Source organism: Hirundo rustica, chromosome W (assembly GCF_015227805.2).
Source record: "Hirundo rustica isolate bHirRus1 chromosome W, bHirRus1.pri.v3, whole genome shotgun sequence".
NCBI classification, from domain to species: Eukaryota; Metazoa; Chordata; class Aves; order Passeriformes; family Hirundinidae; genus Hirundo; species Hirundo rustica.
Genome location: NC_053487.1, coordinates 26,988,863 through 27,133,041, shown reverse-complemented (window position 1 = coordinate 27,133,041; position 144,179 = coordinate 26,988,863). Strand labels below are relative to the sequence as shown.

Genomic DNA, 144,179 nt, shown 5'->3' with positions numbered 1-144,179 from the left:
TATAACTTGAGCTTTAAATCTTTTTCCTTTTGCCCTCTCCTGGGGTGACTTTTTGATGCCTGTATCCCCAGCTGTCTGTTCTGTTTATGCTGTATGTTAAGTTCTGTACCTTTAAGACTAAGTAACCCCTGATAAGTAACAACTGTGTTAATTAACTAATACAGCCTTGCCCCTGATGAGTAACTGCTATATCCAATAAGGGTGAGTGAGATAAAAGAGGGGGTTAGCTGGTAAGGGGAGGACCGTCATGGAGATGCAACCTTGAGGAGCATGAAGTAAAGACTCATGAAGCAGGATCCTGGAGAGAGAGAGAATCACTGCTGTGAGACTAGTTCTGAGAGTGAAGGGGAAGAAAGAGGACATGTGGAGTTTGTTTTGAAAACAGCATTCACTCCTCTGCAATCCTGCTCCTGGACTGTGCTCATCTGAGGATTGTTTAAACCTGTCCTGGACTGAAAAACCCAGAGAGACACCCGGATTTCATGCCTACACCCCCTGGGACCCAGGATGGCATTTTTCCAGCACCGGAGGAACTGATAAGAGCCTAGGTGAGCTGAGCTACCCACAGCAAGGACTTTCTGAATTTACCATTTCACTTCAGAGCAACGAGAGGTTTTATTGTTTCATATTATTCATTCTTTATGCTTGTGGGCAGTTTGTTTGTCAAATAAATAGTTTTTTTCCACTTTTCTCTGAGGAAGTTCTTTTCCCACACCAGTTAGGGGGAGGAGCCATTTGGGTTTGCTTCCCAGAGGGACCCCATTCAGGGGTTATCTCACAAATTTGCCCTAAACCAGGACAGCCCCTACTTGAATTGTATTCTGGCTTTTTTCACTTTTTTTTGGAATTCTACAAACACATGTCCTCTCAGCCCCTGTATCTACTAAAAATTTTAATTCTTCCTCCTGGTGGCTTACTTTTAAAGTTATCGAGGGCTCTTACTGATATTTTGACCCTAGGAGATAGAGCCTCTGACCTCCCTATTCATCTGTTTCTTGAACCTCCTTAAAAACTTTCAGGTCCTTTTCTCTTTGAGGGCACTTTCGTATTAAGTGTCTAATTTCCTTGCAATAGTGACAAATTGGGGCTCGGTTGTGAAGTTCTTCATTTCCCTTTCTAGGGCCACTTCCCTTGGGAGCTTTGTTCTTGTTATCCTCCCCCTGGTTCCACTTGCCTTGGCCTGGCTGGAGTCTCACTTCCTTGTGGGGGTAGGTTCCTGCACTTTGGTTTCCCTTGGAGATAGCGGCTGCCATTATTTTAGCTTTTGCTTTCTCCTTGTCTCTTCATACATATACTTTTTGGGCTTCTTTTAATATGCTATCTAATCCTCTATCCTGCTATCCCTTCAGTCTTTCTAACTTTTTTTTTTTTTAATCTGGTCATGCATGAGTGACAAAGGCCGCTTTCAGTAAAATTTGCCCAGGCACTATATCGGTGTCTATACCCGAATATTGTCTAATATTTTTTTCTTAGCCTCTCCAGCCATTCATTTGGAGTCTTGTCCTTCTTTTGTTGCTCAGTAAATGCTTTATGGGCATTCTGAGTTCATGGAGCAGCCTCTCTAATCTCTCTGACAATAAATGTTCTATAATCTTCTATGTTCTGTCTTCCCCTGGGGTTATTGTGGTCCCAATTAGGATGTTGTGAGGGCATTTTCTGCTCCTCAGGGAGTCCATGTGCATGTTCTCTTTTCCATATCTGTATACCAGCTATCCAGATCATTTGTCTTTGGGTGTAAACAAAAGGCTTATTGTAGACTGCATTTCATCCTGTGTACAAACATTGGGTCCCAAGAACTGGTCTATTAGTTCTGCTAATCCAATAGGATCTTCTAGTAGACTTTTTAATTCCTTTTTAAATTTTCTCACTTTGGAGGAATTAAGTGGGGCTGTCACAAACCCGATTCCCCCATGTGGCCCTCCCAGTGGGACTTCCCAGAGGGGATATAGCAATACTGCATGGTCTTTATTCTTCAGTTCCTCTTTTTGGACTTTTCTTCCCCTGGTATTCTGGCTAGGTCTGTCATGGTGTGGTGGGGGTACATTGAGGGCTGGCAGATAGGAAAGAAGCAGACAATCTAAGGGGTCCCAGTTTTTTGTTTCTTTCAAATAGACCAGAATAAATGATCTGATCTTATGTCTTCTTTAGTTCATTCTATCATACAATAATGTATCACTTTGCATTTTGATTTTGTTTTTACTTTTTGTGTCAGGGTTATGTTCTCACTGTGCCAATCTTATCCCAAGAGGGCTATCGGGAGGTATATCCATTGATGCTTTCTGACTTGCCTTTCTTCTGAAAGCTTTTTCCTTGCTTGCTTTGTGTCCCATTTTTTTATCAGTTTATCCCAACACCTCCTGCACAACTCTTTTTGGTTTTTTTTCTTTCTTAGCTTCTATGCAAATCTAACTCTACACTCTTCACAGGTATTTTCCCAATTCTCTTTAGATACAGTCTAAATCTTGGGAACTAAATACTGTCTTCTACACACTACTTTAATTATTTCTGCCTTTTGTGACTCAGCCTCTGCTTCCTTCCAGGCTGTTCCTATCTTTGGGCTATCTACTTCTTCATGTCCTACAGAAATTAAGAAATTTAATGCCTGATATCTGGTTCTTGATTTTCATGGCACCATGCACTTCTGTGTGTAGCAGTGCAATACTACTTATGACAGATTTTACACTCATGCAAGATCCAAGGTTCACCTGGGAACCCTCCCCGGAGCCACGGAGACTCGAGGTCGTTATCTCGGTGGAACCTTCAAATTTGTGAAAAACAAATTTGTGAAAAACAAAGTTCACTCTTTAGAATTTTTAAAAAATTAATAAGGGGATAAAAAGGGACAATGTCCAGTGCTGGGGTGTTTCTGGCAATCAACCAAAAAGCACACCATTAGTTTTATAAGAACTATATATTCTATATGCAGTTCTCTATATACTGTTACATTACTGTGGTACATACATATTTACGAGTTTATACATTATTCATTCTTTTATTGATGTTGTAGGAACTCTTTTGTTTGGTTTTAACCTCTGACTTGTCTGCATGGCATCCTGTAGATTAGGTCAATATATTGTATTTCTTCTTGTGGTTTCATCCTGTTGTTTCACACTCCCTGATAACAAGGAGTCAATAAATTCTTCTTTAATTTTTTTCCCGGTGCTCTAGCTCCTGTCACTTATCACTTGGAGAGGTCAGTCAGCAGATATGAGAAACAGCAGGATGAAACTAATTGCTTTTGCACCGTTCTCTGAGTGAAAGGCATTTTTAACATTCCATATTTTGCTTAGGCTTACTATATAATATATTCATCACAACACTATTTATATAAGCTATATGTTGCATGCATAAACTGATAGACTGTTTTATACTAACGAGCAGTTAAAAGGACTTATAAATTGTACCATATCAAAATACTTATGATTAATAACAACATGCAAAAGCTAATACATAAATGCAAAAGCTCATATTATATTGTTATTTATAACAAAACCAGCACAAACTGAAGCCTCATCTGTGTGTCTGATCTTGGCAAAATAAATCCTGCTCAGTATTTTATAAAGCACTTTTTTTGACTTTTTTACACCTATTCTTTCAGCCAAAATGAGATGAACACAAGGAGGAAGTTGTTGATTTTTCACAATGCGGATATCTCTTCTCCAGGTATTTCACTTCAAGTACTTTCTTAAGTAGAGACGGGTTTGAAAATTTAGGCAGCAAAAAGGTCCCTCCATACATGTATTTCCTAAGATAATTTTATTCCACATGATGCCTTCATGAAAGAACTTTGTTCCCTAAGTGCAAAAAGTAATGCAATTTGTTTTCAAAAATGAGTATGAACTGAAGCAGAAAACAAGCAAAAGGAAGTAGTTTTACTGATACTAAGAAGACGTTGTTTAGATACTGGCCTTGAACCTGGAACAGCTGATTTAATTCTTGACCATGCTACAAACTCCCTACCTTGAAAAAGTGAATTTATCCCTATATTTGAAAACTGCATTAAAGCTAAAGTGTTTTTTCATTCAAGTTTACTTTGCCTGTATTTTTTTTTCATGTTGCAGGCTTGTAAGTGGAGGAAGCTTGTTATTTACTGTGAGAAATACGGCTCACTATTTAAAAATTTGTTTATAAAAGTTTAATAAGGGATAAAAGGGACAATATCCAGCACTGGGGTGCTTTGGCAATCTGCCATAAGCACCCTGTTAGTTTATAACAATGTTCTTATATACTGTTACCTTACATGAATTAAATGCATATTAATGAGAGTTATACATATTCAAATATTCCTGTGGGTTTACTTGTTCTGGGAATTCTTTTGCTTGGTTTTAACCTTTGACTTGTCTGCATGCTGCGTCCGGTTGTGTCCCCGCTCCGGGTGGGAGCTGACCCCCAGCTAGCTCGGGTCAACACAGACACAAAGTTTCCAGTTTGTTTTGGCTTCTCGGCTTAGCAGCTGGACCCAAAGGTGACAGTCAACAGCAGCAGAAGAGAAAAGGCTGGCTCTCAGCTTAGCAGGTTAAAGGATGTTTATTAGCAGAGATCTCCAAGCTCCGAGGCGAGCGGCTGAGAGCTTCCAGGCTGAGAACCCAGCGGCTGAGAGAGCCTCTTCCTCCCTCCTACCCCTTATAAGCGGGGGAGGGTCCCAGGGAGGATACAGCAAGACAACAAATCAGGGGATTCAGGGGGTAACAAGGTGTGCCCACCCCCAAGCTTCAGACCACTAAAATCCAGAGCCAAAGGAATTTTCCCCAGGCTACCAATCACCTGAAGCCCTCTGCCGGAGATTTCACAATCCGGGAGGGACCCCGGGAGTGATAGGCAAGCTGCCCCAGAGAGGGGGGTTGGGGCAGAAGGGATGTTACATGTCATGTGAGGTATGGGATGATTGACACAAAACACCTTATTATACAGAAAACACAAAAGGGATACAGAATTGGGGATACAGTGAAACGAACCATAACATAAACTTCTTACAAAAATCTAATAAAACAGTTCTGCACCACCACAGCATGCTATCCTGTAGATTAGATCAATATATTTTATTTTTTCTCAAGGCTCCATTCTGTTGTTTTGACATGACCTGATAGCTGAAAAGTCAGTGGTAAACTTTCTCTTGGTGTCCTGGATTTTTGTTGCTGTTATCACTCAGATAAGATAGTCCACAAATGTGAGAAACAACATAGCTATTTCACACCATTATCTGAGTTAGTTACACAAGTAAAATAATTTTAACATTTCGTAGTCTCGATTTTAATATTATACTAAGGCCTAAGATGTTTATCACACTACTATTTATATATATAAGCTATACAGTGCATACATAAGCTGACAGATTATACTATACCAAAAAGCAGTTAAAAGGAATTACAAATTGTACCATATCAAGATCTTTGTGGTTAATAATAACTTGCAAAAGCTAATACATAAATGCGAAAGCCAATACTATGTTGTCATTTATAACATTAACTCTACCTACCAAACATAATATGCTCTAATTTCAGTGAGAGCTTTAATGAAGGCCATGTGGGCTTATATGGGTTTGCTATGTACTGGATCCAAGCTAACACCCTGCATGTTCTCTGTGTCACCATAGGAGACCTGTAGAAGGATTTCTGGAGATAGACAGAGAGAGGCCTTGCAGTGTTGGGAAAATGCTGTTTGTCTTAGCACTCCAAGGTCGAAGAGCCTGGGAACGAGCCGTGGCCCCTCAACAAAGTGTAAACAGGTAACTGCAAAGGAATGCTTATGCAGATAACATTAGCCAGTAGTATAGCCGCTTGGGGCTCGTGGACACCAGGAGGTAGCCAATAGCAAGTAGCAAAATGCTGTGTGAAGAGCTTATGCACAAGAATGATATATGTATAAAAGAACCCTGTGTACCCTCAATAAACGAGCATTCACCATTACTTCTGTGAAGAGCGTGACTGACTCAGGCTGCTCCGCGCGACTTCACTTTAGATACCTATAACCCCATGCTGCATCCTCTTTATGTCAATGTTTCAGTCTTGCACAAAACAAAAGTTATCAACATGGGAGTCCAGATCTTGGAAAACAGGGAGAAATGCAGCTCTGCATCTGCTCTCTGGCCTTAGAGATGCTGCTAAGCAATGCAGCAACACAAAGGATATCAGTATCAGTGCAGGTCACTTCTCTGCAACTGTTGCCGTAGCTGCCTCCTGCCATGCATACTGGGCTGCTATTGCAGTCCGGCTCACTGCAACTCCACGTCCGGTCCAGCTGGGGGACCGTGGTGAAAATAGAGGGGCAGGGATGATGGAGTGCCTGAAAAATAAAACTTTAATGGTGGTAAAATGACAAACACAAAAATTGCATGGTCCGAGGGTCAGCATCCAAAGACCTGGGGGCGGGGCTAACTTAACAATATATAAGGTTACCTGAGGGCAGGGGTCCAATCCCAAACGTGGGATAGGGACATGACTTTATGTGTCAAAGGTCCTGAACCAACTAGAGACATGACCTATTTTGGAATGATGCCATTAGCATCTTAATTTCCATCCTTTGAGTATCCTGCCTCCCACAGTCTCAGGTTTATGGTTTCTGCATAAGCTATCTGGGCTAAGGTATTATCTATCCCAGCTAGCTTGGTTCCCACAGGCTACACCCTTCACATCTTGCTGGACTGTTGTCAGGAGGGTCCAGTGCAAATCATAGAGGCAAGGGCAAGGATATATCTTACCCTATCTTTAAGAGGCTATATATGACCTATAGTGTACATATGCCTATGTATAGTCTACATGTAGCCAATATATGTGTAAGCTGCTGCTTTAACATGTTTCACTAACTATACTAGCTGTAATGGGAGTTTAGGCAACCAACTAGTTTATTGACCCATACTGTTGACAAATAATCTAAGGGCAGACTGAGCTCTACTCACTGTGCCTGAGGAATGCTTGAGGAAAAAATGAAAACAACTTAAAGGCTATTAGATGTTGTTTTAGGTCTTGATCAGCAGGAAGTAGTGGTAAGATTAGGTGATGAAAAAAACCTATGAGACCTGCATTGGTCTGCTCTAAAATTGCAGTGATCTCTCTCAGCTGATACAGTGTTTCAGAGGTGTTCAGACCCAGTAGTGTTCAAAATCTCCTACAAGAGATACCAATAATAATAGATATTGTCATGTTTATATGAATAAGAACATATTTTAGGTTTCTATTATGTCTTTAGATCATAGACTCACAGATTCATCAAATAGTTTGGGTTGGAAGGGACCTTAAAGACCATCTAGTTCTAACCTCCCTGCTATGGGCAGGAACACCTCCTACTAGAGGAGGTTGCTGCATCCACAACTTCTCTGGGCAGTCTCTTCCAGTGCCTCTCCACTCTAATGGTAAAGAATTTCTTTCTAATATCCTGTAGCGGGTTGACCCTGGGTGGGTGCCAGGTGTCCACTCAGTCTCTCTATCACTCCCTTTTCCACTGGGACAGGGGAGAGAATAAGTTGGAGCACAACCAGCAGGGTGAGATAAGGCAGTTTTATTACAGTACAAGAAAGAAATGAGATCCGCACACGCAACAGCTAAATAGAAAAAAAGTCAGTCTACTACTCATCAGAAGCAATCTTCGGACACTTCCTGGGAAGCAGAGCCTCAGCACATGTAACGGTTACTCCGGAAGGCAAACACTGATAACTCACGAATGCCCCCCGCCCCGCTTCCTCCTCTCTCCCTTAGCTTATATATCTAAGCTGACATCATATGGTATGGAATATCCCTTTGGCTAATTTGGGTCAGCTGGCCTGGTTGTGTCCCCTCCCAGGATCTTGCAGATGTCAGAGGGACAGTGCTGCTTGGCAGTAGCCAAAACACTGGTCTGTTACCAACACCCCTTCAGCTACCAATGCAAAGTGTAGTGCTATAAGGGCTGTGAACTTTACCTTGGTCAGACCCAATACATATCTAATCTAAACCTGCTGTCTTTCAGTTTAAAGCCATTCCCCTTTGTCCTGTCACTATATGCCCTTCTAAAAAGATCTTTAGAGACCATCAAGACAGCAGTCAGATTTGTATACCGTAGCAATGCAGGGTTAGATGGTGGTGCTGCTACCTATTTCCCGATAAGCATCTCCTGTGGAAAGGTCACTTGGGTAGGATTCAGGCAAAGCAGTCAAGTCCACACACCACACACACCATGGCTAGCTCAGCAAAGAGAGGCAAGAAGGGCCTTTTGTATGATAAATTCTTGTGAAGGTTTATTCCAACATGCCGAAGAAGATCAGGGACAAAAGACCTGGCCATGTGGTATGCACAAGGTTAGGTAGGGGTCAGCAGCCAATGATCTGAGGGGACAGGGGTGGTACAAAGGGCAGGGCAAAGGGCATTGCCCTATAGGGAAGATGGAGCCAGCCACCAAGGATACCAAAACCAATGGGGAAGCAGGGAAAGGAGAAACCATGAGAATTAGGGGCATATGAGGAGAGCAGAACTGGGGTGGATCAGATAGTGTTGCAAGGCACCATGGGGGAAATCTTTTCGTTCAGCTTAGGTGGAGACTCTATGGTATGTTCTTCCAGGGCAAGGCTTTGGGGATTCCCCTGAGGGGTTCAAAGGATTCCACAACTCCTCTGTTTTTTCTTACTATGAAGACCTCCCCAATGGATTTCTGCAGACACTTAACTAAACAAGTGTGGTGGTTTCAGGCAGATTTTGGGAAAAATCCTCCCACGGGGCCCCCCTCCCCTCCTCCAACCGGTTCGGGAAAAAAGATTTCCTCAGAGAGAAGTGGAAAAAACCTGTTTATTAAACAGGCAAAGCACTCCCAGCACAATACCCGATGACAAGAGCTTCGTGCCGCTTACGGAGGGATAACAAACTTAAAGAAAGTCTCCTCGAGGGTCGTCACTGTGCTCCACCGCTCCGTCTCTGCTGACGCTGGGAGAAAAGGAGATGTGCAGGGCTGGTCTTGGTGGGGTGGATCCCCTGTGGAGGCCCCCGGTGCTTCCCCAGGTCCTTAGTCCGGAGAGGTTGGAACAGTTCCGAGGAGAGGACAAAAAAAGCAAAAAGGAAGGAAAAAAAGGACAAAAAAAGAAAAAGAAAAAAAAGCAAAAAGCTTCAGCTATTCTACAGCGTCTAACTACGCTAGCACTAAACTAACTGCCGGGGAAAAAAACAACAGAGCTTCTTTTGTCTTGCTGTGTTCCAGCTCCCCCGCTTCAAGGTCACTCCGATGAGCAGAGTTTTCCTGGGGAAAAACAAACCACGCTTGCCCTCCCCCCTGCACCCAACAGACGATTGGGGATACACAGTCACCCCATGACATCTTCCACCCCTTATCCCCATATTGTTGACTTACAGACAGAACCAATATATATTCCACATAAAACTTCCATCCATTCTCCCCACAGAAAAAAAGAATACAAGCAATACCCTCTCACTTACACATTTCCTTCTATTTCATTCTGCGTGGTTTAATGTACAGACAATGGCAATAACATTCAGCAGACAGTGATGTTTGTAAATGATTCTCACCCAACAATCAGATCTCCCTGAGGTACACATCGTGTTGTTCCATCTTTCTGCATTATCCACCATGTGCAACCTGGTCCCTGAGCAAAGACAACCCCACGAATGGGTTTGTCTGAACTTGAGGCAGACTTGATCCACACTGTCTTCCCTAACAGACCTCTGGCATGCACCACTGGGACTTTATCTCCATCTATTGTATGCAGAGGCTCAGCCTGCGCAGGGCCTGCTCGGTTGGTGGAGCCTCGGGTGTTGACCAACCAGGTGGTCTTTGCCAAATGCTGCTCCCAATTCTTGAAAGATCCCCCACCCAATGCTTTCAACTGGGTTTTTAACAATGCATTGTGCCTCTCCACTTTGCCTGCAGCGGGTGCATGGTAGGGAATATAGTACACCCACTCAATGCCATGTTCCCTAGCCCAGGTGTTAATAAGGCTGTTCTTGAAATGAGTCCCGTTGTCTGACTCAATTCTCTCGGGGGTACCATGCCTCCACAGGACTTGCTTTTCAAGGCCCAGGATGGTGTTTCGGGCAGTAGCATGGGGCACAGGGTAGGTCTCCAGCCACCCCGTGGTGGCTTCCACCATTGTGAGCACGTAGCGCTTGCCTTGGCGGGTTTGGGGAAGGGTGACGTAGTCAATCTGCCAGGCTTCCCCATACTTATACTTGGACCATCGCCCGCCATACCATAGGGGCTTCACCTGTTTGGCCTGCTTGATGGCAGCACACGTCTCACAGTCATGGATAACCTGAGAAATACTGTCCATGGTTAGATCCACCCCTCGGTCTCGGGCCCACTTATAGGTGGCATCTCTGCCCTGATGGCCTGAGGCATCATGGGCCCATCGAGCTAGGAACAACTCTCCCTTGTGTTCCCAATCTAAATCAATCTTTGAGACCTCTATTTTTGCTGCCCGATCTACCTGCTCGTTGTTTCGATGTTCCTCATTAGCTCTACTCTTGGGGATGTGGGCATCTACGTGGCGAACTTTCACAGGTAGTCTCTCTACCCTGGTAGCAATGTCTTTCCACTCCTTAGCAGCCCAAATTGGTTTCCCTCCACGCTGCCAATTAGCCTCTTTCCACCTCCTCAGCCATCCCCACAGAGCATTGGCTACCATCCATGAATCGGTATAGAGGTAGAGCCTCGGCCACCCTTCTCTTTCAGCAATATCCAAGGCCAATTGAACAGCCTTGAGTTCTGCAAGTTGACTTGATCCACCCTCTCCTTCAGTGGCCTCAGCAACCTGTCGTGTGGGGCTCCACACGGCTGCTTTCCACTTCCGGTTCATCCCTACAATACGACAGGAACCGTCAGTGAAAAGGGCATAATGCGTCTCCTCTGCTGGCAATTGGTTGTATGGTGGAGCCTCTTCAGCCCGTGTCACTTGCTCTTGTTCTTCATCTGTGAGGCCAAAGTTTTCACCCTCAGGCCAATTGGTAATTATTTCCAAAATCCCAGGGCGATTCAGTTTACCCATACGGGCGCGCTGCGTAATAAGAGCAATCCACTTGCTCCATGTGGCATCAGTGGCATGATGGGTGGAGGGAACCTCCCCTTTGAACATCCACCCTAGCACAGGCAGTCGAGGTGCCAGGAGGAGTTGCGTCTCTGTACCAATCACCTCCGAAGCGGCTTGAACTCCTTCATAGGCTGCTAAGATTTCCTTCTCAGTTGGGGTGTAATTGGCTTCAGACCCTCTGTAGCTTCGGCTCCAGAATCCCAGGGGTCGGCCTCGAGTCTCCCCAGGCACCTTCTGCCAAAGGCTCCAGGACAGGCCATTGTTCCCGGCTGCTGAGTAGAGCACGTTCTTCACATCTGGTCCCATCCTGACTGGGCCAAGGGCTACCGCATGAGCGATCTCCTGCTTGATCTGGGCAAAAGCTTGCTGCTGCTCAGGGCCCCAGTGGAAATCATTCTTTTTGCGGGTGACCAGGTAGAGAGGGCTCACAATCTGACTATACTCGGGAATATGCATCCTCCAGAAACCTATAGCACCTAGGAAAGCTTGTGTCTCCTTCTTATTGGTTGGTGGAGACATCGCTGTAATCTTGTTGATGACCTCAGTGGGAATCTGCCACCGTCCATCTTGCCACTTTACTCCCAGGAACTGGATCTCATGAGCTGGTCCCTTAACTTTACTCTTCTTGATAGCGAAACCAGCTTCTAGGAGGATCTGGATGATTTTCTTTCCCTTCTCAAACACTTCTGCTGCTGTGTTCCCCCACACAATGATGTCATCGATGTACTGTAGATGTTCTGGAGCCTCACCCTTTTCCAGTGCAGCCTGGATCAGTCCATGGCAGATGGTGGGGCTGTGTTTCCACCCCTGGGGCAGTCGGTTCCAGGTGTACTGCACGCCCCTCCAGGTGAAAGCAAACTGAGGCCTGCATTCTGCAGCCAGAGGAATGGAGAAAAAGGCATTAGCAATGTCAATTGTGGCGTACCACTTTGCTGCCTTGGACTCCAGCTCATACTGGAGTTCCAGCATGTCCGGCACAGCAGCGCTCAATGGTGGAGTCACTTCGTTCAAGGCACGGTAGTCCACAGTCAATCTCCATTCTCCGTCAGGCTTGCGCACAGGCCAGATGGGGCTGTTGAAGGGTGAGTGGGTTTTGCTGACCACCCCTTGGCTCTCCAGCTCACGGATCATCTTGTGGATGGGGATCACAGCATCTCGAGTTGTTCTATACTGTCGGCGATGCACTATTGAAGTGGCAATTGGCACTTGTTGCTCTTCCACCTTCAGAAGACCTACAGCAGATGGGTTCTCTGATAGTCCAGGCAAGGTATTCAACTGCTTAACACCCTCTGTCTCCACAGCTGCTATCCCGAATGCCCACCTAAATCCCTTTGGGTCTTTGAAATACCCATTTCGGAGGAAGTCTATGCCCAAAATGCATGGAGCTTCTGGGCCAGTCACAATAGGGTGTCTCTTCCACTCATTTCCAGTCAGGCTCACATCAGCCTCCACCAAAGTAAAATCTTGTGAACCCCCTGTCACCCCAGCAATGGAAACAGATTCTTCCCCCACATGTCTTGATGGAAGTAATGTGCACTGCGCACCAGTATCAACCAAGGCCTCGTATTTTTGTGGTTCTGATGTGCCAGGCCAACGAATCCACACAGTCCAAAATACACGGTTTTCCCTAGCCTCTACCTGGCTAGAGGCAGGGCCCCTCTAAGCCTGGTTATTCTTCTTTCCTTGAGCATATGTCTTAGAGGTTCCTTCAAGGGGGTCGGACATGTCATCGTCATCATACCTGGCAGTTCGGCTACGGGCAACTGGAGCCGCTTCCCTTTTGGTGGAGCTCCCTCTTTGAGTCTTGACTTCCTTCAATTCACGCACCCGTTGTGCCAGGGCAGCCGTAGATTTTCCATCCCATCTGTTCATATTTTCTCCGCAATCCCGCAGGAAGAACCACAACTCAGCACGTGGAGTGTATCCTCTCTCCCTAGCTGGGGAGCGTCTACGTTGGGTACCAGAACCTCTGATCTGCACTGCTGAGATTTGGAGAAGGTCCTCTCTAATCTCCTCCCTGAGTTTCTTATGGTTCTCATCTATCTTATCCTCCAGTTTCTGTAGACGTGTTTCTACAGTTGCGATCCTGGCATGTGTTGGGCCATGCACAGCATCTGCATATGCTCGGAGCTTCTTTGCCATATCAAGCACTGTTTCCTCCATGTCCTCCCGCTTCATTACTGCTAAAGCAGAAGCGTATTCTAATGGCCCGAGTCGTATAAGTTTTCGCCACATCACAGATGTACATGATACCAAGTCTGGGTTCCTAGTGTTTATATCATCTGAGAAAACCATCTCTGCCACTGCCATTTCTCTCAAGCGTTGAATCCCTTGTTCTATGGTCTTCCATGGGGTTTGCTGCATATAGAGATCATCTGCACACAAGTATCTTTCTGCCACACTTCCTAGGACCCGTATCCAGAGACTGCAAGGACTAGCCTCTCTCATCATCTCCTGCTCGATGACTGGATCATGTGACAGGGATCCCAGATGCCTCGCTTCAGTGCCGTCCAGAATTGTAGCCTCGCCTGCAGCATCCCAAAGACGGACTAACCAACTAATTATAGATTCATCAGGTTGTCGCCGGTAATCTTTTCTTAGGCCCCGAAGGTCCTTCAGGGAAAAGGAATCAATATTTGCTTCTGATCCTGTGCTAGAAGCTTTGGCTTCTGATTTTGGTGAGGGTCCTTCTCTTGGGTCATCATCGTCCACTGGTCGATCGGTTTTGACTGTGTGCTTCTTTGCCGGAGCAACTGCCAGGGGCTTTGGCTTACTGTCTGCTTTAGCTGCCAACTCAGGCTCAGGTTCTAGTCTAGCTGCTGGCTTCATAACTGGGGTGTTGGCTGCAGCCTGAGTGACTGGGGTGGCTGTTGATTTGTATCCTTTCCCCCCTGCCTCTGTCTGCTGCCCTACAGTCTCTAGCAATGTGCGATAAGCATATGCCAGGGCCCAGCTTACTGCAGCCATCTTCTCCCCCTTAGAGCCATCATGGTACCTCTCTTTCAGGTATTTCCCCAACTCCACTGGATTCTGAATTTGTTCCCGTGGAAAATCCCAGACTACAGGGTCAGAGAATTCCTTGAGGAGTTGGCCCATATCCTCCCATTCTCCACACCACTCAGGATTTCCTCTGCCTGGGTCAGGAGTTTTATCAGCCCCTCTAGAAATCTCAGCCCATATTCTAGAGAAGCTGCAGACTGTATAGAGGAGGCTTACCAGATGACATACCAGAAAGATGGTCTCTTTAACACTCAGGGGAAAGTGAACATTCTCCAACAATGATTTAACCGATTCAGAGGAGAAGGAAACGAAAGACTGCAACGCTTCATCCTCTGCTCTTCCTCCCACAAACAGGGTGAATAACTATAACCATGACCCATACATAGTAGGAAAAGATCTCAGCACCTTTATAAACTTCCTACAAATGATTATCATTAAACCAAGGCCAATAGCTACTCTAATCCGTGTCCCTCTGCTGTAAAAACTGCGTATTAGTGACAATATTGGGGCTATCTCTGGATATGCAAATAAACCTAAGGACCACAAAGGTATTAAGACCTCAAAGAAGCCTAAGGATCCAAAACACAGCAAGGCCCCCACCCCAAGAGACATGAGGTCAAACAGCATAGTTACCGACTGCTAAATACTAATCAGTACAGGGTTTTTCCACTCTCTCGAGCCCCACGTTTAGGCGCCAATAAATTTGTGGTGGTTTCAGGCAGATTTTGGGAGAAACCCTCCCACGGGCCCCCCTCCCCTCCTCCAACCGGTTCGGAAAAAAAGATTTCCTCAGAGAGAAGTGGAAAAAACCTGTTTATTAAACAGGCAAAGCACTCCCAGCACAATACACGATGACAAGAGCTTCGTGCCGCTTACGGAGGGATAACAAACTTAAAGAAAGTCTCCTCGAGGGTCGTCACTGTGCTCCACCGCTCCGTCTCTGCTGACGCTGGGAGAAAAGGAGATGTGCAGGGCTGGTCTTGGTGGGGTGGATCCCCTGTGGAGGCCCCCGGTGCTTCCCCAGGTCCTTAGTCCGGAGAGGTTGGAACAGTTCCGAGGAGAGGACAAAAAAAGCAAAAAGGAAGGAAAAAAAGGACAAAAAAAGAAAAAGAAAAAAAAGCAAAAAGCTTCAGCTATTCTACAGCGTCTAACTACGCTAGCACTAAACTAACTAACTGCCGGGGAAAAAAACAACAGAGCTTCTTTTGTCTTGCTGTGTTCCAGCTCCCCCGCTTCAAGGTCACTCCGATGAGCAGAGTTTTCCTGGGGAAAAACAAACCACGCTTGCCCTCCCCCCTGCACCCAACAGACGATTGGGGATACACAGTCACCCCATGACAACAAGGAAACATAAGGAAAACTATAAAAACAATGATTACAACCCAAAAAATTCCTTTAACAAAAGATGAAACCCTTCCTGTCAACCCCCATTGTCTGAAAAGTTCATTGATCCAATCTGAGTTCTCAACCTTTAATTCTTTTACTTGCTCCCTCAGCTTCCAGATGTTTGTGTGGATAGATTCTGAGTGTGAAGAAAGGTTGAAGCCGCACATACCTTCAAAGTCCTGGCAGCCATGTCCTTGGGCAAGCAACAAAAAGTCTATTGCTGCTCGATTTTTCAGTGTTGCATGCCTGGTAGTTGTGATCGCGGCACGCAAAGCAATAACACGGAGACAAGAGATTTTTGCAGGGCAGAGATGTTCCTCTGAGAGAGCCCAAGGCCGAACCAAGGCCGAGAGCTCTCTGCCTGTTTATTTCTTACTTTTTATACATTTGTGGGTCTGGTTGTGGATTGGCTTCTGGGGTTATCACCTCTCAGCCGAATGGCCAGACCAGCTGTCAGTTACAGTTGTTTTCAGGTTAGAAATATGCAAACAAAGGACAGGGAATGAAAAACAAAAGGTTTGTTTATGTTACATGTGTGAGAAAAAGGGAAAACTGCTCCTAATATTGTACAGAAGCTAAAGAGACTGACTCCATCTTATGAACAATCAGAAGGCTTTAAAAAAACTCAAAAAACAGGGTGACAGGTAGTCTCAGTGTCACTAAGCAGGCCACTGAGTGCAGTGGAGGTAGTGTTTGCCTGTTTACTAGCCAACACTCCAGGTGAGAAAGTTCACCAAGAGCCTTAGCTGCAGCCACCCAAGGTAAAAACAGTGAGACCGCGACTCTCCTTTATTCCAATTATAAACTTGGCTATCGCAATTTTCATCAAATTCAGTATATGATCGCTTTTGGCATGCCAATTTCCCTTTTTGTTTCCAATTCTGAAGTAAAGTTATGTTTGGGGTGAGGGTAGTAAGCTGGCCAAGGCTACAGGGACCCCCTTGAAGGCGTGAGGGGATCCTGGCCCATACTTGGTGTCCACAGATAAGAAACAATTCCTGGGGTAACACTTTAGGATAGAGTGAGGATGAAGAAAGTGTAGGACTGGTGTAATTGCACCAATTTGGAGGGGTACAATTTTTGTTAAATGGGGTTGCATCTTTCCTATGGGTAGACCTAATAAGTTCAAGGCGGGTCAAGAGTTGGTTGGGAAGTTGATATTGAAATTGAATGCAGTAATAAGCTTTGGAGGACCCCAACAGCTCTAATTCCTGGGGTTTCTCTGGTGCTTGCGGTAGGGTCTTGGTCCACTCGTCCCAAGCGTCTACTAGATTGGGTTTCTTATCTGTATATGGGTATTCATTTGCTGCTAAGGGAACCCCTACCAGGCATGTCAACAGTGGGTTGTCCAGGCTTCCCATGGACAGGCATAGATTGTCTTGCTGTAAAGTCTTCGCTAGTGTGACCCAGATGCTCTGGTTGGATTGAGGGACAATCTACACACCAGCTGATGGAAAGTTGAGGAGCATCCAAAATCTTATCTGGAGTAGTTGGGGATTCCCTGCTGCTGGAAACAAGGCAGGATACTTGGCAATGATGAGTTGATCTGTGAGTTTGAAAAAATAAATTTTTAGACTTATGGAACCTTAACAGCTCCTCATATCTTACCATCCTATCCCCTCAGTTTATACTGAGTAGAAAGGGTGTGGAAAAACAAGAGGGGATAACAGTGTAACAACTAAAGAGAGGTAGCAGTAAAACCAACCAGGGGGTAACAGTGCAAAACAATGAGCAAATGAAATTCAACAGTTTTATAATCTTCTGAAATAGTGGAGGGTCATCTTATTTTGTGACGAACATCTGTGTTTCCACTCCTTTTCCTTCTTCTCCTCCATGCCACCCGAGCTTGATCTCTTTGCTGTCTCTGAGGTTCAGGAGAAGTGTCTCTGGATGCTGCATTTGGCGGTTTGATGTACGGCTTGACATTCCTGCCTGGAATCTATCTTGGGCCAGAATCTGTAGATATGCAAGCATAGCCTCTCCCCCAGGTTATTAATGGAAATGGGCCCATTATTTGCTTGGACTCAGGGTCTTTGATCAGCACAAGGGGTTTCTCTGAGAGCTGAGCTCTGCTTGTGTTGGAGAAGTGCCTGACAATGGAGGGGGTTTGGCTCCATAAATTGTAGCTGTTTCTGTCTCTGCACCGGGCGGACGCCAGCCTCCGGCTAGCTCAGATCTGCACAGCTACAAGATGTTCCCAGTTCGGATAGGCACGCAGGTTATCTTTACCTGCTGGCTCGGCTTCTCAGCAGCAGCTGGACTAAATAGTGTCATGACAGCAATGGCAGTAGAAAAGGATGGCTCTCAGCTTAGCAGGTTAAAAGATGTTTATTCAGGCCGAGCTGCGGGAAGTCCGCAGCTGGTCCAAACCGCAGGCCAGAGAGTGAGAGAGTGAGAGTCTCCCTCCTCCACCTTATAACTGGGGGAGGGGTTCGGGGGGGTTACAACAAGACAACAAATCAGGGGATTCAGGGGGCAACAAGGAGTGTCCACCTCCAAACCTTTGACCACTCACACCCAGAAGAAAGGAATTCCCCCCAGGCGACCTATCACTCGACGCCCTCCCTGGGGATTTCCCAATCTTGGGGAGGGGTCCCGAAGTGATAGACAAGATGCCCCAGAGCCGGGGGGGAAGAGGGGATGGACAGTTACAAAGCTGGGGATACAGTGAACTGAACCATAACATAAAACTTCTTATAAAAACTTAATAAAACAGTTCTCGCACCGCCACAATAAATGAATTATTAAGAAAATTGATGACTTTAAGAGTCTTACATAGTCTTTCTACATTTGATAGTGTTTCAACTCCCCCGTGCTGCTGATCAAGGACTCTCTTGAGAGTGTGGTGAGCCCTCTCTACAATGGATTGCCCTGTTGGGGAGTGGGGTATACCAGTGTTGTGTTTCACCCCCCCACTGACCTAGGAACTGTTTGAGAATTTTTGAGCCGTAAGTAGGACCATTATCTGTTTTGATGGCTTGGGGAATTCCCAGGGTGGAGAACACTAGGAGAAAATGTTGGCTAACATATTTTGTCTTTTCTCCTGTGTGGGCTGATGCAAATATAGCCCCAAAGAATATATCTATGGACATATGAATGTATTTTTGTCTCCCAAAGGGTGCATAGTGTGTGATATCTATTTGCCACAATTGTAAATTCTCAAGGCCTCGGGGGTTAACTCCAGCTCCCATGGAGGGCAAAGCAAAATCCTGGCAATTGGGGCAGGAATGCACAATTGCTCTTGCCTGTTCTCTTGTGATTTTAAATATACGGACAAGGGCTGGCACATTTTAGTGAAAAAAAATGATGGTTTAATTTAGCCTGATTAAAGATATTAGGTAGGGTAGTTTGCACTGCCATGGCTAAAATATCTGCTCTCCGGTTGCCTTCTGTAATCAGTCCTGGGAGGTCAGTGTGTGACCTCACATGCATAATGTGATATGGTTGCTCTCAGTGGGAGAGGAAGTATATTAACTTCGATGGCAATCTGTATAAATCTGGATTTCACACTTCCTTTAATAAGGAATGTTCTGCTCTCTCAGCTATTCTGGCAACATAGGCTGAATCAGTAACTAAATTTAAGGGTTGTTTGAACTTCTCAAAGGCTCTGACAACAGCTGAAAATTCTGCAATTTGTGGGGATCCTTGAACAATCTGAGCATAGGACTACCACTCTTGAGTGTCAGGATTCTTCCAAGTCATAAGTGACTTGTGGGATCTTCCTGAACCATCACTAAACACAGTCAATGCCTTTAGAGGAATTCTATTTTTCGATGAGTTTGGGACCAAATTAAAAAGCGTTAAATAGTTTGTTTCGTTAGGTGGATGGAGTTTTGGCCTGGTGTAATGGCTTTAATTTCGAATAACTGGGTGGAAACACTAATTAATGTAGCGGTTTCATGTTTACTAAATTTTGGTCTTAGTACTCACTCTTTTTTTTGTGGGAGAGAGACTAGGAGAAAAACAAAGCAGACTTAACTTTAAAAGTGAACAAATAGTTTTATTAACACACACTAAAAGAATGGAAAAAGAAAGTTGGGGGAAAAAAAACTAAAACAAAACAGAATGAAACTCCAAAACCACTCTTCCCTCCCCTTACAAACTGTTAACTTAAAAAATAACATAGAGAGACAAAACTTGTAATTTTCAGTCAGTTTCATTATTTGAAAATAGTCTTTCATCAATTCTTTAGGAGAAGAGTCGCTCTTAGAGTCATGGATCCCACTGACAACCTAGAACAGTTCTCTTGTGGATTTTTTAACTGTCACAAAAACAGCTGCACGGGGAAACTTGCCTTTGTGACCTTTCTTATTAGCAGTTTCCTAAGTTGCTTATGGGTTATGGGTCTTAGACTTTTGCATACTGGGGTGTCAGCTTTTAAATATGAATAACTCCAAAGGCAAAGGATTCTTTATCTCAAGGTAGAGATATCTTTTCACTTCTTCACTGGCACATAAGGCTTCTCATCTCTATCTCTGTTCAAGCATTTTATAGGATTAATATTACTTAGTCTATCACAAACACCTGTGCTCAAATCCACACACAAATCTAAACAATCATCTCCCCAAATGCATATCTTTCCCATGATTTAAAGGAATAATCTAAATATAGAGTTCATTTCCATGGCTCAAATAAGAATGGAATAACAAACTCCTCAACCCTCTGTCTCAATAGTCTTTTCACTTTCATTCCACTGACTTTATGCTGGGGGTTTTTTTATGTTCACTCTGTCTCTTTCTTTTCTTTCTCAGAGAAGGGCCAAGCCCTGGAAGCTTCATGTTGCCAGAAAAGGGTTAAATCTGCCCAGAGTCTCTTCTCTCCTATGGTAGCTCATGGTATTAGATGTTCAAGGCCACGCAGAACTCATGCAGAAACATCAGAGATCAGAGCACCCGAGCAGTCCGGAATTAATTACAAAAAAAACCAGGCAGGATCATAAATGCCTTTTCGGCCCACGCCTCGGTCTAAATCAGGGTGGCCTCAGCCTAAATGGTGCCCATAGCTCTTATCAGGGGCCTGGCAGGGATCTCTCCCTGCTCCGGGGAAGTTTGGAGAAAGTAGTTGTTTTAAAGCAGCAACCTCTCCTTCCCTCCCCCCCAGGAGCCGACAGAATCCAGCCAGGCCTCAGGCCAGCTCCCCACCAAAAGGGGGGAGCAGCAGGCCCAACTCGATGTTACCTGTCTCTCTCTGGCCAAAGGAAAAAAAAAAAGGGCTGACCTACAGGAAATCAAGGGGTTTTATCTGGTACTTCCCAAAGTCGTTGCCAACAATTTTCAGTGGTCAAAACAGATGCTAATATTCTAACTAGCCCTCTATTAGGTCCCTGTCCTTTCTAAAGCAATTCCCTGGTCCTGACCCGGAAAATCATTCCACATTCCTCTATGACTAAAAAACTAAACTGTACTAATCCATGACACCTGGGTATCTGTGAAGAGAAAACTGGAGGTGTTCATTGGTTTAGAGCAAAGGTTCCAGACTGTTTAATGTCACTGGAAGATATATGTATGTGAATTTACACCCCACTAGGGTTGAGGCAAGCTCTGGCCATAAGCTCCTGAGGTGTTGTGATGATCTTATTTGGTTTGTATTATTGGACTACCCACTCTATGATTGAAAGCTGGTGTCTCAGAGTGGGGTCCCACTGGAAAATGAGCCCATGAAACTTGGGTGACTTACCCAAAATGACAAAATAGAAAGGCAGGGCAGGATCAGCACGGTGGGCTTGTCTTGTGGACAGTGCCTCCAATACCTTTCGGATCACTTCCTGGGCCTCCAGTGTGATGGTTCATGGGGAGTCGAGGTCATCAGAGCCTCTCAGGAGGCTGAAAAGGGGTGCGAGGTCCTCGGTCGTGATCCCTAGAAGGGGACGAACCCAGTTTATGCTACCACAGAGCTGGCGGAGGTCTCTCAGGGTCCTTGGATTGTCCCTGATGGTAAGCTGCTGGGGTACGATTGTCCGCTTACCAATCCGGAGTACAAGGTAGGTCCAGGGGCAAGTGTGCTAAATCTTCTCCATAGCAATTTCAAATTCTGCTCTTTCAATGGCTTGAATAGTCTTTTTGAGAACAATTTCTAAGTAATAGTCTCAGTGCATATTAGGATATCATCCATATAGTGAAAAATTATGGCATCAGGGAATTTTTTCTCAAATAGGAGAGAGAATGCAGGCAACAAACATTTGGCAAATAGCTGGAGAGTTTTTTAACTCTTGGGGAAGGACTTGCCATTGATATCTTTTTAGAGGGGCTTGTCTGTTAATTGATAGCACCGAAAATGCAAATCTTGGGGCATCTTTAGGATGGAGGGGGATGTTAAAAAACAATCCTTAATATCAATGACTGGCAATTTCCAATCTCTCAGGAGCATTGAAGCTGAGGGCAGGCCAGGCTGGAGAGAGCCCATGTCCTCAATGACCTCGTTGACCTTCCTGAGGTCTTGTAGGAGCCTCCACTTGTCTTTGCCTGGTTTACAAATGACAAAGACGGGTGTTCCAGGGGCTGGTGGATGATACTATGTGGCCCTTGGACAGTTGGTCCTGCACCAAGGATTCAAGTGCCTTTAATTTGACTTGTACCAGGGGCCTTTGGTCCACGCAAACAGGATCATCAGATTTTCATATGAGTGGTGGGGTGAGGCACTCCACAGGGACCCCAGCTAGAAATCCCGTGGTGGTGAAGGGATTTCTATTCTGGCTCCCCATTGTGACAATAGGTCTCTGCCCCATAAAATGACAGGTTGGAATTCCTGTTGGAATTCTGGAACCTTAGATTTTGGGGTTTTAGTATATAGTAATACATGTGAGTTAAGATGGAGGATTTGGGATGTTGTCTGGGTCCTTCTTCACCTTCTTCTTCCATCTTCTTCATGGGTTTAGGCGGTTTTCTGTAATTGGTTGATGGAGTCTGCATTGCAGACTTCAAGGAGTTAGCCAATGGGTTTAAAATAAAAGTAATTTAGATGGCATTTCAGAATTGGATAGGTTGTCCTTGAAAAGACCTGGTAGAGATAGAGAAGTACTCCATTTTACCTCATTTCTCTAACTTGCTAGTTAGAGCTCATGGCTCGTGAGTCTGTAAATAGATAAGAAATAATAAACATCCAAGACTGAACTCGAAATCAAGGTTTCCCATGTATTATTCATCCTGACCTTGGCAAAGAAAAAAAGAAGCCAGGACCGTAACAGGTGCCCTTATCACAAAAGGTCTTACTGTGGCAACCTGACCCTCAGTACCTTCAATAAGGATTGTCCTTTTGCTCTGCATAGAGGCAGCATTTCCTCCAATCCCAGAGATGACTCCATTTGCTAGCACTAGTTCCCAGTCCCGTGGCCACTTGAAATGGATGATGATAGTGACAGTTGACCCGGTGTCAGCCGCACCTGGAAGAAAAACTTTGATACCTTTGTTAGACAAGCCACACTCTATAAGTGGTCTGTCCTGGCCCACCATCTCTACCCAAAAATCCATAAGATTTTCTGGCAAAACGTCAGTCCAGGTGGGTCTGAGAAAAGCTTTGGCCATGGGTATGCCCTTAGTCAAATGCCAAGGTGGATCTACACATATGACAGTCGCAGTAACCTCATAATTTGGTCCCACATTTTGGACTTCTGGAAGTACCTGTAAATTGTCTGGTCCATTGATAGCTCCCCTCTGTCGCTGTTTCTGTCCCCACACCGGGCGGGCGCTGACCTCCGGCTAGCTCTGGTCAGCACAGCTACAGATGTTCCCAGTTCGGATAGGCACGCAGGTTATTTTTACCTGCTGGTTCGGCTTCCCAGCAGCAGCTGGACCAAGTAGTGTCTTGACAGCAGTGGCAGCATGTCACCGAGACACACAAAGCAGTCACACGCAGACAAGACATTTTCGCAGGGCAGAGGTCCTTCCGATCCAGCTCAAACCGAGCCAGGGCGGAGAGAGAGCCTCCTTGTTTTATTTCTTACTTTTTATACATTTGTGGGTCTAGCAGAAGATTGGCTTCTGGGGTTTTTCACCCCTCAGTCAAGTGGCTAAACTAACTGTCAGTTACAATTGTTTTCAGGTTAGAAATATGCAAACAAAGGACAGAGAATGAAAAACAAAGGATTTGTTTATGTTACATCTGTGGGAAAAAGGTAGAACTACTCTTAATATTGTACAGTAATTAAAAGGATCTGACTCCATTTATGAAAATCAAAAGGCTATAAAAAACTCAGAAAGTCCAGGGTAACAGCAGCAGAAGAAAAGGCTGGCTCTCAGCTTGTTAAAAGATGTTTATTCAGGCCGGGCTGCGGGAAGTCCACAGCCGGTCCAAACCTCAGGCCAGAGAGGCCAGAAACCAAGAGCAGAGAGGATTTGAATCTCCCTCCTCCACCTTATAAGTGGGGGAGGGGTTCAGGGGGGGTTACAACAAGACAACAAATCAGGGGATTCAGGGGGTAACAAGGTGTGCCCACCCCCAAGCCTCGGACCACTAATATCCAGAGCTAAAGGAATTCCCCCCAGGGGACCTATCACCTGAAGCCCTCTCCCTGAGATTTCGCAATCTGGGAGGGATCCCCAAAGTGATAGACAGGCTGCCCCAGAGCGGGGGGGAGCAGAGGGGATGTTCCAAGTCAGGTGAGGGGTGGGAGGACTGACACAAAACACCTTATTATACAGAAAACACAAAAGGGTTACAGAATTGGGGATACAGTGAAATGAACCATAACATAAACTTCTTATAAAAACCTAATAAAACCATTCTCGCACCGCCACACTCCCCCTATGATTAAAATGCTTCTTGGCACATCAGGATGTCCATATTTACCAGCTGGGATTTGGTAGACTGCTTCATCGTCAAAATCAATGGAAAGGGCACTTACCAGCGTTCTCTGTGTCCCTGCCTGAACCCATTGGAAGGCCTCAGAGAGTCGGCACCCTTCCTCATAGTCAGTGTTGTCGAAGATGACTTCTCGGCGCCTCCATACTCCAAGATTGTGGGAAAAGAGGGACGAAATGGCTTGGCATTTGGTGTCCCACGCTTGGTTGGAAGTTTCCCTGATGCTGCTGGTGAGACGGCTGATGCTGTACCTGCTGGTGATATTGCAACTTTGGACAGTGTTTAAAATGTTCTTTACAGTCCAGGCATCCAGAGCATTGTCAGTGGAGAAGTGTTTCTGTGATAAGTCTTTATTACATTCCACCTTAAGGTGGCCCAGTTCACTACACTTGAAGCATCTCATATTTAATTTTGTGCTACGAAGGCTTCAGCTACTCCTTTACTGACTGCCAAGGCTACCGTATGTTCTGTAGTTGTGAGATGGGTACAGGCATCTACCATTTGCTGGATGGTAGGTTCAGGTTCTAAGGGCAGCACTCTGATAATTTTCTTACACTCAGCATTTGCATTGGAAACTGCTAGCTTGTTGAGCAGTTCCTCTCTAGCCTTTGGGCTATCAACCTGTTTATCAATAGTGTCCTTTAATCTATCTATAAATTTGATAAATGTCTCATCTGCCCCTTGGCGAATATCAGAACAACTTTGTTGTGGGGTAGTGCTATCTAGTGTTTGGAATAAAGCACTTTGAGCAGCATTTTTAATGTCCTCTAGAACAACTCTGGGTAGATTTTGGGCTTACTCTTGTGGTTTTTCAAATTCTTCCCCACTCAGGTGCTCTACTGTAAAATGAGCTCGCCCATGCTCACTTTTGTAATTTTTTAATAATGCTTTCAGCTGTTTTTTCCAAATTGATTCCTACAGAAGAAGCTCTGTGGGTGATAGGAAGAGGGACATAACATGCTGAAGATCATGGGGGACGGGCACATGAGCTGAGAAAGTTACTTGTAATAGATTCTTAAATAATGGAGATTTTCACCCATAATCTTTAGATGCCTTGCATAATTCCTTAAGTTCACCGTATGGAATAAATTCCCATTTAGGGTTTCTTCCTCTTTTATATATATCTGGGACTGCTAGGACTTGTAATTTTTGAGCAAAATCCCAATTACTATCAAGAACTGCTTCCCTTTGAACTTTTGCCCAGTGATCCTGAGATTCACTGTCTGAATCTGAGGAATCACTGTCCTCCTATGGAGAGGAGGGATATCTGCTAGTAGAGGCATGAGAGCTTAGACTGGGGTGCACGTTTTGGTGCCTGGAGCCTTTGATGTTCAAACTGGTTAAGTCTCTGATTAGCTTCACTCCTGGTTCCCATGCATGGGAACTGGGACTAACTAGATAGGGGGAGGTAGAAATTGCTCAAGGGCAGGCATTTCCGGGGGGGAGGGCAGGGGGGTAGGGTGTGGGGTGAGACCTGGGGGAGCAGCCATGGGACCCGGGGGGGCGGGGCAAGACCCGGTGGGGGGGGAAACCTGGCACGGGACCCGCTGCTATCAGAGCCACATGGGAAACCGCCATTGCCTGCATGGGTGGGGGGACCGTGAGGTAGCCCAGGGCTGGGGAAAAGGGGGGGTGCAGTGGTCAGCGCAGGGCCCGTGGCCAGCGGAATGGCAGCGGTGCAGGCGGACGCTCCTGCGAAGAGGGGGGCTGGCATGAAGGTGGGCACTGCGGCCAGGGTGGGCGCAGCAACTGCGGACGACAGGGGGGACTGTGGGGAAACAGTGACTTATTAAAGAAATATGGGTATTGATATAGTATCCATACCCAACTGTGACGGACAAAAACTCTCTAACAGTTTAAAGTTAGAAAGTGTATGTTTATTATGGCTGGGCAGCACGCGGGATATTTCCCTAATTCGCACTGTGAAATTCACAGGTAATTACAAAGGCTTTTATTTACAAAAGTGCTGAATACCCAAAATACAAATGCATATTCAAACCCCTGTCACCTCCCATTCCTCGCTTCGTATGCTAATTGGCAAAAAGGCTATTAAGCATGCGTACTTTGTTTCCTAAAATGAGTCGGGGGTCTATTCTGGGGAGGGGTCACCCAAAATGAGGAAGTAAGATGAGTTTTCCTCATCCTGACCTTTCTACCTTTTCCATGCATTCGTGACAAATGAATCCTTGGTAGAACTTATAGTTTCCTGTGTTCAATGGGTCCTTTAAGCAGGAAATCTGCAGCTATCTTATGTCCTATTTACCACATTTTGTTTTTCATTACATGCACAGCTACATAAACATAAAGCTGACAAGCAATGAGTTACTAAATCCGGGATATCTTATCTAAGATCCGGCTTCTGTTAACTGTGAACAAAGCTTACCTATCTACTTCAGCTATTTCAGCAACTTATTATCTTAACTTTCCTAAAAATCCCTAATTCTTCAAATTTAATGCCTCATTCCCCACTTCTTCTTTGAAATGAGTAAATTCTTTTACTCAGTATACAGAGTCTTCCTCATCTATCCAAGCTGTGCAGCTAGTGTCTCTCAAGACCAAGCCATACGCCTTTGACAGTGATGTTAAAGCTGCCACTCATTGTAGCATCCTCGAAGTCTAAACAAGTATTACAACAGGTAACACTAAACTTATGCTGACCAAAATAAGCAACACAACTATAGGGTGGATTAAGGCATTCAATGTTCCGGTTGCTGTCGGTGACCACCCAGAAAGCACATCCCAACAATGATGAGACAAATGTTCCTCAAGCCTTTTCAAAACTCCTTTGATGGTCTCTGTGTCATGGTGTATAGTAATTAATGTCTTTTTCCCTTCATCTCTAATTTCTTTTAAGATTTCTCTCAATTCATGATGTTTCAACAATTGAGCAACTAAAGTCAAATTCATCCCTATGGGCACAGGCAGTATCTTCTGCACAGTGGCTAGGTTGGTCTTTATATATTGATGTGATATGACAGGTATCCGATAGGAAAAATCACATACCTTAATTCTAACATAATTGCAAACACACACATTGAATTGAATCTCATTCATGATTTGGTTGTCTATCTTTATGATGGGGCATGCTGTCCTAAGACAGACACAACCTTGTCCTATATACACAAGTGAAGTTGTCTGTTTGCCTGGATGTGTTTCAAAGTGACAAATACTTTGGTCTGTGTCTAAACAAGTGTCTTTGTCACTCTCTAATGTCCCTTCACATATGTATCCTAGTTGTCTCCTCACAGTACAGGGCTCTAGATTAATAGTTTGCCACTTTCCTTTAATTTCTCGTGCCCACATTCTGTGTTCAGAAGGGTACAATACAGTTCCCTCATGGTTTAATCCTAAGGGGACTATTGGGTGTATTAAGTCCACTGAGGCATCGTGTATAGTTAAAACAAAGGCTGTCACTACACTAGTCACAGGGTTATAGGTGAAATTGACCAGCACCCACCAGGACTGAAGTTCCCTCTCCATATCAGAGGCATTATCCCAGACAATTTTGTGAATTTCAGCAGGGAATGTTCCTTCTCCACTTTCCCTGATAACTGTGGCAGCCACTGATTGCACCCACAGTTGTGCCTGAGTACACCCTAGGGCCAACGAGATGTTTTCACTAGCTGTGCCTAGTGCGTTAATTATTACTTCATGATCTCGCTCCTCTGTGTCTTCCCATTCTGGTAATATCTTGGTCAATTTCCAGTGATTGCCACCTAGTGCTAGTAGAGAGGATTGCAAAGGTTGTTGTAGTTTGACTAAATCGCTCCCTATTGTGGTTAATTTATTCAGTAACACTACTGAATCTATTGTGTTCAGCACTCCCAGTCCTGTTCCTAGCAATCCAGTGAGATCCCTCTTGTTCCTAAAATTGGGAGGCATACTTTTTTGAAGCCAAGTAGTCCAGTCCATAAAGGAGTTCCTGAGAAATGGGGCACATTCTGGCCAAACGTGTGAAGCATTTACCTGTACTCCCATTTCTACTCGTTTTAAAGACCACTTTGGGTTAACTATCAGCTTCTGAACTCCTGTCTTCTTAATAGCATATGGCCCAATTTTGGTAACTACAGGAGTTATTTGTTCCTCCACTTCTGGAACAGCTGGCATCTTGGTGATCACAGCCTTTCTTGGTAATGGTGGAGTAATTTTGGTCTGGTTCTTATGGTACTCAGTACACACCTGAGTGATGTTAAAGTCAATGTCATACCCCCTTATTGCACACCCCTCTATTTTGAGTCTAAACTGCAGATATTTACTCAAGCATTTACTCAAGCATTTATCACAGCATTCAGGACTAACCCTGATGAGTTTCATGGGTGGATGGTAAGCCTCGTGGAATCCATCCTGTACAAATGCATACTTACATCCCCAAACATCTCTTCCCTCCCACAAGCTTGCATTTGTGACTTTTAGTATCTTGTTTAAAGCCTTACGAGAGTAAGGATCATAAGCTCTTCCTTGGCCCTGGTATATCCTAGTCACATTATACCTTCATGGTATAGTGTTGACTCATGTTATGGTTAAGTTAATTACTACAATAGTTACAACTTTCCACATAATGTCCAAAGTAACTCTTAGTCCATTTATTCATTGTTCCGAGTGAGCTTCAGCTTCAGTTTGTTTGTTGTGTTCCTCTGAGAAATGGTTTTTCCCCTCAGAATCCCCCTGAAGCCTGTGCTATGTAGTTTAACCCTTCTTCCCTATCATACCTACTCCTGACCCTATTGGCTCAGGGCCAATATCTTTCCTTGGCCCAAAACTAGATATACCCCTGTTTCTTCCTGGTTCACTCTCTCTCTCCTCGGCCTCCTGGAACATCACATCGAGAATAAAGCTTGGACGGAAGCTGGGGGTTAGAGCTACTCTTTTGAAATCTTTATTCTGTCTCTCTGGAAATATATTTCCCTAAAACCCCTGAATAACTGAGCTAACGAGAGCAGGGGGCTGGCTAGAAGGAATATATTTTCAGTTGGTCCCCAACGTCAGTTTGTTATTGTGAAAAACGCTAATCACTTGTTTTTAAAATTTTGAAAGTTTAATAGTAAATAAGATGGTTATAAAAATAGAATTAGAGTAAAAAAAATTGAACAATTAGGGTTAGGACAATACAAGACAATAAAAACAAAGTTACAGACATCTGGGTGCCTCCCTGAGCAAAAAAAAAGCTTTGAAGAAGGTCCCCCGTTAACAAAGGATTATCTCTTAAAAGCAATAGCCTGTTGAATATTCATACATTTCATACATTATGCATAAATTCCATTCAAACAAAGAATTGTCTCTGATTAGTGTCACTTTTTTCTTTAAACTCTATGGCATCTTCAGGGCTGAGCAAGGCAGGAGAAGTTGGTCTCTTCTGATATGGAAGTAGTAAATTCTTTTTTTCTCTGAAAGATTTACGTTTTCCTGTGGTTGGTACATAAAAACTACATTTTAACTACAAAACTGCATTTACCATACTATCAAAATATTAATACAACATTAACAATCAATACAACATAATACATATAGTAAATATCTTGCGTAGAGCCATATAATATGCACTTTTCACAATCCTCCCTCTTTCTTTTTATAATTAATTTGGCTCAAGCAATATTCATTGTTTTCTAGCCTTCATTATTCGCTCATTTTTTTTCACAAATCAATCTCGCTTCTTTGAAGGGGTCTTCTATATTATTTTGTTTCTTTAACACCATAATCCTTTGTGGTGTTGTTGTTGTAGGCAACTTTTGGTCAATGTCCACTAATTGCATGCCTTGTACCACACTGGTGATGAGCCGAATGAAACAGGGGATCAAACAAGGAAGAAATATTAGACCAGCTGCAGCACATAAAAGGAAGAAGCCTAACTTTTTCCACCATTCTACTCCCAACACATTATCCCACCAGCTAGTATTTAGCATTGACTCCCACTTTTGAACTGGTACATGGGCGATTTTTCTGATATCATTGACTATGTCTAGGATGGCATCTCCATTGTCATCTATTTTTAAACAACAATCTGATGTATTGAACTTTCCACAAACACCCCCTTCTTCAGCTAATAGATAGTCTAAAGCCAACCTATTCTGATACACAGCCGCTCTTGTTTGGGTTTGGTGCCTTGATATTAATTCTATTGCCTGACTAGTTTTGTTCGTTATTATCTCTACAGCAGCTTGAAGTCCTATAATATGATTTAGCATATAAATTAGGGTTTGATATCCCCAACTCCCATCTTGTGCCCAGGTGGCTGGCCCATATGTTTCCAGTATGCGTTCAGGGGGCCATTCCTCATCTCCCCATTTTTGGAATCCTCCAATCAATTCTCTTTTGTTTCTCTTTAGATCCTCATAAACTGGTATCCCTAATTGATCCCCATCAGGTCCTGGTAAAAGAAAAAATCCTGGCATTATAATTCCCAGAGTACAGCTCCCTTTCCACTGAGAGGGGAGTTTTGGGTATGCTCTTTTTCCACATATCCAAAATAAGCCATCTGGAGCTTTCCAATAGTTAAATTTTTGTTGATCTATATTCGCCCAAAATTTGGAAATTTCTGGGATGCCATAGTAAGGAATTTTACCTGTATCATTACATTGAAAAAGTTTTATTTTGTTATCATACTTACAATTCACTTTTTTTGCTTTTTCTTGGATCCAATACACGGTTGGTTCTTCTGGGACCCACCATACAGAAGTTCTATTACTAACCTTATATGTTTTACAGGGTGTTTTTCCTACTTCATGAATGAACCTTTTCCTAGTGCGCCAAAGACATTCTTCCCCTGTTACTGTTGAGCTTAAAATCCACCTTTTTGGTCTGTTTTCTCCACTTGTACTTGCTTGGTTCCATTTTAGAAGCTCAATTGGGCCTAAGCTGCTGCCTTTCCATGGCCATTCTTCTGACATCAAAGCCCCTCCACAGACCCAACAATTGGTTATGTTAAGTTCCTTACTTATTCTTTCTCCTAATTCTACAAACTGATTTTTACCCACCCTTGAGATATCTATTTCTTTTTCTAATTGCTGTTCAAGTTTGGTATACAAATCGTTGATCGAAATTGGCACAGGTTTAGGTGGTTGTACTGCCTTAGCCTTTTTGCTTATCAATTGCTCTTTTACTAAATCTTGTGCTTTGTGCCCAGTAATGTAGGTAAAATAAATCCATCTCTCCTCTTTTGGGCATTGACTTCCCATCCTGCTACCACTTGTTCCTAAGTTCTCTGCAATCCAGTACTTTTTCCCTTTATGTATGCAATTGCCTAATTTGGATGGGTTATAACAGTGACTGTTGACATGAGTGTGAGAAATGAAAAAAGAACCTCGGTGTCTTTCCATGTAGAGCTTTTGGTAACACCTATAGCATGGCCTTGTCGATATCCCAAAAAGGAAAAGACAAAAATTGAGTGACAGAAAAAGGAGTAACAGAGGTCCAGTATGGCTTATACTCCCACCTCCCATGCCTATGGGGTTGCAACCCACAGCAGGTGTATTTGATCTTCTTGGTGGCGAATACAGAGGCCAATCTGGTCTTGCCCTCTATTTCCTTGTCACTTCCTCTTAGCTAATTTCCAGACAAATCGTTTCTGACACTCCTTAACTGTTGTTTCCACCGTTCTTCAGGTATCTCCCATTCAACAGGCACTAATAATTCCCATTCACAAAACAAAGTTATTATTTCAGTTTCTTCGAATTCTATTTGGATAGGAGATCGATTTGGCCCTTGACACTTCCTGCAACGAGAGCGTCGATTGTGTGAACTACAATATCAATTCTTCCCACAATTTAAACATTTACATTTAACCCAGCTAGCATGTCTGGTATTTGGGTGGATCAAACAGGGTATTTGGTCTGGCACTGATGGAAGTTGCAACTCCTCTTCTTCTTTGCATAAATTACAGGCTAAGGCATGAATACAAGAGTTCTCTGTCTGAAACAGTCCTGATCCTCCTGTTTGGAGTGGAAGTATTCCTCCCCAAGGAGGGTATCTGAGGCGTCCTAAAGCTTGTCCAGGTGGTACTTGAAACCATTGATATAAGCTTGGCCTTATCTCCCAATTAGGTGTGATCCTGTTTATGTTTCTTGGACCATTTGGGTCTTCCTAATTCCTTACCACCCAGTCCCCGTTTAAGAGTCAATTTTGTATTACCCGGTTCAGATGTAATCGTCCACTCCTTAGGTTCTTCCACAGGTCCTTTGATTCTGCTGGCGTGGATCCACCCTCGTTCCTTGGTCCGGATCGCAGCCTCGATCGTCAGCAATACCTGAAAAGGACCTTCCCATGGAGGAGTTAAAGATTGTTCTTTCCAGGTTTTTACTAGCACCTATTCCCCTGGATGAACATTATGGATTTAAAGTCTAAAGGTGTGGTTTGAGGGATTATTCCTTTCAACCGTAAGTTTTCAAGAGTTTTTGCAATGGTGTTAACTTATCTTTTAACACTCATTTCCCCTATCTCATAGGTAGCATTTTCATGTTGGGTGGTTAAAAAGGGTAACTCAAACATCATTTCATAGGGTGACACTCCCAGGTCTGACCTGGGTTGTGTTCAGATCCTCAATAAGGCCAAAGGTAGGCATTGTACCCATGACATTTGGGTTTCAACTACTAATTTGGTCAAAGTTCTCTTTAAAGTCTAGTTCATCCTTTCTACACGACCAGAACTCTGTGGATGCCATGGGGTATGCAGCTCCCATTTTATCCCTAAAGATTGAATTATCTGTTGTAACACTTTTGACGTAAAATGCGTTCCTCTGTCTGAGTCTATTCTATTAACCATTCCGTATCTGGGAATAATCTGTTCTAAAAGGGTTTTACTTACTATGTTGGCTGAGGCCTTGGTAGTGGGAACTGCTTCTACCCAATGAATTAGATGGTCTGTTATTACTAATAAATACTTCCATCTTTGTACTTGAGGAAGTTCAGTAAAATCTACTTGGATACTTTGAAATGGTCGAAGAGCTAACTCATGACCTCCTAATGTTGTTTTTCTCATTACCTTTTTGTTTATCCTTTGGCAAGTTATACATTTTTCAGTTACTTGCTTTGCTACTCCAAAAATCCCAATGCATCCATAGTTCCTTAAAAAATGATCACACAAGGCCTGAGTACCCCAGTGGGTTTTCTGATGCATATCTTCTAATATTTTTCTAGCCAGTATTTTATTAAGTAATTGTCTTCCATCAGGAAGTTTCCATTTCCTTGATTCAGCCTGTTCTCCTCCTATCTTGTTTAATTCTTTTTTCTCTGCTTCTCTAAACTTTGGGATTTCCAATTTTTCCTCATTTGGAGTTAATATTAACATGACTCTTTCAGCTCCATTTTCTGCTGCATCTTTAGCTTCCTGATCTACTAAATTATTTCCTCTTATTTCTGGGGTCACTCCTCTTTGGTGTCCCTTAATGTGTACTATAGCTATTTCTTCAAGTAGTTTTAATGCCTCTAAAATCTCTAAAATGAGTCCCTCATGTACTAATCCTTTTCCTCTTGAGTTAAGTAATCCTCTTCCCAAATTTTTCCAAAAGTATGTACTACTCCAAAAGCATACCTTGAACCAGTGTATATAGTCCCTTTCTTGTGTGCTAAATATTCCAGTGCCTTTTTTTAGAGCATATAATTCACAAGTTTGAGCTGACCAGTTTGAAGGTAATTTTCCTTTTTCAATAGTTTGCATGTTTTTTCCATCAACTACTGCACAACCTGACATTCTTTTTCCTTGTAAACATCTGGAGGAACCATCCACGTAGATTATTTCCCCTTCTGAAAGGGCTTGTTCTTCAAGATCCCCCCGAACTTTTGTTTGGTATTGGATAATTTCTAAACAATTATGTGTGGTGGTGCAGAACTGTTTTATTAGATTTTTGTAAGAAGTTTATGTTATGGTTCGTTTCACTGTATCCCCAATTCTGTATCCCTTTTGTGTTGTCTGTATAATAAGGTGTTTTGTGTCAATCATCCCATACCTCACATGACATGTAACATCCCCTCTGCCCCAACCCCCCTCTCTGGGGCAGCTTGTCAATCACTCCCGGGGTCCCTCCCGGATTGTGAAATCTCCGGGAGAGGGCTTCAGGTGATAGGTAGCCTGGGGGAAATTCCTTTGGCTCTGGATTTTAGTGGTCTGAAGCTTGGGGGTGGGCACACCTTGTTACCCCCTGAATTCCCTGATTTGTTGTCTTGTTGTATCCTCCCTGGGACCCTCCCCCGCTTATAAGGGGTAGGAGGGAGGAGGAGGCTCTCTCAGCCGCTGGGTTCTCAGCCTGGAAGCTCTCAGCCGCTCGCCTCAGAGCTTGGAGATCTCTGCTAATAAACATCCTTTAACCTGCTAAGCTGAGAGCCAGCCTTTTCTCTTCTGCTGCTGTTGACTGTCACCTTTGGGTCCAGCTGCTAAGCCGAGAAGCCAAAACAAACTGGAAACTTTGTGTCTGTGTTGACCCGAGCTAGCTGGGGGTCAGCTCCCACCCGGAGCGGGGACACAACCGGACACAATTATGTATTAGGTTATCTGCTGGTTCTCCATATAGGAATTGAGCTGGATTTAAAGTCTTGTTTACTTCTAATGTCAGATCATCACTGTCTATCAAGATTGCTTCATATTTTAACATTCTAGAGTCTGTCAACCATTTTTCAGCTTTCTGATTTAACACATTTCGAACCGCATGAGGTGTGCACACAATTAGTTTACCTCCAAAAGTAAGTTTACGACTTTCTTCTACCAGGATTGCAGTAGCGGCTATAGCTTGAATACATACTGGCCAGCCGTGGCTCACTGGGTCTAACATCTTTGATAAATAAGCTACTGGTCTCTTTACTCCTCTGCACTCCTGGACCAGAACTCCATGAGCTACCCCCTTTTCTACATTCACATACAGATGAAAGGGTTTTTCTAGTGAAGGTAAGCTTAAAGCTGGTATTGAGGCCAGTTTTAACTTCAATTTTTCTAATTTATCATCTTCCTTGGTCCATTTTATATTATCTCCCTCTGTCAACTTTTCATACAAAAATTTTACTGCCTGTGTGTACCCCTCAATCCATAATCTACAATATCCCAACAATCCAAGTAGTTTTCTGATTTCCCTCTTTGAAGAGGGAGGTGGAAGGGATAAAATTCCTGCAATTCTCTCTGGACTAAGCCTTCAACTACCCTTACTTATCAAGTGTCCAAGATATTTTACTTCTGGTTCTACAAATTGCAGTTTCCTTTTTGATACCCTTAATCCTTTTTCTCCAAGAAAATTTAAAAGTTTTATTGTAGCTTCTCTAACTTCAACTTCATCTTCCCCAGATAGTAGAAGATCATCCACATATTGGATAATTTGTATTCTAGGAGGAGTGGAGAAGGCTTGCAGTATTTTTTCTAGAGCTTGCCCAAATAAGTCTGGAGACTCCGTGAACCCCTGCGGTAATTTCGTCCATCTTAATTGCTGCTTTCTTCCAGTTTTTGGATCCTCCCATTCAAAGGCAAAGATATCTCGGCTCTCCTTGGCTAGTGGACAGGCCCAAAAAGCATCTTTAAGATCCACTACACTAAACCACTGATGCTGAGGTGGAACTTTACTTAGAAGTGTATAGGGATTGGGTACCACTGGGTAATGAGACCAAGTTCTTTTGTTAACCTCCGTTAAATCGTGTACTAGTCTATAACTCCCATCAGGCTTCTTTACTGGGAGAATAGGGGTATTATGGGGTGTTCTGGGGTGACTGTGTATCCCCAATCGTCTGTTGGGTACAGGGGGGAGGGCAAGCGCGGTTTGTTTTTCCCCAGGAAAACTCTGCTCATCGGAGTGACCTTGAAGCAGGAGAGTAAGAACACGGCAAGATGAAAGAAGCTCTGTTGTTTTTTCCCCGGCAGTTAGTTAGTTTAGTGCTAGCGTAGTTAGACACTGTAGAATAGCTGAAGTTTTTGCTTTTTTTTTTTCTTTTTATTTTTTTATCCTTTTTTCCTTCCTTTTTGCTTTTTTTGCCCTCTCCTCAGAACTGTTCCAGCCTCTCCAGACTAAAGACCTGGAGAAGCACCAGGGGCCTCCACAGGGGACCCACCCCACCAAGACCAGCCCTGCACATCTCCTTTTCTCCCAGCGTCAGCGGAGACGGAGCAGTAGAGCACAGTAACAACCCTCAAGAAGAGACTTTCTTTAAGATTGTTATCCCTCCGTAAGCGGCACGAAGCTCTTGTCATCGAGTATTGTGCTAGGAGTGCTTTGCCTGTTTAATAAACAGGTTTTTTCCACTTCTCTCTGAGGAAATCTTTTTTCCCGAACCGGTTGGAGGAGGGGAGGGGGGCCCGTGGCAGGGTTTCTCCCAAAATCTGCCTGAAACCACCACAAACTTATTGGTTCCCAACGTGGGGCTCGAGAGAGTGGAAAAACCCTGTACTGATTAGTATTTAGCAGTCAGTAACTATGCTGTTTAACCTCATGTCTCTTAGGGTAGGGGCCTTGCTGTGTTTTAGATCCTTAGGCTTCTTTGAGGTCTTAATACCTTTGTAGTCCTTAGGTTTATTTGCATATCCAGAGATAGCCCCAATATTGTCATTAATACGCAGTTTTTACAGTAGAGGGACACGGATTAGAGTAGCTATTGGCCTTAGTTTAATAATAATAATTTGTAGGAAGTTTATAAAAGTGCTGAGATCTTTTCCTACTATGTATGGGTCATGGTTATAGTTATTCACCCTGTTTGTGGGAGGAAGAGCAGAGGATGAAGCGTTGCAGTCTTTCGTTTCCTTCTTCTCCTCTGAATCAGTTAAATCATTGTTGGAAAATGTTCAGTTTCCCCTGAGTGTTAAAGAGACCATCTTTCTGGTATGTCATCTAGTAAGCCTCCTCTATACAGTCTGCAGCTTCTCTAGAATATGGGCTGAGATTTCTAGAGGGGCTGATAAAACTCCTAACCCAGGCAGAAGAAATCCTGAGTAGTGTGGAGAATAGGAGGATATGGGCCAACTCCTCAAGGAATTCTCTGACCCTGTAGTCTGAGATTTTCCACGGGAACAAATTCAGAATCCAGTGAAGCTGGAGAAATACCTGAAAGAGAAGTACCATGATGGCTCTAAAGGGGAAAAGATGGCTGCAGTAAGCTGAGCCCTGGCAAATGCTTATCGCACATTGCTAAAGACTGTAGGGCAGCAGACAGAAGCAGGGGGGAAGGGATACAAATCAACAGCCACCGCAGTCACTCAGGCTACAGCCAACACCCCAGTTATAAAGCCAGCAGCTAAACTAAAACCTGAGCCTGAGTTGGCAGCTAAAGCAGACAGTAAGCCTAAGCCCCTGGCAGTTGCTCCGGCAAAGAAACACATAGTCAAAACCAATCGACCAGTAAACAATAATAACCCAAAAAAAAGACCTTCACCAAAATCAAAAGCCAAAGCTTCTAACACAAGATCAGAAGCAAATATTAATTCCTTTTCCCTAAAAGACCTTTGAAGCCTAAAAAAAAATTACCAGCGACAACCTTATAAATCTATAATTAGTTAGTTAGTCCGTCTTTAAGATGCTGCAGGCGAAGCTACAATTCTAAACAGCACTAAAGCGAAGCATCTAAAATCCCTGTCACATAATCCAGTCATCAACCAAGAAATAATAAGAGAGGCTAATCCTTACAATCTCTAAATACGAGTCCTAAAAAGTGTAGCAGAAAAATACTTATGTGAAAATAATCTCTATATGCAGCAAACCCCATAAAAGACCATAAAACAAGAAATTCAACGCTTAAGAAAAATAGCAGTAGCAGAGATAGTTTTCTCAGATAATATAAACACTAAAAACCCAGACTTAATATCATGTACATCTGTAATGTAGCGAAAACTTATATGACTCAAGCCATTAGAATACGCTTCTGCTTTAGCAGTAATAAAGCGAAAAAACATAGAAAAGACAGTACTTAATATAGCAAAAAAGCTCCAAGCATATGCAGATGCTGTGCATAGCCCAACACACGCCAAAATCGCAGCTGTAAAAACACGTCTACAAAAACTAAAAGATAAGATAAATAAAAATCATAAAAAACTCAAAGAAGAGATTAAAAAAAACCTTCTCCAAATCTCAGCAGTGCAGATCAAAAGTTCTAGTACCCAACGTAGATGCTCCCCAGCTAAAGAGAAAAAATACACTCCACGTACTGAGCTGTAGTTCTTCCTGCGGAATTGCAGAAAAAATATAAACAAATAAGATAAAAAATCTACAGCTGCCCTAGCACAACGAGTGCATAAATTAAAAAAAGTCAAGACTCAAAAAAAGAATTCCACCAAAAAAGAAGCAGCTCCAGTTGCCCGTAGCCAAACTGCCAAGTATGACAATGACATGTCCAACCCCCTTAAAAAAACCTCTAAGACATATGCTCAAGAAAAAAAAAATAACCAAGCTTAAAAAAGCCCTGCCTCTAACCAAGTAAAAGCTAAAAAAACCCGTGTATTTTAGACTGTATAAATTCGTTAGCCTAGCACATCAAAACCACAAAAATATAAAGCCTTAGTTAATACTAGTGCGCAATGCACATTAATGCCATCAAGACATGTAAAGGCAAAATCTGTCTCTATTGCTGGCGTGACAAAGAGATCACAAGATTTTACTTTAGTAAAAGCAAATGTAAGCCTAACTAAAAAAGAGTAGAAAAAACACCCTATTATAACTAGCCCAAAAGCCCCATGCATTTTAAGTATAAATTACCTCCAAAGTAAGTATTTCAAAGACCCAAAAAGACTCAAGTGAGCATTCAAAATAGCGGCTATAATAACAGAAAGCATCCAGCAATTAAACACCTTACATAAACTGTCTAAAAATCCATCTGCAGTAAAACTCCTAAAAGTACAAGAGCAACAAGTACCAATTGCCACTTCTATAGTGCACCGCCGACAATATAAAACAACTCAAGATGCTGTAATTCCCATCCATAAAATAATTCAAAAGCTAAAAAGCCAAGTAGTTAGTAAAACCCACTCACCCTTCAACAGCCCCATTTGGCCTGTGCGTAAATATGAAAAAAAAATAGAAATTAACTATAGACTATCGTGCATTAAATAAGGTAACACCACCACTAAGTGCTGCCGTGCCAAACATGTTAGAGCTCCAGTACAAGCTAAAGTCCAAAGCAGCAAAATAGTATGCCACGATTAATATTGCCAATGCATTTTTCTCCATTCCTTTAGCAGCAGAATACAAGCCTCAGTTTGCCTGCAAGTAACACAAGCTAAAAAGGCTCCACCATACAACCAATTGCCAGCAAAAAATACACATTATGCCCTTTTCACTGACAGTTCCTGTCGTATTGTAGAGATAAACCAAAAATAGAAAGCAGCAGTGTAGAGCCCCACACAACAAGTTGCTAAAACCACTAAAAGAGAAAGTAAATCAAGTCAACTTGCAGAACTCAAAGCTGTTCAATTAGCCTTAAATATTACTAAAAGAGAAGAGTAGCCGAAGCTCTACCTCTATACCGATTCATGAATAGTAGCCAATGCTCTGTAGAGATGGCTAAAAAAGTAAAAAGAAGCTAATTAGCAGCGTAGAGAAAAACCAATTTAGGCCGCTAAGGAGTAAAAAGACATTGCTACCAGAATAGAAAAACTACCTGTAAAAGTCCGCCACGTATATGCCCACATCCCCAAGAGTAAAGCTAATAAAAAGCATCAAAACAACGAGCAAATAGATCAAGCAGCAAAAATAAAAGTGTCAAAGATTAATTTAGATTAGAAACACAAAAGAAAGTTATTTTTAGCTCAATAAGCCCATAATGCCTCAAGCCATCAAAGCAAAAATGCCACTTATAAGTAAGCCCAAAACCGAAGAGTAAATCTAACCTTAGACAGTATTTCTCAAGTTATCCATGACTGTGAGACATGTACTGCCATCAAGCAAGCCAAGCAAGTAAAGCCCCTATAGTATAGTGAGCAATAGTCCAAGTATAAGTATAAAAAAGCCTAGCAAATTGACTACATCACCCTTCCCCAAACCTGCCAAGGCAAGCGCTACGTGCTCACAATAGTAGAAGCCACCACGGGGTGGCTAAAGACCTACCCTATACCCCATGCTACTGCCCAAAACACCATCCTAAGCCTTAAAAAGCAAGTCCTATAAAAGCATAATACCCCCAAGAGAATTAAATCAAACAACAAGACTCATTTCAAGAACAGCCTTATTAACACCTAAACTAAAAAGCATAGCATTAAGTAAGTGTACCATATTCCCTACCATGCACCCGCTGCAGGCAAAGTAAAAAAGCACAATGCATTGTTAAAAACCCAGCTAAAAGCATTAAGTAAGAGATCTTTCAAGAATTAAGAGCAGCATTTAGCAAAAGCCACCTAGGTAGTCAACACCCAAAGCTCCACCAACCAAGCAAGCCCCGCCCAAGCTAAGCCTCTGCATACATAAAGATAAAGTCCCAGTAGTGCATGCCAAAAGTCTGTTAAAAAAGACAGTGTAAATCAAGTCTGCCTCAAGTACAGACAAACCCATTCGTAGGGTTGTCTTTGCTCAAAGACCAAGTTGCACATAGTAGATAATGCAAAAAGATAGAACAACACGATGTGTACCTCAAAGAGATCTAATTGTTAAGTGAAAATCATTTACAAACATCACTGTCTGCTAAATGCTATTGCCATTGTCTGTACATTAAACCACACAAAATGAAATAAAAAGAAATGTGTAAGTGTCCTGGTTTGGGACAAATTTGGGAGAAAACCCCTGTATAGGATCCTTCTAAGGAAGCAAACCCAAGTGGCCCCTCCCTCCAACCAGTCTGGTAAAAAAAAAAAACAAAAACCCTTTGGAGAAAAGTGGAAAAAACTATTTTACTAAACAAATGAAGTGTATACAAGTATAAAGAATGAATAATATGAAACAATAAAACCTCTCCTTCTGAAGTGAGATGGCAAATTGAGAAAGTCCTTGCTGTGGGTGTAGCTCGGCTCTCTCTCTCAGTGCCTCTCCTCAGTCCCAGTCCCTCCGGCGCTGCTGGAAAATGCCGAGGTCCAGGCCCCGGTGGGCCGCAGGTGCAGCCCCCAGTGCTCCCCTGGGTTTTCTGTCCAGAGCAGGTTTAAACAGTTCCAAGAAAAGGAAAAAAAACAGTCCAGGGAACTTCTCTGCCTTAGCTAGCTGATACTAACTAAAAGCAAAAAATAAATCTCTGTCCTGCAGTCTCTCCAAGCCTACGCCCAACACCCCGTCCGCAGAAGAATGTGGAGGAGTCAGGCAGTTTTCTCAAAACAAACTCCGCGCTTCTCCTTGCTCTTAGAACCAGTCTTAAAGGCACAGGACTCAATATACAGCACAAACAGAACAGACGATTGGGGATACAAGCATCATAAAGTTACCCTGGGACAGTAAGTAAGAGAGTATGTGTTAAATGTTGAAAATATAAGCAAGTGTTAAAAGTATGAGTAAGTGAAAGAAGAATCCTGCTGCCCTGCAGCCTAAAGCCTAAATTCTGTAACTCAGTGTAGAACGTGACAAGAGCATAATGAGTATTGCTTGTATTCTTTTTTTTTTGTGAAGAGAATAGATAAAAGTTTTATATGAAATATACATTAGTTCTGTCTGTAAGTCGACGATATGGGGATAAGGAGTAAAAGATATCCTAAAGTGACTGTGTATCCCCAATCGTCTGTTAAGTGCAAGGGAGAAAGCAAGCGCGATTTGTTTTTCCCCAGGAAAACTCTGCTCATCAAAGTGACCTTAAAGCAAGAAAGTTAGAACACAGCAAGACGAAAAAAGCTCTGTTGTTGTTTCCCCAGCAGTTAGTTAGTTTAGTGCTAGCGTAGTTAGACGCTATAGAATAGCTAAAGCTTTTTGCTTTTTTTTTTCTTTTTCTTTTTTTATCCTTTTTTCCTTCCTTTTTGCTTTTTTTGCCCTCTCCTCAAAACTGTTCCAGCCTCTCCAGACTAAAGACCTAGAAAAGCACCAGAGGCCTCCACAAAAAACCCACCCCACCAAAACCAGCCCTGCACATCTCCTTTTCTCCCAGCGTCAGCAGAGACAAAGCAATAGAGCACAGTAACAACCCTCAAAAAGAGACTTTCTTTAAGTTTGTTATCCCTCCGTAAGCAACACAAAGCTCTTATCATCAAGTATTATGCTAAGAGTGCTTTGCCTGTTTAATAAACAGGTTTTTTCCACTTCTCTCTAAAAAAATCTTTTTTCCCAAACCAGTTAAAAGAGAAAAAAAGAGCCCCGTAGGAAAGTTTCTCCCAAAATCTGCCTAAAACCACCACATGGGGAGACATACAAGATTCTAATGTCCCATCCTTTATTAGTCCTTCGATTACTGGCTTCAAACCCTCCCGTCCCTCTAAAGATATGGGGTATTGACGTACACGTATGGGACAATCTTCTCTCTCTATTGTAACACTTATAGGGTCAATATTTAATCCTCCCCTATTTCCTTCCCTAGCCCAAACTTCCTTGTTAATTTTTTCTTCATCCTCTTGGCCTAATTTTAAAACTTTAGCTGTCATTTTCCCATGTTCTGGTATAACCCCTATTCCTAATTTCACTTGTAAGTCTCTTCCTAGTAAGTTGCTACCTGCCTTTGGGACCAATAAGACATCTCCCACCCAAATTTTAGTTTCCCCTTCAATTACTACATCTTTAATGAGTGGAACTGTAAAAGTTTCTCCTTTTGCCCCTGTTACTTTTGCAGTGTCTTTACTCACACTATAACCTTTTGGTACATTTAGCAGGTGTGGTGGTGCAGAACTGTTTTATTAGATTTTTGTAAGAAGTTTATGTTATGGTTCGTTTCACTGTATCCCCAATTCTGTATCCCTTTTGTGTTGTCTGTATAATAAGGTGTTTTGTGTCAATCATCCCATACTTCACATGACATGTAACATCCCCTCTGCCCCAACCCCCCTCTCTGGGGCAGCTTGTCAATCACTCCCGGGGTCCCTCCCGGATTGTGAAATCTCCGGCAGAGAGCTTCAGGTGATAGGTAGCCTGGGGGAAATTCCTTTAGCTCTGGATTTTAGTGGTCTGAAGCTTGGGGGTGGGCACACCTTGTTACCCCCTGAAACCCCTGATATGTTGTCTTTTTGTATCCTCCCTGGGACCCTCCCCCGCTTATAGGGGGTGGGAGGGAGGAGCAAACTCTCTCAGCCGCTGGGTTCTCAGCCTGGAAGCTCCGAGCCGCCAGCCTCGGAGCTTGGAGATCCCTGCTAATAAACATCTTCTAACCTGCTAAGCTGAGAGCCAGCCTTTTCTCTTCTGCTGCTGTTGACTGTCACCTTTGGGTCCCGCTGCCAAGCCGAGAAGCCAAAACGAACTGGAAACTTTGTGTCTGTGTTGACCCGAGCTAGCTGGGGGTCAGCTCCCACCCGGAGCGGGGACACAACCGGACATAATTGGCGCGCCAACGTGGAGCACACCACGCCGGCAGAAGCAGCTTGGACCACGTGGAGCACGGCTCCACCGTGACAGAGCGTCCAGCGCCCACGCAGGGCCCTTCCGGAGACGAGGCGGACCCTGCGAACGGACTGGGGCTGATTTAGCCCGAAGAACAGTCTCTGGGCGTCACGCACCCCTGTGAAATTGACTTTTAAACAAGGCAAGTTCCAGGGGAAAGAAGGGGAGCTTCGAGCCCCGACCGGAGTCCTTCTTGCAGCAGAACAACCAGACCCACGCACCCCCCAGGCACAGGAACAGGTAAGTATACCCACAAAGGGACATACTTACTGGTTTTAGGGTTCCCCCGAGGGAGGGGGATCTATTGGGGAGGAAAAAATCCTCCAAAAATAGCTGCGCAGCTAAAGGGTTAAACCTCCTGTGATTTTGAGCGAACGGGGTCCGCGGGGGGAGTGCTTTTCATCTGGGTTTGGGTTCAAAAGCAACTTAGTATCGAAACATGGGTGGAAAGCTCACGGTTGCTCAGAAAAGGTTGTATTATAATTATGCGTCAGTAGTTAACGAGGCCAAATTGAAAATCTCAAAAGGCGAGTTAAGAAGTTTTGTTCGCTGGGTTCATGTGCATTTTCCCCAAGTCTCTCCGGACAGAGTCTGCAGCCCACATTTCTGTGGCACTGTAGAAAAGGAATTAATTAGGTTGATTCAAACTGGGGACAAAAAGGCTACAAAGTATTTTACAGTAGCAATGAAGTTAAATTCGGCAATTCAATTTCAAAAGGGAATGCCGAAAGAGCCCAACGGAGAAACATGTTCTCCCCCTCCTTCCCCCACCTCTTTTCCCCGGTCCCCATGTCCCCGGGAAAGCGTTCTCGATGGAGCGGCAGGGGTCCCGCCCGCCCGCTCTGCCTCCGGGGCACCCCAGCCTCCACGCCGGTGCTGGCCCGGTGGAGCCGGGAGGGAGGTCTCGGGCAGCACTGGCCATGCTGCACGGGATAACCCTCCCTCCCCGCTTTTAATCGGGTCCAGGTCCGCGTGGTCCTCTCGGGGTTCCCAAGATGGCGGAGACCGCATGGCGGGGGACTCCCCCGCCCCCTCAGCGCCGCCCACCCCTCCCTACCCCGGTGACGTGGTGCCCGCAGCGCGCGGCCCCGCCCCCTTCCCCGCCCCGCCTTACCCCTGTGACGTCGGGTGCCTGCCGCGTGACCCCGCCCACCCCAGCCGCGTGCCGCGTGACCCCGCCCACCCCAGCCCCGCGCCGCGCGGCCCCGCCCCCACCCCACGTGGTGCCGGTCCCGACCCGCGGGGCCCCGCCCCCACCCCACGTGGCGCCGGCCCCGACCCGCGGGGCCCCCGCCCCCGCCCCGCGTGCCGCGGCCGCGCTGCCCCCCCCAACCCCCTGTGGCTGCGCGTGCGCACTGCGGCACCCCTTCCCCCCCGCAGCCGCCGCGCCGCCGCCCGCCCCGGAGCAGCCCGGTCCCGGTCCCGGACCGCCGGGGCTCGACCCCGCTCCCCCGGGATCCCCCCCACCCCCCCACTCCTCAATGATGTCACCCCCCGGGCAAGCCGCGGCCCTTGCAGGGACTCGGTTGCCAGGCAACCAAGTGCCTCAGGGCACAGGCGTCCCAGCGCCCTCAAACCCGGAAGTGCCCGAGCAGGGAGCAGAGACAGCTGCCAGCTCCTGCTCCATTCCCACCCTTGCCCCTGTTACCTTCCGCAATGCCCGCGGTGGTAACAACAGGGCAGAGTACCACCCATTTCCCCGAGCCACCATCAAAGAGATCTGCAAAGCTCACAGGATATATGGCCGTGATGGACCATATTTCAGAGGGCTTCTCAGAGCAGATCTCTCTGCAGAAGAGGTAGTGCCTGCTGATTTAAAGTACCTGTTTTCTTGCTTGCTAAACCCAACAGAGTACATCCTATGGGTCACAGCCTGGAAAAGGCTGCTCCAGGAGGCCTTACCAGGGCTCCTCAACCATGTTAACACCAGAGTTGATGCTCAGGGAATCCCTCTCACTCTCGACCACCTGGCTGGGGAGGGGCAGTGGGCAGAAGCCACTGACCAAGTGGTCATTCCTGTCCAGTGCCTCCAGGTAGTGAGAGAGATAGCCCTGACTGCATTCTTCAGCATGCAAACACAAGGTCCTGCGATTTCTTATTCGAAAATCAGGCAGGACCAAAGTGAGTCTTTCACAGATTTTGTGGAAAGGCTGCCCCGAGCTATTGAAGCTCAAGTCAAAAATGAAATGGCTCGGGAACACATTTTATCGGAGATTGCGTTTTCAAATGCAAATGATTTATGTCGTGCTGCAATTTTAAGTTTACCCCTACACCCCAAACCAACCTTACCAGACATGCTTCAAGTATGTCAGATAAAAGTGCCTTTTATAAGCTCCTCTACAGGTCCACGGCCCAAACCTCATCAAGTTGCAGCCATGGAAACTGAAGATTCCCGAAAAACACCGAACACCGGGAAGAAGCATTCTGCGCAAAGCTCCCAGAAGTGTTTTTTGTGCGGGAATTTGGGGCATTGGGTTTCCAAATGCCCCCTCAAGAAAGAAGTAGAGGACCTCAAAAACAAAAAAGGGGGAGGGGAAGGGGAAAAAGGGAGAGGGTTTAAACCCTCACAAAAAAACTGGTGAAAGAGCGCAGGTCCGCCCTGCGTGAGGAAAAAAATGGGGTGGACCGGGCAGGAGGGGAGGGGAAAGGGAGCCAAGGGAAAAAGAAGGAGAAGCTGCAATGCCCCATTCAGGGTGGCAGCAAACATAACACACTGGAAATGACTTACACGGACCATGACATGGCACAACCAATTTTAACAACCAATTCTAAATATACCCCCTACAGGTTGAAACTCACGGAGGGTTTGCACCTGAAAGACGACAACTGGAATTTTGTGTCAGTTGACAACAGTGAGCAGGGTACCTGGCCAAGGGTCAAAGGTAAGCTCATCGTTGTGGGAGACTGCAAACACACCCCAAAAGAGATCGAAATTCTTCCAGGAACATTTGATAACAATCCTGGAAAGTTCGTTCTCTGGCTACGCTGCACTCACCCACCAACATTCCTACCTAAAGGGCAGACAGTTGCCCAGATCATACCCACCTGGGAACACCCGGAAGAAGACAACATACCAACAGCTTGTCCCGTGCACAACATCACAGAAGTGAAACCCCAGGTGGGATGTGAGTTACAGGTGGGTGATGAGGCCATTAACATCACAGGCCTGCTCCACACGGACATGGACGTGACTGTAATACCAGCTAAGCACTGGCCGTCACGTTGGGCCTTGGAAAACGTGGCAGGACACGTGCAAGGAATAGGGGGAATGCAATTGGCCAAACAATCAAAGAGTGTGGTGCAAATTAAGGGGCCAAAAGGGCAGTTGGCCAGTTTACGCCCTTTTGTTTTGGATTATAGGAAACCCTTGTTGGGGAGAGACCTGATGGCCCAGTGGGGAGTCACGATTGACATCCCAGACCCCCCACAGGATTTTTGGGCGGCGGTCGCTGAGGAGCACCCTACCCACAAGCTGAATTGGAAAACAGATGCACCAGTGTGGGTTGAACAGTGGCCGCTTTCAAAACAGAAATTGAAGGTGCTCGAAGAGCTCATGGAGGAGCAGTTAGCTAAGGGTCACATTGTAGAGACCACAAGCCCTTGGAATTCGCCGGTTTTTGTTATCCGGAAGCCGGGGAAGGACAAGTGGAGACTCCTCCAAGATCTCAGACAAATTAATAACGTGATAGAAGACATGGGCTCTCTTCAACCTGGGATGCCTACCCCGACCATGCTCCCACAAAATTGGAAATTGGCTGTTATAGATATAAAAGATTGTTTCTTCCATATTCCCCTACACCCTGACGATGCACCACGTTTTGCATTCTCGGTTCCCACCATTAACCGAGAGGCCCCGAGGAAACGCTACCATTGGAGGGTTCTTCCCCAAGGGATGAAGGTGTCACCTATCATCTGCCAGTGGTATGTAGCTTCCTTGCTGTCCCCGGTCCGCGTAGCCGCAGAGAAAGCAATCATCCATCATTATATGGATGATGTGCTTGTGTGTGCTCCCACCGATGATGTCTTGTCCCACGCACTTGACCTGACAATTAATGCATTGGTTGTTGCAGGGTTCGAGCTGCAGGAAGACAAGGTTCAAAGGATGCCACCTTGGAGGTACCTGGGGCTGGAAATTGGCAAGCGGACCATTGTGCCGCAAAAATTGGAAATCAAGGCCAAAATTCAGACCCTTGCAGATGTCCATTAGCTGTGTGGGGCATTGAATTGGGTGAGACCCTGGCTGGGCCTCACAACTGAGGACCTAGCCCCTCTTTTCCATTTATTGAAAGGGGGAGAGGAGCTGAGTTCTCCCAGGGAACTAACCCCGGAAGCGAAGGAGGCGCTGGAAAAGGTACAGCATCTCATGTCCACTCGGCAGGCTCACAGGTGTGATCCAGACCTGCCTTTCAAATTTATAATAATGGGGAAATTGCCACACCTCCATGGAGTCATTTTCCAATGGAGAAATAACATCAAAAAGGACCAGGGCAGAGAGGACCCACTTCTAATCATAGAATGGGTCTTTCTCAGCCATCAAAGGTCCAAGAGAATGACACGTCCACAGGAACTGGTGGCTGAACTGATCCGAAAAGCCAGAGTTCGGATCAGGGAATTGGCAGGGTGTGATTTTGAATGCATTCACATTCCAATTGGATTAAGATCGGGCCAGATTACAAAGGCAATGTTAGAACACCTGCTTCAGGAAAATGAAGCACTGCAGTTTGCTCTAGATTCCTTCACTGGGCAAATCTCAATTCATCGGCCAGCCCACAAAATTTTTAATCAGGATGCCAAATTCACACTGAATTTGAAAGATGTTCGGAGCAGGAAGCCTTTAGAGGCCCTGACAGTTTTCACGGACGTGTCCGGGAAGTCCCACAAGTCAGTTATGACTTGGAAGGACCCTCAGACTCAGCAGTGGGAGGCAGATGTTGCCGAGGTGGAGGGATCCCCTCAGGTTGCTGAGTTGGCCGCTGTTGTCAGGGCTTTCGAAAGGTTCCCCGAACCCTTCAATTTAGTAACGGACTCCGCTTATGTAGCGGGGGTGGTATCGAGGGCAGATCAGGCAATACTGCAGGAAGTGTCTAACACCGCACTGTTTGAGCTGCTTTCTAAGCTTGTCAAGCTTGTCTCCCACAGGGAGCAGCCATTTTTTGTGATGCATACAAGATCACACACCGATTTGCCGGGATTCATAGCTGAGGGGAACAGAAGGGCTGATGCTCTTGCTGCTCCTGCAGCGATGGCCCCATTGCCAAGCATTTTTGAGCAGGCAAAGCTCAGCCATCAGCTTCATCATCAGAACGCGCCTGGCCTTGTTCGCCGGTTTCACATCACCCGGGAACAGGCCAAGGCAATTGTGGCTACGTGTCCCTCATGTAATCAGCATGCACTCCCCACCTTGAGTGCAGGGGTAAACCCCAGAGGTCTGAACAGCTGTGAGCTGTGGCAGACTGACGTGACACATATCCCCCAATTCGGCCGATCTAAATATGTGCACGTGTCTGTGGACACTTTTTCCGGTGCAGTTTTTGCTTCTGCCCACGCAGGGGAGAAGACCTTGGATGCGATTAAACACCTCATCCAGGCTTTCTCCTTCATGGGCATCCCAAAAGAATTAAAAACTGATAATGGCCCAGCGTACCGTTCCAAGGAATTCTGCAGCTTCCTGCAACAATGGGGAGTGGGTCATAAAACCGGCATCCCTCATTCCCCAACAGGCCAAGCGGTAGTGGAGAGGACCCACAGAGAAATCAAAAGGGTCCTTAACCAACAACAACCGGTGTTGAAAACAGAAACACCACAGACCCGATTGGCCAGGGCTCTATTCACTTTGAATTTTTTAAACAGCACATTTGAGTTTTTAAACCCTCCCATTGTTCGTCATTTCGGGGCAAACCCTCAGCTAAACATCAAAGAGAGGCCGCCAGTCATGGTCCGGGACCCTGAGACTGGAAGGACAGAGGGACCTCATGATTTAGTCACGTGGGGCCGTGGGTACGCTTGCGTGTCCACCCCCACGGGGCCGAGATGGTTACCATCAAAATGGGTGAGGCCCTATGTCCCAAAGGTCTCGGGGGAGAAAAAGAAACTGCCACAGGTTACTCAAGCAGCTTTTAGGAGGAAAAGGAGGGAAGATTTTTCCCCAGATGGTTTCGCTTTCCTGAATGACCCCTGCTCGAATGCTGATTGTTTGTTTTAGTTCTTCTAGTCCCGATGGAACGTGTCCAGCGCCAATCCCCTGTGCTGAGGAAGTTTCACCTGCTCCTTGGTTGGGGACTGGGGAATTTTGGGCTGGGTGGGTTCAATTTTGAAATCAGTTTGTTATTTTTGTTTGTTTTTCTGTTAATTTTAATTGGATTTGGTATCATCAAAAAAATGTTAAGTAGATTAATTTCTAGCACCACACATGCCCCCTCTGTGAACCATGTTGCTGTATCATCCGTGCCTGGATGGAAGGAAGACGTGGAACTGGAGGAAGACCCAGAAGACAGAAGACACCCAGAGGATGAACCTCAGATGGAGTGGCCCACTCAGCCAGAGTGGCTCACCGAGAGTTACCCGGACTTCGAATATCATCCTCCTCCGTTCCAGCCCTCCTCCTGTCATTAAAACAAAAAAGGGGGAGATGTGGTGGTGCAGAACTGTTTTATTAGATTTTTGTAAGAAGTTTATGTTATGGTTCGTTTCACTGTATCCCCAATTCTGTATCCCTTTTGTGTTGTCTGTATAATAAGGTGTTTTGTGTCAATCATCCCATACTTCACATGACATGTAACATCCCCTCTGCCCCAACCCCCCTCTCTGGGGCAGCTTGTCAATCACTCCCGGGGTCCCTCCCGGATTGTGAAATCTCCGGCAGAGAGCTTCAGGTGATAGGTAGCCTGGGGGAAATTCCTTTAGCTCTGGATTTTAGTGGTCTGAAGCTTGGGGGTGGGCACACCTTGTTACCCCCTGAAACCCCTGATATGTTGTCTTTTTGTATCCTCCCTGGGACCCTCCCCCGCTTATAGGGGGTGGGAGGGAGGAGCAAACTCTCTCAGCCGCTGGGTTCTCAGCCTGGAAGCTCCAAGCCGCCAGCCTCGGAGCTTGGAGATCCCTGCTAATAAACATCTTCTAACCTGCTAAGCTGAGAGCCAGCCTTTTCTCTTCTGCTGCTGTTGACTGTCACCTTTGGGTCCCGCTGCCAAGCCGAGAAGCCAAAACGAACTGGAAACTTTGTGTCTGTGTTGACCCGAGCTAGCTGGGGGTCAGCTCCCACCCGGAGCGGGGACACAACCGGACATAAGCAGGGGGATTCTTTCTGCCCCTGTATCTACCACAAATTCTAATTCTTCTTCTTGGGCACCTACTTTTAGAGTTATCACAGGCTCTAGATGGTATTTGTCCCCTAAAAAATAGAGCCTTTGACCTCCCTATTCCTCCTCTGTGCTCATCTCTTTGAAGATTTTCAGATCTATTACCTGCTTAGGACAATGTATCTTATAATGTCCCTCACCCCCACAGTAAAAGCAGACATTCCTGGAATGCTGCTGAGACTTGGTTTGTATTGGGATTCTATTCTTTTCCTTTTCCCTGTCTCTACTAATTTTATCTCTAGAAGTAGTGCCTGTATGTTTTTGATTTTTTTGGAAATTGTTTTCTCGCATGGTGACTGCCATAAGTTTTGCTTTCAGTTTAGCTTTCTCTTCATCTCTTCGGACATAAACTTTCTGAGCCTCCTTTAATAAGTCATCTAATGATTTATTATGCCAATCCTCAATTTTTTCTAATTTTTTTCTAATATCTGGCCAGGCATTAGTAACAAAGTTAATCCTTAATAAAGCTTTTCCCACATCAGTTTCAGGGTCTATTCTGGAATATTGTTTCATATTTTTCCTAAGTCTGTCCAACCATTCAGTTGGAGATTCTTCTTTTTCTTGTTGTGCCTCAAAAGCTTTTTTAGCATTTGCCCTCGGGGTGCCGCCTCTTTTATTCCCTTGATTATTATTGATTGATATTCATTCATGTGTTTCCTCCCTTCCTCATTATTTTGACCCCACTCAGGAGGCGCAGTTGGCATTTTGTCTTCTCCAGGGGGGCCTTGTGGGTTCTCTTTTTCCCAAACTCTTATTCCAGCTGCTCTGATTAATTGCCTTTCTTCCTGAGAAAATATTATTTTCATTATAGACTGCATCTCTTCCCAAGTATAAATATTTGGACCTAAGAACTGGTCTAGTTGTTCAGCGGTGCCGATAGGATCTTCTAAAATTCCTTTGATTTCTTTTTTAAAATTCCTGACCTCAGAAGAAGTCAAAGGGGCATTTACAAAACCTGTCCCACCCCCCCCCCACCCCACCCCCCCCCCCCCCCCATTGGAACTTCTCTCAGTGGGAATAGACTAATTTCTTTATCCCATTTTCGGTTTTCATCCTCTGCAGTCTTTTTCCCGTGTTTTGAGAAAGAATCCAGAGAGGGCTGTCTTTTAGTAGAACTTCTAGTGTTTCGATAAGGCATTTCTAGGGAGAAGTCGTTTCTCTGAGCGGTAGCTCTGGTTACCGAGGGAATGGAGCTCAGGGCAGGAAGGGGGGTGAGGGGAGGGCAAAGCGCCGAGGCTTGGTCCTCCAAGGGCAGAGCGTAGGCGGGGTTTGCTGCCGGGACCGGCAGAGGAGGGGGCAGTTCTGGGGGATACCAGAGGGGAGCGTGGGCAGCCTGTACAGGGCTGGTGGCAGCTGAGTCAGCGGCTCCTGGGAGAGACAAAGCAGCAGCGGCGGCGGCGCCCAGCGCAGCCGGCACGGGCAGGGCAGCCGGGGATCGGGCAGTGGGGGAAGCGATCGGAGACAGGATGGCTGGGACCGACGGGACCCCCGGCACGGTCGGGGCTGCGGCCCTAGACCACGCGTTAGGAGGGGCCCCCGGCATGGCCCCCAAGGCGGCTGCAGACCCGGCGGCTGGGGCAGATGAATTCACCGGCGGGGCCGGGGATGGAATGTATGCGGGGACCGATGCAGCTGCCACGGTCTGCGAACCGGCGCTCAGGACGGGAACCGGGGCAGGCAGGGCTGCTGGAGGCTGCCAGCCTGCGCTGGGGGCGGGCGGGGCTGAAGCGGGACTCGGGACAGAGGCCTCGGCCGCGAACGGCGGAAGCGCGAGCGGGAACGGAGGGGGCAAAGCCTGCAAATGATCCCACTCTATTCCCTTCTTTTCTTCTTGTTCCCTTCCCTTTTCTTTCCCCTTTTTCTTTTCTTGTTTCGTCTCGGGCGTTTCTGATACGTTAAAGATTTTTATTCTCCTAAAATCTCCTGTCCAACATGTGGCATATTCTCTTTCTTCAGGATTAAACGGTTCTTTTGAATTTACAAATATATTTAGAGCCTGACAAATCCAGTTCTCAAAAGAGCCATATCTAGGCCAATAAACGTGGTCAGATCTTATTTCCTTCTCTGCCCATTCTATCATGCAAAATTGTATCATCTTTACATTTTCCTTTATTTTATGTACAAGGGTTTTTATCCCAGTTAGCTAACATAATGCCGAGAGGGCTATCTTGAGGTATTTCTGTTGGTAATTTTTTTACACTCTTTTTTCTTCCTTGTATCCAACTTACTGTTTTTCTGTCCCATTTTTCAAGATCTTATCTATTCGTCCCCCACCTCTGTTTTTCACTTTCTCTTACAACCTAAAGACCACTTCTATCTATGCACACACACAAAAATCCCTTCTATCCTACACAAATATAATACACCTCCCTCTAAGGAGATATAACAGCCAACATTACATGTGCTTTCTTCCATCTACTCTTACTTCATTCCTCCTTCACTTTTACACACTCTTTCACACTCTTAGGACATGAAGTCTGTTGCCAGAGAATCGTGGCTTTGTGTGTCCTCCCCCTCGCCTTGGGTTTGGTCTCTGGGTTCCACTATAGCTGGGCCTCTGAGGAGGGCTCAGAATCTTGTCGCCTCAGGTGCCGATCCACCTATGAGGCTAATTTGCGTGTCACTTACACTTTACTGCTCCCCCCCTCCACACGCCCGGAGAAAAAGGGCTGAATCGCGGGTCACACACACACGTTTTTGCCACAGCCCCCACCCGCCCGGGGAAACTATGGCCTATTTTGTGTGTGACTCACTCTCACACAACAAAACAACAATAAGATACCTTTTACTTTTAAATCACCTATTACAATTTTAGGTGTTACTGGCCAGTCCCGGTGCTCTTGGATATCCCCTCAATCTAGCTGTGTTGTCCAACCCTAGATGTTCTTGGGCATTTTTTTTTTTTTTTTTTTTTTTTTTCCCTCAATCTAGCTGCGTTGTCCAACTCCAGATGCTCTTGGGCATAGCCTCAATCCGGCAGAACCCTGGGTGTTCTTGGGATAATCCCTCAACCCAGCAGGTTTCAGTCCTGGATGATCTTGGGCAATTACCCCTCAATCCAGCAGACTTTTTGCTTCCTAGGGGTCCCACCCCTTCTCTAAAACTCAGTCCCAGTTTCCTTGGGGAGGATTCTCTCACTCTTCTTATCACTCACTTCGTCTCTTTACTGGCTGTCTTTCTCGCGAAAGAACGGAAACGCAGCATGGGAGACTCCGCACTCGCTTAGCAGGTCTGGGATAACCAGCTGCCTCTCATTCACACACATTCATCCCCCCCTTAACCGCCCCTCCAAACCAGTACTTACCTGTCCTTTGTCCTTGGGTCTTGGTCTTCGTGTACACTTTAGTCTTAGGGGCTAATTACTGCGGTTTTAGGGAATCTTTTCCCTTTTCTTTGTTTTATTGCCTCCTCTTGTCCATTGATCGTAACCTGCATCTGTCGGTCACAGCAGGGGAACAGAGAGCGAGGCTGCCAACTGGGCAGGGCGCGCCGTCCTCACCCTGATTCCACTGGGGCACCGGCAGTGAGGTGTTTTAACCATCCTCTGCTACCATAATTGTGAAAAACGCCAATCGCTTGTTTTAAAAATTTAAAAGTTTAATAGTAAATAAGATGGTTATAAAAATAGAATTAGAGTAAAAATTGAACAATTTTAGAGTTAGGACAATACGAGACAATAAAAACAAAGTTACAGACGTCTGGGTGCCTCTCCCGAGCCACAAGCTCTGGAGAAGGACCCCTGCTAACAAAGGACTATCTCTTAAAAGCAATAGCCTGTTGAATATTCATATATTTTATACATAATGCATAAACTTTATTTAAACAAAGAACTGTCTCTGGTTAGTATCACTTTATCACTTTTTTTTTTTTTTTTTATCTCTGTGGCATTCTCAAGGCTGAGAGAGGCAGGAGGAGTTGGTTTCTTCTGATAAGGAAGTAGGAAATTCTTTTTCTCTGAAGGATTTACGTTTTCCTGTGGTTGGCATACAAAAACTACACTTTAACTACAAAACTTCATTTACTATACTATCAAAATATTAATACAACACCAACAATTAACACAACACAACACATATAGTAAATATCTTGCGTAGAGCCATATAATATGGACTTTTCACACTTATCAATAAAGCTGTTAAAACACTGGACAAGGAACATGATGCTGGGCCTATGAATGCTGTGTTATATAAATACATTTCACTCTTGCTCGTGTGGGCAACTACCAGTTGATTTGTGATCTTGGCACACACAAAGCTAAAAGTCAGGATGTAGAGGCAGAGATGCCTCTCAAAGAGCTGCACAGTAGATTTCTTGCAGATCATTGCAGCCAAGGCAATCACAGAGCCAATATGGAGAAAAGGTGAGAGGACACTTGTTCCTGCTAAAGTGGATCCATTTTTGCCAACTCCAGTTTGTACAGGAGAATATGGTTCCTGCTACAGTACAAGGAGCTGGGAGTATTTTCACCTGAATGTTCAGTCTTGGAATCAGAGATTGCTAAAAAGGTGGTCCTTCAATCACTGCCAGTAAATGCATGATTATTATGAAGATTTGTACTTCAGTCACATCAATCATGCCAAAGCACAGCGTTCTTGAGACGTACCTCTGTCAGTGCGTGCAGTAAAACATGAATGTCACAGCAAAACAACAGAAGAACATCCAATCAGGGTTGGTTCCAGCTGCACAACAATACAAATTCCCAAAACCACAAAGACTGTGGACAATGAATCACAGCCATGATTAAAAAGCTCTCCTAATGGAGTGCTGCTATTTGTCCTTCTTGCTTGTTTTCCATCTGTAGCATCCAGGGACTGGAATGCCACAGGCACAAGCAATGAATGTCCAGGGAGGTGCCTACTCTGAAGCTGTTGAGCAGTAACATACTAATAACAGAGTTGTAAATATATTTATTAACAGTTCAATGATGGTGATCAAACTGGGGGCAATCCAGGCTGGAGAACTGATATCTGCAGTATGAATCCAGTCTAACATTGTTTGAGCACTTTCAGATTTCAAGCTGTGCTCCTTTACTGTATTTTTTGCCTGTTGCAAGATTTTCCATTCATGCTGCTCATACACAGAATTGCCATCTCTGAACACGACAGGACACGCTACAGGACATGCCATGTGTCCTGCCGGTTCCTACTGTCCTTCTAGTATAGCATCACATATAATTCCGGACCATTGAGTCACAGGGAGGGCAGGCAAAAGCATTGCCTGGGGACTGCTTTCTGCAGTTTGTTCTAGCAATTGTTGCATTGGAGTTAACTGGGAGCTAAACAATTTTGGCTCCTCCTGATTTTTAGCATTTATTGTAGATAGTTCTTGGGCTTTTTCCAGCAGCAGCTCAGTTGCTGCATGCGCTTGCTCATTCAGGCGCTGCATCACTGCCTGAATTTGCTCAGTCAGTTCTTTTAAACCAATCGTGGGTTCTGCCGGGGGTTCTGCTGCATCAACGGGGTTCTCCTCTAATTCGTCTGGCAGCAGAACAGCGTCTGGGGAAGGTGGTCGACAGCAGGGGTCACCGGTTCCTCTCTCTTGGTCAACCGGTGTCTCTTCGGGCACACCCAAGAAAGGGGAGAGCACTTGGCGCATGCGTTGTGGGAGCGGCGGCACTGGGAGCGGCTCTGGAGGCTTTTTGAAGCATCTCGGCCACCGCAGTACACTGGGTTGCCGTAAAGCAAATTGGGGGGGGGGGGGGCGCCTTGTTCCCGAGAAAAGCTCTGAAACTATTTTTTTTTTCGGGTTGATGGGGGGCGGTGGCGGCTGTGGCGGCTGTGGCGGTGGCAGTGGCGGCTGTGGCGGTGGCAGGAGTGGCGGACCCCCAGGGGCCGCTTCCTCCTTGTCCTGCCTGTTGCTGTGGGGCACCATGGAGCCGCCCCCATGGAGGGACGGGGGCGGTCCGCGGGCCGGGAGCTGTGAGCCGGGCGTTGGCCAGCGACAGTGCCAGGGTGCTGGAGGCCGCGGGAGGGCACGGCAGGGGCCCCACAGCGCCTCCCCGACTTCGCAGTGCCGGGGGGTTGTTAAATGTCCATTTCAGCGTGCCCAGTTAATCAGCTTTTGCAGTACTTTTTCTGCTACTGTATTTCCACTCTCATAGAGTATATTAGTAAATAATTTAACTGCTGCAGCAAATTCACATTCCATGCTTGCCGTTGTCAATGGGGCAGGGAAGGGAGTACTCAGCACCTTCCACTTTTTTTCAAGAAAACTGCTCCCTGCTCCCCTTACCAGCTCAGCCTCGCAATCTATTTGCAAGGACAGCAAGCTTCTGCTTTAATGCTGATGCATCTCTTAGCAGATCAGCGTCTGTCCGCTATTTTCCGGAGGGTCTCAACTCAATGCAGCTGCATCTGTCGGTGATTTCAGCGTCTAAGTGCTCAGCGTCCCACCGCTAATTTTCTCCTCCGGGTCATCACCCCAACGTCCCTGTTCGGGCACCAATTAAATGTGATTTAAAACACGGGGAGCAGCCCGAGTCAAACACCTTCTTCAGAGAAGTAGTGGTGAATGCTCATTTATTGAGGGTACACAGGGTTCTTTTATACATATATCATTCTTGTGCATAAGCTATTCACGTAGCATTTTACTACATGCCATTGGTTACCTCCTGGTGTCCACGAGCCCCAAGGGGCTATGCTATTCGCTGGTGTTATCTGCATAAGCATTCCTTTGCAGTTATCTGTTTACACTTTGTTGAGGGGCCAGCAGCTTGTTCCCAGACTCTTCGTCCTGGTTCTCAGGCTCAACATCCTTGACAGTGCTAAAACAACAGAACTTTCCCAGCGCTGTAAGGCGTCTCTGTGTCTATCTCCAAAAATCCTGCTACACAACAGCATCCTCCTTGGAAATATTTAGGAGTCAAAATTTTGGATCGAACTATTCAACATCAGGAGGTGCAATTCACAGATTCTATTAAGACTCTGAATGATGCCCAGAAATTGATGGGTATCATGATGTGGTTACGTCCTTACTTGGGGCCAACCACAGTGCAATTGTCTCCACTGTTCAAAATTTTAAAGGGGGACCCTGATCTGAATTGACTGTGAGAATTGACTCCTGAGGTGCGACGAGTGCTGGAGGAAGTCCAACAAGCTGTTTCTGCTCGTTAGGTTTACTGAGTAGATCCTTCCATTGATATCCCTATTTTTATTACCAATACAGATTCTCATCCTACAGGTATCATTGGCCAATGGAGTGAACAATGGTCCGATCCTTTGCACATTTTGGAATGGGTCTTTTTGCCCCATCAACCGAAAAAGCACCCACATTGTTTGAATCGATTGCTCAATTGATAATCAAATGCTGTCAATGTAGTTTGCAATTAATGGCAGCTGATCCTGCAAAAATTATTCTCCCAGTACGACAGGAAGAATTTGAATGGAGTTTTACTAACAGCGCTTCCTTGCAAAGTGCACTGCAAAATTTTTCAGGGCAGATTGCTTATCATGTGCCCAGCCACAGATTATTGAAATTGGCAAAGTCAGCCGAATTGTCATTTTGGCCAAAAAGTAGTCGGGTGCTGGTGCAAAGACCTATCGTCTTCACTGACGGCTCAGGCAAAATGGGGAAAACCATTGTTACCTGGAAGGATGAATCTGAGTGGCAGGTGCTGGAAGGCCACGAGTCAGGCTCCGCCCAGTTAGTTGAATTGAAGGCTGTTGCCATAGCATTCCAGTGGTACCACTGAATTTGGCCACTGATTCTGCTTATGTAGCAGACTTAACCAAACATTTGGTTTGTGCACTTCTGAAAGAAGTTGATAACAAAAATTTATTTCAGTTGTTGAAAACTTTGTGGCGTGCAATCCAGGCCCAAGTTCATCCATATTACATCCTGCACATTTGGAGCAACACTAACTTACCAGGTTTCATAACAGAAGGTAATGCATGCTCAGTTTGTGTGTGCGCCCAGGTAGACGTGGAGAGCTAGTGCACACACACAGGCTCTTGCTCACTTGCACATAGCCCTGGTGTACAGTAGTACTTGTCAGTAGCACACACACACATATATGGAGTTGTGCACACTAATATGTGTAGTGTTATATACATACATATCTTACATAGGGCCATGCTTACACGTAATCTTACAGGGGATTTGTAGCCAGCCCCAGCAGAGAAAAAGAAACCTCTCCTTGGTCAGAGCGGAACTGCAGAGGTATCTACGTGCACAGTGCTGTGCACACTAGCACATCAGTAGCAGTGCAAAGTGGGACATGTACACTTGCATCTGAGCACACTAGAAAACACACATGCTTGCAGCTTCACACATTGACACACATGTACACCCCAGCACCTATGTGTGTACACAGAGCTATACATACTAGCATACATAGGCACAGCATGTGCAGACTCACGCACCCTGGCACACACATGCACAGAGTCACACACACTGACACATGCATGCACAGTACTTCCTAGAGTCCTTCTGGAAAGAGAATAGTTGGACATCTACTGCTTGCTACCCTGTAGGCAATATTCCATCCCCTGTGCCTTTGGGGTAGGGACAGTGCACATTACTAGAGGAAGGGAAAGGGAAGTGTTTTGTCAAGGGGCACCTCTTGCCCCTTACCTGAGGGAGGTACATGTGGTCCCTATTTTTGTGGGGGGTAACTCACAGTTTCTTGGGGATCAGGTGCACACGGTAAGGAAAGCTCTAGGCCTCTGTAGAGGTGACAGTGACTTTAAAACCAAGTTTGTTAGGTTTCATCTTGGATTGAAAGAGAGAAAGGTATTCTGAAATTATTGTATATATATGGAAAAAATAAATTTGAGTGGGAATGACTCTTCTGTGTTACACTTGATCTAAAATCAGTATAAGAGAGAAAAATAAAGAGGTAGGAAGTGGCAAGAGAGCAGGAAAACACAGCACATCTTACACCAACGCTTTTCTGGAACCTAGGATTTTCTATTCGGACAAAGTGGGGTGCAGAGTAACTTTCCTTTGAGATTTAGGACTGAGAGGCTAGAGCAGAAAGGGTTGTTTAGTGAGAAGTCCCTTCTCTCTGATCTGTACTGGGGTTGTATATGGATGTTTAAAACTTGATACATTCACTCTTCCTCTGAGTCACACCATGGCCAGTACACATAATCTCTTTCTTAGTCCATTCTACCACACAATATTGCATATTTTTGTTGTTGGGGTCACATCTGCACTGGGTTCGTTTTCTTCTCAGTGGGCTATCGGGGGTGGGAGGGGAGTATATCTGTTGACATCTCTGTACTTCCTCCTTCTCCCCTTGGGGTCTTCCTACTTGCTCCCAGTCCCATCCCAATCAGCCATCTTCAGGCCCTCCCACAAGGCCCGCCTTCCCAATTAGCCAGAAGGAGAAAGAAGGAAAGAAGGAAAGAGTTAAAAATACATATTCTAAAATTGGCTTTTCATAAATATTAAAATGGATGCAATATGTATAATGTTAAAGTAACTTTGCTTTAAAGGTATAATTTTTATTTCTGCTATTAACTGAACTTAGACACAGTAGTAAAAATAGCTGATATGGATATGCTTGTAGTTGAAATGCCTTCTTGGTTGGGATAACATCCAATAAACATATGATGAAGACCCCTGCTACTGATATGCCAACTATCAGCACCTGCTTTGTGAAGAAAGTATGGACCAAAACCCAAGCTGGAGGTGATAAAAATAACTCAATAAAAGCACAGGCAAGAAACACACATGCTCTAAAAAGGAGGATCCAATGAGGGACCATGCTAACCAGCTCCTGGAATATGTAAACTAGTTGGTGAAAAGTTTGAATATGCATAATGGTTTAGGAATATGCAATAGGCTGATGCAATAGAAAAGGTATTTAAAGGGCGTCTCCAAAAGCACCCGGCTGTTAAAAAAATTTGCTTTATTGCTTTTGTCTCCTATTGTCCTTTACTAAACTTTTAAATTTTACCAGGACAGTGAACCTTGTTTATCAAAGAAAGAAAGAAAGAAGTTTCACCTTCTTCTTGGAAAACAAAAACAAATAACCTGCTTACAGTCCGGGGACCCTCATACGAATGACTTATTAAAGAAATATGGGTATTGATATAGTATCCATACCCAACTGTGATGGACAAAAACTCTCTAACAGATTAAAGTTAGAAAGTGTATGCTTATTACGGCTGGGCAGCACACGAGATATTTCCCTAATTCGCACTGCAAAATTCACAGGTAATTACAAAGCCTTTTATTTACAAAAGTGTTGAATACCCAAAATACAAATGCATATTCATACCCCTGTCACCTCCCATTCCTCGCTTTGTATGCTAATTGGCAAAAAGGCTATTAAGCATGCCTACTTTGTTTCCTAAAATGAGTCGGGGGTCTATTCTGGGGAGGGGTCACCCAAAATGAGGAAGTAAGATGAGTCTTCCTCATCCTGACCTTTCTACCTTTTCCATGCATTCGTGACAAATGAATCCTTGGTAGAACTTATAGTTTCCTGTGTTCAATGGGTCCTTTAAGCAGGAAATCTGCAGCTATCTTATGTCCTATTTACCACATTTTGTTTTTCATTACATGCACAGCTACATAAACATAAAGCTGACAAGCAATGAGTTACTAAATCCGGGATATCTTATCTAAGATCCGGCTTCTGTTAACTGTGAACAAAACTTGCCTATCTACTTCAGCTATTTCAGCAACTTATTATCTTAACTTTCCTAAAAATCCCTAATTCTTCAAATTTAATGTCTCACCACCGGGTCAGTTCTGCCACTCCTCTCTTGCCTCGGCTTGGCGCCCCAGCACCCTCGGCACACTAGTGCAAGCAGTCGCCAAGCCGCTCATGCAGTTTTATGCCGGCGGGTCGCGAGGAAGCCTCCCCACTGTGGTGGTGCAGAACTGTTTTATTAGGTTTTTATGAGAAGTTTATGTTATGGTTCATTTCACTGTATCCCCAATTGTGTCCGGTTGTGTCCCCGCTCCGGGTGGGAGCTGACCCCCAGCTAGCTCGGGTCAACACAGACACAAAATTTCCAGTTGGTTTGGCTTCTCGGCTTAGCAGCTGGACCCAAAGGTGACAGTCAACAGCAGCAGAAGAGAAAAGGTTGGCTCTCAGCTTAGCAGGTTAAAAGATGTTTATTAGCAGAGATCTCCAAGCTCCGAGGCGAGCGGCTGAGAGCTTCCAGGCTGAGAACCCAGCGGCTGAGAGAGCCTCTTCCTCCCTCCTACCCCCTATGAGCGGGGGAGGGTCCCAGGGAGGATACAACAAGACAACAAATCAGGGGATTCAGGGGGTAACAAGGTGTGCCCACCCCCAAGCTTCAGACCACTAAAATCCAGAGCCAAAGGAATTTCCCCCAGGCTACCTATCACCTGAAGCCCTCTCCCGGAGATTTCACAATCCGGGAGGGACCCCGGGAGTGATAGACAAGCTGCCCCAGAGAGGGGGGTTGGGGCAGAGGGGATGTTACATGTCATGTGAGGTATGGGATGATTGACACAAAACACCTTATTATACAGACAACACAAAAGGAATACAGAATTGGGGATACAGTGAAACGAACCATAACATAAACTTCTTACAAAAATCTAATAAAACAGTTCTGCACCACCACACCCAATTCTGTATCCCTTTTGTGTTTTCTGTATAATAAGGTGTTTTGTGTCAGTCCTCCCACTCCTCACCTTACTTGTAACTTCCCCTCTGCCCCACCCCCCCTCTCTGGGGCAGCCCGCCTATTACTTTGGGGTCCCTCCCAGGTTGTGGAATCTCAGGAAGAGGGCTTCAGGTGATAGGTCCTCTGGGGGGGGATTCCTTTAGCTCTGGATTTTAGTGGTCCAAGGCTTGGGGGTGGGCACACCTTGGTACCCCCTGAATCCCCTGATTTGTTGTCTTGTTGTAACCCCCCTGGAACCCCTCCCCTGTTTATAAGGTGGCGGAGAGACTCTCTCAGTCTCTCAGCCGCTCAGCCTCTCAGCTCGGAGCACTCTGCTCCTCAGCTCTTGAGCTAATAAACATCTTTTAACCTGCTAAGCTGAGAGCCAGCCTTTTCTTCTGCTGCCGTGCTGTCACGACACTATTGGTCCAGCTGCTGAGAAGCCGACCAGCAGGTAAATAGCCTGTGTGCCTATCCGAACTGGAAACATCTGTGCCTGTGTTGACCCGAGCTAGCCAGAGGTCATCTCCCACCCGGAGCGAGGACGGAACCAGACACACCCCACATCAGTGTCCCGATGCCATGGTTTTATGTGCCGATGGATACTGCAGAGAAGTCTCCGCAGCCCAGCACTCCCGGGTCAGCCCCGCTGGGTGCTACCATTCTCCAAGCCACCGCCCTCTCCTAGCCGAGTTGGCAGTGCTGGGGATTACAGCACTAGGCTTTGGCGCTCCGGTCTGGAAACCCTGCCACCCTAATCCTCAGCAGTGCCAAGACTTGCTGGGCCAGGTCCCTGCCGGCCGTCCCCCACGCAGGTTCTTGCCCGAGGCCTCCAAGACATCGCACAACCGAGCTCGCCTCCGACCTTTGGCAGCGCTGCATGCGAACTGCGCTTGGTGCCACCTCAGCTTCCGCTGGGCTGGCGAGCGCTGGGAGTTACTATGCTGGGTCCCCTAGGCCATCACTCACACAGACCAGCTCCCGCTTGTCGTTCCCGCTCGGGAAACCCCTTACAACGCCTTTGTCCACTGTCTCGGCTCATAAAGCCCAGCTCACCTCCTTGCCCGAGGTCTCCGCCTGGAAAACCCCGCACACACAGTTCTCTCCGAGTGGCGCCAACACCATGCAACTGGGAAAACCCTGATACACGCGGCTCCCTCCGAGAGGCGGTTTTCCCACTGCCGGTGCTGGCTTCACGGAACTGGATACCCTGCTATTGGGTCAGCCCAGCTAGGCTCTGATGCTCGGTGTCCATAAGTCGTGGCGGGCAGGCGAGCCTGCAGCACAGGAGGTTTACTGCACTTAGTGCTACTGAACGCTGTTTATATGAATCTGCCTCCGCTTGTGGTTCCCACCGCCGGCGACCCCTCCCAAAGTCTTGTCAGTCAACTCCTTCTCTGCCGTCTATTGGTGGAGATCACTTTCTTTAAACTTGATTGGAGGTCAGGTGTTGCCATGTCCCGCCTCCCAGTAACAAGCCTGCCCTCCCCCAAGTGCCCCGAGCAGAGACAACAATATAAGGAGGAAGGGAAAGAGGACTATGGGGAGAATATATCAAAATAACATAATTATACTTCTATAAAACTTCTCTTAACATGCACATAATATTTATCTCTTAATTGTGAGCGCCAACCATTGCATTTCCCATCTATAACAAAAACCAAAAGCTGGAATACTAGTTCAAATTAAGAAATGCTGGCAGTTGCAGAGACGACCCCCTTAAACAGCTGGAACCTGGGGAGCAGCCCCAAACCACGGCTACAGGCAGCAGTGGTCTCACTGGCACTTCAGATTTGTGAAATACCGTTTCCCAGTGTTATAGATGAGTAATGAGATGGTTGGTGTGAAAAACGCTAATCACTTGTTTTAAAATTTTAAAAGTTTAATAGTAATAAAAATGGTTATAAATATAGAATTAGAATAATAAAAAAATATTGAACAACTAGGGTTAGGACAATACGAGACAATAAAAACAAAGACACAGACGTCTGGGTGCCTTCCAGAGCAAAAAGCTCCGAAGGAGGACCCCCATTAACAAAGGATTATTGTCACCCTGGTTTTTCTGAGTTTTTTTAAAGCCTTCTACTTGTTCATAAGATGGAGACAGTTTATTTAGTTTCTGCACAATATTAGGAGCAGGATTTTGCTTTTCTTACGCATGGGAACATAAACAAGCCTTTTGTTTTTGTTCTCTGTCCTTTGTGTACAAATTTCTAGCCTAAAAATAATGTTAATTGACAGCTGGTCTGGCCAGTGGGTTGGAAGGGCAATAACCCCAGAAGCCAATCCACAACCAGACACACAAATGTATAAAAATGTAAGATAATAAACAGGCTGCTCTCTCTTTCTGGAGGAGCAACTCTGCACCGCAGACCTCTTGTCTCCATGTTATTGCTTTGCGTGCCATGATCACAGATTATCTCTTAAAAGCAATAACCGGTTGAATATTCATACATTCATACATGATGCATAAATTCCATTCAAACAAAGAATCTCTCTGGTTAGTGTTACTTTTTTTCCCTGTCATGGGTTAGTACAGTCTGGTTTTTTAGTTATAGAGGAATGTAGAATGATTCTCCAGGTCAGGACCTGGGAATTGCTTTAGAAAGGACAGGGACCTATCAGAGGGTTAGTTAGAATATTGGCATCTGTGTTGACCACTGAAAATAGTTGACTACAACTTTGGGAAGTACCATATAAAAGCCCTTGATTTCCTGTAGGTGAGCCTTTTCTTTCTTTCCTTTGGCTAGATAGAAGCAGGCAACAACGAGTTGGGCCTGCTGCTCCCCCCCTTTTGGGGAGGAAGCTGGCCTGAGGCCTGGCCGAATTCTATCGGCTCCCGAGTGGGGGGAGGGCAAGGAGAGGTTGCTGCTTTACAACAACTACTTTCTCCAAACTTCCCTGGAGCAGGGAGAGAGAGCAGGAACTCTATATTTAGATTATTCCTTTAAATCGTGGGAAAGATATTGTCCTAGGTTACAATGTAAAATGTGCCCAAAGTATGTATTCTATCACCATCTACATGAAATGTTGTTGTGCACCACTGTTTCCCGTGCCCCCTCCCTCCAGACTATCTTCTGTTAATGGCCCATCAATACCGTCCTGCATGACTCATAGATAACTCTCCCCAGGAGCTATCTCTGTTTAATAGGCAATCAAGGACCCATTGCAAAACTGATAAAATGATATCAGTCCATTGTGAGATGCTCCGCCCAGGGGGAGGAGCCAAGCATTCCCACCTGGATATAATCGGGGCCTTGGGACAGCACAGGCAGCCTTACCCACTGGATTCCCAGAGGACAAGAGCTACCAGACCTTTCTGCAAGAACACTGCTTCAACAAGACCACTTCATCTGGACTGCCACCACCACGGTTTCAGGTTGTATTCTGACTCTGTCAGTGATCTTTTGTACCATTGCATGTGTTTTATTTTATTTTACTTTTTTTTTTCCTCTCCTATTAAATTGTTTTTTTCTGACTTGGAGTCTCTCGCTGGTTTTGCCTTCAAGCCAGCACATATATTTTGGTGCCCAACGTGGGGCAGGAGGTACTGAGAAAAGTCAGAATTACAATTTTGTAGTGAGGAAAAAAGAAACAGCTGTCCGCTATGATGCTCAACATGCTTTCATATATCTTATACCTAGCTCTCTACATTTTCCCACACATGGGGCAGTATTTGCCGGTCTTAATGCTCATGTGTAGACCAGGGTATGGTACCAGAATTGCTGTATTGGTCTATTATGTTTATTGTATGATAACCTCTGAGGCAATGAGCATCATTCGGAATATATACTCTATTTTGTGTTCTTGTCCTGGTCCAGAATGCTACATCTGGGCTCTCAATAATCGCACCCAGCCCCTGTGGGGAGGGGTAAAGAATGATTTTTTCCAGTCTTTTAGGTATGGCACAGCAGTTTTCAAAAGTATTGAGTTCTCTCTAGGTGCCAAGGACAGCATAATATTGTTGTTAGTTTTGCTTTGCCTTCTCTGCACGGCCTGCACCATGTTTAGAAATCAAACACTACATGGGGTGGTGCAGCGTCTCCTTGAGGAGGAGGGAAAAAGAAACAAATGCAAAACAATGGCATCCGTGTCTACACAAACTGTCGTAGTGGAAACAGGAACCGCATCTATTCAGACCATCACAAAAGAGAAAGGAACCAAAAACAAAGCAACAGTTTCTGCATCTACTCAGACCATCACAGAGGAGAAAGGAACCAAAAACAAAGCAACAGTGTCAGTGTCTACACAAGCTGTCACAGAGGAGAAAGAAACCAAAAGTGCCATCAGCATCTCCACACAAACTGTCACCGAAGCAGAACAACCTAAACCAGTGGCAGTTGCCCCTGTTCAGAAGAAGAAATCAAAGAGCAAATCAGTCCGCATAATGACTGATGAGGATGTGGCAGGACCTTCGCACCCAGCAGAAGAGACAGAGCCAGAGATCATCACCCGTTCTCTATCCCTGGGTGAACTGCGTGACCTGCGGAGGGAATTCACCCGCCAGACAAACGAGTCCATCCTAACCTGGCTGCTCCGCATCTGGGACGCTGCAGCCAATGACACCATTCTGGATGGAAGTGAGGCCAGGCAACTGGGATCGCTGTCTCGGGATGTGGTCATTGACCAGGGGATCGGGAGAACCCAACAAACTCTCAGCCTCTGGCGGCGACTGCTAACAAGTGTGAGGGACAGATACCTTTGTAAAGAAGACCTCCAGGTGCACCAAGGAAAATGGAGCACAATGGAACAAGGTACCCGATGCCTGAGGGAATTGGCTGTGCTGGAGATCATTTTCTCAGAAGACGAGAGATTTCCTAAAAGCCCAGATGATGTCCAGTGCACATCGCAGATGTGGTTGAGATTTGCACGGCTTGGACCAGAGATGTACTCCCGTTACCTGGCAACGCTGCAATGGAGGGAAGGTGAGGACAAGGTGGGCGTCTTGGTCAATAAACTAAGAATTTACGAGGATACTGTCACCGCCCCATTTCGTACCCATGTCTCATCCGTGGAAACAAGGCTGGCTGAGCAAGTCCGGAGCTTAATTGAAGAGGGCCATCAGAAACTAAAAAAGGAACTTAAGGAAGAAATTTACCACATCTCGCCAGAACCAACAAGAGTCTCTGCCATTAGGAGCAGGTACCCACCAGCCAGGAAGAGAGGATACACTCCACGGGGTAACCTCTGGTCTTTTCTTCGGGAACATGGAGAAGACATGAGGAATTGGGATAGAAAACCCACCTCCTCCTTAGCAGCCCAAGTACGTGAACTGAAGAGAGAGACACCTACCACGAAGAGCTCATCTAGAGCCAACACTGCTCCAGTCTCAAAGGCACAGAACCCCAGACAGTATAAGAAGAATGATATGACTGATCCACTTGAAGGGACCTCAGGAACATATTTACAGGAAGAAAGCAACGTGTACCATGACCAGGAATAGGGGGGCCCTGCCTCTAGCCAGGTAGAGGAAAGGGACAATCGGATCTATTGGACTGTGTGGATCCGATGGCCTGGCACATCTGACCCACAAAAATATACGGCTTTGGTTGACACTGGTGCCCAATGTACCCTGATGCCATCAAGGTATGTAGGAACAGAATCCATTTCTATTTCTGGAGTGACAGGAGGGTCCCAGCAGCTGACTGTATTGGAGGCCGAAGTGAGTTTAACCGGGAATGGATGGCAAAAACACCCCATCGTGACTGGCCCAGAGGCCCCATGCATCCTTGGCATAGACTACCTCAGAAATGGATACTTCAAAGATCCAAAAGGATATCGCTGGGCTTTTGGGATAGCTGCTGTAGAGACAGAAGACATCAGACAACTGAGTACCTTGCCTGGTCTCTCAGATGACTCCTGTGCTGTGGGACTACTGAGAGTTGAAGAACAACAGGTACCAGTCGCCACAACAACAGTACACCGACGGCAATACCGCACCGACAGAGACTCTGTGATTCCTATCCATGAGATGATTCGGAAACTGGAGAGCCAAGGGGTGGTCAGCAAGGCTCATTCACCTTTCAACAGCCCTATATGGCCAGTGCGTAGGTCCAGTGGAGAATGGAGACTGACTGTGGATTACCGTGCTCTGAATGAAGTCACCCCACCACTAAGTGCTGCTGTGCCAGACATGTTGGAGCTTCAGTACGAGCTAGAGTCCAAGGCAGCAAAGTGGTATGCGACCATTGATATTGCCAATGCCTTCTTCTCCATTCCTTTGGCAGCAGAGTGCAGGGCCCAGTTTGCCTTCACCTGGAAGGGCGTACAGTACACCTGGAACCGACTGCCCCAGGGGTGGAAACACAGCCCCACCATCTGCCATAGACTGATCCAGACTGCACTGGAAAAAGGTGAGGCTCCTGAACATTTACAGTACATTGATGACATCATTGTATGGGGGAACACAGCAGGGGAAGTCTTTGAGAAAGGAGAAAAGATCATCCAGATTCTGCTGAAAGCTGGTTTTGCCATTAAGCGAAGTAAAGTGAAGGGACCGGCCCAAGAAATCCAGTTCCTGGGAGTAAAGTGGCAAGATGGACGGCGGCAGATTCCCACTGAGGTCATCAATAAGATCATCGCCATGTCCCCACCGACCAGCAAGAAGGAGACACAAGCTTTCCTAGGCGCCATAGGTTTCTGGAGGATGCACCTTCCTGAGTACAGCCAGATTGTGAGCCCTCTCTACCTGGTCACCCGCAAGAAGAACGATTTCCACTGGGGCCCTGAACAGCAGCAAGCCTTTGCCCAGATCAAGCAGGAGATCGCTCATGCGGTAGCCCTTGGCCCAGTGAGGACGGGACCAGAGGTGAAGAACGTGCTCTACTCAGCAGCCAGGAACAATGGCCTGTCTTGGAGTCTTTGGCAGAAGGTGCCTGGGAAGACTCGGGGCCGACCACTGGGATTCTGGAGCCGAAGCTACAGAGGATCTGAAGCCAACTACACTCCCACAGAGAAGGAAATCTTAGCCGCCTATGAAGGACTTCAAGCTGCCTCAGAAGTAATTGGCACTGAAACGCAGCTGCTTTTGGCACCCCGACTACCAGTGCTGGGATGGATGTTCAAGGGAAAGGTTCCTTCCACGCATCATGCCACTGACACCACATGGAGCAAATGGATTGCCCTCATCACACAGCGCGCCCGTATTGGAAACCCGAATCGCCCTGGGATTCTAGAAATTATAACTAACTGGCCTGAAGGTGAGACTTTTGGATTATCTTTTGAAGAAGAGGAAGAACAAGTGACACGTGCCGAGGAAGCCCCACCGTATAACGAGCTACCGGAGACTGAAAGACAATATGCCCTTTTCACTGACGGTTCCTGCCGAATTGTAGGCGCTAACCGGAAATGGAAGGCTGCAGTATGGAGCCCCACACGACGAGTTGCACAAGCTACTGAAGGACAAGGTGGATCAAGTCAAGTTGCAGAACTTAAAGCCATCCAGCTAGCTTTAGATATTGCCGAACGAGAGAAGTGGCCAAGACTCTATCTCTACACCGACTCATGGATGGTAGCTAATGCTCTGTGGGGATGGCTGAACCGCTAGAAAAAGGCCAATTGGCAGCGCAGAGGGAAACCCATCTGGGCTGCTGAGATTTGGCAAGACATCACCGCCCGAGTAGAGAAGCTGACCGTTAAGGTTCGACACGTGGACGCACATGTGTCCAAGAGTCAGGCTAATGAAGAGCATCACAACAACGAGCAGGTGGACAAAGCCGCCAAGGTGAAAGTATCACAGGTGGATCTAGACTGGCAACACAAGGGAGAAGTATTCTTAGCCCGTTGGGCCCATGATGCGTCTAGTCATCAGGGGAGAGATGCAACATACCAATGGGCCCGTGACCGAGGGGTGGACCTTACTATGGACAACATCTCACAGGTCATCCACAACTGTGAGACCTGCGCTGCAATCAAACAGGCCAAGCGAGTAAAGCCTCTGTGGTACAGTGGACGATGGTTGAAGTACAGGTATAGGGAGGCCTGGCAGATTGACTACATCACCCTTCCCCAAACCCGCCAAGGCAAACGCTATGTGCTAACTATGGTGGAAGCCACCACTGGATGGTTAGAGACCTACCCTGTACCTCATGCTACTGCTCGGAATACTATCTTAGGCCTTGAAAAGCAGGTCTTGTGGAGACATGGCACTCCTGAGAGAATCGAGTCAGACAATGGGACCCATTTCAAGAACGGCCTTATAAACACCTGGGCTAGAGAACATGGCATTGAATGGATATATCACATCCCTTATCATGCACCAGCTGCCGGGAAAGTTGAACGGTGCAATGAGTTACTTAAGACTACCCTGAAGGCGCTCGGTGGGGGGACTTTCAAAAATTGGGAACTGAACTTAGCAAAAGCCACCTGGATGGTCAACACTCGAGGGTCAATCAATCGAGCTGGTCCTGCCCAGTCTGAACCCTTGCACACAGTGGATGGAGATAAAGTCCCTGTGGTACACATGAAAGGCATCTTAGGAAAAACTGTTTAGATTAATCCCACATCAAGCAAAGGCAGACCCATCCGTGGGATTGTTTTTGCTCAAGGACCTGGTTCCACTTGGTGGGTAATGCAGAAAGATGGGGAAACCCGTTGTGTACCACAGGGAGACCTAATTTTAAGTGAGAACTGAGTGTAGGGTTTCATTCTGTATATGTGTATATTTATCTATCTAGCTGTAAGAATGTATTAATTTAGGTATAATGTAGATGGTCATAGAATAAGGGGTGGATTATGTCCTAGGTTACAATGTAAAATGTGCCCAAAGTATGTATTCTATCACCATCTACATGAAATGTTGTTGTGCACCACTGTTTCCCGTGCCCCCTCCCTCCAGACTATCTTCTGTTAATGGCCCATCAATACCGTCCTGCATGACTCATAGATAACTCTCCCCAGGAGCTATCTCTGTTTAATAGGCAATCAAGGACCCATTGCAAAACTGATAAAATGATATCAGTCCATTGTGAGATGCTCCGCCCAGGGGGAGGAGCCAGGCATTCCCACCTGGATATAATCGGGGCCTTGGGACAGCACAGGCAGCCTTACCCACTGGATTCCCAGAGGACAAGAGCTACCAGACCTTTCTGCAAGAACACTGCTTCAACAAGACCACTTCATCTGGACTGCCACCACCACGGTTTCAGGTTGTATTCTGACTCTGTCAGTGATCTTTTGTACCATTGCATGTGTTTTATTTTATTTTACTTTTTTTTTCCTCTCCTATTAAATTGTTTTTTCTGACTTGGAGTCTCTCGCTGGTTTTGCCTTCAAGCCAGCACAGATATGCATTTGGGGAGATGATTGTTTTGATTTGTGTGTGGATTTGAGCAAAGGTGTTTGTGATGGACTAAGTAATATTAATCCTATAAGATGTTTGAACAGAGATAGAGATGAGAAGCCCTCTGCACCAGTGAAGTGCGAAGATATCTCTGTACCTTGAGATGAAGAATCCTTTGCTTTTGAGTTATTAATCTTTGAAAGGTGACACCCCAGTATGCAAAAGTCTAAGATCCATGACCCAAAAGCAGCTTGGGAAACTGCTCCTGGGAGGGTCACAAAAGCAGGTTTCCCTGGGCGGTTGTTTTTGTGACAGTTAAAAACCCACAAGAGAACTGTTCTAAATTATCAGTAGGATCCATGACTAAGAGAGACTCTTCTCCTAAAGAATTAATGAAAGACAATTATCAGATAGTAAAACTGACTGAAAATTACAAGTTTTGTCTCTTTATGTTGTTTTGTAAAAAAGTTAACAGTTTATAAGAGGAGAAAAGAGTGTTTTTAGAGTTTCATTCTGTTTTGTTTTAGGTTTTTTTCCCAACTTTCTTTTTCTATTCTTTTAGTGTGTGTTAATAAAACTAGTTGTTCCTTTTTAAGCTTGAACCTGCTTTGTTTTTCTCCTAGTCTCTCTCCCACAGAAAAAGAGTGAGTACTAAGACCAGAAATTAGTGAACATGAAACCACTACATTCCCTTAATCTGTGGCGTCTTTTTGGGTCTGAGCAAGGCAGGAGAAGTTGGTCTCTTCTGATAAGGAAGTCATAAATTCTTTTTCTCTGAAAGATTTATGTTTTCCTGTGGCTAGTATATAAAGACTACATTTTAACTACAAAACTACATTTACCATAATATCAAAATATTAATACAACATTACTAATCAATAAACCATAATACATATAGTAAATATCTTACATAGAGCCATATAACATGCACTTTTCGCAGTTGGCTCTCACAATTAAGGGATAAATATTATGTGCATGTTAGAAGAAGTTTTGTAGATATATAGTTATGTTATGGTAGTATGTCCTCCCATAGTCCTCTTTCCCCTCCCCCTTGTATTGTTGTCATGGGATGGCCTTGGTAGTGGAGGCATTTGAGGAGGACTGGCTTGTTACTATGGCAAAACCTGACCTCCAATCAAGATGCAATAAAGTGATCTCCACCAATGGACTGCAAAGAAGGGGTTGACTGATGAGACTTTGGGAGAGGCCAAGGATATAAAAGCAGAGCATACATTTTGTAGATGAGTATGTGGCTCCTAGACACGGAGACTCCTATCACTGCTCTTTCACCCTACTCAGTCTTTTGTTGTATTTCGTTACGGTTTGTGAAAAACGCCATTCACTTGTTTTTGAAATTTTAAAAGTTTAATAGTAAATAAGATGGTTATAAAAATAGAATTAGAGTAAAAAAATTGAACAATTAGAGTTAGGACAATACGAGACAATAAAAACAAAGTTTCAGACGTCTGGGTGCCTCCCCGAGCAAAAAGCTTCGGAGAAGGACCTCTGCTAACAAAGGACCATCTCTTAAAAGCAATAGCCTGTTAAATATTCATATATTTCATACATGATGCATAAACTCTATTTAAACAAAGAACCATCTCTGGTTAGTATCACTTTTTTTTTTTTTTTTTTTTTCTTTAATCTCTGTGGCATTCTCAAGGCTGAGAGAGGCAGGAGGAGTTGGTTTCTTCTGATAAGGAAGTAGGAAATTCTTTTATTCTCTGAAAGATTTACGTTTTCCTGTGGTTGGCATACAAAAACTACACTTTAATTACAAAACTATATTTACTATACTATCAAAACATTAATACAACATTAACAATTAATACAACATAATACATATAGTAAATATCTTGCATAGAGCCATATAATATGCATTTTTCACAGGTTCAATAAACCTTTGACATTTTAAAAGTGTGCATTGTTTCTCACAGTTTTGTTTTTTTGGGGGGGAGGCTTCTCCACCATCTTGTCTTTGTCCTGTGGGCCATGTGGGCTGCCTGAGCAGCCACCATCTTGTTTTCTTTGTTCGCAGGAGGGCCATGTGACTCAGGACCTTTTTACATAGTGGTTATTGTTTTGTTTTAGTAAACTGTTATTTTTTCACTTATATCTTCTCACATTTGTTTTTATTGGTAGCGGGGTGGGGTTGAAAACTAAGGGGAGATAACTTATTTCAGATTTGCTCCTCTGTAAAATTTTCTAAACTAAGACAACAACCTGACTTATTAAAGAAATGGGTATTGATTTAGTATCGATACCCAACTGTGACGGACAAAGACTCTCTAACAGATTAAAGTTAGAAAGTGTATGTCTATTACGGCCGGGCAGCATGGCAGGATATTTCCCTAATTCGCACTGCGAAAATCACAGGTAATTACAAAGCCTTTTATTTACAAAAGTGTTGAATACCCAAAATACAAATACATATTCATACCCCTGTCACCTCCCATTCCTCGCTTCGTATGCTAATTGGCAAAAAGGCCATTAAGCATGCATACTTTGTTTCTCAAAATGAGTCAGGGGTCTCTTCTGGGGAGGGGTCACCCGAAATGAGGAAGTAAGATGAGTCTTCCTTGTCCTGACCTTTCTACCTTTTTAATGCATTCGTGACAAATGATTCCTTGGTAGAACTTATAGTTTCCTGTGTTGAATGGGTTCTTTAAGCAGGAAGTCTGCAGTTATCTTATATCTTATTTACCGCATTTTGGTTTTTTGTTACAAACACAGCTACATAAACATAAAGCTGAGAAGCAATGAGTTACGAAATCCAGGATAGCTTATCTAAGATCCGGCTTCTGTTAACTGTGAACAAAGCTCACCTATCTACTTCAGCTAATTCAGCAACTTATTATCTTAACTTTCCTAAAAATCCTTAGTTCTTCAAAATTAATGTCTCAAACCTGGGAAACATTTTTGCCTGGATAACAACCCAAGTGGAATGATATTTTTGTTCTCACACTTGCAAAGAAAATTTCTGACCCAAATCATGGCCAAGATGAAACATTGTTATGACTAAAGCCCTTTTCTTGTGGCCCTATAAACAGTGGTCCAAAATGAGACCCTGTGAGCTCTCCTGGCCCGCAGAAGCTGTGACCAGCATCCTCCTTCTGAGTGAGGCCTCTCAGGGCCAGAGAACTCTCAAGTTTGCTGTACTTGGAGGATCACTGAATGACGACGGATCCTGGGCTGATACCCCTACTCTTCAAGTCTCAGCCCTTCACCCACTGAGAAGACGCAAAGGCATCTGAAGTATTTCACTACCTCTAAAGGGAAATTTTCACAGGTGCCTTGCACCGAGTCCTTATTTCTGTGTGCATAAATGTGTGAATATGCTATAGGAAATGTGGGAGAAATGTTGTTCTCCCGGATTCTTAAGTACTTTAGTGTCACAGTGCATAGTTGGTCTGTAGCTGGACAAAATAAATCTGACCATAACAAATCCAATTCAGCTAACCTGGCTTGTTCTAGAAGTCCCTAGGTGAGCAAAGACCTCAGTCAACCCCATCCAAGCCCTGGATGCAGACGCATCACTGGCCAGAGATCTGGGCAGTGCAGAGATTTTCAACCAATTGACTATCCAAGCCTGGGAAATTTAAACTCGCTATAAAAGGAAGCTTTGGACAATAAGAGAGACTGTTTACTGATGACTCTTGGTGTGTACTGTGTAGTGCGTCTGTCTCCAAGCCATGACTGTCACGTAACACGTGGTGTTCCCGCATGAGGAAAACAGCCAATTCTGCATACAAAGCAAGGGGAGAGGTAAAATGTGGTGTGGGAGCTGGAAAAACAAAAAGCTACAAAAAACCAGCAGGCAGAGCTGTTCTGAGGTGGAAAACCACTCAAATTCGGACTTCTTCTCCACCTACCCTGAAAACAGGAGAAAACAACCGTCAGAGCCATGAGAGGATGGATTTCCAAATGGGAACATCAAACCCTAAAGGTATGGTCCTCTCTTTTAGAAGAATGGGAGGTAGATTATAATCCAGAGGCATTGTCAGCTTTACTGATGTGTGCTAAGATCCACGTATTCGACGCAACTAAAGAGGCTGCCCTTGATTTGAATACCTGAGCATGAACTGGGCAATTCATAATTAAAGCAGCCTTCAGAGGCGATGAAAAAGCAATTAAAATTATAAATCCCAGAAGCTCCGAGCAGAGCCACGGCAAGAGGCCAGGGTGCGCCCGTGCCTGGATGTTATGCCTTGCTGGAATACCCCGTGCCCACCCACAGATGCTGTGCGCTGCTGAGAAGCCCCGTGCCTGCATCGTGAAGAAGCCCAGTACCTGCGCCATGGGAATGCAGCATAGTGCTAGGAAGCCCTGTGCCCACGCTGCAGGGATGCCATGCTTGACTGAATCACCCCCTGGCTGCACGGAGCTGCTGTCCCAGGGCGGGCTACACTGGCATTTTGGCTGAGCAGCTTGTGACCATGACTTAGCCCCATGTGGCTCCCAGGACTGTCCCCCCGCCCTGGAGCTGCCAGCACCTCTCATCACCATGAAAACACCCCGACCACCCCTGCCCAGTGCAGGGGAAAAACTGGGCAACTGAATATCAGAATCAATATGATTTCAGCAGAAGACGCTTATTGTTTACATTACATGCCAGATATAGACTCTAGGCCCACTGTCCACGTGGGCACGCATCTCCAGGTTGGCCGAGCTGCCTGTTAATGAGGCAGACACACATCCCTCAGGACATCCAATTGGTCAAGCGTCCATCTCCCCTATCCAGGGTCTACATTCCTCGCAGACAGCCTGCCAGGCTCCCCGCTCCTACCTTTGATCCTGCCATCCCCTCAGCAACCCTGATGAACTCCCGAGAGCCCTAACAACAAAACTGCAGGTTGCTTGGTAAGATTACTCACAAACCATTTAGCTGGTGTATCAGAATGGCCTGTTATACAGATACATTGCTACAGCCCAGAGCTGCTTGGCTCAGCCCACACACCACGCCCACAGTCCTGCCTCTGCTGGCCATGCCTGCCTGCCACTGCAACATGGGGGTGGGGCCTGAGATGATTTCGTTACAGATGCCCAGATATTGTTACTACATCATACCCGGAAATACAGCGGAACCAGGAAATGCCAACACCACGGTGCTGGACCTCACTCCCATTCTGTCTTGGCCCCGCTCTTGCTTCTGCCATGGCACCATTGCATCTACAACCAAGGTTTACACAACCTGAGGGAACCACATCGCTGATGAATACACAAGACCTTCACAGAGGGAACCCAAGTCTCCACCCTGGCACCAGCTTCTGAGAACAAGCCCCTGCAACCCTGCCTGCACCAGCTTCAGACCCATTGATGTTCCAGTCAGAAGCAATCCCCACACGTGAGCCGGTATTCTTTGGGATGGACGTAAAACAACAAGCCATAAAATGTGGGGATATAAAGGAGGCTGAACTAATTTCTGTACCCATGTATTCACCATCATCAGAAGACTGGCAGCGGGGAGGGAGCAATAGCAGCATTCCCAGTCATACGAGGTAATGGCACAACACCCGACATGTATGTACACTTTAATTGGCAAATCCTTTCAGAGCTACGCCAACTGGCTCCTAAACACGGGCTAGGGTCGCCTGCTGTCACAAATATGCTTCAATTTATAACTGCTAGTGAACTAACCCCCTATGATATGAAGCAAATTGCAAATTTACTCTGTACTCCAGTGCAATATATCATGTTTGAATCGGCATGGAAATCCTATGCAGAGAACCAGGGACTGCAAAATTCAAGAGTTCCGCAACAGGATCCGTGCTTTGGGTCAGGGATTTCCCAACTTATGGGACTGCCCCTCATAGAAAACTCACAAACCCAAGCATGCCTGAACCCCCCAATCCTAGCCCAAGCACAGGATTTAGCAATGCGAGCTCTAACAAAAATTACAAATATGTCCATGCCTACTAAAAGTTATTCAAGTATAAAACAAAACTCCAACAAATTATATATGCAATTCATAGAATGTTTGCAAGATGCTATGGAAAAGCAGAGAGCAAACAGTGAAGCAAGGAGCCAGTTAATACTATAGTTAGCATGAGATAATGCAAACGAGGACTAGAATAATTATGGATGCATTACCCAAAAAGAATCCATCCCTAGAGGATATGATAAATGCATGTGCTAAAGTTGGGACTGGATCTCACAACATGGATATGTTAGCTAATACTATCACAGCTGCTGTTAAACAAACACCCCATTGCTTCAAATGTGGAGAACAAAGCCACGTAAAGGCAAACTGTCCCCACCAGCCTATACCACAGGAGACACTTCAGGAGCAGAGGGGTATGAATACAAACTGAAACCGATGTGGCAGATTCGGTCATGCGACCAAGGTATGCAGGTCTAAATCTCATGTTAATGGACAATCTCTCCAGAACCAGGGAAACAGGAAACCAAATGCGAAAGGAAAATGAATGATGACACCAGTATTTTCCCGCCTTCCAGTACAAGCCTGTTTGACCAACTCACAGCCAGGACCAGATAATCAGCTGGCATGGATGTATCCACCTCAATCCAAAAAGCCATAAACTCATTACAGGTACATAAAGTCCCTCTCGAGGCCCAGGGGCCCATAGGGAAGGGACTGAGTGCACTGCTTCTGGGAAGATCCAGTGCAACGCTGCAAGGTATCTTTATACACCCCAGTTTCATAGATGCCGACTTAATAAGACAAATGCAAGCCATGGTCTCAACCCCTACTTCACCCGTGACTATCCCTGCTAAAACCAGAATTGCTCAACTCATTCCCTTTAAGTCTTCTGTCCTCAAAACAGATTCTAGGGAGCGAGAAGACCAAGGCTTCAGATCAACAGGACAGCCCCAGGTTTGCTGGACTCAAGTCGTAGGTGAGCAAAGACCTAATATGGTCTGTACTGTTATGATGTCTCAAGCAAAGCCATCACAAATAAAGGTCAGTGGGATGATTGACACAGGGGCACAGGTCACCATCATCTCTGCCCACACTTGGCCTCCATCGTGGCCCACTGAACCTGCGGGATCCACCATTGCTGGCCTCTGAGGGACCACACAAAGCAGTCTGAGCAGCAAACCTGTTTTGGTAAAAAATCCTGAAGGACAAACAGCTACAATTCGACCATACATCACTGCTGCATTTCTTAACCTGTGGGGGAGGGATGTTCTATCTGCATGGGGAGTCCAGGTTGGGACAAATTTTTAACAGGGGCCACTGTATTAGAGGGTGTAAAGTATCCCACATTAGCCCTGAAATGGCTTACTAGTCAACCTCTGTGGGCACCACAGTGGTCCCTTGAAAAGGAGAAATTAGATGCCCTAAAAACCCTGGTACAGGAATGTTACCCTGGTTTTTCTGAGCCTTTTGATTTTCTTAAATGGAGTCAGATCTTTTTAGTTATTGTACAATATTAAGAGCAGTTTTCTACCTTTTCCACAGATGTAACATAAACAAATCCTTTGTTTTTCATTCTCTGTCCTTTATTTGCATATTTCTAACCTGAAAACAATTGTAACTGACAATTGATCTGGCCACTGAGGCTGAGGGGTGGAAACCCCAAAAAGCCAATCTTTTGCTAGACCCACAAATGTATAAAAAGTAAAAAAATAAACAAAGGGCTCCCTCTTCTCTCGGCTCTTTCAGCTGGGAGCTGGATCAGAAGAACTTCTGCAAAAATCTCTTGTCTGCGTGTGATTGCTTTGTGTGTCTCGGTGACACAGAAACAACTGGCTCAAGGGCACATAAAGCCATCTATGAGCCCTTGGAACACCACAGTATTTGTTATAAAAAATAAATCTGGTAAGTGGAGGTTGGTCCATGACCTGAGAAAAATCAATTCCATGATCGAGAGCATGGGCGCTCTCCAGCTTGATATGCCATCTCCTACAATGATACCTGCCTCCTGGGACATCCTGATTGTGGACTTGAAAGACTGTTTTTTCACTAGTCTATTACACCCAGACGATACTCCAAAGTTTGCCTTTACCATGCCTTCAATTAATAACACTGCACCAGTGGAGCATTATCAATGGTGAATTTTGCCTCAAGGCATGAGAAACAGCCCTACAATTCATCAGTGGTATGTTGCTCAGGCACTCTCATCAGTGAGGGAACAATTTCCAGGGGCATACTGTTATCACTAAATGAATGACATTTTGATTGCAACCCAAACCAAAAAAAGAACTCTTACAGCCAAGCCTGTTGCAAGCATTAAAAACATTTGGGCTGCAGGCAGCACCAGAGAAGGTGCAGCAGCAACCACCCTGGAAATATTTGGGACTCAAAATAATGAGCCAGACTATACAGCCACAAACAATTCCATTTTCAGCCAAAATTCTAACTCTAAATGATGCACAAAAACTCTTGGGTACCATCAACTGTGTCAGACCTTACCTAGGACTGACCAGTTCTCAATTAGCACCTTTATTTGACCTCCTAAAAGGTGATCCTGAATTAACTTCCTCCAGAAAATTAACCCCAGAGGCAAAAGCTGCTCTCGAAACAGTAGAGCAAGCTATCACAGACAAGTCTACTGGCTATGCCTAGAGGTGTCTATCACTGTGTTTATTCTCATTGTTAATTTTCACCCTACTGGTATTATTGGGCAGTGGAATACACACTGGCCTGACCCTTTGCACATTCTAGAGTGGGTTTTTACCTCACCAACCAAAAAAGATGGGACCCACCATCTTTGAACTAATTGCACAATTAATTATCAAATGTTGTTGCAGGTATTTACAATTGAATGCTAGAGATCCTTCAAAAATTATTATTCCTGTGACACAAGAGCAATTTGAATGATGTTTTGTTAACAGTACAGCCTTGCAAAGTGCTTTGTAAAATTTTTCTGGACAAATCACCATTTACCAAGCCATAAATTGCTGAAGTTGAGTAGTGAAACTGTACTCTCTCTAAAACCTCTAAATAGCCAAACACCATTAAAAGATGTTACAGTGTTTACTGATGGTTCTGGGAAAATGGGAAAGGCCATTGTAACATGGAAAGAGGAAGATGAGTGGCAAATGTTGGAGGGTTATGAAAATGGATCACTGCAGTTAGTAGAACTGCGTGCTATGGCTATGGCTTTCCAACATTTTCCACACACCCCTCTAAATGTTGTGACTGACTGCCTATGTTGCTGATATCACACAGAGATTTGACTGAGCACTGCTAAAAGAAATTGATAATGCACAACTATTTAACTTATTAAAAAGTCTGTGCCATACTATCCAAGGCAGAACTTGCCCCTATTACATATTACACATCAGAAGTCACACAAATTTACCAGGTTTCATCACAGAGGGCAATGCTCGAGCAGGTAAGCTTGTTTTCCCTGCTTGGACAGCACCACAGCCAGATATGCTGGCACAATGTCCTAGGGTAACTTTATGATGCTTGTATCCCCAATCGTCTGTTCTGTTTGTGCTGTATATTGAGTCCTGTGCCTTTAAGACTGGTTCTAAGAGCAAGGAGAAGCGCGGAGTTTGTTTTGAGAAAACTGCCTGACTCCTCCACATTCTTCTGCGGACGGGGTGTTCGGCGGAGGCTTGGAGAGACTGCAGGACAGAGATTTTTGTTTTTGCTTTTAGTTAGTTTCAGCTAGCTAGGGCAGAGAAGTTCCCTAGACTGTTTTTTTTTCCCTTTTTCTTGGAAATGTTTAAACCTGCTCTGGACTGAAACCCCAGGGGAGCACTGGGGGCTGCACCTGCAGCCTACCAGGGCCTGGACCTCGGCATTTTCCAGCAGCGCCGGAGGGACTGGGACTGATGAGACACTGAGAGAGAGAGCCGAGCTACACCCACGGCAAGGACTTTCTCAATTTGCCATCTCACTTCAGGAGAGGTTTTATTGTTTCATATTATTCATTCTTTATACTTGTATGCACTTCATTTGTTTAGTAAAATAGTTTTTTCCACTTTTCTCCAAAGAGGTTTATTTTTACCGGACCGGTTGGAGGGAGGGGCCACTTGGGTTTGCTTCCTTAGAGGGATCCTATACAGGGGTTTTCTCCCAAATTTGTCCCCAAACCAGGACATACAAGCAAAGGCATCACATGTTTTTTTCTACCAAGGTATTCGAGCATTACAACCACAGTTTCATCTGTCAAACACAGAGGCTTGTAATATAGTTAACACCTGTGCTGACTGCCAAGGTCACACTGTACCACTGCAGATGGGGGCAAACCCTCGTGGACTACGTGCTTTCAAAGTCTGGCAAACCTATGTCACACACATACCTTGTCATCTAATATTTTCAGCCTTCTGATGTTTGCATTTTTGTAGTGGAGTTTCTCATGGATTGTAGCATAAACAAAGTGATTTTTATGCATTCCTCTCTGGAGGAGGGACAATTGATGGACTTCTAGTTTGACCAGTGGGGTCAGAGAGGTGGCAACATCATTCTCCAATCCCTGGTCATTGTCCAGAATCTATATAAATCGAGGTTGAGAAATAAATGCGCTCTTTTTGCTCTGAAAACCTGACTGCGTGAGTGTAGTTCTTTTTGTATTTGTCTAGCGACAATACCTGATTTTAGATGTCTAAAATATGTATATTTATCTATTTGATGCCTTAAGTTTTAGCTTTTATGTTTTTCAGATTCTGCCCTGCCTAGGTGTGTAGTTCTGAGCCTCATACTAAACGTTAGTAAACTCTCTGCACAGAGTAGGTAGACAAAACAAATCCTTTTCCTGCTGAAGACCAAGGACAACGGGTACAAGTTTCAGGCCCAAAAGCATAAACAATGGTGGACTAAAGAGAGAAAATAAGAAGGGTGGGATTTCATAACCTGAAGCTGTAATTGGACAATTAAACCCCAATATACAAATGGACCAAAACTTATAAAAGTGTAAGACCTTGTCACCGGTCGTCCATTTTGTGACTACTTTAAGTCCATCTGGGATGTAGGCCTGGCCAGGCTCTTGTCATGCCTAAGGTGTACCCTTAAAGGCCTTTTAATAAATACTTACTTAATTCTCTAGCTCTGTCCAGTCTCTGTTCCAGGTCAGCCTTCCCAAGGCATCACCTTTTCATCAGCAATATGGGCTACAGTACACACAGGAGAACAAGGTTGGGATGCCATTGCACATTGGAGATCAGCCTTTGCTGCTTTAGGTATACCCCGTACCATCAAAACAGACAATGGTCCTGCATACATTTCACAGAAAATGAGACATTTCCTACAGCTCTGGGGTGTGTCATACCACTCAGGTATCTCCTGCTTAGCAACAGGACAAGCCATCGTGGAAAGAGCACATGGCACTTTAAAACGTATACTTGAAAAACAAAATGCAGGTATGTGTGGTGAATCCCCACAGAGCAGGGTAGTTAAAGCTATCTATATACTAAATCATCTGAGAGTATTAGAAAAGTCCCAGAACTCAGTCATTTTAAATCACTCTCTATCACTACAGTCATCTGGCGATGAACAGTTGCCAAAACCCAAGGTAATGGTAAGAGACCTTACCACCAATAGGTGGGGAGGCCTGTGGAATCTCATTACCTGGGGACAGGGATATGCCTGTGCTTCCACAGACACCAGAACGCATTGGGTACCTGCCAGATGTGTCTGTCCTGCCCTATGTCCTGTCCAGGACCACAAGCAGCATCCTCCTGATGGCCTGTCAACAGACGTTGTGGAGCCGTGTGTGGAACAGTGATAGAAACAGCTTGTTCACCTACCTCATGGAGATCTGGGACTCTTAAAGTGACGGCTCATTTAAGGATTGTATTTGTTTACAAACTTTTTCTGATTACAGTGTTTTTTATATGTACAATTTTTTTTTCTGTTAGTTGGTTTTTCTCACAGTTCTAAAAGTTGAATGTTTTCTTGTTTTTAATGTTAAGTTGCAACTTGCAACTTCTAAGCAATTAACCTGTGACATGCTAGCCTGAAAGACTGTGATATTAATGAATCTTGACTGACAGCTCCTTGAAGTGAGTGCTGAAACTCCAGTGGTACATGGGACACATCACTGGCTGAGGGGAATCAAGTTTTTTCAAAACCTCATTCAAATTAGACCCATGCTGTCTTCTGTTACCCTATCTACAAAGGGGCCTTGTAGATAGGAAAATAGAAAAAAAAATGCATATTTTAATAAAAATAAAGGGAGGAGCTGTTGCAGCACATAGCTGGTCTGTAGCTGGACAAAATAAATCTGACCATAACAAATCCAATTCAGCTAACCTGGCTTGTTCTAGAAGTCCCTAGGTGAACAAAGACCTCAGCCAACCCCATCCAAGCCCTGGATGCAGACACATCACTGGCCAGAGATCTCAGCGGTGCAGAGACTTTTCAACCAATCATCTATTCAAGCCTGGGAAATTCAAACTCACTTTAAAAGGAAGCTTTGGATAATAAGAGAGGCTGTTTGCTGATGACTCTTGGTGTGTACTGTGTAGCGCGTCTGTCTCCAAGCCACAACCGTCATGTAACACTTCAGATTTGTAAATAAGATAGGCCTGTGAGTAGGTGACTGTTGTGGTATAGAAAATCCTATATGAATTCTTTGCTAAATTGTTTAAGTTAAGTTATAAGTTAAATGTTGTTAAGGTGCTGTTTAGTTTAAATACTGTCAAGTTTAAATGCTTTTAAGTGCTATTGGGCCTTTAGGCCGTTGTCTCAGTTTTGAGACAAATTTAAGAGAGGACACTGCAATGAGTAGTCTGTTCTAAAGGGTTTCCACAATCCCGCTCCACCAACAGAAAATTAATACTAAGAGCAGAAAGTGGAAAAAGCCCCAAACCCCAACAGTTTCTTTGGAACAGAATGCTCACAAGGCAAGGAAGAAAAGTAAATAACTGTTAAACACTGAACTGTCAGAACTCACCCCCTGCCCCACACACACAGGAACAAAGACCCAAAAGGATGCTGGGAGAATGGGGTGAATGTTGAAGAAATACCCCTTCCCGACACATGGTGCAAGATGGCACTAGCTTTCACTCTGAGGGAAGTGGAGCTTCTATGGACGAGCTCCAGCAGTAGGCAAAACCCCAGTGGCTCTCTGGCATTGGCCTCTACTCCACAGCAGTCATGGCAGGTGAAACAGCTGGTCTGGAGCCTCTGGGTGTGCTTTCTTTCCTCGGCTCAGCTCTCTGAGGCTTGGGGCTGGAATGGGGTGACCCCACTCCTGCCAGTCCTGCTCCTCTGGCCTTGGACCAGCAGCTGTTCAATTTGTCTCAAGGCAGCTGAGAGATTGCTACTGCAGCTTCTCCAAGCCAGGGAAGGGGAAAGCTTTTTGCCTGGGCCAACAAAACCAAGCTAGTCAAGCAGAACCGAACCACACAGTGCCATGGAATGCCTGGGCAGCGAGGCTTAAAAATGCCCACCAAAAAGCCCAAAGCTCCTACCCTCCCTGGCCCCACACACACCTGGCCCCGGGCCTTAAAGATGCAGCAACCATTTTTGGGCATAAAGCTGAAGATCATGGAATAGACTATCATCATAAATCACTCCAAGACAGCTGTATTCCTTTTTATCCTTACCCTTTTAATCTTTTTGTCTCACACACACACCCAGCCTCCATGCAGATAGTTTTTGGTTTATTTTGGTTTGGATTGGTTGACTCTGGATTTTTGTTTGTTGCTTTTCCTCGGTGTGCCTTAGCCATCTACTAAGTAGTGGATTGAACCTTTCCAATGAACTTTGTCTTGCTGTCGCTTTCATATTAAATCTGTTTTTACTGATACTTTTGCTGGTGATTCTTTAGGTGATCTTAAAACACTCGTCTGTGACAATTTGGTGCAGTGCCAGCAGGATGGCAAGCAATATCACTGCTTACTTACAAAAGCATGGAATAAGTCCAAGCCCTAAGTTCTCAGACAAATGGGCTCGGGAAAACTGGCATGACTGGGAAGCTGTGGAAGAACATCTAAAAGTTGCTAGGGGCCATTTAAAGGTTGGGAAAGAGAAAGATTTTTTTTCTAAAATGCTAAGCACCTTGTCTAGAAGCTGCCTGACAATACTGAAAAGATAATATTCAAGAGACATGAGAACTGAAAACTGAACTGGAAACTAGGAAAGCAACTGAGTTATTGTTGTCCTTGAAAATAGAACAGCTGCAGAGACAGATACAGAAGGAACAGAAAGGGAAACAAAAGCTGGCCATAAGCCATGTGAAGCTGAAACTGAATATTTATGATGTGCTTGTTTAACTGGAAGAGACTGAATCCTATTAAATGGTGAAGAGGCCAACGGGTTGTGGGGCTCTGGTGTTATTTTAACTTGTGTTCCCTTCCCCCCAAGTGACCCCTATTCAAAACCAAGCAGGGTGGCATCCTGGGACAGCAGAATGGATGTGCAGGAGAGGGAAGAGCCTCTGGTAATACCAATTAATTCTTTGAATGACCTCTCCACTGCTATTACAAAAGCTGCCTGCATCCAAGCCATGCGTGAGGGTCACCCTATTGATGCTCCTATTACAGCAGCTGTAGACCATAATATGTTAAGGTCGCTAATTAAGGAGGGGCCTGCTGTACTCAAACCCTACTTTATTTCAAAACAAGATGAAAATAGAACAGACCCAGACTTTAATGCACAATTGTCTAGGAGTGTTGCTGCAACTTTAGAACACAGGGAAATCCCCACCTGGGCAGCACTAATGCATAATGTCATAAATCATGCATGAGAGATGGGATGCAGTGATTTCTGTGGTGATACCAAGAATGCTAGTCATAATGTCAGACAAATTAACCATTCCTGGTGTAGTTCATTGTTTGCCAATTTCTGTTTCTCAAAATTAGTGTAGTAGTCTCAGTGCTCACTAGAATCATTTACTCTGTTTCTGCTGTGAGATAGGATTAGGAGAAAAGCAAAGCAGGCTCAAACTTAAAAGGTATAAAGACAGATTTATTAACAAAACTACAAGAGAGGAAATAAAATTAATATTATTCAGAATAAAACCTTCAAAACACTTCCCTCTCCCCCAATAGCTTCTTTTCTTTCTCACAGACAACGTATAAAGACAAAACTTGGAACTCTAGGTCAGTACCACTTATAAAATAGTCTTTCATCAGTCCATTTAGAGATAGAAGTCTCTTTTGGTCTGTTATGGTAACTTTCCACAGGAAAGAAACAGTTCACTTGTGGCTTTTAACTCTCACAAAACAAGCCCCCTGGGGAAAAACTGCAGTTGTGAACCTCCCATATCACGTAGCCTTTCCCGTGGCTACATATGGGCCATGGACTCACGCATATGCATGGAGTATCATTTTGAAAGATGAACGGCTCCAAAAGCAAAGGCTTTTCTTCACTATCTCTAAAATCATCTTCATCTCAAGAAACAGGTCTTCTTTTTCCCTGGGGGCAGAGGGTTTCTATCTTCCACTGTTCAAAACTCTCCATTAGATCACAGCTGTTTCAATATTTACTTAGCCAATCACAAATGCCTTTGTTTATCTCTACAATTTAAATACTCTTCTTTATCTCCCCAAATGCATATTTGTTCCACGGTTTAAAGGAATATTCTAACATATTACAGTCTGTTACCATGGCTCACAAAAGACTTCCAGCCCAAAAACCAAGGCATCTTCTCCATCTCCTCATCTAAGATAGCACTTTTCCTCAACTGACCCTGAATCGTCATAGTGTCTCTTTACATGTCTCTCACACTGGCTTTTCTCTCACTCAGAGAAAGGTTAGTGCTTTGTAAGTTTCATCTGTGTAAGGAAAGAGGTAACATTCTCCCAGGTCTGCAGAGGGCATGCTGGTTCTTCCCCAGGAGATGGCTGAAGGTGGCAGACTCAGGCCGTGCTGGGCAGGAGCCGGGTTCTCTCATGTGACTGGGCTTCCCCCCCCCCCCACCTCCCATCTGGCAGCCACTGGAGGAGGGGGTGGGCTAGGCCTGGCCCCACGGCCTAGCAGCAGGATGTCTTAACAGCCACTGGAAACATGATCCGTGCTGGGGCATATTCTCTTCCCCTCCCCTTTTGCCTGGGAGTCACCGGGCCCGGCAGGCTTCCTGGGAAAGGCCAGGCCTGGGCAGGGCCTGGCTGGCCTGGTCCCAGCAGGAGGGAGCCAGGTTGCCTTCTTACCTCTTCTGAGGCTGAAAGGAAAAAGGGCTCTTCCCGAGATTTCTCTGATTTTTAACCTTGTGTGTTCACAGAGGCATGTCACCTTTCTAATGGCTATATTAGCTGTCAATTTTCATACCTAGTCATTAATTGGATTTTGCTATAACTTTCTTGAAAAAATCCCTTCCATGCTAAACCAGCACACCTGGGAACCAGGATTTACAGATCATCTGCCCAGAAATCAGAGGTGGAAAGAGTTACATAATCAAGCAGTATCATTAGGCATTCTGACAACTGCAATTTAGAGACAATCTATTAGCATAATTGATGCATTTCTGAAACAAGATGACAACAGTCAGGAAGAAAATACTCTGAACACACAGACACCAACACTGGCATCGGCATTAGATCCAGGGAAGAATAATAACCATTTTGCTTCCCAAAATCAGAAACCAAAACATTAATAACACCCAGAGTGCAACTGGGCCTGCCAGTCCAGCAAGTTGAAGCTTATCAATGCCCAATATATCCTGATTCTAGTTGGTCCTTGCTGTCAATTAACAAAATTTCTAATAGATACAGGATCACAAATTTCAATGTTAACACAGCATGATGCCAAAAAGCTGGGTGTGCAACTCAGATGGTGTCCTGGTTTGGGGACAAATTTGAGAGAAAACCCCTGAATAGGATCCCTCTGGAAAGCAAACCCAAGTGGCCCCTCCCTCCAACCGGTCTCGTAAAAAAACTTCTTTGGAGAAAAGTGGAAAAAACTATTTTACTTAACAAAGTGCATACAAGTATAAAGAATGAATAATATGAAACAATAAAACCTCTTGTTCTGGAGTGAGATGGCAAATTGAGAAAGTTCTTGCCATGGGTGTAGCTCGGCTCTCTCTCAGTCTTTTATCAGTCCCAGTCCCTCCGGCGCTGCTGGAAAATGCCAAGGTCCAGGCCCCTGTGGGCCGCAGGTGCAGCCCCCAGTGCTCCCCTGGGGTTTCAGTCCAGAGCAGGTTTAAACATTTCCAAGAAAAAGGAAAAAAAGCAGTCCAGGAAACTTCTCTGCCCTAGCTAGCTGAAACTAACTAAAGGCAAACAAAAAATCTCTGTCCTGCAGTGTCTCCACGCCTCCGCTGAACACCCCATCCGGAGAGGAATGTGGAGGAGTCAGGCAGTTTTCTCAAAACAAACTCCGTGCTTCTCCTTGCTCTTAGAACCAGTCTTAAAGGCACAGAACTCAATATACAGCACAAACAGAACAGACGATTGGGGATACAAGCATTGTAAAGTTACCCTAGGACATTCCACCCCTTATCCCCATATCGTCAACCTACCAAAACTAATATATATACTCTAGCTCTACACACACATATATCTATATAAAAACAATATGCAATGTACAGCTACATACAGTGGCAGTACCATTCAGCACACAGTGATAGTTACACACGGTTCTCACCCAACAACCAGATGTCCCTGAGGTACACATCGTGTGGTTCCACCTTTCTGCATTACCCACCATGTGCAACCTGGTCCCTGAGCAAAGACGATCAACACGGATGGGTTCGTCTGTACTTGAAGCAGAATTGATCCAAACTGTCTTCCCTAACAAACCTCTTACATGTAGTACTGGGACTTTCTCTCCATATACTGTATGTAGGGACTCAGATTGGGCAGGGCCTGCTCTGTTGGTGGAACCTCGGGTGTTAACTAACCAGGTGGCCTTTGCTAGATGCTGCTCCCAGTTTTTGAATGATCCCCCACCCAGTGCTTTCAGGGTGGCTTTTAGCAGTCCATTGGATCTTTCCACTTTCCCTGAAGCTGGTGCATGATAGGGGATATGGTACACCCACTCAATGCCATGTTCCCTAGCCCAGTTGGGGATGAGGCTGTTCTTGAAATGAGTTCCATTGTCTGACTCAATTCTCTCGGGGGTACCATGCCTCCAAAGAACTTCTCTTTCAAGGCCTAGAATGGTGTTACGGGCTGTAGCGTGAGGCACAGGGTAGGTCTCCAGACATCCTGTGATGGCTTCTACCATTGTAAGCACATGGTGCTTACCTTGGCGTGTCTGGGGCAGTGTAATATAATCAATCTGCCAGGCTTCCCCACACTTATACTTGGGCCATCGCCTGCCATACCATAGGGGCTTCACCTGCTTGGCCTGCTTGATTGCGGCACACGTCTCACAGTCGTGGATAACCTGAGAAATACTGTCCATGGTTAGATCCACCCCTCGGTCTCGTGCCCACTTATAGGTGGCATTTCTGCCCTGGTGACCTGAGGCATCATGGGCCCATCGAGCTAGGAACAACTCTCCTTTGTGTTGCCAATCTAAGTCTATCTTTGACACCTCTATCTTTGAAGCCTGATCTACCTGCTCATTGTTTCGGTGCGCCTCATTAGCCCGACTCTTGGGGATATGGGCATCTACATGACGGACTTTCACAGGTAGCTTCTCTACCCGAGTGGCAATGTCCTTCCACTCATCTGCAGCCCAGATGGGTTTTCCCCTACGCTGCCAGTTGGCCTTTTTCCACCTTTCAGCCAATCCCACAGAGCATTGGCTATCATCCACGAATCAGTGTAGAGGTAGAGCTTTGGCCACTTCTCTCTTTCAGCAATGTCCAGGGCCAGTTGAACAGCTTTGAGCTCAGCGAGTTGGCTTGACCCACCTTCTCCTTCAGTGGCTTGTGCAACCTGTCTTGTGGGGCTCCATACAGCTGCCTTCCACTTTCGTTTCATCCCAACGATGCGGCAGGAACCGTCAGTGAAAAGAGCATAGCGTGTTTCTTCTGCTGGCAGTTGGTTGTATGGTGGAGCTTCTTCAGCACGTGTCACTTGTTCCTGCTCCCCTTCATCCATGAGACCAAAGTTTTCACCTTCAGGCCAGTTTGTAATTATTTCCAAAATCCCAGGGCGATTCGGGTTTCCAATGCGGGCACACTGTGTAATGAGGGCAATCCATTTGCTCCATGTGGCATTGGTGGCATGGTGGGTAGAGGGAACTTCTGCTTTGAACATCCATCCCAGCACTGGTAGTCGAGGTGCCAGCAGGAGTTGTGTTTCAGTGCCTACTACTTCTGAGGCGGCTTGAACTCCTTCATAGGTAGCCAAGATTTCCTTCTCTGTTGGAGTGGAGTTGGCTTCAGACCCTCGGTAGCTTCGACTCCAGAAACCCAGTGGTCATCCCCTTCTGCCAAAGGCTCCAGGACAGGCCATTGTTCCCGGCTGCTGAGTAGAGCATGTTCTTCACCTCTGGTCCCGTCCTGACTGGGCCAAAGGCTACTGCATGAGCGATCTGCTTGATCTGGGCAAAGGCTTGTTGCTGTTCAGGGCCCCAGTGGAAATCATTTTTCTTGCTGGTAACCAGATAGAGAGGGCTCACAATCTGGCTGTACTCAGGAATGTGCATCCTCCTGAAACCTATAGCGCCTAGGAAAGCTTGTGTTTCCTTTTTGTTGGTTGGTGGACACATTGCTGTGATCTTGTTGATGACTTCAGTGGGAATCTGATGCCTTCCATCGTGCCACTTTACTCCTAGAAACTGGATCTCTCGAGCAGGTCCCTTAACTTTGCTCTTCTTGATAGCAAAGCCAGCCTTCAGGAGAATCTGGATGATCTTCTCTCCTTTCTCAAACATTTCCATTGCTGTGTTTCCCCACACAATGATGTCATCGATGTACTGTAGATGTTCCGGAGCCTCACCCTTTTCCAGTGCAGCCTGGATCACTCCATGGCAGATGGTGGGGCTGTATTTCCACCCCTGGGGCAATCGGTTCCAGGAGTACTGCACTCCTCTCCATGTGAAGGCAAACTGAGGCCTGCATTCTGCATCCAGAGGAATGGAGAAAAATGCGTTAACAATGTCAATTGTCGCATACCATTTTGCTGCCTTGGACTCCAGCTCATACTGGAGTTCCAGCATGTCTGGCACAGCAGCGCTCAATGGTGGAGTCACTTCGTTCAAGGCACGGTAGTCCACAGTCAATCTCCATTCTCCATCAGACTTGCGCACAGGCCAGATGGGGCTGTTGAAGGGTGAGTGGGTTTTGCTGACCACCCCTTGGCTCTCCAGCTCACGGATCACCTTGTGGATGGGAATCACAGCATCTCGAGTTGTTCTGTACTGTCGGTGATGCACTGTTGAAGTGGCAATTGTCACTTGTTGCTCTTCCACCTTCAGAAGACCTACAGCAGATGGGTTCTCTGATAGTCCAGGCAAGGTATTCAACTGCTTAACACCCCCTGTCTCTACAGCTGCTATCCCGAATGCCCACCTAAATCCCTTTGGGTCTTTGAAATACCCATTTCGGAGGAAGTCTATGCCCAAAATGCATGGAGCTTCTGGGCCAGTCACAATAGGGTGTCTCTTCCACTCATTTCCAGTCAGGCTCACATCAGCCTCCACCAAAGTAAAATCTTGTGAACCCCCTGTCACCCCAGCAATGGAAACAGATTCTTCCCCCACATGTCTTGATGGGAGTAATGTGCACTGTGCACCAGTGTCAACTAAGGCCTCATATTTTTGTGGTTCTGATGTGCCAGGCCAACGAATCCACACAGTCCAAAAAACACGGTTTTCCCTAGCCTCTACCTGGCTAGAGGCAGGGCCCCTCTAAGCCTGATTATCCTTATTTCCCTGGGTAACCGGAGCTGCTTCCTTCTTGCTAGAACTTCCTCTCATAGTCTTGCCATCCAACAATTCATGCAGCCGTTGTGTCATAGCATCAGTAGATTCTCCATCCCATCTTTTCATGTTTTCTCCACATTCACGCAGGAGGACCCCCAGCTTAGCCCGTGGGATGCCTTTTCCCTCTCTATCTAGGGAATGTTTGCGTGTGGTGCCAGAGCCTCTAACCTGTACTGCAGAGACCTGGAGAATGTCCTGCTTGAGTTCTTTGTGATTCTCCTCCATCTTGTCTGCTAATCCCCCCACCTGTGTTTCCAGAGCTGCGATTCTTGCATGTGTTGTACCATGCATGGCATCTGCATATGTTCGGAGCTTCTTCGCCATATGAAGCACAGTCTCCTCTGTGTCATCCCGCTTCATTATTGCTAAAGCAGAGGAGTATTCTTGTGGCCCAAGTCGTACAAGTTTTCACCACATCACAGGTGTACAGGGTACCAAGTCGGGGTTCCTAGTGTTTAGGTCATCTGAGAAGGCAATCTCCGCCACTGCCATTTCTCTCAAGCGCTGAATCCCTTGTTCGATGGTTTTCCACTGGGTTTGCTGTATATAGAGATCGTCGGCACACAGATATCTTTGTGCCACACTTCCCAGGACCTGTTCCCAGAGACTGCAAGGACTAGCCTCCCTCATCATTTCTTGGTCAATAACTGGATCATGTGATAGGGATCCAAGATGTCTCGCTTCAGTGCCATCCAGTATTGTAGCCTCGCCTGCAGCATCCCAAAGACAGACTAACCAACTAATTATAGATTCATCAGGTCGTCAAGTATAATCCTTTCTTAGGCCACGAAGGTCCTTCAGGGAAAAGGACTCAATAGTATCTCCTGATCTTGTAGCAGTTGGTTGGGCTTCTGATCGTGTGCTAGTTGGTTGGACTCCCGATCTTGTGCCAATTGATTTGGCTTCCGATTTTGTATCAGTTGGTTTGACTTCTGACTGTGTATCATCAGTTGCTTTAGCTTCTGATTGTGTGTCAGTTGGTGCGGCTCCTGACTGGGTGTCAGGAGGCATTGAGGATCCTTCACCTGAATCATCGTCTACTGGTCGATCGGTTTTGTCCGTGTGCTTCTTTCCTTTCTTTATTGCAGCAACTGCCGGTGTCTTAGCCTCACTGTCTGATTTAGCTGCAGCCTGAATAGCTGTGGGATTGGCTGCAGCCTGAGTGACTGATTTATCTCCCTGCTCCCTTGCCTCTATCTGCTGCCCTACAGTGTTTAGCAGTGCGTGACTCATTCTAGAAAAGCTATAAACCATATAGAGGAAGCTCACCAGGTGAAATACCAGGAAGGTGGTATCTTTAACATTCAGGAGACCCTGAACATTCTCCAAAAGTGATGTAACTGACTCAAAAGAGAAGAAGGAAAGAAGAGGCTGAAGAGCCTCGTCCCCTACTCCTCCTCTAACAAACTGGGTGCAATAATTGATAAATCCCCAAAACATGCTGCTGGAACTAGGGTGCTGGGCAGGATGAAAAAACCATAAACCAAACATACCTGGCACAAACGCCAGTACCTTTTTTTCTAATTTGTGCATCCCTAGTGTAAAAGCTGTATGTAAGGGACAATATTGGAGCTATTTCTGGGTAAGAAAATAAACCTATGGACCAGAAATGTATTAAAACCTCAAAAAAGCCTTGGGGACAGAAACACAGAAAGGACTCCATTCTAAGAGACATTAGGAATTCAATAAGCAACATGGCTACTGACTGCTTTATCCCCACACAAAGGACAACCAAAAATGCAGTTAATAATCAATACAAGTTTTTTCCACTCTCTCGAGCCCCACAGTGGGCACCAATAAAAATGTATTGTCCTGATTTAGGGACAAATCTGGGAGAAAACCCCTGAATAGGATCCCTCTGGGAAGCAAACCCAAATGGCTCCTCCCTCCAACCAGTCCGGTAAAAAACTTCTTTGGAGAAAAGCGGAAAAAACTATTTTGCTTAACAAACAAAGTGCATACAAGTATAAAGAATGAATAATATGCAACAGTAAAACCTCTTGTTCTGGAGTGAGATGGCAAATTGAGAAAGTTCTTGTCATGGATGTAGCTCAGCTCTCTCTCAGTCTCTCATCAGTCCCAGTCCCTCCGGCACTGCTGGAAAATGCTGAGGTCCAGGCCCTGGTGGGCCGCAGGTGCAAGCCCCGAGTGCTCCCCTGGGTTTTCTGTCCAGAGCAGGTTTAAACAGTTCCAAGAAAAAAGAAAAAAAGCAGTCCAGGGAACTTCTCTGCCCTAGCTAGCTGAAACTAACTAAAGGCAAAAAAAATCTGTCCTGCAGTGTTTCTAAGCCTCCACTGAACACCCCATCCAGAGAAGAATGTGGAGGAGTCAGGCAGTTTTCTCAAAACAGACTCCGCGCTTCTCCTTGCTCTTAGAACCAGTCTTAAAGGCACAGGACTCAATATACAGCACAAACAGAGCAGACGATTGGGGATACAAGCATCATAAAGTTACCCTAGGACAGACTGCTACTAATAAGATGCTCACGGGACACAGACTACTGAGGCCTCTGCTGCTACTGTGGCTGCTGTTTTTGCTTGGGACTTAGAGACTTTATGTTACAAGGCTTCTGCGTGCTTCTACGGACTCTAAAAATGTTACAATAAAAAATGATGCAATAAAGGACTTGATTTTATAACTATGTAGCTTCCAGTCTTCAATGAAGACACCCAAATCTCTCGGCATCAGACAAGTTTCCCTTCTGCTGTGACAGCCCATCCCTCTTGGTCATATGTTCCCCCTTGTTTCTCCATTAGTTTCCTATCTTGCTTATTATATTCTGGCTTACGTTCAAGGGTGATCTGACCATCCGGAATCAAAGTTCCCATTACAGTTCTCTCTGCTTTTGCTGCTTCTTTTGCCTCTCTGTCCGCCCGCTCATTTCCTTCCTCCAATTCTGAGCTCACCTTCTGGTGTGGCTTAATGTGCATAATTGCTACCTTCTCAGGCAGCTGAACTGCTTCCAATAGTCACATTATCTCTTGTGCATGTGTCCTAAGGTGACTTTTTGATGCTTATATCCCCAATTGGCTCTTCTGTTTATGCTGTATGTTAAGTTCTGTACATTTAAGACTAATTCTAAGAGCAAAGCAGAGAGAAGGAGAAGTGCAAAGTTTGTTTTAAGAAAACTGTCTGACTCCTAAAGATTCCACTCCTGGACTGTGTTCGTCTAAGGCTCAAACAGACAGTAGAACAAAAATCTCTTTACTTTTAATTAGTTTTAACCAGCTAAAGCAAAGAAGCTCCCTAAACTGTTGTTTTTGGTTTGTTTTTTTTCCTTTTTCTTAAAACTATTTAAACCTGTCCTATACTAAAAAACCCAAAAAGACACCCATATCTCACACCTGTCCCCTCGGAGCCCAAGACAACATTTTTCCAGCACCAGAAGAACTGATAAGAGACTAAACAAGCTAAGCTATGCACAGCAAAGACTCTAAATTTACCATCTCACTTCAAAACAACAAGAAGTTTTGTTGTTTCATATTATTCATTTTTTATGCTTGTAGACACTTTGTTAAATAAATAGTTTTTTCCCACTTTTCTCTAAAGAAATTCTTTTCCCAAACCAATAAAAAAAAAAACAAAAAAAAAAAAAAAAAAAAAAAAAAAAAAAAACAATTTAAATTTACTTCCCAAAAAGACCCTAAACCAGGACAAATATATTATTGGTGCCCGTCCAACTGTGTGGCACAAAAAAGAAGAAACTTATACTAATTACATTTTAGTTATACTTTGTGTAAAACTAAATCAATCAATAACCATATCACTCTTTAAATTCATGTCACTTAAGATAAAGTCCTTCCTATATTTTTATTCCCTAAGCTTTTTTAACATTTTAATACCTTTCTAATCCCTAAGTTTATTTTCTTATCCAAAAATAGCTCCAGTGTTATCCCTAACACGTAGCTTTTACACTAGAGGAGCACAAATTAAAATAGCTATTTTGTTCAGATCAATAAGAATAATTTATAAGTTTATAAAAGTACTAAAATTTGCACAAACTATATTTAGTTTATAGTTTCTTCATCCTGCCCTGTCCTAGTTCCAGCAGCATGTTTTAAAGATTTATTAGTAATTATACCAAATTTATTAAAGAAAAAGTAAAAAAATGAAACTTTTCAGCCTTATCTATCCCTCTTCTGTTTTAAATCTATTACATCACTTAAAAAAAATATTCAGTGTCCCCTAAATGTTAAAAAGATCACCTTCCTAGTATTTAATCTAGTAAGCTTCCTCTATATAGTTTACAACTTATCTAGAGTGAGGGGTAAGATATTCAAAAAAGCTAATGAGACCCCTAACCCAAAAACATACCCAAAAGTAAACCTCAGTGTAGAAAATCCTAAGTAGTATTAAAAAAAAGAGAGAATGGGCTGAACTTAAAAAAAATTTCTCATCCCCAGCTTTAAAATTTTCATGTAAACAAATTCAAAGCCCAGACAAAGTAAAAAATAAAAATCTAAAAAAAACCTACGATGATAAGTCTAAAGAGAAAAAGCTCATTACAACAAGCTAGGCCCTAGCATATGCTTATCGCATGCTACTAAATACTGTAGAACAGCAAATAAAAGCAGGGGGGCAGGAAAATAAATCAGCAGGTACCCCAATCATTCAAGATACAACCAACACCCCAACTACTCAAATTGTAACTAAACCAGACAGTGAGCCTGTTAGCAGCTACACCAAATAAAAACCATAAGCCAGCAACTAAACCAAACAGCAAGCCTAAAACAATAACAATCACTGCAGGAAAGAAGCACACATGTAAAACAAATCAACCAATAAACAATACTCCAAAGAAAAAACCCTCAACAAAAACTCCTAACACAAAATCAAAACTCCTAACACAAAATCAAAAGCCCAACCAACTCACACAAAATCAAAAGCCCAACCAACTCACACAAAATCAGAAACCAAACCAACTCACACAAAATCAAAAGCCCAACCAACTAGCACAAAATCCAAAGCCCAACCAACAAGCATAAAATCAAGACCCACTATTAAATCCTTTCCCCTAAAAGACTTGCATAACCTAAGAAAATATTACACTCAATAGCCTAATAAATCTATAATTATTTAGTCCATCTTTAAGATGCTATAAGTGAAGCTGCGATGCTAGACAGCACGCAAGTAAAACATCTAAGATCCCTATCACATAATCCAGTTATCAACCAAAAAATAATGAGAAGAGCTAACCCTCACAGTCTCTAAAAACAAGCCCTGGGAAGTGTGGCACAAAAATATCTGTATGCAGACAATTTCTATATACAAAAACCCAATAAAAACTATAAAACAAAAAATTCAACACTTAAATAACAGTAACAAAAATTGTCTTCTCAAATGACCTAAACACTAAGAACCTGTCCTAGGGTAACTTTATGATGCCTGTATCCTCAATAGTCTGTTCTGTTTGTGCTGTATATTGAGTCCTGTGCTTTTAAGACTGGTTCTAAGAGCAAGGAGAAGCGCGGAGTTTGTTTTGAGAAAACTACTTGACTCTTCCACATTCTTCTGCGGACGGCGTGTCCGGCGGAGGCTTGGAGAGACTGCAGGACAGAGATCTTTTTTTTTCTTTGCTTTTAGTTAGTTTCAGCTAGCTAGGGCAGAGAATTTCCCTGGACTGTTTTTTTTCCTTTTTCTTGGAACTGTTTAAACCTGCTCTAGACTGAAAACTTAGGGGAGCACTGGGGGCTGCACCTGCGGCCCACTGGGGCCTGGACTTCGGCATTTTCTAGCAGCGCCGGAGGGACTGAGACTGAGGAGACGCTGAGAGAGAGCTGAGCTATACCTACGGCAAGGACTTTCTCAGTTTGCCATCTCACTTCAGAAGGAGAGGTTTTACTGTTTCATACTATTCATTCTTTATACTTGCATGCACTTCATTTGTTTAGTAAAATAGCTTTTTCCACTTTTTTCCAAAGAGGGTTTTGGTTTTTTTTTCCCGGACCGGTTAGAGGGAGGGGCCACGTGGGTTTGCTGCATATAGAGATCGTCGGCACACAGATATCTTTGTGCCACACTTCCCAGGACCTGTTCCCAGAGACTGCAAGGACTAGCCTCCCTCATCATTTCTTGGTCAATAACTGGATCATGTGACAGGGATCCCAGATGTCTCACTTCAGTGCTATCCAGTATTGTAGCCTCGCTTGCAGCATCCCAAAGACGGATTAACCAACTAATTATAGATTCATCAGGTCGTCGAGTATAATCCTTTCTTAGGCTACGAAGATCCTTCAGGGAAAAGGACTCAATAGTATCTCCTGCTCTTGCAGCAGTTGGTCGGGCTCCTGCTCTTACAGCAGTTGGTTGGGCTCCTGATGTTGTAGCAGCTGGTTGGACTCCCGATCTTGTGCCAGTTGATTTGGCTTCTGATTTTGTATCAGTTGGTTCGGCTTCTGACTGTGTATCATCAGTTGCTTCAGCTTCTGATTGTGTGTCAGGTGGTTTGACTCCTGACTGGGTGTCAGGAGGCATTGAGGATCTTTCACCTGAATCATCGTCTACTGGTCGATCGGTTTTGTCCATGTGCTTCTTTCCCTTCTTTACTGCAGCAACTGCTGGTGTCTTAGCTTCACTGTCTGGTTTAGCTGCAGCCTGAATAGCTGTGGGATTGGCTGCAGCCTGAGTGACTGATTTATCTCCCTGCTCCCTTGCTTCTATCTGCTGCCCTACAGTGTTTAGCAGTGCGTGACTCATTCTAGAAAAGCTATAAACTATATAGAGGAAAGTCACTAGGTGAAATACCAGGGAGGTGGGGTCTTTAACATTCAGGAGACGCTGAACCTTCTCTAAAAGTGATGTAACTGACTCAAAAGAGAAGAAGGAAAGAAGAGGCTGAAGAGCCTCATCCCCTACTCCTCCTCTAACAAACTGGGTGCAATTGTTGATAAATCCCCAAAACATGCTGCTGGAACAAGGACGCAGGGTAGGACGAAAAAACCATAAACTGAACATTCCCAGAACAAACTCCAGTATCTTTATAAGCTTCTTGTAAACTATAATCACCGAACCCAGCAAAATAGCTATTCTAATTTGTGCATCCCTAATGTAAAAGCTGTATGTTAGGGACAATATTGGAGCTATTTCTGGGTAAGAAAACAAACCTAGGGACCAGAAAGGTATTAAAACCTCAAAAAAGCCTAGGGAACAGAAATGCAGAAAAGACTCCATTCTAAGAGACATTAGGAATTCAAGAAGCAACATGGCCACTGACTGTTTAATCCCCACCCAAAGGACAACCAAAAAAATGCAGTTAATAATAATCAATACAAGTTTTTTCTACTCTCTCGTGCCCCACGTTGGGCACCAGTTAGAAATATGTCCTGGATTAGGACAAATTTGGGAGAAAACCCCTGTATAGGATCCCTCTAAGGAAGCAAACCCACGTGGCCCCTCCCTCTAACCGGTCCGAAAAAAAAAAACCAAAACCCTCTTTGGAGAGAAGTGGAAAAAGGCCAATTGGCAGCGTAGGGGAAAGCCAATCTGGGCTGCAGATGAGTGGAAGGACATTGCCACTCGGGTAGAGAAGCTACCTGTCAAAGTCCGTCATGTAGATGCCCATGTCCCCAAGAGTCAGGCTAATGAGGAGCACCGAAACAACGAGCAGGTAGATCAGGCTGCTAAGATAGAGGTGTCAAAGATAGACTTAGATTGGCAACACAAAGGAGAGTTGTTTCTAGCTCGATAGGCCCATGATGCCTCAGGCCATCAGGGCAGAGATGCCACCTATAAGTGGGCCCGAGACCAAGGGGTGGATCTAACCATGGACAGTATTTCTCAGGTTATCCATGACTGTGAAACGTGTGCTGCCATCAAGCAGGCCAAGCGGGTGAAGCCCCTATGGTATGGCGGGCGATGGTCCAAGTATAAGTACGGGGAAGCCTGGCAGATTGACTACATCACCCTTCCCCAAACCCGCCAAGGCAAGCGCTACGTGCTCACAATGGTAGAGGCCACCACAGGATGGCTGGAGACCTACCCTGTGCCTCACGCTACGGCCCGTAACACCATTCTAAGCCTTGAAAAACAAGTTCTTTGGAAGCATGGTACCCCCGAGAGAATTGAGTCAGACAATGGAACTCATTTCAAGAACAGCCTCATCAACAACTGGGCTAGGGAACATGGCATTGAGTAGGTGTACCACATCCCCTATCATGCACCAGCTTCAGGGAAAATAGAAAGATATAATAGACTGCTAAAAACCACCCTGAAAGCACTGGGTGGGGGATCATTCAAAAACTGGGAGCAGCATCTAGCAAAAGCCACCTGGTTAGTTAACACCCGAGGTTCCACCAACAGAGCAAGCCCTGCCCAATCTGAGTCCCTACATACAGTAGATAGAGAGAAAGTCCCAGTAGTACATGTAAGAGGTTTGTTAAGGAAGAGAGTTTGGATCAATTCTGCTTCAAGTACAGAAGATCCCATCCGTGGGATTGTCTTTGCTCAAGGACCAGGCTGCACATAGTGGGTAATGCAGAAAGATAGAACCACACGATGTGTACCCCAAGGAGATTTGATTGTTAGGTGAGAACTGTGTGTAATTATCACTGTGTGCTAAATAGTACTGCCACTGTATGTAGCTGTATATTGCATATTGTTTTTATATAGATGTATGTGTGTGTAGAGCTGAAATATATATTAGTTTTAGTAAATTGACGATATGGGGATACAAGGGGTGGAATGTCCTAGGGTAACTTTATGATGCCTGTATCCCCAATCGTCTGTTCTGTTTGTGCTGTATATTGAGTCCTGTGCCTTTAAGACTGGTTCTAAGAGCAAGGAGAAGCGCGGAGTTTGTTTTGAGAAAACTACCTGACTCCTCCACATTCTTCTGCGGACGGCGTGTCCGGCGGAGGCTTGGAGAGACTGCAGGACAGAGATCTTTTTTTTTCTTTGCTTTTAGTTAGTTTCAGCTAGCTAGGGCAGAGAATTTCCCTGGACTGTTTTTTTTCCTTTTTCTTGGAACTGTTTAAACCTGCTCTAGACTGAAAACCCAGGGGAGCACTGGGGGCTGCACCTGCGGCCCACCGGGGCCTGGACCTCGGCATTTTCCAGCAGCGCCGGAGGGACTGAGACTGAGGAGACGCTGAGAGAGAGCCGAGCTACACCCACGGCAAGGACTTTCTCAGTTTGCCATCTCACTTCAGAAGGAGAGGTTTTATTGTTTCATACTATTCATTCTTTATACTTGTATGCACTTCATTTGTTTAGTAAAATAGCTTTTTCCACTTTTCTCCAAAGAGGGTTTTGGTTTTTTTTTCCGGACCGGTTAGAGGGAGGGGCCACGTGAGTTTGCTTCCTTAGAGAGATCCTATACAGGAGTTTTCTCCCAAATTTGTCCCAAACCAGGACAGAACCCAAACTTAGTACCATGTACGCCCATAATGTAGCAAAAAATTTATATGACTTGAGCCACAGAAATACACTTCTACTTTAACAATAATAAAGCAAGATGGTACAGAGGAAACCATACTAAATATGGTGAAGAAGCTCCAAGCATATACAAATACCATACATAATCCAACACATACAAAAAGCACAGCTATAAAAACACATGTACAAAATTAAAATCAGAATAAAAGAAAACCACAAAAAACTCAAAAAATAAATTAAAGAAAAAATAATAAAAATCTTTCTCCAAGTTTCTACATTACAAATCAAATGTTCTAATACCAAATGCAAACGTCCCTTAAATAAAAAAAAAGAACATCCCACAAGCTATAGTCCTTCCTACGTTATTGTAAAAAAAACATTAAAAGAAAAAAAATCTACTGCTGTTCTAGCACAACAAGTACTTAAATTAAAAGACAACAAAACTAAAAAAAGAAGTTCCACCAACAAAAAAGCAACACAAATTACCCAGAGGAAAAAAGATAACCAAGATTAGAGGGGCCCTACCTCTAACCAAGTAAAAGCTAAAAACCCCCATGTTTTTTAAACTGTGTAAATTTGTTGGCCTGGCACATTAAAACCACAAAACTATAAAGCCTTAGTCAACACTAATGCACAGTACACATTAATCCCTTCAAAACATATAAGAGTAAAATCTGTTTCTCTTACTAATGTAAAAAAGAAATCACAGTATTTTACTTTAGTAAAAGCTAATATAAACCAAACTAAAAATAAGTTTAAAAACCACCCTATTATAACTAACCCAGAGGCCCCATGCATTTTAAGCATAGGCTTCCTCCAAAATAAGTATTTCAAAAACCCAAAAAACAATTCAGGTGGGGGTTCAAGATAACTGTAAAGACAAAGAGTGTTACACAATTAAACACCTTACCTAAATTATCAAAGAATCCATCTGCAGTAAAACTTCTAAAAGAAAAGAACAAGTGCCAATTACCACTTCAACCAACAATACAAAACAACTCAAAATACTATAATTTGCATCCACAAAATTATACATAAGCTAAAAACCCAAAAAGTAGTCAACAAAACACATTCACCCTTCAACAACACCATTTAGCCTGTGTGCAAATCTAAAAAAAAAAAAAAAAACTATAAACTATCGTACCTTAAATAAAGTAACTCCACTACTAAGCACTACTGTACCAAACAAATTAAAACTCCAATACAAACTAAAGTCCAAAGCAACAAAGTAGTACACCACTATTAACATTACCAGTTCTCCATTCCTTTAACACCAAAATACAAACCTCAGTTTACCTTCACGCAGAGGGGAGTGCAGTACACGTAAAACCAATTACCCCAAAAATAAAAACACAATCCTACCATCTACCATGAACTAATTCAAACTACACTAAAAAAAGTAAAGCTCCAAAACATCTACAGTACATTAATAACATCATTATGTAGGAGAACACAACTAAAGTGTTTAAAAAAAAATCCAAATTCTCCTAAAAACCAGTTACACTATCAAAAAAAAAAAACCAAAAAAAACCCCCAAAATTAAAAAACCTACTCAAAAATCCAGTTCCTAAGAGTAAAATAAAAAAATAAACAACATAAAATTCCCACCAATATCATCGACAAAATCACAGCAATGTCTCCACTAACCAACAAAAAAACCCCACAAACTTTCTTAAGTACCATAAGCTTTTAAAAAATACACATTCCTAAGTAGAACCAAATTACAAGCCCTCTCTACCCACTCACCCACAAAAAGAACACTTTACAGCAGGGCTTTAAACAACAAGTCTTTACCCAAATCAAACAAAAAATCACTCATACAAAGTGTCAAAGATAGACTTAAATTAACAACATAAAAAAAGTTATTTCTAGCTCAATAAGCACATAATACCTCAAGTCATCAAAGTAAAAATACCACCTATAAATAAACACAAGACCAAAAAGTAAATTTAACCATAAACAATATTTCTCAAGATATCCATAACTGTAAAACATGTACTACAATCAAACAAGCCAAGCAAGTAAAACCTCTATAGTATAGTAAGCAGTAATCCAAATATAAGTATGGAGAGGCTGTAAGAGACGGTCCGAAGATTCCTCATCTGCCTCACAACCGTCGCCAAGAACAGAGAATGAAACCCTGAAACCCCAACACAGGAGTTCTGGCCTGGCTGAGGTGGGATGTCTGCCAAGTGTTGCCTGCAGGAGTGTTCGCTGGACCAGAAAACTGGTCAGGAACAATGGGCTGGTCACAGTGGACTGGCTGTGCTTGCTGCAGAAGAACTGGTCTGTCCTGTACCTGTTCTCTCAAAGGATCTCCCCACCCTTTGGCCAACTGCCTGTCGCTTTGGAAAAGACCATAAAAAGGACCCTGCGATCGCGGCACGCAAAGCAATAACATGGAGACAAGAGGTCTGCAGGTGCAAAGTTGCTCCCCAAGAGCGAGAGAGAGAGCAGCCTGTTTATTATCTTATATTTTTATACATTTGTGGGTCTGGTTGTGGATTGGCTTCTGGGGTTACTACCCTTCCAACCCACTGGCCAGACTAGCTGTCAATTACAATATTTTCAGGCTAGAAGTATGTAAACAAAGGGCAGGGAATGAAAACAAAAGGTCTGTTTATGTTCCCATGCGTGAGAAAAGCGAAATCCTGCTCCTAATATTGTGCAGAAACTAAAGAAACTGACTCCATCTTATGAACAAGTAGAAGGCTTTAAAAAAACTCAGAAAAACCAGGGTGACAGGAGCCCTTGAGTTAACCCCATTTTGTGATCACCCCACGGGAAGACACGTCTATTGGCATCGCCACGAGGACTGTTCTTCTTCATTGGTAGCTATAATCTCCCCCCCCCAATCGCATACTGTGATTGCACTCAATAAAAGTTCATTGTTGAGTAAATTGTTGTTGTTGTCCCCTGTTGTGTCTTTTGTGCTCTGAGATCACTAAACGAACCATCACGACTCCCGCTTGTATTAGCAGATCATGAGAGGTCTAGCAAATTAACTACATCACACTACTCCAATAGTAAAAGCCACCACAAAATAACTAAAAACCTATGCTGTACCTCACACTACAGTCCATAACACTATTCTAAACCTTAAAAAGCAAGTTCTTTAGAAACATAGTATCCTCAAAAAAATTAAATCAAACAATAAAACTCATTTCAAAAACAACCTTATCAACACCTAAGCTAAAAACATAACATTAAATAAATATACCATATCCCCTACCACACAACAGCTGCAAGCAAAGTAAAAAAGTACAATAAACTGTTAAAAACCATCTTAAAAACACTAAATAAAAAATCTTTCAAAAATTAAAAACAGCATTTAACAAAAACCACCTTGGTAATTAACACCCAAAGCTCCACCAACAAAACAAACCCTACCCAATCTAAGCTTCTACATACAGTAAATAAAAATAAAATCCCAGTAGTACATATCAAAATTTTATTAAAAAAAATTAAATCAATTCCACCTCAAGTACAAACAAACCCATCCATAAGATTATCTTTACTCAAAATCCAAGTTACACATAGTAAATAACACAAAAAAATAAAACAATACGTGTACCTTAAAAAGATCTAATTAAAAACTATATGTAAATATCACTACCATTATCTATATATAACTATATACTGTATATATATGCATATATAATGAATATGTGTGTAAAATTAGAATTTATATTAGATTTAGTAGAAAACTAACAATATGGAGATAAGGAGTAGAATGTCCTAAGGTACCTTTTTAATGCTTATATCCCCAATTGGCTCTTCCGTTTATACTATATGTTAAGTTCTGTGCCTTTAAGACTAATTCCTAAAGCAAAGCAGAGAAAAAGAGAAGCACAAAGTTTATTTTTAAAAAACTGCCTAACTCCTACACATTCCACTCCTAGAGTGTTTCATCAAAAACTCAGACAGCAGAACAAAAATCTCTTTACTTTTTAATTAGTTTTAAGTAGCTAAATGTTGTGTTCCTCTGAGGAATGGTTTTTCCCCTCAGATTCCCCCTGAAGCCTGTGTCATGTTGTTTAACCCTTTTTCCCTATCATACCTACTCCTGACCCTATTGGCTCAGGGCCAATATCTTTCCTTGGCCCAAAACTAGATATACCCCTGTTTCTTCCTGTTCACTCTCTCTCTCCTCGGCCTCCTGGAACATCACATCGAGAATAAAGCTTGGACGGAAGCTGGGGGTGAGAGCCACTCTTGAAATCTTTATTCTGTCTCTCTGGAAATATATTTCCTTAAAACCCCTGAATAACTGAGCTAGCGAGAGCCGGGGGGTGGCTAGAGGGGAGTATATTTTCAGTTGGCCCCCAATGTCGGTTTGTTATGAAATATTAATAAGCCCACGAATGAAGAGGGACTCCCTATTTAAGGGGTTAACAAAGCTCTTTGGGAGGTGCAACTGTGACGGGTTAATGCTTTGTTCATTGAAATTGCAAACGGAAAGTGTAGGACTAAACAACAGGAAATTTCATGTGCTTTGTTTATTGAAATTGCAAACGTAGGACTAAACAACAGGAAATTTCATGACCTTCAATGAAATTCCTATATGTTATTGCTTAACAAGCATTTGAGTTTCAGGAAAAGGAACTCCTATACCAAATAAGGAGACGAGTCGCCTAGGGGACATCTGAGGAAGACTCACTGCCTTCATCCAATGACCACCAGGAGGCAGAAAACGACCCCCTAGCAACAAGTTGGCACATGCGCAGAGTGCTATGAAATAGACACGTCAACAGGAAAAGGAACTGTATAAAAAAAGCGACGAAAACCTGAAAACCGCGCGGCAGTTGGCGGAGCGCAGACTCCCCTGTCGCCCAGCGCTGCATTTGCTTATGCCCTGCTTGCTGTAATTAATAAAATTCTAATTGGGACTAAACCTTGAGTCGTGCAATTTATAACAATTTGGTGCTGTGACTCGGATGAGAATGTTCTGGTAGAATAGGAATACTGGGGAGGCGCCCCACCTCCGGTGGCCCCAGGATCTCTGTAACCTACCCCGCTCTCACCGATGAACCTAAAACTCGGGACATAAGCAAAGGAGACCAGTTGACCCTATAAACTTTGTGCACAGAGGTCCGGACGAAGATGCAGGATGCGTAAGTATTGTGTGGAATTACACACGAGTATCCGTTCGGTCGGGGTCGGGTATCCTGGAGTGTGCTGTGTGAGAGGGGAGCCGGCAGCCGGAAACCCCAAGCGAGTGTGGACCCTCAGTAGTGCGGCTCCCATTGCCCGCAAGGGCGTGGGCCACGAACAAGGGGAAGCGATTGGTTGCGTAAGTGTGATAGAAGGCACTCCAGAAGATGGGACAGGGGAAGAGCAAGCCCCCTCCACCCATGAAACTCCCACCTGTACCTAAAGACAGTCCATTAGGATTCATGCTAGCTGAATGGAAGCAGTATCCTGGGACTGGAGATAAGGATAAGGCCAAAATGATACACTATTGTGTAGAAGTATGGGGTAGGAAAGAAATATCTAGAAATGTTTTTTGGCCTGTATTTGGGTCATCAGAAGATTGGGTCAGGCAGAAACTCAACTTATGGGTAAACACTAAGACCCCCTTTAGTCAAGAAGAGAGTGACTATGCAAGTATATGGGTTGAGACCCCAGGAGTGTTCTTATTCAACCTAAATGAAAAACCTGACCCTTGTGAGAATAAGAAAAGAGGGAAACAAGAGGACGAAGTTCCCTTAGTTCCACCACCGTATATACCACCACAAGCCCCTCCACTCCCGGATAATGAAAATGCACAGGAACAAGCTGAAACCCCACCTAGAGGTCCTATGACTAGACAAAGGGCGAGACAACAAAATTTATACCCTTTAAGGGAAATGCCCATGGGGGGACCTCAGGCTGGGATAGGGTTTATCTCTGTCCCACTAAGCTCAGGGGACGTACGGGACTTCAAAAAGGAAATGGGGAACTTGTTAGAAGATCCACTAGGAGTATCAGAGAGAGTGGACCAATTCCTAGGTCCCAACATTTATACTTGGGATGAATTACAATCTATATTGGGCATCCTTTTCACATCTGAAGAGAAAAACATGATTAGACGTGCAGGAATGCGCATTTGGGATGCCCAGCATGCACAAGGGCCACAAGCAGACCTCAAATGGCCATTACAAAATCCCAACTGGAATCATCAGAACCCAGAACACTGGGGACACATGCAGGATTTAAGAATAATAATCATCCAGGGCATCCGTGAGGCAGTTCCAAGAGGGCAGAATATTAACAAAGCATTTAACGAAAGGCAAAAGAAGGAGGAAACTCCAACTGAGTGGCTAGAAATATTAAGGAAGAATTTGCAATTATATTTGGGGTTAGACCCTGAAGCCCCATTGGGACAATCCCTGCTCAAAACACAGTTTGTTGCAAAATCATGGGAGGATATTAGGAGGAAATTAGAAAAGCTGGGCAACTGGCAGGAGAGAGGATTGGATGAGTTATTGAGGGAAGCTCAGAAGGTATATGTGCGGAGAGATGAAGAAAGCCACAAAAGACAAGTAAGAATGATGGTCGCTGCAGTACAGGAAAGCAGAGGACAAGAAACATCCCGAAGGGACAGGTTAGACAGGCCTTCTCATCAGAGGTGGGAAGAAGAGTCGCCAAAGAATAGAGAGACACGAGCTTGTTTTTATTGTGGAGGAAAAGGACATCTGAGAAAGGATTGCAGAAAGAGAATGAAGGATGAGAGAATGTTTAAGGAAGACTAGGGAGGTCAGGGGCTCTATTTGCTGGGGACCAGGACACACCAGGAGCCCTTGATAAAAATAAAAATAGGTCCCCAGAGTCAGGAATTCGAGTTCCTGGTAGACACAGGGGCTGAAAGATCAACCATTCAAAAACTGCCCCTTGGGTGCACCTTTGCCCGAGAAACTGCCCTGGTAGTTGGGGCAAAGGGGGAGCCTTTTGAAGTAAAATCAGTAAAGGATGTAGTAATTGAAACAGACAAAAAGATTAAATTGGGTAACTTCTTAATAGTACCAGAAGCAGAATATAATCTATTAGGAAGAGACTTAATAATAGAATTGGGAATTAATTTAGAAGTAGTAGATAAGGAGTTAAAAATTAAGCTATGCTCCCTTAGAGTGGAGGATGAACAGAGAATAAACCCTGAAGTATGGTATACACCTGAGAGTGTGGGACAACTAGATATACCACCTTTTACAGTTACCCTTAAAAATCCAGACATCCCCATTAGGATAAGACAATATCCTATATCCTTAGAAGGACGGGTGGGACTTAAACCCGAAATTAATAGGCTGATCAGCAAAGGACTACTAGAACCTTGCGTGTCATCATTTAACACACCAATACACCCTGTTAAGAAGCCAAATGGCACTTATAGGCTAGTCCATGACTTAAGGGAGATTAACAAAAGGACCATAGCTCGTTTCCCAGTAGTGGCTAATCCATATACCTTATTAAGTAACTTGGGGCCTAATAATTGCTGGTACAGTGTAATAGACTTAAAAGATGCCTTTTGGGCCTGCCCCTGGCAGAAGGCAGCCGGGATTATTTTGCCTTTGAATGGGAGGATCCAGAGACTCATAGGAGACAGCAATTGAGATGGACCGTATTACCCCAGGGGTTTACTGAATCCCCTAATCTATTTGGACAAGCATTGGAACAAATCCTCCAAGATTATAGAACCGGGCCAGGAGTGACATTGGTGCAGTATGTAGATGATTTACTACTAGCAGGGGAAAGAGAGGACAACGTTCGAAAAGAGAGCATAAAGCTACTAAACTTTTTGGGACTTAAAGGCTTAAAAGTATCAAAGGCAAAATTGCAATTTGTAGAAGAAGAGGTTAAATATTTAGGCCAATACCTCAGCAAGGGTGAAAAAAGAATCGACTCTGAAAGAGTAAAAGGTATATTAGCCTTACCACCCCCAAAGAACAAGAGGCAAATTAGGCAGTTATTGGGACTAGTAGGGTACTGTAGACAATGGATTGAGAACTATAGTAGCAAGGTTAAGTTTTTGTATCAGAAACTCGGTCAAGATGGTCTAATGAAATGGACTCAGGATGATGAAGAAAGCTTAAAAAAATTACAACAAGACTTAATCCAAGCCCCCATGCTCAGTTTACCTGACTTAAAGAGACCCTTTTATTTGTTTATAAACACAGACAATGGAACAGCCTATGGGGTATTGACTCAGGATTGGGCAGGGAAGAAGAAACCTGTGAGGTACCTATCCAAACTGTTAGATCCAGTTAGTAAAGGATGGCCTACTTGCTTACAAGCAGTTGTAGCCTGTGCGCTCCTGACGGAAGAAGCACACAAAATAACATTTAACAGCGAATTAAAGGTGTTATCTCCTCATAATATTAGGGGAATTTTACAACAAAAAGCAGATAAGTGGATTACAGACTCCAGACTTTTAAAATATGAAGGCATCCTTCTAGACTCCCCTAAATTGACCCTAGAAGCGATGGACTTGCAAAATCCGGCCCAATTTTTATATGGGGAACCAGATGAAAAGGAATTAGCTCATAACTGCATGATAACTATTGAGGAGCAAACTAAAATAAGACCAGACTTAGAGGAGGAAGAATTAGAAGCAGGGGAAAGGCTATTTGTAGATGGATCATCACGGGTTATAGAAGGAAAAAGAGTGTCAGGCTATGCAATTATAGGGGGACCGGAACTAGAGGTTATAGAATCAGGCCCCCTGAATAAAACTTGGTCTGCACAAGCCCGTGAATTGTATGCTGTATTAAGAGCGTTAGAAAGATTAAAAGATAAAGAAGGGACAATCTATACAGATTCTAAATATGCATTTGGGGTAGTGCACACCTTTGGGAAAATATGGGAAGAAAGGGGATTAATGAACTCCCAGGGAAAGGATTTGATACATCAGGAATTAATTAAAAGGGTATTAATAGCATTGAGAAAACCTAAGAAAATTGCGGTGGTACATTTGAGAGGACATCAGAGAGGAATAGATTTTAGAAGTAGAGGAAACAATGCAGCAGATCAGGAGGCCAAGAAAGCCGCTCTAATGATAATACGACAAAAAGAAAAAGGGGGGCCCGGGACAGGGTCATTGGATGAGGAAAAAGCAGAATATAGATTTACTAAAACAGAAGAGCAGAGGTTATCTCAAATGGGAATATGTAAAGACCAGGATGGAAAATGGAAACTCTCTGATGGACGAGAAGTATTGCCAAAAGCAATAGCGCTGGAAATTTTGCATAGAATACACGAGAAAACTCACTGGGGAACCCAAGCTATAGTAGATCAGTTTGGAATTAAATATATGTGTATTGGAATCCATAACCTGGCCAAACAAGTAGTAGCAGGATGCACAATGTGTTTGCAGGTGAACAAGGCCAACTTTAGAAAACAACCTCTGGGAGGACGACCATTAGCCCAAAGGCCGTTTGCAAACATACAAGTAGATTTTACAGAATTACCCAAGGTCGGGAGAGTGAAGTATTTGTTAGTTATAATAGATCACTTAACTCATTATGTGGAGGCATTTCCCACCACCAGAACTACCACGCAAGCTGTGGTAAAAGTGCTGCTAGAAAATATAATCCCCAGGTATGAGGCACCTGAAATAATAGACTCAGACAGAGGTCCCCATTTTGTGTCCAGAATCCTTAATGAAATAATGGAGTCCCTGGGAGTTAAGTGGGAACACCACACTCCATGGCACCCTCAGAGCTCAGGACGGGTGGAAAGGATGAACAGGGAAATAAAAAAGCAGTTAACTAAATTAATGATTGAAACCAAACTATCCTGGACAAAATGCCTACCGCTTGCATTACTGAACATAAGAACCCAGCCAAGGACAGACATAGGCCTATCTCCTTTCAAAATGCTGTACGGGATGCCTTACCATGTGGAGAAGCCTTTAACCCATCCAAGCGTAAGAGACCAGGACATCAATCAATACATCACTGCCTTAATGGCATATCGAGAAGAAATGTGGAAGAAGGGACTTATAGTACAACGACCCCCATTAGACATTGCACTGCATCAAATAAAACCAGGGGACTGGGTATTAATTAAAACATGGAAAGAAACCACCCTAACGCCCCGATGGGAGGGACCTTACCTTGTATTACTTACAACAGAAACAGCAATAAGAACAGCTGAGAAGGGATGGACTCACGCTAGCAGGATCAAGGGCCCTGTGAGAGAACCAGCTACCGAGTGGAAAGTTGTCAGCTCACCGGGAAGCCTGAAATTAAGACTGAAGAGATAAGTAAAGGACTGAATGAACGGATTTACAATTGAATATTTACCCAATCCATATTTAGTAGATGATGAATTAATTAGTAATGATGATGTTAGAATAAGATGTAAGAAAGCAGACTGTAACTGTTACCCATTTGTATGTTATAATTGTAAAGTGTGCGGAGAAGGGTGGTGGACTCACTGCTATAGGGGAAGACCCCCTAAAGGGGTTTGCACCCCTTGCTGGAAATTACAAAGAAATATTACTGATTGGCTACTAAACCTAAAAGTATCTCTTGGAGAATTAACTGTAGAATCCAGCGAATGGTGGGAGATATTTGCCAAAGGAGCAAATCCAGACTTGTATTGTCTAAATGTGCCCAGCCCATTCGTAGCAGAAATTGTTGAAGGGCGTTGCCGAAAGGAGCTACAGGAGCTCAGGTGCAACTCCCCACAAGTTAAAAGAGCGAACTGGCATTCTTATGTTGTCCGAAGTCGTAGAGCAGGGCAATCACTACCTCCTGAAGAATTCCCCTGCTGCCAAGAAGATGGTACCCCTCGCGGCTCGAAGCACCCGAGTCGACGAGCGAGGCAGAGGGAGAAAAAGTGGTGGAGGAAAGAGCCCCTCTCATGGGATAACAAAGCAATGTTCACTGAACTACCAAAAGAATGGGACTGACAGTACCACCAAGTTATGGCATTTTCACCACCAAAGGGAGTTAATAAGGGAAAAAGAGCACAAATTAGCAAGTGAAGCCAGACACCCAAATCTGCACACGATGTGGATACTGTCATTATTAGTATGTTGCGCCACCGCAGAACACGAAAACTCTCATCAGCCTTTTAAGTGGTCCTTGATCTGATGGGAAGATCAGAAAGTTATATCCTCTATAATAACTCCCGGAAACCCTTCCTTTAAGTGCCAGCCATGTGACATAATACAGGTTAGCCCCTGCTTAAATAGGATTGGCTTTTATTTTTGCCCCGCCTCCAACCCGGGAAAAGCATACTGTAATTATCCCGGACACTATTATTGTGCATATTGGGGATGCGAAACAGTGGCCTTTGGATTTTCCCCTGGGGGAGAAAAGGATAAATTTATTACAGTGGGATGGTTCCCATATGGATGTACCCCACCCAAAATAGGGAGAGACAACGGAGTTATTCACGCCGGAAACTGTGGGGGAATCCTGATAAATGTGACCGATGGGAATGATCAAGCTTGGCTATTGGGAAAAATGTGGGGAGCACGACTATGGGAACCCGGCATTGATAGAGGAGGACACTTTTTAATTTAAAAAGACCTAGCACCACAGGACTCAGAGTTAATAGGGCCAAACTCTGTATTACAGGAAGAACAGGAACCAGAGCAACAAAATAAGGCACAAGAAATAAACACAAGGTATAGTAGTGCAGTCCCTACACCAGGGGAAACCTCAAAAACAGGATTGGAATACAGTGCACTGTGGAAGATAATGCAAGCCAGCTATCAAGTATTAAATACAACACACTCAAATTTGACCCGAGAATGCTGGCTGTGTTATAATATTAGGCCCCCCTTTTATGAAGGCATAGGAAATACCCAAAAGGTGAGACGCATTAATGGAAGCAATCCTGCACAATGATCTTGGAAACAGAATAGAAATGAGACGCAAGGACTGACTTTATCCCAAGTAACAGGTAAAGGAAGGTGTATAGGAAAAATACCACCAGAAAAAGAACACTTATGTGAGGTGATTATGTCACAAAAAGATGAAAATAAACCAGCAGAATGGCTCCTTCCCGCGGCAAATACAAAGTGGGTTTGCAACAACATAGGCATTACTCCCTGTTTATCATTAAGGATATTTGATTATACTCAGGATTACTGTATACAGGCTACCATTGTCCCTAGGATTATTTACCATTCAACTGACTATGTTTACCAGCAACATACCACTGCAGAGTATCATCTAGTAAAAAGGGAACCCTTTACGACCCTGACCATTGCAACCCTGCTGACTATAGGAGGAGTAGGAGCGGGGACAGGAGTAGCCTCCTTGATAAATCAGCAAAAAGAAATTAAGACATTGCGAATGTCAGTAGATGAGGATTTAGGAAGAATCGAACAAGCCATTGATGGGTTAGTAAAGTCAGTAAGATCCTTATCTGAAGTAGTGTTGCAAAACCGCAGGGGTTTAGATCTTTTGTTCTTGCAACAAGGCGGCTTGTGTGTAGCCCTGAAGGAAGAATGCTGTGCATATGCCGACCATACAGGAGTAGTAATAGATACCATGACAGAATTAAGAAACCAGCTAGAACAAAGGAGGCGAGAAAGAGAGGCAAATCAAAGCTGGTATGAATCTTGGTTTAATTATTCCCCTTGGCTGACTACCCTGCTATCCACGATTGCGGGACCACTGATTTTATTGATACTTGGATTAACATTTGGGCCATGTATTTTTAATAAATTGATAACAATTGTAAAGGGACGCTTAGAAGCAGCACATTTAATGCTTATCAGAGCAAAGTATGAATCGCTACCTGAGGACATAGAGGATGAGAGATTAGAATGGGCTAGACAAGAATTAAAAAGATTCAATGAACAAAATTAGGCTAAAAGAAAAAGGGGGGATTGTGACGGGTTAATGCTTTGTTCATTGAAATTGCAAACGGAAAGTGTAGGACTAAACAACAGGAAATTTCATGTGCTTTGTTTATTGAAATTGCAAACGAAGGACTAAACAACAGGAAATTTCATGCCCTTCGATGAAATTCCTATATGTTATTGCTTAACAAGCGTTTGACTTTCAGGAAAAGGAACTCCTATACCAAATAAGGAGACGAGTCGCCTAGGGGACATCTGAGGAAGACTCACTGCCTTCATCCAACGACCACCAGGAGGCAGAAAACGACCCCCTAGCAACAAGTTGGCACATGCGCAGAGTGCTATGAAATAGACACGTCAACAGGAAAAGGAACTGTATAAAAAAAGCGACGAAAACCTGAAAACCGCGCGGCAGTTGGCGGAGCGCAGACTCCCCTGTCGCCCAGCGCTGCATTTGCTTATGCCCTGCTTGCTGTAATTAATAAAATTCTAATTGGGACTAAACCTTGAGTCGTGCAATTTATAACACAACTACCTGGCCACTGTTGGCTGCTTTCGAGCAGCTCGGAGTGCCAGGACAGGGTCGGGAGTTCGCTTTTACTACTAAAGTGAGTCGACCTTTAGATAGAAAACCCTGACGTTGCAACACGTGCTGCGGGGTCCGCTAGAAGATTCCTATAGTTTAACAGTGGAGGGCTTTAGTACCCTGCGCCGCAGTGTGTTGCGTAACGGCGGTTAGATTTTTTTTCTTTTTTTTTTTCTCTGCGGTACGGCTGCAGTTCCGTACCGGGGAAAACCGCGCGTTTTTGAGGTGGGCTAGCTACGGGAGGGTCCCGGGACAGTACCGACACCGGGACACCCCCCTGCCCGTGTCCCCGCAGTCGCGAGAAGCGGCTAGAGACGGCCGCCCCGAGCCGCGGCCAGCCCGCCTTGCCTCTGATATCTCGGGAGCGAGCGGGACGCAGCGGCGTCTTTAGGTTTTTGCGTCAGGGGTTAGATATTTCGAACAGTTTGCCTTTTAAAACATCAGAAACATGGGCATACGTTTATCGAGAAATCAAAAGAGTACTTTTAAACAACTTAGAAACATTTCAACAGATCTAAAATTTCCTGATAAGCTCTAATCAAATTTATTTCCTGGCTATCAGCTGAGATTCCAGACAGTACTTTACAAGATATAAATTCTGTTTTATTTTGAGATGATGTAGGAAAATTAATAACTTTAAAAGTTGAAAATGGGGAAAACAAAATCTCTTTATTTATTCCAATTGAGACGTTAATTTTGAGGAACTAAGGATTTTTTAGGAAAGTTAAGATAATAAGTTGCTGAATTAGCTGAAGTAGATAGGTAATCTTTGTTCGCAGTTAACAGAAGCCGGATCTTAGATAAGCTACCCCGGATCTTGTAACTCATTTCTTGTCAGGTTTATGTAGTTGTCCTTGTAATGAAAAACAAAATGTGGTAAATAGGACATAAGATAGCTGCAGATTTCCTGCTTAAAGGACCCATTCAACACAGGAAACTGTAAGTTCTACCAAGGAATCATTTGTCACGAATGCATTGAAAAGGTAGAAAGGTTAGGACGAGGAAGACTCATCTTACTTCCTCATTTTGGGTGACCCCTCCCCAAAATAGACCCCCGACTCATTTTAAGAAACGAAGTACGCATGCTTAATAGCCTTTTTGCCAATTAGCATACGAAGCGAGGAATGGGAGGTGACAGGGGTATGAATATGCATTTGTATTTTGGATATTCAACACTTTTGTAAATAAAAGACTTTGTAATTACCTGTGAATTTCGCAGTGCGAATTAGGGAACTATCCCGCGTGCTGCCCGGCCGTAATAAACATACACTTTCTAACTTTAAACTGTTAGAGAGTTTTTGTCCGTCACAGTTGGGTATCGATACTAGATCAATACCCATATTTCTTTAATAAATCATTTTGGCGAGCCAGCCAGGAGACTGCTCTCTCTGGCCGTGGGGCCAGCGGGGTCCAGGACCCCTCTGGGCGCCCACCTGGAATTTTCTGGGAAGAGGGCTCCTGCGGTCCTGCTGACCACCCGGGGAAAGACCAGAACCTGCTGGAACTACGGACAAAAGGTATGTTTATATTTGAAAATAGGTACCTTGGTATAGGCGGTTGGTAAGACACTGAGAGACGTCTCGTGCACAACATACGCCTCTTGGGTTTGTTTGTAAAAGTTGTGACAGCTCTGCGGAGCTTGGTATCAGTGGTTTGGTAGTCCGTGTCCCGTAGTGGGGACAGCGGCAACCTGCCTTTGTTGTGTCATCTTGCAGTTTAAAGGTGCCTTGGTAGTCCGTGTCCCGTGCGGGGGCAGCGGCGGCAGTGAAATAACCGGTGTTGTTGTGTATTAGGAGCAGTGGTGGCTCCGGTTACACTTTGTGGTTCAAAAGTACCTTGACAATCCGTAATCCGTGTGGCGAGCCCGTTCTGGGACGCGAAGGATCCCGTTGTGGGTCACGGAAAATCCTGATTGCGGCCCCGAGTGCACGGGGTGTGTGTGGTGTGAACGGATCCGTGTTTTGTCGTCTCGTGGTTTTGTGTGTTTGTGTCTTCAGGTGTGGAAGAATTATTGGTGCACCGTATGTATCGTGGTCTGTGGGAGTTTGTGTTGTAAGCGTTTTGATTTGTGTGATTTTGGAGTGTGTTAGTAACCTGTGTAAGTGTTTTTAGGAGTTTTGCACGCTTGAAGTTGTAAAAGCCTTTTGAATTCCCCGCCTGATCAGTGGAGGGATCCCTCTGTTTGCAAGAGCGGAAGTGTAATAGACTATGAACACGAAGAAAAGTTCCAATAGGAATTTATTACATTGCAGCAAGCAAAGCAAAGGCAAATACAGCGCTGGACGGCAGGGGGAGTCTCGCTCCACCAACTGCCGTGAATTGGCAGGTTTTTCAGTCTTGCTTTTATCTTGCTTCTTTCCTCCGATGATGTATGTGTGACGTGTTGCTGGGAGGGTCTCTTTCTGTCCTTCGGTGGTCGCAGAGATGAAGGCTGTAGTTGTCCTCTTCCTTATATGGTAACTAAGCTGGAATTCCTGAAACTTAAAGCTGATTAAGCAAGTAGAGAGAGAGAAAAGAAATTGGGCTTGGGCAAGGGTATGTTTGCCTATAAGCTTAGATAGTAACATAGTAACTTCCTATTATCTTGAGTTATTTGATCTCCAGTGAACAAAAAAATAGTTAATGTTTATCACAGAAGGATTTAAAGTGTTTGTATTGTATCCAGATTGTGTGCTGGAGGGGAATTAGACTGTGTGTGAGCTTGAACAGCGTGTGCTTTTGGCAACAAAATTTTGCTTACGTTTTGTTAGGTGAAAAAAAGCATTTGTGTAAGTTTAAATTGTTTATTTTTGAACTAAAAGGAGCAAGCCGCGTAAGGAGGTTTGAAACCTGAGCCAGCCCCAGGAATTGGGAGGGGGTGATTTGTTTCCCTGGTAACCGCGGGGGAATCCAGGCTCTGCAGCCTCGGGCCGTGTCTCTAAACTCCCTGTAAAACCCTAAGTTGTTCTTTTGGCAAGTGAGTGTTTTAGTTAAAGGGAAAAAGGTTTTGCTCGTTTGTGAGGCTTGCAGTTTCTAGAGTGTGTGGCAATATTCTAAAGTCCTGGGGGTGTAGTCCCTAACCACAGAGTGGAGAGGCAGCGTGGGATCAGGGTTACCCCCCCACCTCCTCCTCACGGAGGGATTTGTGTGTGGTGTCCCGGCCGAAATCCGTAGGATTTTTCGGCGGAACCTTGTTGAAACTTCTGGTGGAGTGTGTTTGGGATCGTGAGGGACCCCTGGCTATTTTCTTTGTGAACCTAAAACGGTTGGTGTTTGGAGTTGGGTCTCTCTAAGAAAAGGTTTTGATTGTGTGCAGTGTGATAAACATTAACTATTTTTTTGTTCACTGAAGATCAAATAACTCAAGATAACAGGAAGTTACTATGTCACTATCTAAGCTGATAGGCAAACAGACCCTTGCTCATTCCTTCTCTACTTGCTTAATCAGCTTTAAGTTTCAGGAATTCCAGCTTACAACTACAGCCTTCATCTCTGCGACCACCGAGGGACAGAAAGAGACCCTCCCAGCAACACGTCACACATACATCATCGGAGGAAAGAAGCAAGATAAAAGCAAGACTGAAAAATCTACCAATTCACGGCAGTTGGTGGAGCGAGACTCCCCTGCCGTCCAGCGCTGTATTTGCCTTTGCTTTGCCTGCTGTAATGTAATAAATTCCTATTGGAACTTTTCTTCGTGTTCATAGTCTATTACAATTTGGTGCCGTGACTCGGATCCACCTGTGAGATAGGACTTTTGGTTCTGCCTGGGGGGCGCCCCGCCGATCAGTCGGCGGCCCTGGTAGACCCAATTCCTGTCTCGGTTGGACCGACGAACCTAAATTCAAAGCATTAGGCAAAGGAGGCCGGCAGACCCTATAAACTTTGTGCACAAAGGTCCGGACGAAGACGCAAGACGCGTGAGTATCTGTGTGGAAGATTCCGTTTGGTCGGGGTCGGGTATCCTGGAGTGCTGCGAGTGTGTGTGTGAGTGAGAGGAGAACCGGCAGCTCGGATTTTCCAAGTGATTGTGGACCCTCAGTAGTGCGGTTCTCATTGCCCGAGAGGGCGTGAGCCACGAACAAGGGGAAGCGAGTGATTTCCGCACCACGCTTGTGTGAGGGCACTCCAGAAGATGGGACAGGGGAAGAGCAGGCCCTCTACTCCCATAAAACAGATAGCCCACTGGGGTTCATATTAGACAATTAGAAACATTACCCTAACACAGGGGGTAAAGATAAAGCTAAAATGATCCATTATTGTGTAGTAGTATGGGGTGGAAAGGAGATTTCCTGGAATATTTTTTAGCCTATTTTTGGATCATCAGAAGATTGGGTGAGGCAAAAACTCAACTTGTGGGTAAACACTAAAATTCCTTTTAGTCAGGAAGAAAGTGAATATGCTAATGTATGGGTTACAAGACCTGGGGGTGAAGTGCTCCTGTTTCCCCTCAAAGAGGGAGGATGAAAGAAAGACAGGAGTAAAGAGGAAGAAGCCTTACTAATCCCACCTCCTTACATACCCCCTCAGAACCCCCAGATTCCGGATGCACCTCCAATAGAGCCTCAGGAAGCAGGAAGTAATCCCGAGCCCCCCGAGGAAGTGCAGGGACCCATAACCCGAAGTCGGGCTAGATAGCATAACCTATATCCCCTAAGAGAAATGCCTGTGGGGGGGGCCAGGGACCTCACCCAGCGATAGAGTTTGTTTCAGTACCTTTGAGTTCTGGGGATGTTCGAGAATTTAAGAGGGAGATGGGGAGCCTCCTGGAAGATCCTTTGGGGGTGGCCGAGAGACTGGACCAATTTTTGGGACCCAGTATTTATACTTGGGGCGAGTTGCAAGCCATATTGAAGATTCTCTTCACGGCCGAGGAAAGAAATATGATTAGACGAGCGGGGATGCGCATATGGGATTCACAACATGCACAAGGACCTTTAGCAGACACCAAGTGGCCTTTGCAGGATCCCAATTGGAATCATCAGCAGCAGGATCACAGAATCAATATGCAGGATCTGAGGGGGATAATAGTACAGGGGATCCGGGAAGCGGTGCCTAGGGGGCAGAACATCAACAAAGCATTTAATGAGAGACAGAAAAAGGAGGAGACACCTACGGATTAGCTAGAACGCTTTAAAAAAAAAAAAAAAAAAAAAAAAAAACAAACCCAAAAAAAACCCCTGTAGATGTACTCGGGCTTAGATCCTGAGACACCGTTAGGGCAAGCACTACTAAAAACACAATTTGTGGCTAAATCGTGGGAAGATATCAGAAAGAAGTTAGAAAAATTAGATAATTGGCAAGATAGAGACCTAGATGAGCTATTGAAGGAAGCACAGAAGGTATGTGTGAGAAGAGATGAAGAGAGTCACAAGAGACAAGTAAGAATGATGGTGGCAGCAGTAAGGGAAACTAGGAGAATTGATGCCCCTCCCAAAACAAGTCAAGTGGCCCAGAGAAATGGGGGAGGGGTTCTCCGGGTAAAGAAAAAGGATGGAGGCGTATGTTTCTACTGTGGGAATGAAGGACACTTTCGGAGAAACTGCAGGAAGCAGCTGAGGGATGAGAGAGTCTTCAAAGAGGACTAAAGGAGTCAGGGGCTTCATTTGCTGGGGACACGGAAACATCAGGAGCCCTTGATAAAATTAAAAATAGGTCCTCAGCAGCAGGAATTTGAGTTTTTAGTAGATACTAGAGCTGAGCAATCGACAGTCCAGGTACTACCGGAGGGATGTAAGATATCAAAGGAAACTGCTCAAGTGGTAGGGGCGAAGGGAGAGCCCTTTAAAGTCCCTGTTATTAAGAATGTACTGGTGGAATCAAGGTCCAAAATGGGAATAGGGAACCTTCTACTAGTACCAGAAGCAGATTATAATTTGTTAGGGAGAGACTTAATTATAGAAATGGGTATTAATATAGAAGTAGTAAATGAGGAAATCAAAATAAAACTCTGTCCCTTGAGGGTAGAGGATGAGAAAAAAATTAACTCAGAAGTATGGTACACTCCTGGTAGTGTAGGAAGGTTGAATATACCCCCCTTCTCGGTAATCATTAAAGATCCAGAGACACCGATAAGGGTTAAACAGTACCCCATCTCCCCAGAGGGGGGTAGGTTGTTTGTAGATGGCTCATCGTGAGTAATTAATGGAAAAAGGGTCTCTGGCTATGCAGTAGTTGGAGGAGAAGGACTTGCAGTTATCGAATCAGGCCCTCTAAGTAGATCTTGGTCGGCACAGGCCTGTGAACTTTATGCTGTACTGCGGGCATTGCAGTTGTTGAAGGATAAATCAGGTACCATCTATACTGACTCAAAATATGCCTATGGGATTATACACACTTTTGGAAAAATATGGGAAGAACTGGGGTTGATAAACTCCCAGGGAAAAAACCTGGTTCACCAGGATCTAATCAGGAAACTGCTGAAGGCCTTGAGGGGACCTAGGAAAATTGCTGTTGTTCACCTGAAAGGGCATCAAAAGGGATTGGATTTTAAAAGTAGGGGAAATAATGCAGCAGATCAGGAAGCAAAGAGGGCTGCTTTGCAGACGTCACAATCTACCCCCCAAGAAGATCCGAAGGCTGAAAGAAAAGAGCGTGAGACTAGCAGAGGGAATTTGCAAAAGATATATAGTTTTACTATGCAAGAAAAAGAGAAAATGAAAAGAATGGGGTTGAGAGAAGACCCAGAAGGGGAATAGCGACTTCCAGAGGATAATAGAACTGTACTGCCTAAATCCATAGCTATAGATATTATGAGGAGAATACATAGCAAAACACATTGGGGGGCACAAGCATTGGTAGATCAATTTGCCACCAAACATATGTGTATTGGGGCAGATGACTTGGCAAAGCAAGTAGTGAGGGGGTGCGTTACCTGCCTAAAGGTAAATAGGGCCAATTTAAGAAAAACCTTAATAGGGGGGACGACCTACAGCATACCGGCAATTTGCTAACATCCAACTAGACTTTACTGAGTTACCAAAGACTGGGAGGTATAAATATCTATTGGTAATAGTGGATCACCTAACCCATTATGTAGAGGCATTCCCTACAGCAAGGGCAACGGCACAAACAGTGATCAAGGCCCTATTAGAGCAGATTATTCCCAGATATGGGGTCACGGAAACCATTGACTCGGACAGAGGCCCCCACTTTACATCCAAAATAATTAAGGAAACCATGGCAATAATGGGAATACAATGGGATTATCACACCCCCTGGCACCCCCAAAGTTCAGGAAGAGTAAAAAGAATAAATGGGGAAATTAAAAAACAATTGACCAAACTCGTGATTGAGACCAAACTGTCATGGGTAAAATGCCTACCATTAGCATTGCTAATATCCGGACACAACCTAGATCGGATATGGGAATATCTCCATTTGAAATGTTGTATGGAATGCCCTACAATATAGAGGAACCGCAAGATCATCCAAAGTTGAGGGATCAAAATATGAATGTATACATTACCAGCCTAATGAAATATAAGGAAAATCTATAGAATAAGGGAAGGTTAGCTCAGAGACCCCCACTAGATTTGAAACTGCACCAGGTGCAACCAGGAGATTGAGTAATGATAAAGTCCTGGAAAGAAGCAACCTTGGCCCCACAATGGGAGGGCCCTTACCTTGTATTGCTTACTACAGATAACTGCAGTCAGAACAGCAAAAAAGAAAGGGACCCATGCTAGCAGAATTAAAGGGCCAGTGAGCAAACTGACTCCTGAGTAGCAGGTAAAAAGCAATCCTGGAGACCTGAAGTTACAGATCCAGAGGAGAGATCATCAATGAATGGACACCGTGTAAAATATGCACCAGAACCACACTACACGGAGGAAAGATTAATTTGTAACTCTGATGTTAAGATAAAGTGTAGAGACCCAGAGTGCAATTGTTATCCTTTTGTTTGTTATATTTGTAAAATCTGCGGGGACAGGTGGTGGAGTCATTGTAGGCGAGGAACCCCTCCTAGAGGAATTTGCAGCCCCTGTTGGGTACTGCAGCAGAACATAACTGATTAGATTCTAGAATATAAAGTTAAATATGAGGGATTAGTAGGAGAATCAGAAGAGTGGTGGAGGATTTTTGCATTAGGGATTAAACCAAAATATTATTGTTATCACCCTAATGAACCCATCCCGTTCATAGCTGAAATTGTTGACTGCACCTGCCACACACGCCTAAAGGGAATCCGGTGTGATACATTCCCGGTTAAGTATCGGAACTGGGATTCCTATGTCAAGAGGCAACAGAGTCGCCCCCGGGGACCTCCTCAAGAATATCTCTGCTGCTGAGAAGATGGTACCCCCCGTGGCTCGAGGCAACCGAGTCGACGGGAAAGGCAGAGGGGTAAAAAGCTGTGGAGGAAAGAAACCCCAGGGGTGGGACAACAAAACAATATTTGAAGAATTGCCTCAGGAATAGGAATTAGAGCAAGGACCCTGGGCAGAGAGACAGGTTGCAGTCTATGAAATGGAACAATCCTCAAATATACTCCCATTCCTATGCCCCCAATGATGCTCACCACGTGACCCAGCTGATTACTTTTCTTTTGCTGATGTTATACTTAAGAGGGATTAATGCCTTAGACAATCTACCACACCAACCCTTTAAATGGTCACTATGGCGATGGGATGACAATGAGATTTTGCAAACTGTAACTACTGTAAGAGCACCCAGTTTCAGAGTAAAATTGTGTGATCTGACCAACATAAATCATTGTAGAAAAGTACTGAACCTAACGGGATTTTACATGTGCCCAAGCTCAAATCACAGTAAAAGATATTGTAATTATCCTGGGGAATATTTTTGTGGATATTGGGGGTGTGAAACAATCGCCTCTGACTGGACACCCAGGGGAGGGCATGATAAATATTTGCAAACAGACTTTAGACCATGTATATTTAATAAACTGATTACTATAGTGAAAAGCCGGCTGGAAGCGGCACATCTTATGCTTCTTAGGACTAAGTATGATCAGATACCTGAAGAAGAAAATTTAGAAACTTTAGAGTTAGCTAGACAAGAACTGCAAAGATACAGTGAACAAAAATAAGTAAGAACAAGAGAAATGGGGGAATTGTGATAAACATTAACTATTTTTTTGTTCACTGAAGATCAAATAACTCAAGATAACAGGAAGTTACTATGTCACTATCTAAGCTGATAGGCAAACAGACCCTTGCTCATTCCTTCTCTACTTGCTTAATCAGCTTTAAGTTTCAGGAATTCCAGCTTACAACTACAGCCTTCATCTCTGCGACCACCGAGGGACAGAAAGAGACCCTCCCAGCAACACGTCACACATACATCATCGGAGGAAAGAAGCAAGATAAAAGCAAGACTGAAAAATCTACCAATTCACGGCAGTTGGTGGAGCGAGACTCCCCTGCCGTCCAGCGCTGTATTTGCCTTTGCTTTGCCTGCTGTAATGTAATAAATTCCTATTGGAACTTTTCTTCGTGTTCATAGTCTATTACATGCAGAAAGCAGAGAGCTCAGAACTTATGCCCAGAGCTAGCAGAAATAGCCGAGAAATTTTTGGTGCTGAGATATGCAATTGAAGTAGTCTACTTTGTGTTTTGTAACATCTCGGACCAAAAGGGATTCTAAACATGGGGGCAAATGAGAGCAAAGAGATTCCCAGAGGAAGCCCTTTAGGGTGTATCTTAACACACTGGAAAGAACTGGTGGGCTGTGGTGGTACCGAAACTAAGAGGGAGCTTGCTAAGCTTTGTACACAATGGTGGCCATTATATAAACTTGATGAAGGTGTGAAGTGGCCAGTAAACGGTACACTGGACTATGAGACATTATTACAATTGATGCTTTTCCTTCGGCGTGAACAAAAGTGGCAAGAAGTAGCTTATGCTGATATGTTTTTCACTCTCAGGAATCATCCCGAGTGGCAAAGGGATTGTGGAATGAGGTCACCATCTGATCCTTTAGTATTAGCCCTTGAAAAGGATAATAAAGCTACTAAAGGGAAGCCCAAATGGTGTTGTAGTACCTGCTCGATAAATCAGAGGTGCACCCATCCTGACAAAGTATACCAAGCAGAGGCTTTGGAACAATAGACAGAAGACATACTTAAGCCAGCCCCTAGGAGGCAGGAAAGGAGGAGGGTGGTGGGGGACGCAAATTCAGAACCATCATTGACTCCAACCCCCCCCCCCCCTTCATCTTTAGCTTCATCTTCCTTTGGGAGGACAGCAACTGAGGTAGGGGTTTCTCCACCCACTCCTAAACCCCGCGATCCACTACTGCCTAGCAGTGACAGTGAGTGGGATGAACCTGAACCCCTCCCACCAGGTCCTAAGATTCCCTCACGAGGACCTATAGCATCAAGGACCCGAAAACAAACCAGAGTTGTCGTACAAGCACCTCTAAGACAAGCAATAACCTCTGATGGGGAAACAAAACTGATTAAAGTTCCCTTTTCCTCAACTGATTTAGAAATTTGGGAAAGGATTGCTAAGGGCTATCGAAGTGATCCTATAGGGGTTGCTAAGAAAATGAAGTTTATGGTTAAGCAGCATTCACCTGATTGGGCAGATCTGCAACTGCTACTTGATGCCTTAACAGAAACTGAGAAGCAATTAGTTTTTAAAGTAGCTGGGGATCTGGCTGAAGATGATTGTAGGACAACACAGGAGGATGTTAAAGATGTATTTCCCCTTCAAGACCCAGGTTGGGATCCTAATGATGATGAGGAGTTAGGGCGGTTAAAGAGATACCAAGAACTGATAGTAAAAGGGCTAGAAAGAGCAATCCCCAAAACCATAAACTGGTCAGCCTTATATGCTATCAAACAGGGCCCCTCTCAAACACCTTCTGAATTTCTAGATCACCTGTGAGACGCAATGTGCCGACACACCACCCTGGATCCTGGATCTGATGAAAGAACGCAGCAATTAATAAATTTAATTTTAGGACAATCCACAGGAGATATCAGGCGGAAACTCCAGAAGATCCGGGGCCCAAACAGCCGGAATTTAGAAACTTTATTAGATGAGGCCTGGAGAGTTTTTGGTAACCGGGAAGAAAGATATAAACAAGGGATGAAGAAACTAGCAGCAGTAGTAAAAGAATGAGAAAAAGGGAAACATGGGCAAGGTCCACCAAAACAAGGACCACCCCGACTAGGAAAAGATCAATGTGCATTTTGCAAGAAATTTGGTCACTGGAAAAACCAGTGCCCAGAATTAAGAAAGGGTAATGAACATAGAAAAGGTGATCAGAAAAGGGAAAAAGTAGTTGCTCATGTAAAAAAGGACTGAAGGGGACTGGAGGGCCCTACCCTAGGGGACCCTCTGGTTATAGTCAAACTGGGGAACAAAGAAAAAGAAGTGAAATTTTTGATAGATACAGGGGCAACATTTTCAGTGTTGAATAAGGCCCTAATACCTGTAACCAATGACTATGTTATGGTAAAGGGGGCAACTGGCCAATCTGAAAGAGCTTATTTTTGTAAACCATTGAAGTATAAATTGGGAAAACAGTGGGGCATCCATCGATTTTTATACATGCCTAATGCTCCATCTGCACTTTTGGGCAGAGATTTGCTAGAGCAGCTGGAAGCAAGAATAATATTCAAAAATGGGGAAATTAGTTTGGAGGTAAAGGATCAACAATATGTAGAACTGTTAAGCTTAATGCTAATAACCAAAGAAATTGAAGTGGCAAGTGAAAAGGAAAATTTTAGGAAAATAATGGATCAAGTATTTCCAGGAGTGTGGGCCTCCAATATACCAGGAAGAGCAAAGAATGTTCTACCAGTGCAAATCAGGCTTAAAGAAGGAGGACAGCCCGTAAGGGTTAAACAATACCCCCTAAAGAAAGAAGATATAGAAGGGGTTAGCCCAATTATTGAGAACTTTCTGCAGCTAGGACTACTGAGAGAGTGTCAATCTGATTTTAATACTCCTATTCTGCCAGTAAAGAAACCTGATGGGTCATACAGATTAGTACAAGATTTAAGGGCTGTTAACAAGGTAACTGAAGACTTGTATCCAGAGGTTGCCAATCCCTACACCTTGTTAACCCGTTTAACACCTGAACTAACTTGGTTTACTGTTCTAAATCTAAAGGATGCTTTCTTTTGCCTCCCTCTCCATGAAGCCAGCCAGAAAATTTTTGCATTTGAGTGGGAAAGCCCTAAAACTGGAAGAAAAACTCAGCTCACATGGTGTGTGTTACCGCAGGGGTACAAGAACTCCCCTACTATATTTGGGGAGCAGCTTGCCAAGGATTTAGAGTCCTGGGAACCTCCACCAGGAGAAGGACAGTTACTCCAGTATGTGGATGATCTCTTAATAGCCACCCAGACCCAGGAGACATGCGTGGACTGGACGGTAAGCCTCCTAAACTTTCTAGGCCTGCAAGGGTATCGAGTATCCCAGAAGAAAGCCCAAATGGTGAGGCAAACAGTTATTTACCTGGGTTACGAAGTAAGTGCTGGACAAAGGACTCTGGGGCAGGATCGCAAGGAAGCAATATGCCAGACCCCGAAACCTCAGACAGTGAAAGAACTAAGAACCTTTTTAGGCATGACAGGGTGGTGCAGACTGTGGATTTATAACTATGGGTTGCTTGTTAAACCTCTGTATGCCTTGATCACAGAAGGGAGCAGAGATCTTCAGTGGACAAAAGATGCAACCCGAGCCTTCAACCAACTAAAGAAAGCCCTTATGTCAGCTCCAGCCCTGGGACTTCCAAACGTGAGTAAACCATTTTTCCTGTTTTCTCATGAGAAGCAGGGGATTGCCTTGGGAATATTAGCACAGAACTTAGGCCCGTACCGGAGGGCAGTGGCCTATCTTTCCAAGCAACTGGACACAGCAGCTAAAGGATGGCCAGGGTGCCTCAGAGCAGTTGCAGCAGTAGCAATAAACATCCAAGAAGCACGCAAATTCACCCTAGGCCAGAAGATGACTGTGCTAGTATCTCACACAATGTCTGCAGTCCTTGAGGCAAAAGGGGGACATTGGCTCTCCCCACAGAGATTTCTGAAGTACCAAGCCATACTGGTAGAACAAGATGATGATGAAATTGTGGTAACTAACATTGTGAACCCAGCTTCCTTCCTCAGCGGGAGTACAGGAGAACCAGTGATCCATGACTGCCTGGAGACCATTGAAGCCACATACTCGAGCCGCCCAGATCTGAAGGACACCCCGCTTGAGGATGCTGACACCTGGTTTACTGATGGAAGCAGCTATGTCGTCAGTGGAAGAAGGCACGCTGGGTATGCAGTTACCACAAGCAGAGAGGTAATAGAGTCTGGGCCATTACCAACTAATACATCTGCACAGAAGGCTGAAATAATTGCCTTAATCCGAGCCCTAGAGCTGGCAAAAGGAAAAGAGATCAACATCTACACGGACTCAAGGTATGCATTCGGAGTGGTTCATGCTCACGGAGCCATCTGGAAGGAAAGAGGACTGCTGAATTCACAAGGCAAGAGTATTAAACACGCACAAGAGATACTGAGGCTATTAGATGCCATACAACTACCTGAGAGAGTAGCCGTAATGCACATAAAGGCACACCAAAAAGTGAGCTCTGAATTGGAAGAAGGGAATATGCTGGCGGACAGAGAGGCAAAAGAAGCAGCAAAAGGTGAGGTACCTGATAAGGCTGTTGAGGCAGCATTGATTCCAGATGGAAAAATTTCTATTGAAGGTAAGCCAGTGTACAATAAGAAAGATAAGAAACTTATCAAGGTAGAAAAGGCAAGTTATAATCAGGAGGGATGGGCTGTAACAGAAGAAGGGAAACTTGTAGTACCCTCCTATTTGTTGTGGTCATTAGTACAGAGGGAACATGAGAAAACACACTGGGGAATAGATGCCCTGTATAACCATTTGAAAGAAAGAATCATGGCCAGGAAATTGAAGGGCACAGTGATAAAAGTAACTTGTCAGTGTAGTCTTTGCCTCCGAACTAACCCTAAAAATACCCCAAAGCCTAAAGTGGGACAAATTGGGAAAGGTTGTGGACCTGGGCAACAATGGCAAATTGATTTTACAGAACTGCCCAGGAAGGGAGGGTATCGTTACCTATTGGTGTTAACTGATACCTTTTCAGGATGGCCAGAAGCCTTTCCTGCCAGGACAGCTAAGGCCCGAGAGGTGACCAAAGCGCTGTTGCAAGAAATAATACCACGATTTGGAGTTCCAGCCACCATATCCTCAGATAGGGGACCACACTTTATTTCGAAAATTGCGCAGCAAATAAGTCACCACCTGGGAATAGACTGGGAATTGCACACCCCATACCACCCTCAATCTAGTGGCCAGGTGGAAAAGATGAACCATTTGATTAAACAACAAATTGTGAGATTGGGGCAAGAAGCAAATTTGCCCTGGCCTCAGGCTCTCCCATTGGCCTTGTTGCGAATTCAGACAAAACCAAGGGCAAAAGAGAAACTAAGCCTTTTTGAAATATTGTATGGAAGGCCATATGCAGTTCAAGGGGGAACAGCACCCATTCAAGTAGGGAAAGAAACCCTACATGGATATATGGTGGCCCTATATAAACAACTTAGAGAAATTGAGAAATATGTGGCTGGAACTCAAAACAGAGAACTAGATGGGCCAGTACATGATGTACAACCTGGGGATTAGGTGTATGTTAAGTCTTTTGCAGAAAAAACCTTAGAACCACAGTGGGAAGGACCATTCCAGGTGCTCCTCACTACCTTCACTGCAATCAAGATCAAGGAACAGAAGGCCTGGATCCATCACTCTCGAGTGAAGAAAGCCCCAGAGGGAATTTGGAAGGCCACACCAGGCGATAACAAACTGAAGCTGAACCTCACTCGGAACAACAAATAAATGGACTAAGAGTTATTTTGGACATTATGTGGAAAGTTGTAACTATTGTAGTAATTACCTTAACCATAACAGGAGTCAATGCAATACCACAAAGGTATAATGTGACTGGGATATACCAGTGTGCTGGCTTGAAGGCAAAACTAGCGAGAGACTCCAAGTCAGAAAAAACAATTTAATAGGAGAGGAAAAAAAAGTAAAATAAAATAAAACACATGCAATGGTACAAAAGATCACTGACAGAGTCAGAATACAACCTGAAACCGTGGTGGTGGCAGTCCAGATGAAGTGGTCTTGTTGAAGCAGTGTTCTTGCAGAAAGGTCTGGTAGCTCTTGTCCTCTGGGAATCCAGTGGGTAAGGCTGCCTGTGCTGTCCCAAGGCCCCGATTATATCCAGGTGGGAATGCTTGGCTCCTCCCCCTGGGTGGAGCATCTCACAATGGACTGATATCATTTTATCAGTTTTGCAATGGGTCCTTGATTGCCTATTAAACAGAGATAGCTCCTGGGGAGAGTTATCTATGAGTCATGCAGGACGGTATTGATGGGCCATTAACAGAAGATAGTCTGGAGGGAGGGGGCACGGGAAACAGTGGTGCACAACAACATTTCATGTAGATGGTGATAGAATACATACTTTGGGCACATTTTACATTGTAACCTAGGACAACCAGTGCCAAGGAAGAGCCTATGATCCTTACTCTCGTAAGGCTTTAAACAAGATACTAAAAGTCACAAATGCAAGCTAGTGGGAGGGAAGAAAACTATACACGATGCCTCAGTGGACTTAATACACCCAATAGTCCCCTTAGGATTAAACCATGAGGGAAATGTATTGTACCCTTCTGAACACAGAATGTGGGCCCGAGAAATTAAAGGAAAGCGGCAAACTATTAATCTAGAGCCCTGTACTGTGAGGAGACAATTAGGATACATATGTGAAGGGACATTAGAGGGTGAATGAATTTGACTTTAGTTGCTCAAATTACTATACACCATGACACAGAGACCATCAAAGGCGTTTTTAAAAGGCTTGAGGAACATTTGTCTCATCATTGGTGGGATGTGCTTTTTGGGTGGTCACCAACAGCAACCGGAATATTGAATACCTTAATCCACCCTATAGTTGTGTTGCTTATTTTGGTCAGCATAAGTTTAGTGTTATCCATTGTAATACTTGTTTGGAATTGGAGGATGCTACGACGAGTGGCAGCTTTAACATCACTGTCAAAGGCATATGGCTTGGTCTTGAGAGACACTAGCTGTACAGCTTGGATAGATGAGGAAGACTCTGTATACTGAGTAAAAGAATTTACTCATTTCAAAGAAGAAGTGGGGAATGAGATGTTAATTTTGAGGAACTAAGGATTTTTTAGGAAAGTTAAGATAATAAGTTGCCGAAATAGCTGAAGTAGATAGGTAATCTTTGTTCGCAGTTAACAGAAGCCGGATCTTAGATAAGCTACCCCGGATCTTGTAACTCATTTCTTGTCAGGTTTATGTAGTTGTCCTTGTAATGAAAAACAAAATGTGGTAAATAGGACATAAGATAGCTGCAGATTTCCTGCTTAAAGGACCCATTGAACACAGGAAACTGTAAGTTCTACCAAGGAATCATTTGTCACGAATGCATTGAAAAGGTAGAAAGGTCAGGACGAGGAAGACTTGTTGCCATCACATTCATCTTATTCAATAAACTGTATTAAGTTAGTAGCAAATGTTAAGAATTGACAGTAGTTGACATTAGTAGTAGTAGTCATGCTAAGGCTTGGTAGGCCGCATGTAACCTGCAGATGAACTTTATAGCAGATTTTGTAATGTAAGCAGTGTAGCTAAGGAGTGTATCCATTTATCTAGGGAATGTACCTTTGGCAGAAACCTAAATGTCAGAAAGATAATTGTACCAGGTGGTAAAAGTGAAGTAAGAATTTGTAATGATGAAGAAATCATGTAAAGAAACATATAAAAACCCCGTGATTTTTCAGTAAAGATGGGGTCTTGTCTTTGGACGCTAGTCCACAGACTCCCGGGCCCTCAATAAAGCACCGCATAAACGACTTCGGTTGTTTGTGTTTTCTTCGGATTGGGCAACAGTTTTCTGGCGACCCAGATGGGACTCCGAAGGTGGCTGGGGCGGTTCACGTTCTGATCCACTCCACGCCAGCACCGAGTGATTCTCGGGAGTCATTGGTTCGTGCCCGACCCCTGCGCCTAGCGGACGACCACGAGAGGTAAGCCCGAAGGTTCTTTATTTTCTGGTTCTGGTTTGGGTGCCTGCTCATAAGACGAGGCGGCGATCCTCGCAGAGTTGGGCTAAGACGTCTGGTTGGTCTGGGAAACCTAGGCGCCGGCTGTCAGACGCGGCGAAAGCTGCGCAGGTCCGGCACTTGCCCCTCGCGGCGTCGAGAAGTGGCAAGTTGGTTTGGTCTGGTATTTATCTAGTATTTATCTGGTATTTATCTGGTGTTTCTCCTGTTAGGCTGTTAATATTGCTTGTGGTTATTATTGCTTGTATATTGCTGGGCTGATTGCTGCTGCTGCTGCTGCTTTTTGTTGTGCTCGTTTGTGAAATTGCTGTACAGTTGAAAGTGAAACCGGTTCAAAATGCCGCTTGAAGTATTTAAGTCTATGGTTCAGTCCGATAAGAATATACCGGGAAATACCCCGTTAGGATGTTTATTGAAGAGATGGAAAAGTGAAGGGTTTTTCCAGGAGATGAGTAGGAGTAAGATGATTGATTATTGTAATCATTGGTGGCCAGAATATGAACGAGAAGGGCCGTCTTGGCCAGAAAATGGTACTATAGATTATGATACTCTGAATTCATTAATGCAGTACTTAAAAGATAATGAAAAATGGGATGAGATACAGTATTTGGACTTGTTTTATTTACTGCGCCGTAAAAAGGAGTGGCAGACGGAATGTGGAATAATGGTATTAGAAACGAAAGAATCTGGGTGCGGAGGCTGTAAAGAAAAATCTAAATGTGTCCAATGCTTAGCATTAACCTCTCGACCAGAAGAGGACTTATCCTTAATGGTGTCACCCTGTACAACTTCTGCTACACCCCCCCTTCTGCTGTCTCACCCTCCCTTGCTTTTTCACCCCTCCCCTCTGTCTCACCTCATTCCTCTTTGTATCCACCGTTACCAGAGAGCAGTTCAGAGGAGGAGGAGGAGATAAAGCCAAGAAATACTAAAAAGGTTACTATACGTTCTCCAACCTCTTCCCCTGTTTCTTCCCAAAATCAGCGAAATACTCCGCTTGCGGCACGAACGAGACAGGGACGTAAGAATTATGGGGAACCCCAGCTTATCGCCCCTTTAAGGGAAGCTATGGGGCCCCAAGGAGAGAAAGTGCTTGTAAAAGTACCCTTCTCCCCAGGAGATCTGGTGATTTGGAAACAGTCAGCAGGCAGTTATCGTGAGAATCCTGAAAGAGTGGCACAGGTGGTTAAAATGATTATTAAAACCCAGAATCCAGATTGGAATGACATGCAGGTTTTGTTAGATACCTTAATGGATTCCACTGAAAAGGAGATGGTGTTGCGGGCAATGAAAGAGCGCGCTCGAGAAATGATTAGACTGCATTTAGCTGGAGGTACAACCATAAATGAACTAGTACCAAGTGATGATCCAGGATGGGATCCGAACGGGGTTGCAGGGAGGGAAGCTATTAGGGAATATCAGGAATTGTTAGTAGAAGGAATCAGGACTGGAATGCCTAAAACTATAAATTGGTCAAAATTGTATACAGTTAAACAAGATAAGAATGAATCACCCTCAGCATTTTTAGAGCGACTTAAGGAAACTGCTAGACGCTTCACTGATTTGGAAATTGACAGTGAAGCAGGAAAATTGCAGCTTGCCTTAATCTTTCTGGGTCAGACACAGGAGGATATACGTAAGAAATTGCAGAAATTAGAGGGACACGAAACTCGAGACTTGGATAAAATGTTGGAAGTAGCTTGGAAAGTTTATAATAATAGAGAGAAAGAAACGGCCAAGAAACAGCAGGCGAATATATTAGCCATAATGCAGCAAGCTGGTGACAGAGGAAGAGGCAGAGGTGGTTTTGGGTGCGGTCGTGGCTTTGGACGCGGCAGGGCAGGCTTTCAGAATATTGGATTCGGAGGACGGGGGATAGCCCCTTCTGGCCCCCAGCAAGGAGGGATTGCTCCCAATCAGTGTGCGTTCTGTCGTCAGATAGGACACTGGAAAAATGAGTGTCCAGTAAAAGCTGGACTGGGAGGAATGCCAGGAACGCCAGTGAATAGTTCAGCAGGTTACCCCATGAATCCAGAAGGCGTCGCCCAAGCATTAGTTTTGGGAAACTATCAGAATCAAAGCTGACTAGAGCAAGATATAAAAGTCAGAATTGACATTGATGGAGAACCAGAAGAATTTATTGTTGATACTGGGGCATCATATTCGGTTTTAAATAAAAGACTGGGACCTATTAGCAATACTACCATACAGGTAGTGGGAGCAACAGGACAATTGGAAGAAAGACCCTTTTTACAACCATTAAACTTGAAATTTGGAGGAAAGGAGTTAGACCATCAGTTTTTGTATATGCCTAATTGCCCCAAACCATTATTGGGCAGAGATTTATTGTCATTATTGAATGTCAAAATCATATTTGAGCATGGAAGGGTAAAATTAGAAGTTCCGGGAGAAGAAATTGCTAAACTGTTTGTAATAAAAGAAATTGATCCCTCTCCTATTCCCATTGAAGTGGATCAGGCTGTAGTACCTTGGGTATGGGAGACGGGGAGCCCTGGTAAATCAAAGGCTGCTTAGCCGGTGGTAGTAGAATTAAAGGAAGGAAAAGAGCCAGTCAAAATAAAACAATACCCAATTACATTAGAAGCTAGGAAAGGTGTTGCTCCTTTGATAACTCAATTTTTAACACAAGGGATTTTGCAGGAATGTGAATCAGAATTTAACACTCCTATTTTTCCAGTTAAGAAACCAAATGGTAAGTACCGGTTAGTGCAGGACTTAAGGGCAATCAATAAGATTGTAAAAGACATTCACCCAGTGGTTGCCAATCCATATACTCTATTAACATCTGTGTCAGAAAAGTTTAAATGGTTTTCTGTTGTTGATTTGAAAGATGCTTTCTTCTGCATCCCTCTGGCATTGGAAAGTAGAAAATATTTTGCATTCGAATGGGAAAGTCCTGACACTGGAAGGAAGAGACAACTCACCTGGTCTCGCCTGCCTCAAGGTTTTAAAAACAGTCCAACGATATTTGGAAATCAATTGGCAAAAGAATTAGAAGAATGGAAGACTACCGAGGTAAGAGAGTCACCTCTCTCTTATGTCATTCTCCAGTATGTAGACGATATCTTTCTAGCAACAGAAGAAAAAGAAACGTGTTTGAAATTGACTATTGCTCTATTGAACATGCTGGGTCAGGCTGGCTACCGAGTGTCAAAGGAGAAAGCGCAGTTACTAAAGGAAAGTGTAATCTATTTGGGATGCGAAATCACCCAAGGGCAGAGACGGTTGGGAGTCAATCGAGTGGAAGCAATTTGTGCTATTCCCCTTCCCAGGAACCATCAGGAATTAAGGTCTTTTCTAGGAATGGTGGGGTGGTGCAGGTTGTGGATTTTGAATTTTGGACTTATAGCTAAACCATTATATGAAGCTTTGAAGGAACCACGGCTAAACTGGGATCGACAGAGGAAAAAGGCCTTTGAAGACCTGAAACAGGCCCTGAAAGAAGCTCCGGCGTTAGGCCTTCCCGACTTAAATAAAGACTTTCAGTTATACGTGAATGAGAGGCAGAAATTAGCGCTGGGAGTGCTAGCCCAGAGACTCAGTTCATGGAAACGTCCAGTAGGATATTTTTCGAAACAACTGGATGCAGTAAGTGCTGGTTGGCCGTCATGCTTGCGGGCAGTTACGGCCACAGTGATCCTTATCCAGGAGGCCAGGAAATTGACTTTGGGGAGGAAAATAGAGGTATTTGTGCCTCACATGGTACTGGCAGTTTTGGAACAAAAGGGGGGTCACTGGCTTTCATCCAGCAGGATGCTACAATACCAAGCAATTCTGAGAGAACAGGATGATGTGGATTTAAAAATGACTAATCATATTAACCCAGCAGAATTTCTCCGCAGTGAGCAGGAAGAAGGAGAACTAGCACATGACTGCATGGAGGTGATTGAACAAGTGTATGCCAGCCGAATGGATTTGAAGGATGTCCCAATGGAGAACCCGGATTGGGAACTGTTTACTGATGGGTCCAGCTTTGTGGAAAGTGGTACCAGGTATGCGGGATATGCAGTGGTAACAGCTACAACCGTAGTAGAGGCAAAGGCCTTGACCCCTGGAACCTCTGCTCAGCGAGCTGAAATTATTGGACTCACTAGAGCCCTAATGCTGAGCTCAGGAAAGAAAGTGAATATATGGACTGATTCTAAATATGCCTTTGGGGTGGTGCACATTCATGGTGCCCTGTGGAAGGAACGAGGGTTGTTGAACTCTCAAGGAACTGCTATCAAATATAGAACTGAAATTCTAGCCTTGCTAGACGCAGTACACCAACCCGAGAAGGTTGCGGTAATGCATGTGAGGGGTCATCAGAAGGAAGAAGGGAAGATCTATCAAGGAAATAGACTAGCTGATATCACAGCACGAAGAGTGTCCAGAGAAGTATGGACCCAAATGGCCTTGATACCTACCAAGGTGAGTCCTGTAACTCCACATTTGATCCAGGAACCAAAGTATTCTCCAGATGATGAAAAACTAGCCTCACTGCTGCTAGCGCAAAAGAATGCAACTGGATGGTATGTAACAAGTATGGGACAAGTTGTAGTCCCCACCCGAATTATGAAAACTATTTTAGAAACTGAACATAACAAATGCCATTGGGGAGCAGAAGCATTAGTAAAATTTCTAAAAAGAGAAGTAATTTCTAACCAGATGTTAACATTGGCAAAACAGGTGAATGCCATGTGTCCAACCTGTTTAAAGAACAACCCAATAGTTAGGAAACAGATCCAGTTAGGGAAATTACAAGTGGGGCCCGAACCAGGAGATTACTGGCAAGTAGATTTTTCAGAATTACCAAAAGCACAGAACTATAAGTATCTTTTAGTGTATGTATGCACTTTTTCAGGCTGGCCTGAAGCTTTTCCTTGTCGAACAAATCAAGCAAAGGAAGTAGTCAAAACACTGTTGAGGGAAATCATTCCTAGATTTGGGGTGCCGTTGGGATTGTCCTCAGATAGAGGTCCACATTTTATAGCAGGAATAGTACAAGAGGTTGCTAGGATGCTAGATATATCTTGGGACCTACACACCCCTTGGCGACCTCAATCCAGTGGCCAGGTAGAGCGGATGAATCAAACAATTAAGGGACAAGTTAAGAAAATTTGTCAAGAGGCAAAAATACAATGGCCACAGGCATTGCCATTAGCATTGCTCAGAATCAGAATTAAACCCAGGGAGCGATTGGGAGTTAGCCCATATGAAATCCTATATGGGAAACCATACCATGCTAACGTGTTGAAAGGAGATTTGCATGTGCAAGGGGATCAGACAATATTTAGTTATGTCATGTCATTAAATAAAACTCTTAATGCCTTAAGGGGAGCCCTGCAGTGGAATCGACCTATGCCACTAGAGAACCCGGTGCATGACATTCAACCAGGAGACCGAGTATATGTGAAGAATTGGTCCACACATCCCTTGAAGGAAACATGGGACGGGCCCCGGCAAGTGATCCTAACAACCTATACGGCAGTAAAGGTCGAAGGAATCGACTCATGGATCCATTACACTCGAGTCAAGAAAGTCCCTGCACAATGGGAAACCCAGCTGGTCTCCCCAATGCAGATGATTTTTCGCAGAAAGTAGCATTTTTGATTATATTGTTACTGGTAATAACGAAACCAATTCTTATTAATAGTTCTGTTGTAGTTGCAGCTACCGAACCAGTGGTGGATGTCATAAATGGAATAAATGTGAACCTGACCTGTTCTGTAGCGAATGACCAGAAAACTGAAGTCCAGAATATACAAGCAACCTGGAAGAAAGGTGCCAATATAGTCACGGTTTGGGATAAGGATGCACGAAGAGCAAAGGTTCAGAGAAGAAGAGTGACAAGGCAAGTAATGGAAGGGACGGGACAGCCCGAGATAGAAACGGATCTAGATAGGAAAGGTCATGAGAACCTAGTAGTAGGATTAATCAGAGATTTTGGAATGGTGCAAAACGTATCCCGAATCACAGCATGCTTGCCACTCCCAAAAGCAGCAGGAGAACCAATCCCATGGGGAATTGTTCCTGTGGGACAATTGCCGAATGCCACTGTAAATGTTACGTGGAATTGCAAAGTTGAAACCAAGGAAAAAGGGGAATGGGTAACTGTATGTGCGATCTTAGGTTCGTCTAGGGTATCCAAAGAGCAGTGTGAACAGATGCCAGGTTATTATGCATGGGATCACCCACAGATACCAAGAAGGTGTTTAGTAACACCTGAAAAGACAACGTATCCTTGCCAAGTATCTAGGGTATGGAAAAACAGATATGAGAAAGAAGAGGTATGTCAAAATGATACTAAAATAACCACCATGGAAGAATGGAAAAGTATTTGGGGACCCAGTTTGTTAGAAACATATAGTTACTTAGGAAAGGTAAACTGGTGCATAGAATGGAAGGGAAAAAGAGAACAAGACTATGGAAAGAAATCATCGCAGAAAGACAAGTTTCGCCAGAAGGGGAGAGCAGTAGGGTTATGGAATTGTTCTCAAGTTCTTACTTGTGATACTAAAAATCCAATAGGGATAGAGCCAGTAAAATTCTGTTACAATGGGGATGTGAGTGTAGGGGATATAACCATTCACTTAAAGGAAAGATTAGGGGCCGATGGGATTGTAAAACTACTACTGTAAGAAGTCCCGGGAACCTAGTCTGGGTGACAGGACATGGACATTGGACTACTCATATGCCAGTAGACGGGCCGGTAACCCAGATAACATTGGGGGTTCCCACATTATGCCCCTTTTGGAAAGAGTCAAATTTAACTTGGGAAGAAATTAGAGGAAGAATGAAACGGGAAATTGGAGATGACATACCAATTGAAGATGAATGGCACGAACCTGACGCTGGAGTTGCAATTGGGTGGGTTCTAGAATCACTCTTTACACCTGTAGCTGCTTTTAGGAACAGAGAAATGCTGTACAAATTGCTGGGGCAAACTGAAAGATTAGCAGCAGCCACTAAGAAAGGATTCAAAGATATAAATTCAGAATTGCAAGCCACATCCCGAATGACTTTACAGAATAAGATGGCTTTAGATATGCTATTGTTAAAAGAGCATGGTGTGTGTCAGTATTTAAAAACAAAGATTGACCATTGTTGCATCCATATTCCAAACATGACTTTAGAAGTAGAAAAAGATATTTCTCAATTAGAAACAATTGAATTTAAAACAAGAGACATTGAGAAGGAGGCACAACACAATTGGATTGGAGAAATTTTTAAATCTTTAGGACTTTCAGTTTTTGGATGGGTGTCATCAGTGATACAGAATGTTCTGTTATTTGCAGTCTTACTACTAATTATTTGGTTAGTGTATAAGTGTGTTTTAGGAGTCATTGAAAGAGAAACAAGACGCACCAGAAGAGTGATGAGGGCCTTAACAAGAGATAATGAGAAGTACCCGCCTCCTCCGAAGTATGAAATTGCCGTCGGGCGAGAAAATCCAGCATTTGAAAGACCCAACGATAACTAAGAGTTGAGCATTCTTGCAGAAGACTGAAGAATGCTCAAAAGGGGGGAATTATGTTGCCATCACATTCATCTTATTCAATAAACTGTATTAAGTTAGTAGCAAATGTTAAGAATTGACAGTAGTTGACATTAGTAGTAGTAGTCATGCTAAGGCTTGGTAGGCCGCATGTAACCTGCAGATGAACTTTATAGCAGATTTTGTAATGTAAGCAGTGTAGCTAAGGAGTGTATCCATTTATCTAGGGAATGTACCTTTGGCAGAAACCTAAATGTCAGAAAGATAATTGTACCAGGTGGTAAAAGTGAAGTAAGAATTTGTAATGATGAAGAAATCATGTAAAGAAACATATAAAAACCCCGTGATTTTTCAGTAAAGATGGGGTCTTGTCTTTGGACGCTAGTCCACAGACTCCCGGGCCCTCAATAAAGCACCACATAAACGACTTCGGTTGTTTGTGTTTTCTTCGGATCGGGCAACAGACTCATCTTACTTCCTCATTTTGGGTGACCCCTCCCCAAAATAGACCCCCGACTCATTTTAAGAAACGAAGTACGCATGCTTAATAGCCTTTTTGCCAATTAGCATACGAAGCGAGGAATGGGAGGTGACAGGGGTATGAATATGCATTTGTATTTTGGATATTCAACACTTTTGTAAATAAAAGGCTTTGTAATTACCTGTGAATTTCACAGTGCGAATTAGGGAAATATCCCGCGTGCTACCCGGCTGTAATAAACATACACTTTCTAACTTTAAACTGTTAGAGAGTTTTTGTCTGTCAGTTGGGTATGGATACTAGATCAATACCCATATTTCTTTAATAAATCACAATATTTTTACAAGTACGCAAGAAGCTGTTGGAAGCAGAAAACAGCAGACAGCCATGCAAAACCTCTCAGCAATTCCCTGGTCCCGAGAAGCAGTGTTTTCCTGATTTGTGATAAACGCCAATCACTTGTTTTAAAATTTTAAAAGTTTAATAGTAAATAAGATGGTTATAAAAATAGAATTAGAGTAAAAATTGAACAGTTTTAGAGTTAGGACAATACCAGACAATAAAAACAAAGTTACAGACGTCTGGGTGCCTCTCCCGAGCCACAAGCTCTGGAGAAGGACCCCTGTTAACAAAGGATTATCTCTTAAAAGCAATAGCCTGTTGAATATTCATATATTTTATACATAATGCATAAATTCCATTCAAACAAAGAATTTTCTCTGGTTAGTATCACTTTTTTCCTTTAATCTCTATGGCGTCTTCAGGGCTGAGCAAGGCAGGAGAAGTTGGTCTCTTCTGATAAGGAAGTAGTAAATTCTTTTTTCTTTGAAAGATTTACATTTTCCTGTGGTTGGTACATAAAAACTACATTTTAACTACAAAACTACATTTACCATACTATCAAAATGTATTAATACAACATTAACAATTAGCACAACACAACACATATAGTAAATATCTTGCATAGAGCCATATAATATGCACTTTTCACATGATTCCATACTGGATTCTGCTCCTCAAACCCACCCATCTTCTTTATACCCTCCTCTCCCACCTGTTTTCCCTCAGCAAGATGCAATTTTTTCCTCTCGGGGCTCTGGCCACGTGGATGAGACCCTGGGGGGCTCGCACCATGCGGTCATCCCTGATGGCGGACGGCATTGTATTCCTCCTTCCCACTATCCCTTCTTCCCCCCAATCCCCGTCCCGACCCCATATCTCTCACCCAATCCGCCACCCCACCCTTCCCCCCAGTGCCTCCCCCTCCCTCCCAGCGGCCGAGCGAAGGGGGAGGGGGGAGGGTCCTTTGCAATCACCAGTCCCATCGTGGCTGCGGGGAAAGATAGTGAAGAGCAGCTGCCAGCCCGTAGCCGCGGAGGGGGGAGTGGTCCCCCCGCAGCAAGGGCTAAGGAGCAGCCTAGCCTGGGGCCCCGGGAGAAAAGAGCTGCCTGTTGCTGGACCCCAGGGAGGGGGGGGACAACACCCTCAGGCTGCTTGGGCAATGGAGAAGCAGCAGGATTTTTAGCAACTCGGAATAATGATCAAGAAAGGATACCAGGTGTAGCCCCAGTCGTATATACAGGAAAACGTCATGTGCGCAGAGAGTACCTGCCTTTTTCATACTAAGATAAAATAGAGCTTTGTAAAATGCAGAAACAATTTGGGAGATCCAGTGAAATATTTAAGGGCATGATGAAAGCTACCTTCAATTCAAATGAGATGGTACCCAGTGACATTAAAGATTTATTCAGATGCCTATTAACTCCCTCAGAGTATGACCTATGGGAAGGATTATGGAAAAAAGCTTTGAAAACAGTATTGCAGGAAATTCAGCAAACTCCTGATGCTCAGGACAGCGATTACAATGACATCACACATGATCATTTATGCGGTGAAGGTCATTTTAGCTCTCCGAATGAGCAAATTGGATTGTTATCTAAGTCAGTTTTAGATAAGATCTGTAATGCTGCAGAAAAGACTTTTTATCGGATTCCATCAACTGAGATAAAGACCAGTTATGTTAACATTAAACAGGTTCCTTCAGAGAATTTCTTGCAGTTTGTGGATCGTCTGAGGAGCCAAGTGGAAAGACAAGTGCAAGACCCAGTGGTACAGGCAGAATTGATTAAGGAGATGGCTCAGAGGAATGCTAATGAGACCTGTTGTAGAATCATTCTTAGCCTTCCCCTTGACCCATCGCCTAGTCTCGCACAGATGATAGAAGCCTGTACCAGCAGAGCAGAACTTTTCAGTGCACCTGAAAGGAATCCAGGACTGACACACCCAAAGCCTGTGGCAGCTGCAGCACCAGGACCAAGGAGGCAACCGATGTCATCAGACCAGCTGCAGCACATCATCTGCCACTGCTGCGAAAGGCCAGGACGCTTCACCAAGGCCTGCCCAGAAAACCACAAACGCAAGTCAAAAAATAAAAAAAACTGAATTCACAGCGCGGCCCAGATTTTATCTCCTTGACGCGCCAAGAAAAACATTTACAAGGCCATACCCTGGCAAATGTCTCTCTCTTAACAAAACAGGGGGAGGGCAGGTTGCAGGGTGTGGGAGTACAGAAAAATAAAAATGTCAAATGTTCAACTAACAAGGTATGGCAGCCATGAGGCTGATATAGGCTTGTGACTACCAAAGGTTTTCATTTCAGATCTACTGATTGGACAGTAATTACAGTGGACCTGCAAAACATTTCACAGGACATGAAGGTTAACCACATGGAACCGAACAGTGAGTATTTTGTTATTGGGGACACAGCACACACACCCTTGGAGGTTGAGGTAGCTCCCATGGCCATTAGGGAAAGATAACAGGCCTCATGCTGTTGGTACGTTGCATGCACCCACCATTCTACCTGGTAGAGGGGCAAGTCCTTGCCCAGGCCATTCCTATTCCAGCAGAGATCCTAGCAGATGGAAAATCACCGGACGTCTACTGGGCGGAGGTGGTGGGGGAGAGCAAACCTTCTCTGGCATGTAACTTAGCCCATGGGTCAGACTGCCTCTATGTGGAGGGGGTGCTCGACTCCGGCACGAACGTTACCATTATACCTGAGAGCATGTGGCCATCTCATTGGGAGTTGCAACCTGTGGCAGGCAAACTTCAGGGCATAGGAGGAATCACAATGGCAAAAATCTCAAAAAACATAGTGCAAATTGAGGGACCTGATGGGAAATTGGCAAATGTCCGTCCATTCATTGCTGAATATAAGGCTCCCTTATGGGGGAGAGACACCATGTCACAGTGGGGAGTCCAATTGGTCATTCCTAAGGCACCCCAGGATTTTTGGAAATAGCCACTGTGGAGCGCCCTACCCACAAACTAAAGTGGTTGGACAGTAACCCAAGATGGGTAGCACAGTGGCCATTGAGTAAAGAGAAGCTCAAGGCGCTTGAGGAGCTTGTGGAGGAGCAGGTGGCTCAAGGTCACCTAGAAGAGACAACAAGCCCTTGGAATTTCCCAGTCTTTGTAATAAGGAAACCGGGGAAGGACAAGTGGAGGTTGCTCCATGACCTCCGAGAAATAAACAAAATTATAGAGGACATGGGACCACTCCAACCAGGGATGCCTTCTGCAACAATGCTCCCTCGAGACTGGCATTGGCTGTTTTCGATATCAAAGACTGTTTCTTCCAAATTCCACTACACCCAGAAGATGCCCCACGGTTTGCATTCTCGGTTCCTACCATTAATCGAGAAGCCCCAATGAAGAGATATCACTGGAGAGTACTTCCCCAAGGCCTCAAATCTAGTCCTTTCATATGCCAACAGTACGTAGCCTCATTACTGTCATCGGTACATGCCAAGAGAAAGGATGCCATCATCCTTCACTACATAGATGATCTATTCGTGTGTGCCCCCAATGACTCTATACTCCAACACACGCT

The 144,179-nt window shown here is 44.4% G+C and overlaps 1 protein-coding gene across 1 annotated transcript; it reads left to right on the top strand.

The window, feature by feature from the left end:
- Nucleotides 1–52,458: 52,458 nt before the first annotated feature.
- Nucleotides 52,459–114,649, top strand: LOC131378739 (MLV-related proviral Env polyprotein-like). Its single transcript, XM_058423883.1, is given in 2 exon segments — nt 52,459–52,594; nt 113,502–114,649. Coding segments are annotated over 2 exon segments (1,284 nt in total).
- The last annotated feature ends 29,530 nt before the right edge of the window (nt 114,650–144,179 follow it).